Source organism: Dendrobates tinctorius, unplaced genomic scaffold, assembly GCF_039654945.1.
Source record: "Dendrobates tinctorius isolate UK_male_01 unplaced genomic scaffold, ASM3965494v1 ptg000036l, whole genome shotgun sequence".
Lineage (NCBI taxonomy): Eukaryota > Metazoa > Chordata > Amphibia > Anura > Dendrobatidae > Dendrobates > Dendrobates tinctorius.
The window spans coordinates 37,558,930-37,703,108 of NW_027361704.1; positions in this window are offsets into that span (position 1 = coordinate 37,558,930).

Below are 144,179 nucleotides of genomic sequence, written 5' to 3' on the forward strand. Positions count from 1 at the left end.
ATTTTACACGTCAAAGTAACAAGCTGATTCTGGATGGTGTAAAAAGGTTTATAGAGGGCTGGGGAGAAATGGAATCTCTCTACAGACTTCATGACACAGTTGTATTCTGTCAGGCCCTGTGTATTTTACACCTCAAAGTAACAGGCTGATTCTGAATGGTGTAAAAGAGGTGTATAGAGGACTGGGGAGAAATGGAATCTATCTATAGACTTCAGGACACAGTTGGATTCTGTCAGACCCTGTGTATTTTACACCTCAAAGAAACAGGCTGATTCTGGATGGTGTAAAAGAGGTGTATAGAGAATTGGGGAGAAATGGAATATCTCTACTGACTTCAGGACACAGTTGTATTCTGTCAGGCCCTGTGTATATTACACCTCAAAGTAACAGGCTGATTCTGGATGGTGTAGAAAAGTTGTATAGAGGACTGGGGAGAAATGGAATCTCTCTACAGACTTCAGGACACAGCTGTATTCTGTCAGGCCCTGTGTATTTTACACCTCAAAGTAACAGGCTGATTCTGGATGGTGTAAAAGAGGTGTATAGAGGACTGGGGAGAAATGGAATCTCTCTGCAGACATCATGACACAGTTGGATTCTGTCAGGCCCTGTGTATTTTACACCTCAAAGTAACAGGCTGATTCTGGATGGTGTAGAAAAGGTGTATAGAGGACTGGGGAGAAATGGAATCTCTCTACAGACTTCAGGACACAGCTGTATTCTGTCAGGCCCTGTGTATTTTACACCTCAAAGTAACAGGCTGAATCTGGATGGTGTAAAAGAGGTGTATAGAGGACTGCGGAGAAATGGAATCTATCTACAGACATTATAACACAGTTGTATTCTGTCAGGCCCTGTGTATATTACACCTCAAAGTACCTGGCTGATTCTGGATGGTGTAAAAGAGGTGTACAGAGGACTGGGGAGAAAAGGAATCTCTCTATAGACTTCAGGACACAGTTGGATTCTGTCAGACCGTGTGTATTTTTCACCTCAAAGTAACAGGCTGATTCTGGATGGTGTAAAAGATGAGTATAGAGGACTGGGGAGAAATGGAATCGATCTACAGACATCATGACACAGTCGTATTCTGTCAGGCCCTGTGTATATTACACCTCAAAGTAACAGGCTGATTCTGGATGGTGTAAAAGAGGTGTATAGAGCACTGGGGAGAAATGGAAACTCTCTATAGACTTCAGGACACAGATGGATTCTTTCAGACCCTGTGTATTTTACACCTCAAAGTAACAGGCTGATTCTGGATGGTGTAAAAGAGGTGTATAAATGACTGGGGAGAAATGGAATCTCTCAACAGACTTCAGGACACAGTTGGATTCTGTCAGGCTCTATTTATTTTACACCTCAAAGTAACAGGCTGATTCTGGATGGTGTAAAAAAGGTGTATTGAGGAGTCGGGAGAAATGGAATCTCTCTACAGACTTCAGGACACAGTTGTATTCTGTCAGGCCCTGTGTATTTTACACCTCAAAGTAACAGGCTGATTCTGGATGGTGTAAAAAAGGTTTATCGAGGACTTGGGAGAAATGGAATCTCTCTACAGACTTCAGGACACAGTTGGATTCTGTCAGGCCCTGTGAATTTTACACCTCAAAGTAACAGGCTGATTCTGGATGGTGTAAAAAAGGTGTATGGAGGACTGGGGAGAAATGGAATCTCTCTACAGACTTCATGACACAGTTGTATTGTGCCAGGCCCTGTGTATATTACACCTCAAAGTAACAGGCTGATACTGGATGGTTTAAAAAAAGGTGTATAGAGGACTGGGGAGAAATGGAATCTCTCTACAGACTTCAGGACACGGTTGTATTCTGTCAAGCTCTGTGTATTTTACACCTCAATGAAACAAGCTGATTCTGGATGGTGTAAAAAGGTTTATAGAGGACTGGGGAGAAATGGAATCTCTCTACAGACTTCAGGAAACTGTTGTATTCTGTCAGGCTCCATGTATTTTACACGTCAAAGTAACAAGCTGATTCTGGATGGTGTAAAAAGGTTTATAGAGGGCTGGGGAGAAATGGAATCTCTCTACAGACTTCATGACACAGTTGTATTCTGTCAGGCCCTGTGTATTTTACACCTCAAAGTAACAGGCTGATTCTGAATGGTGTAAAAGAGGTGTATAGAGGACTGGGGAGAAATGGAATCTATCTATAGACTTCAGGACACAGTTGGATTCTGTCAGACCCTGTGTATTTTACACCTCAAAGAAACAGGCTGATTCTGGATGGTGTAAAAGAGGTGTATAGAGAATTGGGGAGAAATGGAATATCTCTACTGACTTCAGGACACAGTTGTATTCTGTCAGGCCCTGTGTATATTACACCTCAAAGTAACAGGCTGATTCTGGATGGTGTAGAAAAGTTGTATAGAGGACTGGGGAGAAATGGAATCTCTCTACAGACTTCAGGACACAGCTGTATTCTGTCAGGCCCTGTGTATTTTACACCTCAAAGTAACAGGCTGATTCTGGATGGTGTAAAAGAGGTGTATAGAGGACTGGGGAGAAATGGAATCTCTCTGCAGACATCATGACACAGTTGGATTCTGTCAGGCCCTGTGTATTTTACACCTCAAAGTAACAGGCTGATTCTGGATGGTGTAATAGAGGTGTATAGAGAACTGGGGAGAAATGGAATATCTCTACAGACTTCAGGACACAGTTGTATTCTGTCAGGCCCTGTGTATATTACACTTCAAAGTAACAGGCTGATTCTGGATGGTGTAGAAAAGGTGTATAGAGGACTGGGGAGAAATGGAATCTCTCTACAGACTTCAGGACACAGCTGTATTCTGTCAGGCCCTGTGTATTTTACACCTCAAAGTAACAGGCTGAATCTGGATGGTGTAAAAGAGGTGTATAGAGGACTGCGGAGAAATGGAATCTATCTACAGACATTATGACACAGTTGTATTCTGTCAGGCCCTGTGTATGTTACACCTCAAAGTACCTGGCTGATTCTGGATGGTGTAAAAGAGGTGTATAGAGGACTGGGGAGAAAAGGAATCTCTCTATAGACTTCAGGACACAGTTGGATTCTGTCAGACCGTGTGTATTTTTCACCTCAAAGTAACAGGCTGATTCTGGATGGTGTAAAAGAGGTGTATAAAGGACTGGGGAGAAATGGAATCTCTCTACAGACTTCAGGACACAGTTGGATTCTGTCAGGTCCTGTGAATTTTACACCTCAAAGTAACAGGCTGATTCTGGATAGTGTAAAAGAGGTGTATACAGGACTGGTGAGAAATGGAATCTCTCTAAAGACTTCAGGACACAGTTGAATTTTGTCAGGCTCTGTGTATTTTACACCTCAAAGTAACAGGCTGATACTGGATGGTGTAAAAAAGGTGTATAGAGGACTGGGGAGAAATGGAATCTCTCTGCAGACTTCAGGACATAGTTGGATTCTGTCAGGCCCTGTGTATTTTACACCTCAAAGTAACAGGCGGGATCTGGATGGTGTAAAAAGGTGTATGGAGGACTGGGAAGAAAAGGAATCTCTCTACAAACTTCAGGACACAGTTGTATTCTGTCAGGCCCTGTGTATATTACACCTCAAAGTAACATGCTGATTCTGGATGGTGTAAAAAGGTGTATAGAGGACTGGGGAGAAATGGAATCTCTCTACAGACTTCATGACACAGTTGTATTGTGCCAGGCCCTGTGTATATTACACCTCAAAGTAACAGGCTGATACTGGATGGTTTAAAAAAAGGTGTATAGAGGACTGGGGAGAAATGGAATCTCTCTACAGACTTCAGGACACGGTTGTATTCTGTCAGGCCCTGTGTATTTTACACCTCAATGAAACAAGCTGATTCTGGATGGTGTAAAAAGGTTTATAGAGGACTGGGGAGAAATGGAATCTCTCTACAGACTTCAGGAAACTGTTGTATTCTGTCAGGCTCCATGTATTTTACACGTCAAAGTAACAAGCTGATTCTGGATGGTGTAAAAAGGTTTATAGAGGGCTGGGGAGAAATGGAATCTCTCTACAGACTTCATGACACAGTTGTATTCTGTCAGGCCCTGTGTATTTTACACCTCAAAGTAACAGGCTGATTCTGAATGGTGTAAAAGAGGTGTATAGAGGACTGGGGAGAAATGGAATCTATCTATAGACTTCAGGACACAGTTGGATTCTGTCAGACCCTGTGTATTTTACACCTCAAAGAAACAGGCTGATTCTGGATAGTGTAAAAGAGGTGTATAGAGAATTGGGGAGAAATGGAATATCTCTACTGACTTCAGGACACAGTTGTATTCTGTCAGGCCCTGTGTATATTACACCTCAAAGTAACAGGCTGATTCTGGATGGTGTAGAAAAGTTGTATAGAGGACTGGGGAGAAATGGAATCTCTCTACAGACTTCAGGACACAGCTGTATTCTGTCAGGCCCTGTGTATTTTACACCTCAAAGTAACAGGCTGATTCTGGATGGTGTAAAAGAGGTGTATAGAGGACTGGGGAGAAATGGAATCTCTCTGCAGACATCATGACACAGTTGGATTCTGTCAGGCCCTGTGTATTTTACACCTCAAAGTAACAGGCTGATTCTGGATGGTGTAATAGAGGTGTATAGAGAACTGGGGAGAAATGGAATATCTCTACAGACTTCAGGACACAGTTGTATTCTGTCAGGCCCTGTGTATATTACACTTCAAAGTAACAGGCTGATTCTGGATGGTGTAGAAAAGGTGTATAGAGGACTGGGGAGAAATGGAATCTCTCTACAGACTTCAGGACACAGCTGTATTCTGTCAGGCCCTGTGTATTTTACACCTCAAAGTAACAGGCTGAATCTGGATGGTGTAAAAGAGGTGTATAGAGGACTGCGGAGAAATGGAATCTATCTACAGACATTATGACACAGTTGTATTCTGTCAGGCCCTGTGTATATTACACCTCAAAGTACCTGGCTGATTCTGAATGGTGTAAAAGAGGTGTATAGAGGACTGGGGAGAAAAGGAATCTCTCTATAGACTTCAGGACACAGTTGGATTCTGTCAGACCGTGTGTATTTTTCACCTCAAAGTAACAGGCTGATTCTGGATGGTGTAAAAGAGGTGTATAAAGGACTGGGGAGAAATGGAATCTCTCTACAGACTTCAGGACACAGTTGGATTCTGTCAGGTCCTGTGAATTTTACACCTCAAAGTAACAGGCTGATTCTGGATAGTGTAAAAGAGGTGTATACAGGACTGGTGAGAAATGGAATCTCTCTAAAGACTTCAGGACACAGTTGAATTTTGTCAGGCTCTGTGTATTTTACACCTCAAAGTAACAGGCTGATACTGGATGGTGTAAAAAAGGTGTATAGAGGACTGGGGAGAAATGGAATCTCTCTGCAGACTTCAGGACATAGTTGGATTCTGTCAGGCCCTGTGTATTTTACACCTCAAAGTAACAGGCGGGATCTGGATGGTGTAAAAAGGTGTATGGAGGACTGGGAAGAAAAGGAATCTCTCTACAAACTTCAGGACACAGTTGTATTCTGTCAGGCCCTGTGTATATTACACCTCAAAGTAACATGCTGATTCTGGATGGTGTAAAAAGGTGTATAGAGGACTGGGGAGAAATGGAATCTCTCTACAGACTTCAGGACACAGTTGAATTCTGTCAGGCCCTGTGTATATTACACCTCAAAGTAACAGGTTGGTTCAGGAAGGTGTAAAAAAAGTAGTATAGAGGACTGGGGACAAAATGAATCAATCTACAGACTTCAGGACACAGTTGTATTCTGTCAGGCCCTGTGTATTTTACACCTCAAAGTAACAGGCTGATTATGGATTGTGTAAAAAAGGATTATAGAGGACTGGGGAGAAATGGAATCTCTCTACAGACTTCAGGAAACTGTTGTATTCTGTCAGGATCTGTGTATTTTACACCTCAAAGTAACAAGCTGATTCTGGATGGTGTAAAAAGGTTTATAGACTGGGGAGAAATGGAATCTTTCTACAGACTTCAGGACGCAGTTGTATTCTATCAGGCCCTGTGTATATTACTCCTCAAAGTAACAGGCTGATACTGGATGGTTTAAAAAAAGGTGTATAGAGGACTGGGGAGAAATGGAATCTCTCTACAGACTTCAGGACACGGTTGTATTCTGTCAGGCCCTGTGTATTTTACACCTCAATGAAACAAGCTGATTCTGGATGGTGTAAAAAGGTTTATAGAGGACTGGGGAGAAATGGAATCTCTCTACAGACTTCAGGAAACTGTTGTATTCTGTCAGGCTCCATGTATTTTACACGTCAAAGTAACAAGCTCATTCTGGATGGTGTAAAAAGGTTTATAGAGGGCTGGGGAGAAATGGAATCTCTCTACAGACTTCATGACACAGTTGTATTCTGTCAGGCCCTGTGTATTTTACACCTCAAAGTAACAGGCTGATTCTGAATGGTGTAAAAGAGGTGTATAGAGGACTGGGGAGAAATGGAATCTATCTATAGACTTCAGGACACAGTTGGATTCTGTCAGACCCTGTGTATTTTACACCTCAAAGAAACAGGCTGATTCTGGATGGTGTAAAAGAGGTGTATAGAGAATTGGGGAGAAATGGAATATCTCTACTGACTTCAGGACACAGTTGTATTCTGTCAGGCCCTGTGTATATTACACCTCAAAGTAACAGGCTGATTCTGGATGGTGTAGAAAAGTTGTATAGAGGACTGGGGAGAAATGGAATCTCTCTACAGACTTCAGGACACAGCTGTATTCTGTCAGGCCCTGTGTATTTTACACCTCAAAGTAACAGACTGATTCTGGATGGTGTAAAAGAGGTGTATAGAGGACTGGGGAGAAATGGAATCTCTCTACAGACATCATGACACAGTTGGATTCTGTCAGGCCCTGTGTATTTTACACCTCAAAGTAACAGGCTGATTCTGGATGGTGTAAAAGAGGTGTATAGAGAACTGGAGAGAAATGTAATATCTCTACAGACTTCAGGACACAGTTGTATTCTGTCAGGCCCTGTGTATATTACACTTCAAAGTAACAGACTGATTCTGGATGGTGTAGAAAAGGTGTATGGAGGACTGGGGAGAAATGGAATCTCTCTACAGACTTCAGGACACAGCTGTATTCTGTCAGGCCCTGTGTATTTTACACCTCAAAGTAACAGACTGAATCTGGATGGTGTAAAAGAGGTGTATAGAGGACTGCGGAGAAATGGAATCTATCTACAGACATTATGACACAGTTGTATTCTGTCAGGCCCTGTGTATATTACACGTCAAAGTACCTGGCTGATTCTGGATGGTGTAAAAGAGGTGTATAGAGGACTGGGGAGAAAAGGAATCTCTCTATAGACTTCAGGACACAGTTGGATTCTGTCAGACCGTGTGTATTTTTCACCTCAAAGTAACAGGCTGATTCTGGATGGTGTAAAAGAGGTGTATAAAGGACTGGGGAGAAATGGAATCTCTCTACAGACTTCAGGACACAGTTGGATTCTGTCAGGTCCTGTGAATTTTACACCTCAAAGTAACAGGCTGATTCTGGATGGTGTAAAAGAGGTGTATACAGGACTGGTGAGAAATGGAATCTCTCTAAAGACTTCAGGACACAGTTGAATTTTGTCAGGCTCTGTGTATTTTACACCTCAAAGTAACAGGCTGACACTGGATGGTGTAAAAAGGTGTATAGAGGACTGGGGAGAAATGGAATCTCTCTGCAGACTTCAGGACACAGTTGGATTCTGTCAGGCCCTGTGTATTTTACACCTCAAAGTAAAGGGCGGATTCTGGATGGTGTAAAAAGGTGTATGGAGGACTGGGGAGAAAAGGAATCTCTCTACAAACTTCAGGACACAGTTGTATTCTGCCAAGCCCTGTGTATATTACACCTCAAAGTAACATGCTGATTCTGGATGGTGTAGAAAAGGTTTATAGAGGACTGGGGAGAAATGGAATCTCTCTACAGACTTCAGGACACAGCTGTATTTTGTCAGGCCCTGTGGATTTTACACCTCAAAGTAACAGGCTGATTCTGGATGGTGTAAAAGAGGTGTATAGAGGACTGGGGAGAAATGGAATCTATCTACAGACATCATGACACAGTTGGATTCTGTCAGGCCCTGTGTATTTTACACCTCAAAGTAACAGGCTGATTCTGGATGGTGTAAAAGAGGTTTATAGAGAACTGGGGAGAAATGGAATCTCTCTACAGACTTCAGGACACAGTTGTATTCTGTCAGGCCCTGTGTATATTACACGTCAAAGTAGCAGGCTGATTCTGGATGGTGTAGAAAAGGTGTATAGAGGACTGGGGAGAAATGGAATCTCTCTAAAGACTTCAGGAAACAGCTGTATTCTGTCAGGCCCTGTGTATTTTACACCTCAAAGTAACAGGCTGATTCTGGATGGTGTAAAAGATGAGTATAGAGGACTGGGGAGAAATGGAATCTATCTACAGACATCATGACACAGTTGTATTCTGTCAGGCCCTGTGTATATTACACCTCAAAGTAACAGGCTGATTCTGGATGGTGTAAAAGAGGTGTATAGAGGACTGGGGAGAAATGGAATCTCTCTATAGACTTCAGGACACAGATGGATTCTTTCAGACCCTGTGTATTTTACACCTCAAAGTAACAGGCTGATTCTGGATGGTGTAAAAGAGGTGTATAAATGACTGGGGAGAAATGGAATCTCTCTACAGACTTCAGGACACAGTTGGATTCTGTCAGGCTCTATTTATTTTACACCTCAAAGTAACAGGCTGATTCTGGATGGTGTAAAAAAGGTGTATTGAGGAGTCGGGAGAAATGGAATCTCTCTACAGACTTCAGGACACAGTTGTATTCTGTCAGGCCCTGTGTATTTTACACCTCAAAGTAACAGGCTGATTCTGGATGGTGTAAAAAAGGTTTATAGAGGACTTGGGAGAAATGGAATCTCTCTACAGACTTCAGGACACAGTTGGATTCTGTCAGGCCCTGTGAATTTTACACCTCAAAGTAACAGGCTGATTCTGGATGGTGTAAAAAAGGTGTATGGAGGACTGGGGAGAAATGGAATCTCTCTACAGACTTCATGACACAGTTGTATTGTGCCAGGCCCTGTGTATATTACACCTCAAAGTAACAGGCTGATACTGGATGGTTTAAAAAAAGGTGTATAGAGGACTGGGGAGAAATGGAATCTCTCTACAGACTTCAGGACACGGTTGTATTCTGTCAGGCCCTGTGTATTTTACACCTCAATGAAACAAGCTGATTCTGGATGGTGTAAAAAGGTTTATAGAGGACTGGGGAGAAATGGAATCTCTCTACAGACTTCAGGAAACTGTTGTATTCTGTCAGGCTCCATGTATTTTACACGTCAAAGTAACAAGCTGATTCTGGATGGTGTAAAAAGGTTTATAGAGGGCTGGGGAGAAATGGAATCTCTCTACAGACTTCATGACACAGTTGTATTCTGTCAGGCCCTGTGTATTTTACACCTCAAAGTAACAGGCTGATTCTGAATGGTGTAAAAGAGGTGTATAGAGGACTGGGGAGAAATGGAATCTCTCTATAGACTTCAGGACACAGATGGATTCTTTCAGACCCTGTGTATTTTACACCTCAAAGTAACAGGCTGATTCTGGATGGTGTAAAAGAGGTGTATAAATGACTGGGGAGAAATGGAATCTCTCTACAGACTTCAGGACACAGTTGGATTCTGTCAGGCTCTATTTATTTTACACCTCAAAGTAACAGGCTGATTCTGGATGGTGTAAAAAAGGTGTATTGAGGAGTCGGGAGAAATGGAATCTCTCTACAGACTTCAGGACACAGTTGTATTCTGTCAGGCCCTGTGTATTTTACACCTCAAAGTAACAGGCTGATTCTGGATGGTGTAAAAAAGGTTTATAGAGGACTTGGGAGAAATGGAATCTCTCTACAGACTTCAGGACACAGTTGGATTCTGTCAGGCCCTGTGAATTTTACACCTCAAAGTAACAGGCTAATTCTGGATGGTGTAAAAAAGGTGTATGGAGGACTGGGGAGAAATGGAATCTCTCTACAGACTTCATGACACAGTTGTATTGTGCCAGGCCCTGTGTATATTACACCTCAAAGTAACAGGCTGATACTGGATGGTTTAAAAAAAGGTGTATAGAGGACTGGGGAGAAATGGAATCTCTCTACAGACTTCAGGACACGGTTGTATTCTGTCAGGCCCTGTGTATTTTACACCTCAATGAAACAAGCTGATTATGGATGGTGTAAAAAGGTTTATAGAGGACTGGGGAGAAATGGAATCTCTCTACAGACTTCAGGAAACTGTTGTATTCTGTCAGGCTCCATGTATTTTACACGTCAAAGTAACAAGCTGATTCTGGATGGTGTAAAAAGGTTTATAGAGGGCTGGGGAGAAATGGAATCTCTCTACAGACTTCATGACACAGTTGTATTCTGTCAGGCCCTGTGTATTTTACACCTCAAAGTAACAGGCTGATTCTGAATGGTGTAAAAGAGGTGTATAGAGGACTGGGGAGAAATGGAATCTATCTATAGACTTCAGGACACAGTTGGATTCTGTCAGACCCTGTGTATTTTACACCTCAAAGAAACAGGCTGATTCTGGATGGTGTAAAAGAGGTGTATAGAGAATTGGGGAGAAATGGAATATCTCTACTGACTTCAGGACACAGTTGTATTCTGTCAGGCCCTGTGTATATTACACCTCAAAGTAACAGGCTGATTCTGGATGGTGTAGAAAAGTTGTATAGAGGACTGGGGAGAAATGGAATCTCTCTACAGACTTCAGGACACAGCTGTATTCTGTCAGGCCCTGTGTATTTTACACCTCAAAGTAACAGGCTGATTCTGGATGGTGTAAAAGAGGTGTATAGAGGACTGGGGAGAAATGGAATCTCTCTGCAGACATCATGACACAGTTGGATTCTGTCAGGCCCTGTGTATTTTACACCTCAAAGTAACAGGCTGATTCTGGATGGTGTAGAAAAGGTGTATAGAGGACTGGGGAGAAATGGAATCTCTCTACAGACTTCAGGACACAGCTGTATTCTGTCAGGCCCTGTGTATTTTACACCTCAAAGTAACAGGCTGAATCTGGATGGTGTAAAAGAGGTGTATAGAGTACTGCGGAGAAATGGAATCTATCTACAGACATTATAACACAGTTGTATTCTGTCAGGCCCTGTGTATATTACACCTCAAAGTACCTGGCTGATTCTGGATGGTGTAAAAGAGGTGTACAGAGGACTGGGGAGAAAAGGAATCTCTCTATAGACTTCAGGACACAGTTGGATTCTGTCAGACCGTGTGTATTTTTCACCTCAAAGTAACAGGCTGATTCTGGATGGTGTAAAAGAGGTGTATAAAGGACTGGGGAGAAATGGAATCTCTCTACAGACTTCACGACACAGTTGGATTCTGTCAGGTCCTGTGAATTTTACACCTCAAAGTAACAGGCTGATTCTGGATGGTGTAAAAGAGGTGTATACAGGACTGGTGAGAAATGGAATCTCTCTGAAGACTTCAGGACACAGTTGAATTTTGTCAGGCTCTGTGTATTTTACACCTCAAAGTAACAGGCTGATACTGGATGGTGTAAAAAAGGTGTATAGAGGACTGGGGAGAAATGGAATCTCTCTGCAGACTTCAGGACATAGTTGGACTCTGTCAGGCCCTGTGTATTTTACACCTCAAAGTAACAGGCGGGATCTGGATGGTGTAAAAAGGTGTATGGAGGACTGGGAAGAAAAGGAATCTCTCTACAAACTTCAGGACACAGTTGTATTCTGTCAGGCCCTGTGTATATTACACCTCAAAGTAACATGCTGATTCTGGATGGTGTAAAAAGGTGTATAGAGGACTGGGGAGAAATGGAATCTCTCTACAGACTTCAGGACACAGTTGAATTCTGTCAGGCCCTGTGTATATTACACCTCAAAGTAACAGGTTGGTTCAGGATGGTGTAAAAAAAGTAGTATAGAGGACTGGGGACAAAATGAATCAATCTACAGACTTCAGGACACAGTTGTATTCTGTCAGGCCCTGTGTATTTTACACCTCAAAGTAACAGGCTGATTATGGATTGTGTAAAAAAGGATTATAGAGGACTGGGGAGAAATGGAATCTCTCTACAGACTTCAGGAAACTGTTGTATTCTGTCAGGATCTGTGTATTTTACACCTCAAAGTAACAAGCTGATTCTGGATGGTGTAAAAAGGTTTATAGACTGGGGAGAAATGGAATCTTTCTACAGACTTCAGGACGCAGTTGTATTCTATCAGGCCCTGTGTATATTACACCTCAAAGTTACAGGCTGATACTGGATGGTTTAAAAAAAGGTGTATAGAGGACTGGGGAGAAATGGAATCTCTCTACAGACTTCAGGACACGGTTGTATTCTGTCAGGCCCTGTGTATTTTACACCTCAATGAAACAAGCTGATTCTGGATGGTGTAAAAAGGTTTATAGAGGACTGGGGAGAAATGGAATCTCTCTACAGACTTCAGGAAACTGTTGTATTCTGTCAGGCTCCATGTATTTTACACGTCAAAGTAACAAGCTCATTCTGGATGGTGTAAAAAGGTTTATAGAGGGCTGGGGAGAAATTGAATCTCTCTACAGACTTCATGACACAGTTGTATTCTGTCAGGCCCTGTGTATTTTACACCTCAAAGTAACAGGCTGATTCTGAATGGTGTAAAAGAGGTGTATAGAGGACTGGGGAGAAATGGAATCTATCTATAGACTTCAGGACACAGTTGGATTCTGTCAGACCCTGTGTATTTTACACCTCAAAGAAACAGGCTGATTCTGGATGGTGTAAAAGAGGTGTATAGAGAATTGGGGAGAAATGGAATATCTCTACTGACTTCAGGACACAGTTGTATTCTGTCAGGCCCTGTGTATATTACACCTCAAAGTAACAGGCTGATTCTGGATGGTGTAGAAAAGTTGTATAGAGGACTGTGGAGAAATGGAATCTCTCTACAGACATCATGACACAGTTGGATTCTGTCAGGCCCTGTGTATTTTACACCTCAAAGTAACAGGCTGATTCTGGATGGTGTAAAAGAGGTGTATAGAGAACTGGAGAGAAATGTAATATCTCTACAGACTTCAGGACACAGTTGTATTCTGTCAGGCCCTGTGTATATTACACTTCAAAGTAACAGGCTGATTCTGGATGGTGTAGAAAAGGTGTATGGAGGACTGGGGAGAAATGGAATCTCTCTACAGACTTCAGGACACAGCTGTATTCTGTCAGGCCCTGTGTATTTTACACCTCAAAGTAACAGGCTGAATCTGGATGGTGTAAAAGAGGTGTATAGAGGACTGCGGAGAAATGGAATCTATCTACAGACATTATGACACAGTTGTACTCTGTCAGGCCCTGTGTATATTACACCTCAAAGTACCTGGCTGATTCTGGATGGTGTAAAAGAGGTGTATAGAGGACTGGGGAGAAAAGGAATCTCTCTATAGACTTCAGGACACAGTTGGATTCTGTCAGACCGTGTGTATTTTTCACCTCAAAGTAACAGGCTGATTCTGGATGGTGTAAAAGAGGTGTATAAAGGACTGGGGAGAAATGGAATCTCTCTACAGACTTCAGGACACAGTTGGATTCTGTCAGGTCCTGTGAATTTTACACCTCAAAGTAACAGGCTGATTCTGGATGGTGTAAAAGAGGTGTATACAGGACTGGTGAGAAATGGAATCTCTCTAAAGACTTCAGGACACAGTTGAATTTTGTCAGGCTCTGTGTATTTTACACCTCAAAGTAACAGGCTGATACTGGATGGTGTAAAAAGGTGTATAGAGGACTGGGGAGAAATGGAATCTCTCTGCAGACTTCAGGACACAGTTGGATTCTGTCAGGCCCTGTGTATTTTACACCTCAAAGTAAAGGGCGGATTCTGGATGGTGTAAAAAGGTGTATGGAGGACTGGGGAGAAAAGGAATCTCTCTACAAACTTCAGGACACAGTTGTATTCTGTCAAGCCCTGTGTATATTACACCTCAAAGTAACATGCTGATTCTGGATGGTGTAGAAAAGGTTTATAGAGGACTGGGGAGAAATGGAATCTCTCTACAGACTTCAGGACACAGCTGTATTTTGTCAGGCCCTGTGGATTTTACACCTCAAAGTAACAGGCTAATTCTGGATGGTGTAAAAGAGGTGTATAGAGGACTGGGGAGAAATGGAATCTATCTACAGACATCATGAGACTGTTGGATTCTGTCAGGCCCTGTGTATTTTACACCTCAAAGTAACAGGCTGATTCTGGATGGTGTAATAGAGGTTTATAGAGAACTGGGGAGAAATGGAATCTCTCTACAGACTTCAGGACACAGTTGTATTCTGTCAGGCCCTGTGTATATTACACGTCAAAGTAGCAGGCTGATTCTGGATGGTGTAGAAAAGGTGTATAGAGGACTGGGGAGAAATGCAATCTCTCTAAAGACTTCAGGAAACAGCTGTATTCTGTCAGGCCCTGTGTATTTTACACCTCAAAGTAACAGGCTGATTCTGGATGGTGTAAAAGATGAGTATAGAGGACTGGGGAGAAATGGAATCTATCTACAGACATCATGACACAGTTATATTCTGTCAGGCCCTGTGTATATTACACCTCAAAGTAACAGGCTGATTCTGGATGGTGTAAAAGAGGTGTATAGAGGACTGGGGAGAAATGGAATCTCTCTATAGACTTCAGGACACAGATGGATTCTTTCAGACCCTGTGTATTTTACACCTCAAAGTAACAGGCTGATTCTGGATGGTGTAAAAGAGGTGTATAAATGACTCGGGAGAAATGGAATCTCTCTACAGACTTCAGGACACAGTTGGATTCTGTCAGGCTCTATTTATTTTACACCTCAAAGTAACAGGCTGATTCTGGATGGTGTAAAAAAGGTGTATTGAGGAGTCGGGAGAAATGGAATCTCTCTACAGACTTCAGGACACAGTTGTATTCTGTCAGGCCCTGTGTATTTTACACCTCAAAGTAACAGGCTGATTCTGGATGGTGTAAAAAAGGTTTATAGAGGACTTGGGAGAAATGGAATCTCTCTACAGACTTCAGGACACAGTTGGATTCTGTCAGGCCCTGTGAATTTTACACCTCAAAGTAACAGGCTGATTCTGGATGGTGTAAAAAAGGTGTATGGAGGACTGGGGAGAAATGGAATCTCTCTACAGACTTCATGACACAGTTGTATTGTGCCAGGCCCTGTGTATATTACACCTCAAAGTAACAGGCTGATACTGGATGGTTTAAAAAAAGGTGTATAGAGGACTGGGGAGAAATGGAATCTCTCTACAGACTTCAGGACACGGTTGTATTCTGTCAGGCCCTGTGTATTTTACACCTCAATGAAACAAGCTGATTCTGGATGGTGTAAAAAGGTTTATAGAGGACTGGGGAGAAATGGAATCTCTCTACAGACTTCAGGAAATTGTTGTATTCTGTCAGGCTCCATGTATTTTACACGTCAAAGTAACAAGCTGATTCTGGATGGTGTAAAAAGGTTTATAGAGGGCTGGGGAGAAATGGAATCTCTCTACAGACTTCATGACACAGTTGTATTCTGTCAGGCCCTGTGTATTTTACACCTCAAAGTAACAGGCTGATTCTGAATGGTGTAAAAGAGGTGTATAGAGGACTGGGGAGAAATGGAATCTATCTATAGACTTCAGGACACAGTTGGATTCTGTCAGACCCTGTGTATTTTACACCTCAAAGAAACAGGCTGATTCTGGATGATGTAAAAGAGGTGTATAGAGGACTGCGGAGAAATGGAATCTATCTACAGACATTATGACACAGTTGTATTCTGTCAGGCCCTGTGTATATTACACCTCAAAGTACCTGACTGATTCTGGATGGTGTAAAAGAGGTGTATAGAGGACTGGGGAGAAAAGGAATCTCTCTATAGACTTCAGGACACAGTTGGATTCTGTCAGACCGTGTGTATTTTTCACCTCAAAGTAACAGGCTGATTCTGGATGGTGTAAAAGAGGTGTATAAAGGACTGGGGAGAAATGGAATCTCTCTACAGACTTCAGGACACAGTTGGATTCTTTCAGGTCCTGTGAATTTTACACCTCAAAGTAACAGGCTGATTCTGGATGGTGTAAAAGAGGTGTATACAGGACTGGTGAGAAATGGAATCTCTCAAAAGACTTCAGGACACAGTTGAATTTTGTCAGGCTCTGTGTATTTTACACCTCAAAGTAACAGGCTGATACTGGATGGTGTAAAAAAGGTGTATAGAGGACTGGGGAGAAATGGAATCTCTCTGCAGACTTCAGGACATAGTTGGATTCTGTCAGGCCCTGTGTATTTTACACCTCAAAGTAACAGGCGGGATCTGGATGGTGTAAAAAGGTGTATGGAGGACTGGGAAGAAAAGGAATCTCTCTACAAACTTCAGGACACAGTTGTATTCTGTCAGGCCCTGTGTATATTACACCTCAAAGTAACATGCTGATTCTGGATGGTGTAAAAAGGTGTATAGAGGACTGGGGAGAAATGGAATCTCTCTACAGACTTCAGGACACAGTTGAATTCTGTCAGGCCCTGTGTATATTACACCTCAAAGTAACAGGTTGGTTCAGGATGGTGTAAAAAAAGTAGTATAGAGGACTGGGGACAAAATGAATCAATCTACAGACTTCAGGACACAGTTGTATTCTGTCAGGCCCTGTGTATTTTACACCTCAAAGTAACAGGCTGATTATGGATTGTGTAAAAAAGGATTATAGAGGACTGGGGAGAAATGGAATCTCTCTACAGACTTCAGGAAACTGTTGTATTCTGTCAGGATCTGTGGATTTTACACCTCAAAGTAACAAGCTGATTCTGGATGGTGTAAAAAGGTTTATAGACTGGGGAGAAATGGAATCTTTCTACAGACTTCAGGACGCAGTTGCATTCTATCAGGCCCTGTGTATTTTACACCTCATAGTAACAGGCTGATTCTGGATGGTGTAAAAGAGGTGTATAGAGGACTGTGGAGAAATGGAATCTCTCTATAGACTTCAGGACACAGTTGGATTCTGTCAGACCCTGTGTATTTTACACCTCAAAGTTACAGGCTGATTCTGGACGGTGTAAAAGAGGTGTATAGAGGACTGGGGAGAAATGGAATCTCTCTACAGACTTCAGGACACAGTTGTATTCTGTCAGGCCCTGTGTATTTTACACCTCAAAGTAACAGGCTGATTCTGGATGGTGTAAAAGAGGTGCATAGAGAATTGGGGAGAAATGGAATCTCTCTACAGACTTCAGGACACAGTTGTATTCTGTCAGGCCCTGTGTATATTACACCTCAAAGTAACAGGCTGATTCTGGATGGTGTAAAAGAGGATTATAGAGAACTGGGGAGAAATGGAATCTCTCTACAGACTTCAGGACACAGTTGTATTTTGTCAGGCCCTGTGTATATTACACCTCAAAGTAGCAGGCTGATTCTGGATGGTGTAGAAAAGGTGTATAGAGGACTGGGGAGAAATGGAATCTCTCTACAGACTTCAGGACACAGCTATAATCTGTCAGGCCCTGTGTATTTTACACCTCAAAGTAACAGGCTGATTCTGGATGGTGTAAAAGATGTGTATAGAGGACTGGGGAGAAATGGAATCTATCTACAGACATCATGACACAGTTGTATTCTGTCAGGCCCTGTGTATATTACACCTCAAAGTAACAGGCTGATTCTGGATGGTGTAAAAGAGGTGTATAGAGGACTGGGGAGAAATGGAATCTCTCTATAGACTTCAGGACACAGATGGATTCTTTCAGACCCTGTGTATTTTACACCTCAAAGTAACAGGCTGATTCTGGATGGTGTAAAAGAGGTGTATAAATGACTGGGGAGAAATGGAATCTCTCTACAGACTTCAGGACACAGTTGGATTCTGTCAGGCTCTATTTATTTTACACCTCAAAGTAACAGGCTGATTCTGGATGGTGTAAAAAAGGTGTATTGAGGAGACGGGAGAAATGGAATCTCTCTACAGACTTCAGGACACAGTTGTATTCTGTCAGGCCCTGTGTATTTTACACCTCAAAGTAACAGGCTGATTCTGGATGGTGTAAAAAAGGTTTATAGAGGACTTGGGAGAAATGGAATCTCTCTACAGACTTCAGGACACAGTTGGATTCTGTCAGGCCCTGTGAATTTTACACCTCAAAGTAACAGGCTGATTCTGGATGGTGTAAAAAAGGTCTATGGAGGACTGGGGAGAAATGGAATCTCTCTACAGACTTCATGACACAGTTGTATTGTGCCAGGCCCTGTGTATATTACACCTCAAAGTAACAGGCTGATACTGGATGGTTTAAAAAAAGGTGTATAGAGGACTGGGGAGAAATGGAATCTCTCTACAGACTTCAGGACACGGTTGTATTCTGTCAGGCCCTGTGTATTTTACACCTCAATGAAACAAACTGATTCTGGATGGTGTAAAAAGGTTTATAGAGGCCTGGGGAGAAATGGAATCTCTCTACAGACTTCAGGAAAGTGTTGTATTCTGTCAGGCTCCATGTATTTTACACGTCAAAGTAACAAGCTGGTTCTGGATGGTATAAAAAGGTTTATAGAGGACTGGGGAGAAATGTAATCTCTATACAGACTTCAGGACACAGTTGTATTCTGTCAGGCCCTGTGTATTTTACACCTCAAAGTAACAGACTGATTCTGAATGGTGTAAAAGAGGTGTACAGAGGACTGGGGAGAAATGGAATCTATCTATAGACTTCAGGACACAGTTGGATTCTGCCAGACCCTGTGTATTTTACACCTCAAAGAAACAGGCTGATTCTGGATGGTGTAAAAGAGGTGTATAGAGAATTGGGGAGAAATGGAATATCTCTACTGACTTCAGGACACAGTTGTATTCTGTCAGGCCCTCTGTATATTACACCTCAAAGTAACAGGCTGATTCTGGATGGTGTAGAAAAGTTGTATAGAGGACTGGGGAGAAATGGAATCTCTCTACAGACTTCAGGACACAGCTGTATTCTGTCAGGCCCTGTGTATTTTACACCTCAAAGTAACAGGCTGATTCTGGATGATGCAAAAGAGGTGTATAGAGGACTGGGGAGAAATGGAATCTCTCTACAGACATCAAGACACAGTTGGATTCTGTCAGGCCCTGTGTATTTTACACCTCAAAGTAACAGGCTGATTCTGGATGGTGTAAAAGAGGTGTATAGAGAACTGGGGAGAAATGGAATATCTCTACAGACTTCAGGACACAGTTGTATTCTGTCAGGCCCTGTGTATATTACACTTCAAAGTAACAGACTGATTCTGGATGGTGTAGAAAAGGTGTATGGAGGACTGGGGAGAAATGGAATCTCTCTACAGACTTCAGGACACAGCTGTATTCTGTCAGGCCCTGTTTATTTTACACCTCAAAGTAACAGGCTGAATCTGGATGGTGTAAAAGAGGTGTATAGAGGACTGCGGAGAAATGGAATCTATCTACAGACATTATGACACAGTTGTATTCTGTCAGGCCCTGTGTATATTACACGTCAAAGTACCTGGCTGATTCTGGATGGTGTAAAAGAGGTGTATAGAGGACTGGGGAGAAAAGGAATCTCTCTATAGACTTCAGGACACAGTTGGATTCTGTCAGACCGTGTGTATTTTTCACCTCAAAGTAACAGGCTGATTCTGGATGGTGTAAAAGAGGTGTATAAAGGACTGGGGAGAAATGGAATCTCTCTACAGACTTCAGGACACAGTTGGATTCTGTCAGGTCCTGTGAATTTTACACCTCAAAGTAACAGGCTGATTCTGGATGGTGTAAAAGAGGTGTATACAGGACTGGTGAGAAATGGAATCTCTCTAAAGACTTCAGGACACAGTTGAATTTTGTCAGGCTCTGTGTATTTTACACCTCAAAGTAACAGGCTGACACTGGATGGTGTAAAAAGGTGTATAGAGGACTGGGGAGAAATGGAATCTCTCTGCAGACTTCAGGACACAGTTGGATTCTGTCAGGCCCTGTGTATTTTACACCTCAAAGTAAAGGGCGGATTCTGGATGGTGTAAAAAGGTGTATGGAGGACTGGGGAGAAAAGGAATCTCTCTACAAACTTCAGGACACAGTTGTATTCTGTCAAGCCCTGTGTATATTACACCTCAAAGTAACATGCTGATTCTGGATGGTGTAGAAAAGGTTTATAGAGGACTGGGGAGAAATGGAATCTCTCTACAGACTTCAGGACACAGCTGTATTTTGTCAGGCCCTGTGGATTTTACACCTCAAAGTAACAGGCTGATTCTGGATGGTGTAAAAGAGGTGTATAGAGGACTGGGGAGAAATGGAATCTATCTACAGACATCATGACACAGTTGGATTCTGTCAGGCCCTGTGTATTTTACACCTCAAAGTAACAGGCTGATTCTGGATGGTGTAAAAGAGGTTTATAGAGAACTGGGGAGAAATGGAATCTCTCTACAGACTTCAGGACACAGTTGTATTCTGTCAGGCCCTGTGTATATTACACGTCAAAGTAGCAGGCTGATTCTGGATGGTGTAGAAAAGGTGTATAGAGGACTGGGGAGAAATGGAATCTCTCTAAAGACTTCAGGAAACAGCTGTATTCTGTCAGGCCCTGTGTATTTTACACCTCAAAGTAACAGGCTGATTCTGGATGGTGTAAAAGATGAGTATAGAGGACTGGGGAGAAATGGAATCTATCTACAGACATCATGACACAGTTGTATTCTGTCAGGCCCTGTGTATATTACACCTCAAAGTAACAGGCTGATTCTGGATGGTGTAAAAGAGGTGTATAGAGGACTGGGGAGAAATGGAATCTCTCTATAGACTTCAGGACACAGATGGATTCTTTCAGACCCTGTGTATTTTACACCTCAAAGTAACAGGCTGATTCTGGATGGTGTAAAAGAGGTGTATAAATGACTGGGGAGAAATGGAATCTCTCTACAGACTTCAGGACACAGTTGGATTCTGTCAGGCTCTATTTATTTTACACCTCAAAGTAACAGGCTGATTCTGGATGGTGTAAAAAAGGTGTATTGAGGAGTCGGGAGAAATGGAATCTCTCTACAGACTTCAGGACACAGTTGTATTCTGTCAGGCCCTGTGTATTTTACACCTCAAAGTAACAGGCTGATTCTGGATGGTGTAAAAAAGGTTTATAGAGGACTTGGGAGAAATGGAATCTCTCTACAGACTTCAGGACACAGTTGGATTCTGTCAGGCCCTGTGAATTTTACACCTCAAAGTAACAGGCTGATTCTGGATGGTGTAAAAAAGGTGTATGGAGGACTGGGGAGAAATGGAATCTCTCTACAGACTTCATGACACAGTTGTATTGTGCCAGGCCCTGTGTATATTACACCTCAAAGTAACAGGCTGATACTGGATGGTTTAAAAAAAGGTGTATAGAGGACTGGGGAGAAATGAAATCTCTCTACAGACTTCAGGACACGGTTGTATTCTGTCAGGCCCTGTGTATTTTACACCTCAATGAAACAAGCTGATTCTGGATGGTGTAAAAAGGTTTATAGAGGACTGGGGAGAAATGGAATCTCTCTACAGACTTCAGGAAACTGTTGTATTCTGTCAGGCTCCATGTATTTTACACGTCAAAGTAACAAGCTGATTCTGGATGGTGTAAAAAGGTTTATAGAGGGCTGGGGAGAAATGGAATCTCTCTACAGACTTCATGACACAGTTGTATTCTGTCAGGCCCTGTGTATTTTACACCTCAAAGTAACAGGCTGATTCTGAATGGTGTAAAAGAGGTGTATAGAGGACTGGGGAGAAATGGAATCTCTCTATAGACTTCAGGACACAGATGGATTCTTTCAGACCCTGTGTATTTTACACCTCAAAGTAACAGGCTGATTCTGGATGGTGTAAAAGAGGTGTATAAATGACTGGGGAGAAATGGAATCTCTCTACAGACTTCAGGACACAGTTGGATTCTGTCAGGCTCTATTTATTTTACACCTCAAAGTAACAGGCTGATTCTGGATGGTGTAAAAAAGGTGTATTGAGGAGTCGGGAGAAATGGAATCTCTCTACAGACTTCAGGACACAGTTGTATTCTGTCAGGCCCTGTGTATTTTACACCTCAAAGTAACAGGCTGATTCTGGATGGTGTAAAAAAGGTTTATAGAGGACTTGGGAGAAATGGAATCTCTCTACAGACTTCAGGACACAGTTGGATTCTGTCAGGCCCTGTGAATTTTACACCTCAAAGTAACAGGCTGATTCTGGATGGTGTAAAAAAGGTGTATGGAGGACTGGGGAGAAATGGAATCTCTCTACAGACTTCATGACACAGTTGTATTGTGCCAGGCCCTGTGTATATTACACCTCAAAGTAACAGGCTGATACTGGATGGTTTAAAAAAAGGTGTATAGAGGACTGGGGAGAAATGGAATCTCTCTACAGACTTCAGGACACGGTTGTATTCTGTCAGGCCCTGTGTATTTTACACCTCAATGAAACAAGCTGATTCTGGATGGTGTAAAAAGGTTTATAGAGGACTGGGGAGAAACGGAATCTCTCTACAGACTTCAGGAAACTGTTGTATTCTGTCAGGCTCCATGTATTTTACACGTCAAAGTAACAAGCTGATTCTGGATGGTGTAAAAAGGTTTATAGAGGGCTGGGGAGAAATGGAATCTCTCTACAGACTTCATGACACAGTTGTATTCTGTCAGGCCCTGTGTATTTTACACCTCAAAGTAACAGGCTGATTCTGAATGGTGTAAAAGAGGTGTATAGAGGACTGGGGAGAAATGGAATCTATCTATAGACTTCAGGACACAGTTGGATTCTGTCAGACCCTGTGTATTTTACACCTCAAAGAAACAGGCTGATTCTGGATGGTGTAAAAGAGGTGTATAGAGAATTGGGGAGAAATGGAATATCTCTACTGACTTCAGGACACAGTTGTATTCTGTCAGGCCCTGTGTATATTACACCTCAAAGTAACAGGCTGATTCTGGATGGTGTAGAAAAGTTGTATAGAGGACTGGGGAGAAATGGAATCTCTCTACAGACTTCAGGACACAGCTGTATTCTGTCAGGCCCTGTGTATTTTACACCTCAAAGTAACAGGCTGATTCTGGATGGTGTAAAAGAGGTGTATAGAGGACTGGGGAGAAATGGAATCTCTCTGCAGACATCATGACACAGTTGGATTCTGTCAGGCCCTGTGTATTTTACACCTCAAAGTAACAGGCTGATTCTGGATGGTGTAGAAAAGGTGTATAGAGGACTGGGGAGAAATGGAATCTCTCTACAGACTTCAGGACACAGCTGTATTCTGTCAGGCCCTGTGTATTTTACACCTCAAAGTAACAGGCTGAATCTGGATGGTGTAAAAGAGGTGTATAGAGGACTGCGGAGAAATGGAATCTATCTACAGACATTATAACACAGTTGTATTCTGTCAGGCCCTGTGTATATTACACCTCAAAGTACCTGGCTGATTCTGGATGGTGTAAAAGAGGTGTACAGAGGACTGGGGAGAAAAGGAATCTCTCTATAGACTTCAGGACACAGTTGGATTCTGTCAGACCGTGTGTATTTTTCACCTCAAAGTAACAGGCTGATTCTGGATGGTGTAAAAGATGAGTATAGAGGACTGGGGAGAAATGGAATCGATCTACAGACATCATGACACAGTCGTATTCTGTCAGGCCCTGTGTATATTACACCTCAAAGTAACAGGCTGATTCTGGATGGTGTAAAAGAGGTGTATAGAGCACTGGGGAGAAATGGAAACTCTCTATAGACTTCAGGACACAGATGGATTCTTTCAGACCCTGTGTATTTTACACCTCAAAGTAACAGGCTGATTCTGGATGGTGTAAAAGAGGTGTATAAATGACTGGGGAGAAATGGAATCTCTCAACAGACTTCAGGACACAGTTGGATTCTGTCAGGCTCTATTTATTTTACACCTCAAAGTAACAGGCTGATTCTGGATGGTGTAAAAAAGGTGTATTGAGGAGTCGGGAGAAATGGAATCTCTCTACAGACTTCAGGACACAGTTGTATTCTGTCAGGCCCTGTGTATTTTACACCTCAAAGTAACAGGCTGATTCTGGATGGTGTAAAAAAGGTTTATCGAGGACTTGGGAGAAATGGAATCTCTCTACAGACTTCAGGACACAGTTGGATTCTGTCAGGCCCTGTGAATTTTACACCTCAAAGTAACAGGCTGATTCTGGATGGTGTAAAAAAGGTGTATGGAGGACTGGGGAGAAATGGAATCTCTCTACAGACTTCATGACACAGTTGTATTGTGCCAGGCCCTGTGTATATTACACCTCAAAGTAACAGGCTGATACTGGATGGTTTAAAAAAAGGTGTATAGAGGACTGGGGAGAAATGGAATCTCTCTACAGACTTCAGGACACGGTTGTATTCTGTCAAGCTCTGTGTATTTTACACCTCAATGAAACAAGCTGATTCTGGATGGTGTAAAAAGGTTTATAGAGGACTGGGGAGAAATGGAATCTCTCTACAGACTTCAGGAAACTGTTGTATTCTGTCAGGCTCCATGTATTTTACACGTCAAAGTAACAAGCTGATTCTGGATGGTGTAAAAAGGTTTATAGAGGGCTGGGGAGAAATGGAATCTCTCTACAGACTTCATGACACAGTTGTATTCTGTCAGGCCCTGTGTATTTTACACCTCAAAGTAACAGGCTGATTCTGAATGGTGTAAAAGAGGTGTATAGAGGACTGGGGAGAAATGGAATCTATCTATAGACTTCAGGACACAGTTGGATTCTGTCAGACCCTGTGTATTTTACACCTCAAAGAAACAGGCTGATTCTGGATGGTGTAAAAGAGGTGTATAGAGAATTGGGGAGAAATGGAATATCTCTACTGACTTCAGGACACAGTTGTATTCTGTCAGGCCCTGTGTATATTACACCTCAAAGTAACAGGCTGATTCTGGATGGTGTAGAAAAGTTGTATAGAGGACTGGGGAGAAATGGAATCTCTCTACAGACTTCAGGACACAGCTGTATTCTGTCAGGCCCTGTGTATTTTACACCTCAAAGTAACAGGCTGATTCTGGATGGTGTAAAAGAGGTGTATAGAGGACTGGGGAGAAATGGAATCTCTCTGCAGACATCATGACACAGTTGGATTCTGTCAGGCCCTGTGTATTTTACACCTCAAAGTAACAGGCTGATTCTGGATGGTGTAATAGAGGTGTATAGAGAACTGGGGAGAAATGGAATATCTCTACAGACTTCAGGACACAGTTGTATTCTGTCAGGCCCTGTGTATATTACACTTCAAAGTAACAGGCTGATTCTGGATGGTGTAGAAAAGGTGTATAGAGGACTGGGGAGAAATGGAATCTCTCTACAGACTTCAGGACACAGCTGTATTCTGTCAGGCCCTGTGTATTTTACACCTCAAAGTAACAGGCTGAATCTGGATGGTGTAAAAGAGGTGTATAGAGGACTGCGGAGAAATGGAATCTATCTACAGACATTATGACACAGTTGTATTCTGTCAGGCCCTGTGTATATTACACCTCAAAGTACCTGGCTGATTCTGGATGGTGTAAAAGAGGTGTATAGAGGACTGGGGAGAAAAGGAATCTCTCTATAGACTTCAGGACACAGTTGGATTCTGTCAGACCGTGTGTATTTTTCACCTCAAAGTAACAGGCTGATTCTGGATGGTGTAAAAGAGGTGTATAAAGGACTGGGGAGAAATGGAATCTCTCTACAGACTTCAGGACACAGTTGGATTCTGTCAGGTCCTGTGAATTTTACACCTCAAAGTAACAGGCTGATTCTGGATAGTGTAAAAGAGGTGTATACAGGACTGGTGAGAAATGGAATCTCTCTAAAGACTTCAGGACACAGTTGAATTTTGTCAGGCTCTGTGTATTTTACACCTCAAAGTAACAGGCTGATACTGGATGGTGTAAAAAAGGTGTATAGAGGACTGGGGAGAAATGGAATCTCTCTGCAGACTTCAGGACATAGTTGGATTCTGTCAGGCCCTGTGTATTTTACACCTCAAAGTAACAGGCGGGATCTGGATGGTGTAAAAAGGTGTATGGAGGACTGGGAAGAAAAGGAATCTCTCTACAAACTTCAGGACACAGTTGTATTCTGTCAGGCCCTGTGTATATTACACCTCAAAGTAACATGCTGATTCTGGATGGTGTAAAAAGGTGTATAGAGGACTGGGGAGAAATGGAATCTCTCTACAGACTTCATGACACAGTTGTATTGTGCCAGGCCCTGTGTATATTACACCTCAAAGTAACAGGCTGATACTGGATGGTTTAAAAAAAGGTGTATAGAGGACTGGGGAGAAATGGAATCTCTCTACAGACTTCAGGACACGGTTGTATTCTGTCAGGCCCTGTGTATTTTACACCTCAATGAAACAAGCTGATTCTGGATGGTGTAAAAAGGTTTATAGAGGACTGGGGAGAAATGGAATCTCTCTACAGACTTCAGGAAACTGTTGTATTCTGTCAGGCTCCATGTATTTTACACGTCAAAGTAACAAGCTGATTCTGGATGGTGTAAAAAGGTTTATAGAGGGCTGGGGAGAAATGGAATCTCTCTACAGACTTCATGACACAGTTGTATTCTGTCAGGCCCTGTGTATTTTACACCTCAAAGTAACAGGCTGATTCTGAATGGTGTAAAAGAGGTGTATAGAGGACTGGGGAGAAATGGAATCTATCTATAGACTTCAGGACACAGTTGGATTCTGTCAGACCCTGTGTATTTTACACCTCAAAGAAACAGGCTGATTCTGGATAGTGTAAAAGAGGTGTATAGAGAATTGGGGAGAAATGGAATATCTCTACTGACTTCAGGACACAGTTGTATTCTGTCAGGCCCTGTGTATATTACACCTCAAAGTAACAGGCTGATTCTGGATGGTGTAGAAAAGTTGTATAGAGGACTGGGGAGAAATGGAATCTCTCTACAGACTTCAGGACACAGCTGTATTCTGTCAGGCCCTGTGTATTTTACACCTCAAAGTAACAGGCTGATTCTGGATGGTGTAAAAGAGGTGTATAGAGGACTGGGGAGAAATGGAATCTCTCTGCAGACATCATGACACAGTTGGATTCTGTCAGGCCCTGTGTATTTTACACCTCAAAGTAACAGGCTGATTCTGGATGGTGTAATAGAGGTGTATAGAGAACTGGGGAGAAATGGAATATCTCTACAGACTTCAGGACACAGTTGTATTCTGTCAGGCCCTGTGTATATTACACTTCAAAGTAACAGGCTGATTCTGGATGGTGTAGAAAAGGTGTATAGAGGACTGGGGAGAAATGGAATCTCTCTACAGACTTCAGGACACAGCTGTATTCTGTCAGGCCCTGTGTATTTTACACCTCAAAGTAACAGGCTGAATCTGGATGGTGTAAAAGAGGTGTATAGAGGACTGCGGAGAAATGGAATCTATCTACAGACATTATGACACAGTTGTATTCTGTCAGGCCCTGTGTATATTACACCTCAAAGTACCTGGCTGATTCTGAATGGTGTAAAAGAGGTGTATAGAGGACTGGGGAGAAAAGGAATCTCTCTATAGACTTCAGGACACAGTTGGATTCTGTCAGACCGTGTGTATTTTTCACCTCAAAGTAACAGGCTGATTCTGGATGGTGTAAAAGAGGTGTATAAAGGACTGGGGAGAAATGGAATCTCTCTACAGACTTCAGGACACAGTTGGATTCTGTCAGGTCCTGTGAATTTTACACCTCAAAGTAACAGGCTGATTCTGGATAGTGTAAAAGAGGTGTATACAGGACTGGTGAGAAATGGAATCTCTCTAAAGACTTCAGGACACAGTTGAATTTTGTCAGGCTCTGTGTATTTTACACCTCAAAGTAACAGGCTGATACTGGATGGTGTAAAAAAGGTGTATAGAGGACTGGGGAGAAATGGAATCTCTCTGCAGACTTCAGGACATAGTTGGATTCTGTCAGGCCCTGTGTATTTTACACCTCAAAGTAACAGGCGGGATCTGGATGGTGTAAAAAGGTGTATGGAGGACTGGGAAGAAAAGGAATCTCTCTACAAACTTCAGGACACAGTTGTATTCTGTCAGGCCCTGTGTATATTACACCTCAAAGTAACATGCTGATTCTGGATGGTGTAAAAAGGTGTATAGAGGACTGGGGAGAAATGGAATCTCTCTACAGACTTCAGGACACAGTTGAATTCTGTCAGGCCCTGTGTATATTACACCTCAAAGTAACAGGTTGGTTCAGGAAGGTGTAAAAAAAGTAGTATAGAGGACTGGGGACAAAATGAATCAATCTACAGACTTCAGGACACAGTTGTATTCTGTCAGGCCCTGTGTATTTTACACCTCAAAGTAACAGGCTGATTATGGATTGTGTAAAAAAGGATTATAGAGGACTGGGGAGAAATGGAATCTCTCTACAGACTTCAGGAAACTGTTGTATTCTGTCAGGATCTGTGTATTTTACACCTCAAAGTAACAAGCTGATTCTGGATGGTGTAAAAAGGTTTATAGACTGGGGAGAAATGGAATCTTTCTACAGACTTCAGGACGCAGTTGTATTCTATCAGGCCCTGTGTATATTACTCCTCAAAGTAACAGGCTGATACTGGATGGTTTAAAAAAAGGTGTATAGAGGACTGGGGAGAAATGGAATCTCTCTACAGACTTCAGGACACGGTTGTATTCTGTCAGGCCCTGTGTATTTTACACCTCAATGAAACAAGCTGATTCTGGATGGTGTAAAAAGGTTTATAGAGGACTGGGGAGAAATGGAATCTCTCTACAGACTTCAGGAAACTGTTGTATTCTGTCAGGCTCCATGTATTTTACACGTCAAAGTAACAAGCTCATTCTGGATGGTGTAAAAAGGTTTATAGAGGGCTGGGGAGAAATGGAATCTCTCTACAGACTTCATGACACAGTTGTATTCTGTCAGGCCCTGTGTATTTTACACCTCAAAGTAACAGGCTGATTCTGAATGGTGTAAAAGAGGTGTATAGAGGACTGGGGAGAAATGGAATCTATCTATAGACTTCAGGACACAGTTGGATTCTGTCAGACCCTGTGTATTTTACACCTCAAAGAAACAGGCTGATTCTGGATGGTGTAAAAGAGGTGTATAGAGAATTGGGGAGAAATGGAATATCTCTACTGACTTCAGGACACAGTTGTATTCTGTCAGGCCCTGTGTATATTACACCTCAAAGTAACAGGCTGATTCTGGATGGTGTAGAAAAGTTGTATAGAGGACTGGGGAGAAATGGAATCTCTCTACAGACTTCAGGACACAGCTGTATTCTGTCAGGCCCTGTGTATTTTACACCTCAAAGTAACAGACTGATTCTGGATGGTGTAAAAGAGGTGTATAGAGGACTGGGGAGAAATGGAATCTCTCTACAGACATCATGACACAGTTGGATTCTGTCAGGCCCTGTGTATTTTACACCTCAAAGTAACAGGCTGATTCTGGATGGTGTAAAAGAGGTGTATAGAGAACTGGAGAGAAATGTAATATCTCTACAGACTTCAGGACACAGTTGTATTCTGTCAGGCCCTGTGTATATTACACTTCAAAGTAACAGACTGATTCTGGATGGTGTAGAAAAGGTGTATGGAGGACTGGGGAGAAATGGAATCTCTCTACAGACTTCAGGACACAGCTGTATTCTGTCAGGCCCTGTGTATTTTACACCTCAAAGTAACAGACTGAATCTGGATGGTGTAAAAGAGGTGTATAGAGGACTGCGGAGAAATGGAATCTATCTACAGACATTATGACACAGTTGTATTCTGTCAGGCCCTGTGTATATTACACGTCAAAGTACCTGGCTGATTCTGGATGGTGTAAAAGAGGTGTATAGAGGACTGGGGAGAAAAGGAATCTCTCTATAGACTTCAGGACACAGTTGGATTCTGTCAGACCGTGTGTATTTTTCACCTCAAAGTAACAGGCTGATTCTGGATGGTGTAAAAGAGGTGTATAAAGGACTGGGGAGAAATGGAATCTCTCTACAGACTTCAGGACACAGTTGGATTCTGTCAGGTCCTGTGAATTTTACACCTCAAAGTAACAGGCTGATTCTGGATGGTGTAAAAGAGGTGTATACAGGACTGGTGAGAAATGGAATCTCTCTAAAGACTTCAGGACACAGTTGAATTTTGTCAGGCTCTGTGTATTTTACACCTCAAAGTAACAGGCTGACACTGGATGGTGTAAAAAGGTGTATAGAGGACTGGGGAGAAATGGAATCTCTCTGCAGACTTCAGGACACAGTTGGATTCTGTCAGGCCCTGTGTATTTTACACCTCAAAGTAAAGGGCGGATTCTGGATGGTGTAAAAAGGTGTATGGAGGACTGGGGAGAAAAGGAATCTCTCTACAAACTTCAGGACACAGTTGTATTCTGCCAAGCCCTGTGTATATTACACCTCAAAGTAACATGCTGATTCTGGATGGTGTAGAAAAGGTTTATAGAGGACTGGGGAGAAATGGAATCTCTCTACAGACTTCAGGACACAGCTGTATTTTGTCAGGCCCTGTGGATTTTACACCTCAAAGTAACAGGCTGATTCTGGATGGTGTAAAAGAGGTGTATAGAGGACTGGGGAGAAATGGAATCTATCTACAGACATCATGACACAGTTGGATTCTGTCAGGCCCTGTGTATTTTACACCTCAAAGTAACAGGCTGATTCTGGATGGTGTAAAAGAGGTTTATAGAGAACTGGGGAGAAATGGAATCTCTCTACAGACTTCAGGACACAGTTGTATTCTGTCAGGCCCTGTGTATATTACACGTCAAAGTAGCAGGCTGATTCTGGATGGTGTAGAAAAGGTGTATAGAGGACTGGGGAGAAATGGAATCTCTCTAAAGACTTCAGGAAACAGCTGTATTCTGTCAGGCCCTGTGTATTTTACACCTCAAAGTAACAGGCTGATTCTGGATGGTGTAAAAGATGAGTATAGAGGACTGGGGAGAAATGGAATCTATCTACAGACATCATGACACAGTTGTATTCTGTCAGGCCCTGTGTATATTACACCTCAAAGTAACAGGCTGATTCTGGATGGTGTAAAAGAGGTGTATAGAGGACTGGGGAGAAATGGAATCTCTCTATAGACTTCAGGACACAGATGGATTCTTTCAGACCCTGTGTATTTTACACCTCAAAGTAACAGGCTGATTCTGGATGGTGTAAAAGAGGTGTATAAATGACTGGGGAGAAATGGAATCTCTCTACAGACTTCAGGACACAGTTGGATTCTGTCAGGCTCTATTTATTTTACACCTCAAAGTAACAGGCTGATTCTGGATGGTGTAAAAAAGGTGTATTGAGGAGTCGGGAGAAATGGAATCTCTCTACAGACTTCAGGACACAGTTGTATTCTGTCAGGCCCTGTGTATTTTACACCTCAAAGTAACAGGCTGATTCTGGATGGTGTAAAAAAGGTTTATAGAGGACTTGGGAGAAATGGAATCTCTCTACAGACTTCAGGACACAGTTGGATTCTGTCAGGCCCTGTGAATTTTACACCTCAAAGTAACAGGCTGATTCTGGATGGTGTAAAAAAGGTGTATGGAGGACTGGGGAGAAATGGAATCTCTCTACAGACTTCATGACACAGTTGTATTGTGCCAGGCCCTGTGTATATTACACCTCAAAGTAACAGGCTGATACTGGATGGTTTAAAAAAAGGTGTATAGAGGACTGGGGAGAAATGGAATCTCTCTACAGACTTCAGGACACGGTTGTATTCTGTCAGGCCCTGTGTATTTTACACCTCAATGAAACAAGCTGATTCTGGATGGTGTAAAAAGGTTTATAGAGGACTGGGGAGAAATGGAATCTCTCTACAGACTTCAGGAAACTGTTGTATTCTGTCAGGCTCCATGTATTTTACACGTCAAAGTAACAAGCTGATTCTGGATGGTGTAAAAAGGTTTATAGAGGGCTGGGGAGAAATGGAATCTCTCTACAGACTTCATGACACAGTTGTATTCTGTCAGGCCCTGTGTATTTTACACCTCAAAGTAACAGGCTGATTCTGAATGGTGTAAAAGAGGTGTATAGAGGACTGGGGAGAAATGGAATCTCTCTATAGACTTCAGGACACAGATGGATTCTTTCAGACCCTGTGTATTTTACACCTCAAAGTAACAGGCTGATTCTGGATGGTGTAAAAGAGGTGTATAAATGACTGGGGAGAAATGGAATCTCTCTACAGACTTCAGGACACAGTTGGATTCTGTCAGGCTCTATTTATTTTACACCTCAAAGTAACAGGCTGATTCTGGATGGTGTAAAAAAGGTGTATTGAGGAGTCGGGAGAAATGGAATCTCTCTACAGACTTCAGGACACAGTTGTATTCTGTCAGGCCCTGTGTATTTTACACCTCAAAGTAACAGGCTGATTCTGGATGGTGTAAAAAAGGTTTATAGAGGACTTGGGAGAAATGGAATCTCTCTACAGACTTCAGGACACAGTTGGATTCTGTCAGGCCCTGTGAATTTTACACCTCAAAGTAACAGGCTAATTCTGGATGGTGTAAAAAAGGTGTATGGAGGACTGGGGAGAAATGGAATCTCTCTACAGACTTCATGACACAGTTGTATTGTGCCAGGCCCTGTGTATATTACACCTCAAAGTAACAGGCTGATACTGGATGGTTTAAAAAAAGGTGTATAGAGGACTGGGGAGAAATGGAATCTCTCTACAGACTTCAGGACACGGTTGTATTCTGTCAGGCCCTGTGTATTTTACACCTCAATGAAACAAGCTGATTCTGGATGGTGTAAAAAGGTTTATAGAGGACTGGGGAGAAATGGAATCTCTCTACAGACTTCAGGAAACTGTTGTATTCTGTCAGGCTCCATGTATTTTACACGTCAAAGTAACAAGCTGATTCTGGATGGTGTAAAAAGGTTTATAGAGGGCTGGGGAGAAATGGAATCTCTCTACAGACTTCATGACACAGTTGTATTCTGTCAGGCCCTGTGTATTTTACACCTCAAAGTAACAGGCTGATTCTGAATGGTGTAAAAGAGGTGTATAGAGGACTGGGGAGAAATGGAATCTATCTATAGACTTCAGGACACAGTTGGATTCTGTCAGACCCTGTGTATTTTACACCTCAAAGAAACAGGCTGATTCTGGATGGTGTAAAAGAGGTGTATAGAGAATTGGGGAGAAATGGAATATCTCTACTGACTTCAGGACACAGTTGTATTCTGTCAGGCCCTGTGTATATTACACCTCAAAGTAACAGGCTGATTCTGGATGGTGTAGAAAAGTTGTATAGAGGACTGGGGAGAAATGGAATCTCTCTACAGACTTCAGGACACAGCTGTATTCTGTCAGGCCCTGTGTATTTTACACCTCAAAGTAACAGGCTGATTCTGGATGGTGTAAAAGAGGTGTATAGAGGACTGGGGAGAAATGGAATCTCTCTGCAGACATCATGACACAGTTGGATTCTGTCAGGCCCTGTGTATTTTACACCTCAAAGTAACAGGCTGATTCTGGATGGTGTAGAAAAGGTGTATAGAGGACTGGGGAGAAATGGAATCTCTCTACAGACTTCAGGACACAGCTGTATTCTGTCAGGCCCTGTGTATTTTACACCTCAAAGTAACAGGCTGAATCTGGATGGTGTAAAAGAGGTGTATAGAGTACTGCGGAGAAATGGAATCTATCTACAGACATTATAACACAGTTGTATTCTGTCAGGCCCTGTGTATATTACACCTCAAAGTACCTGGCTGATTCTGGATGGTGTAAAAGAGGTGTACAGAGGACTGGGGAGAAAAGGAATCTCTCTATAGACTTCAGGACACAGTTGGATTCTGTCAGACCGTGTGTATTTTTCACCTCAAAGTAACAGGCTGATTCTGGATGGTGTAAAAGAGGTGTATAAAGGACTGGGGAGAAATGGAATCTCTCTACAGACTTCACGACACAGTTGGATTCTGTCAGGTCCTGTGAATTTTACACCTCAAAGTAACAGGCTGATTCTGGATGGTGTAAAAGAGGTGTATACAGGACTGGTGAGAAATGGAATCTCTCTGAAGACTTCAGGACACAGTTGAATTTTGTCAGGCTCTGTGTATTTTACACCTCAAAGTAACAGGCTGATACTGGATGGTGTAAAAAAGGTGTATAGAGGACTGGGGAGAAATGGAATCTCTCTGCAGACTTCAGGACATAGTTGGACTCTGTCAGGCCCTGTGTATTTTACACCTCAAAGTAACAGGCGGGATCTGGATGGTGTAAAAAGGTGTATGGAGGACTGGGAAGAAAAGGAATCTCTCTACAAACTTCAGGACACAGTTGTATTCTGTCAGGCCCTGTGTATATTACACCTCAAAGTAACATGCTGATTCTGGATGGTGTAAAAAGGTGTATAGAGGACTGGGGAGAAATGGAATCTCTCTACAGACTTCAGGACACAGTTGAATTCTGTCAGGCCCTGTGTATATTACACCTCAAAGTAACAGGTTGGTTCAGGATGGTGTAAAAAAAGTAGTATAGAGGACTGGGGACAAAATGAATCAATCTACAGACTTCAGGACACAGTTGTATTCTGTCAGGCCCTGTGTATTTTACACCTCAAAGTAACAGGCTGATTATGGATTGTGTAAAAAAGGATTATAGAGGACTGGGGAGAAATGGAATCTCTCTACAGACTTCAGGAAACTGTTGTATTCTGTCAGGATCTGTGTATTTTACACCTCAAAGTAACAAGCTGATTCTGGATGGTGTAAAAAGGTTTATAGACTGGGGAGAAATGGAATCTTTCTACAGACTTCAGGACGCAGTTGTATTCTATCAGGCCCTGTGTATATTACACCTCAAAGTTACAGGCTGATACTGGATGGTTTAAAAAAAGGTGTATAGAGGACTGGGGAGAAATGGAATCTCTCTACAGACTTCAGGACACGGTTGTATTCTGTCAGGCCCTGTGTATTTTACACCTCAATGAAACAAGCTGATTCTGGATGGTGTAAAAAGGTTTATAGAGGACTGGGGAGAAATGGAATCTCTCTACAGACTTCAGGAAACTGTTGTATTCTGTCAGGCTCCATGTATTTTACACGTCAAAGTAACAAGCTCATTCTGGATGGTGTAAAAAGGTTTATAGAGGGCTGGGGAGAAATTGAATCTCTCTACAGACTTCATGACACAGTTGTATTCTGTCAGGCCCTGTGTATTTTACACCTCAAAGTAACAGGCTGATTCTGAATGGTGTAAAAGAGGTGTATAGAGGACTGGGGAGAAATGGAATCTATCTATAGACTTCAGGACACAGTTGGATTCTGTCAGACCCTGTGTATTTTACACCTCAAAGAAACAGGCTGATTCTGGATGGTGTAAAAGAGGTGTATAGAGAATTGGGGAGAAATGGAATATCTCTACTGACTTCAGGACACAGTTGTATTCTGTCAGGCCCTGTGTATATTACACCTCAAAGTAACAGGCTGATTCTGGATGGTGTAGAAAAGTTGTATAGAGGACTGTGGAGAAATGGAATCTCTCTACAGACATCATGACACAGTTGGATTCTGTCAGGCCCTGTGTATTTTACACCTCAAAGTAACAGGCTGATTCTGGATGGTGTAAAAGAGGTGTATAGAGAACTGGAGATAAATGTAATATCTCTACAGACTTCAGGACACAGTTGTATTCTGTCAGGCCCTGTGTATATTACACTTCAAAGTAACAGGCTGATTCTGGATGGTGTAGAAAAGGTGTATGGAGGACTGGGGAGAAATGGAATCTCTCTACAGACTTCAGGACACAGCTGTATTCTGTCAGGCCCTGTGTATTTTACACCTCAAAGTAACAGGCTGAATCTGGATGGTGTAAAAGAGGTGTATAGAGGACTGCGGAGAAATGGAATCTATCTACAGACATTATGACACAGTTGTACTCTGTCAGGCCCTGTGTATATTACACCTCAAAGTACCTGGCTGATTCTGGATGGTGTAAAAGAGGTGTATAGAGGACTGGGGAGAAAAGGAATCTCTCTATAGACTTCAGGACACAGTTGGATTCTGTCAGACCGTGTGTATTTTTCACCTCAAAGTAACAGGCTGATTCTGGATGGTGTAAAAGAGGTGTATAAAGGACTGGGGAGAAATGGAATCTCTCTACAGACTTCAGGACACAGTTGGATTCTGTCAGGTCCTGTGAATTTTACACCTCAAAGTAACAGGCTGATTCTGGATGGTGTAAAAGAGGTGTATACAGGACTGGTGAGAAATGGAATCTCTCTAAAGACTTCAGGACACAGTTGAATTTTGTCAGGCTCTGTGTATTTTACACCTCAAAGTAACAGGCTGATACTGGATGGTGTAAAAAGGTGTATAGAGGACTGGGGAGAAATGGAATCTCTCTGCAGACTTCAGGACACAGTTGGATTCTGTCAGGCCCTGTGTATTTTACACCTCAAAGTAAAGGGCGGATTCTGGATGGTGTAAAAAGGTGTATGGAGGACTGGGGAGAAAAGGAATCTCTCTACAAACTTCAGGACACAGTTGTATTCTGTCAAGCCCTGTGTATATTACACCTCAAAGTAACATGCTGATTCTGGATGGTGTAGAAAAGGTTTATAGAGGACTGGGGAGAAATGGAATCTCTCTACAGACTTCAGGACACAGCTGTATTTTGTCAGGCCCTGTGGATTTTACACCTCAAAGTAACAGGCTAATTCTGGATGGTGTAAAAGAGGTGTATAGAGGACTGGGGAGAAATGGAATCTATCTACAGACATCATGAGACTGTTGGATTCTGTCAGGCCCTGTGTATTTTACACCTCAAAGTAACAGGCTGATTCTGGATGGTGTAATAGAGGTTTATAGAGAACTGGGGAGAAATGGAATCTCTCTACAGACTTCAGGACACAGTTGTATTCTGTCAGGCCCTGTGTATATTACACGTCAAAGTAGCAGGCTGATTCTGGATGGTGTAGAAAAGGTGTATAGAGGACTGGGGAGAAATGCAATCTCTCTAAAGACTTCAGGAAACAGCTGTATTCTGTCAGGCCCTGTGTATTTTACACCTCAAAGTAACAGGCTGATTCTGGATGGTGTAAAAGATGAGTATAGAGGACTGGGGAGAAATGGAATCTATCTACAGACATCATGACACAGTTATATTCTGTCAGGCCCTGTGTATATTACACCTCAAAGTAACAGGCTGATTCTGGATGGTGTAAAAGAGGTGTATAGAGGACTGGGGAGAAATGGAATCTCTCTATAGACTTCAGGACACAGATGGATTCTTTCAGACCCTGTGTATTTTACACCTCAAAGTAACAGGCTGATTCTGGATGGTGTAAAAGAGGTGTATAAATGACTCGGGAGAAATGGAATCTCTCTACAGACTTCAGGACACAGTTGGATTCTGTCAGGCTCTATTTATTTTACACCTCAAAGTAACAGGCTGATTCTGGATGGTGTAAAAAAGGTGTATTGAGGAGTCGGGAGAAATGGAATCTCTCTACAGACTTCAGGACACAGTTGTATTCTGTCAGGCCCTGTGTATTTTACACCTCAAAGTAACAGGCTGATTCTGGATGGTGTAAAAAAGGTTTATAGAGGACTTGGGAGAAATGGAATCTCTCTACAGACTTCAGGACACAGTTGGATTCTGTCAGGCCCTGTGAATTTTACACCTCAAAGTAACAGGCTGATTCTGGATGGTGTAAAAAAGGTGTATGGAGGACTGGGGAGAAATGGAATCTCTCTACAGACTTCATGACACAGTTGTATTGTGCCAGGCCCTGTGTATATTACACCTCAAAGTAACAGGCTGATACTGGATGGTTTAAAAAAAGGTGTATAGAGGACTGGGGAGAAATGGAATCTCTCTACAGACTTCAGGACACGGTTGTATTCTGTCAGGCCCTGTGTATTTTACACCTCAATGAAACAAGCTGATTCTGGATGGTGTAAAAAGGTTTATAGAGGACTGGGGAGAAATGGAATCTCTCTACAGACTTCAGGAAATTGTTGTATTCTGTCAGGCTCCATGTATTTTACACGTCAAAGTAACAAGCTGATTCTGGATGGTGTAAAAAGGTTTATAGAGGGCTGGGGAGAAATGGAATCTCTCTACAGACTTCATGACACAGTTGTATTCTGTCAGGCCCTGTGTATTTTACACCTCAAAGTAACAGGCTGATTCTGAATGGTGTAAAAGAGGTGTATAGAGGACTGGGGAGAAATGGAATCTATCTATAGACTTCAGGACACAGTTGGATTCTGTCAGACCCTGTGTATTTTACACCTCAAAGAAACAGGCTGATTCTGGATGATGTAAAAGAGGTGTATAGAGGACTGCGGAGAAATGGAATCTATCTACAGACATTATGACACAGTTGTATTCTGTCAGGCCCTGTGTATATTACACCTCAAAGTACCTGACTGATTCTGGATGGTGTAAAAGAGGTGTATAGAGGACTGGGGAGAAAAGGAATCTCTCTATAGACTTCAGGACACAGTTGGATTCTGTCAGACCGTGTGTATTTTTCACCTCAAAGTAACAGGCTGATTCTGGATGGTGTAAAAGAGGTGTATAAAGGACTGGGGAGAAATGGAATCTCTCTACAGACTTCAGGACACAGTTGGATTCTTTCAGGTCCTGTGAATTTTACACCTCAAAGTAACAGGCTGATTCTGGATGGTGTAAAAGAGGTGTATACAGGACTGGTGAGAAATGGAATCTCTCAAAAGACTTCAGGACACAGTTGAATTTTGTCAGGCTCTGTGTATTTTACACCTCAAAGTAACAGGCTGATACTGGATGGTGTAAAAAAGGTGTATAGAGGACTGGGGAGAAATGGAATCTCTCTGCAGACTTCAGGACATAGTTGGATTCTGTCAGGCCCTGTGTATTTTACACCTCAAAGTAACAGGCGGGATCTGGATGGTGTAAAAAGGTGTATGGAGGACTGGGAAGAAAAGGAATCTCTCTACAAACTTCAGGACACAGTTGTATTCTGTCAGGCCCTGTGTATATTACACCTCAAAGTAACATGCTGATTCTGGATGGTGTAAAAAGGTGTATAGAGGACTGGGGAGAAATGGAATCTCTCTACAGACTTCAGGACACAGTTGAATTCTGTCAGGCCCTGTGTATATTACACCTCAAAGTAACAGGTTGGTTCAGGATGGTGTAAAAAAAGTAGTATAGAGGACTGGGGACAAAATGAATCAATCTACAGACTTCAGGACACAGTTGTATTCTGTCAGGCCCTGTGTATTTTACACCTCAAAGTAACAGGCTGATTATGGATTGTGTAAAAAAGGATTATAGAGGACTGGGGAGAAATGGAATCTCTCTACAGACTTCAGGAAACTGTTGTATTCTGTCAGGATCTGTGGATTTTACACCTCAAAGTAACAAGCTGATTCTGGATGGTGTAAAAAGGTTTATAGACTGGGGAGAAATGGAATCTTTCTACAGACTTCAGGACGCAGTTGCATTCTATCAGGCCCTGTGTATTTTACACCTCATAGTAACAGGCTGATTCTGGATGGTGTAAAAGAGGTGTATAGAGGACTGTGGAGAAATGGAATCTCTCTATAGACTTCAGGACACAGTTGGATTCTGTCAGACCCTGTGTATTTTACACCTCAAAGTTACAGGCTGATTCTGGACGGTGTAAAAGAGGTGTATAGAGGACTGGGGAGAAATGGAATCTCTCTACAGACTTCAGGACACAGTTGTATTCTGTCAGGCCCTGTGTATTTTACACCTCAAAGTAACAGGCTGATTCTGGATGGTGTAAAAGAGGTGCATAGAGAATTGGGGAGAAATGGAATCTCTCTACAGACTTCAGGACACAGTTGTATTCTGTCAGGCCCTGTGTATATTACACCTCAAAGTAACAGGCTGATTCTGGATGGTGTAAAAGAGGATTATAGAGAACTGGGGAGAAATGGAATCTCTCTACAGACTTCAGGACACAGTTGTATTTTGTCAGGCCCTGTGTATATTACACCTCAAAGTAGCAGGCTGATTCTGGATGGTGTAGAAAAGGTGTATAGAGGACTGGGGAGAAATGGAATCTCTCTACAGACTTCAGGACACAGCTATAATCTGTCAGGCCCTGTGTATTTTACACCTCAAAGTAACAGGCTGATTCTGGATGGTGTAAAAGATGTGTATAGAGGACTGGGGAGAAATGGAATCTATCTACAGACATCATGACACAGTTGTATTCTGTCAGGCCCTGTGTATATTACACCTCAAAGTAACAGGCTGATTCTGGATGGTGTAAAAGAGGTGTATAGAGGACTGGGGAGAAATGGAATCTCTCTATAGACTTCAGGACACAGATGGATTCTTTCAGACCCTGTGTATTTTACACCTCAAAGTAACAGGCTGATTCTGGATGGTGTAAAAGAGGTGTATAAATGACTGGGGAGAAATGGAATCTCTCTACAGACTTCAGGACACAGTTGGATTCTGTCAGGCTCTATTTATTTTACACCTCAAAGTAACAGGCTGATTCTGGATGGTGTAAAAAAGGTGTATTGAGGAGACGGGAGAAATGGAATCTCTCTACAGACTTCAGGACACAGTTGTATTCTGTCAGGCCCTGTGTATTTTACACCTCAAAGTAACAGGCTGATTCTGGATGGTGTAAAAAAGGTTTATAGAGGACTTGGGAGAAATGGAATCTCTCTACAGACTTCAGGACACAGTTGGATTCTGTCAGGCCCTGTGAATTTTACACCTCAAAGTAACAGGCTGATTCTGGATGGTGTAAAAAAGGTCTATGGAGGACTGGGGAGAAATGGAATCTCTCTACAGACTTCATGACACAGTTGTATTGTGCCAGGCCCTGTGTATATTACACCTCAAAGTAACAGGCTGATACTGGATGGTTTAAAAAAAGGTGTATAGAGGACTGGGGAGAAATGGAATCTCTCTACAGACTTCAGGACACGGTTGTATTCTGTCAGGCCCTGTGTATTTTACACCTCAATGAAACAAACTGATTCTGGATGGTGTAAAAAGGTTTATAGAGGCCTGGGGAGAAATGGAATCTCTCTACAGACTTCAGGAAAGTGTTGTATTCTGTCAGGCTCCATGTATTTTACACGTCAAAGTAACAAGCTGGTTCTGGATGGTATAAAAAGGTTTATAGAGGACTGGGGAGAAATGTAATCTCTATACAGACTTCAGGACACAGTTGTATTCTGTCAGGCCCTGTGTATTTTACACCTCAAAGTAACAGACTGATTCTGAATGGTGTAAAAGAGGTGTACAGAGGACTGGGGAGAAATGGAATCTATCTATAGACTTCAGGACACAGTTGGATTCTGCCAGACCCTGTGTATTTTACACCTCAAAGAAACAGGCTGATTCTGGATGGTGTAAAAGAGGTGTATAGAGAATTGGGGAGAAATGGAATATCTCTACTGACTTCAGGACACAGTTGTATTCTGTCAGGCCCTCTGTATATTACACCTCAAAGTAACAGGCTGATTCTGGATGGTGTAGAAAAGTTGTATAGAGGACTGGGGAGAAATGGAATCTCTCTACAGACTTCAGGACACAGCTGTATTCTGTCAGGCCCTGTGTATTTTACACCTCAAAGTAACAGGCTGATTCTGGATGATGCAAAAGAGGTGTATAGAGGACTGGGGAGAAATGGAATCTCTCTACAGACATCAAGACACAGTTGGATTCTGTCAGGCCCTGTGTATTTTACACCTCAAAGTAACAGGCTGATTCTGGATGGTGTAAAAGAGGTGTATAGAGAACTGGGGAGAAATGGAATATCTCTACAGACTTCAGGACACAGTTGTATTCTGTCAGGCCCTGTGTATATTACACTTCAAAGTAACAGGCTGATTCTGGATGGTGTAGAAAAGGTGTATAGAGGACTGGGGAGAAATGGAATCTCTCTACAGACTTCAGGACACAGCTGTATTCTGTCAGGCCCTGTGTATTTTACACCTCAAAGTAACAGGCTGAATCTGGATGGTGTAAAAGAGGTGTATAGAGGACTGCGGAGAAATGGAATCTATCTACAGACATTATGACACAGTTGTATTCTGTCAGGCCCTGTGTATATTACACCTCAAAGTACCTGGCTGATTCTGGATGGTGTAAAAGAGGTGTATAGAGGACTGGGGAGAAAAGGAATCTCTCTATAGACTTCAGGACACAGTTGGATTCTGTCAGACCGTGTGTATTTTTCACCTCAAAGTAACAGGCTGATTCTGGATGGTGTAAAAGAGGTGTATAAAGGACTGGGGAGAAATGGAATCTCTCTACAGACTTAAGGACACAGTTGGATTCTGTCAGGTCCTGTGAATTTTACACCTCAAAGTAACAGGCTGATTCTGGATGGTGTGAAAGAGGTGTATACAGGACTGGTGAGAAATGGAATCTCTCTAAAGACTTCAGGACACAGTTCAATTTTGTCAGGCTCTGTGTATTTTACACCTCAAAGTAACAGGCTGATACTGGATGGTGTAAAAAAGGTGTATAGAGGACTGGGGAGAAATGGAATCTCTCTGCAGACTTCAGGACACAGTTGGATTCTGTCAGGCCCTGTGTATATTACACCTCAAAGTAACATGCTATTTCTGGATGGTGTAAAAGAGGTGTATAGAGGACTGTGGAGAAATGGAATCTCTCTATAGACTTCAGGACACAGTTGGATTCTGTCAGACCCTGTGTATTTTACACCTCAAAGTTACAGGCTAATTCTGGATGGTGTAAAAGAGGTGTATAGAGGACTTGGGAGATATGGAATCTCTCTACAGACTTCAGGACACAGTTGTATTCTGTCAGGCCCTGTGTATTTTACACCTCAAAGTAACAGGCTGATTCTGGATGGTGTAAAAGATGTGTATAGAGAATTGGGGAGAAATGGAATCTCTCTACAGACTTCAGGACACAGTTGTATTCTGTCAGGCCCTGTGTATATTACACCTCAAAGTAACAGGCTGATTCTGGAGGGTGTAGAAAAGGGGTATAGAGGACTTGGGAGAAATGGAATCTCTCTACAGACTTCAGGACACAGCTGTATTCTGTCAGGCCATGTGTATTTTACACCTCAAAGTAACATGCTGATTCTGGATGGTGTAAAAGAGGTGTATAGAGGACTGGGGAGAAATGGAATCTATCTACAGACATCATGACACAGTTGGATTCTGTCAGGCCCTGTGTATTTTACACCTCAAAGTAACAGGCTGATTCTGGATGGTGTAAAAGAGGATTATAGAGAACTGGGGAGAAATGGAATCTCTCTACAGACTTCAGGACACAGTTGTATTTTGTCAGGCCCTGTGTATAATACACCTCAAAGTAGCAGGCTGATTCTGGATGGTGTAGAAAAGGTGTATAGAGGACTGGGGAGAAATGGAATCTCTCTACAGACTTCAGGACACAGCTGTAATCTGTTAGGCCCTGTGTATTTTACACCTCAAAGTAAAAGGCTGATTCTGGATGGCGTAAAAGATGTGTATAGAGGACTGGGGAGAAATGGAATCTCTATAGACTTCAGGACACAGATGGATTCTTTCAGACCCTGTGTATTTTACACCTCAAAGTAACAGGCTGATTCTGGATGGTGTAAAAGAGGTGTATAGAGAACTGGGGAGAAATGGAATATCTCTACAGACTTCAGGACACAGTTGTATTCTGTCAGGCCCTATGTATATTACACTTCAAAGTAACAGGCTGATTCTGGATGGTGTAGAAAAGGTGTATAGAGGACTGGGGAGAAATGGAATCTCTCTACAGACTTCAGGACACAGCTGTATTCTGTCAGGCCCTGTGTATTTTACACCTCAAAGTAACAGGCTGAATCTGGATGGTGTAAAAGAGGTGTATAGAGGACTGCGGAGAAATGGAATCTATTTACAGACATTATGACACATTTGTATTCTGTCAGACCCTGTGTATATTACACCTCAAAGTACCTGGCTGATTCTGGATGGTGCAAAAGAGGTGTATAGAGGACTGGGGAGAAAAGGAATCTCTCTATAGACTTCAGGACACAGTTGGATTCTGTCAGACCGTGTGTATTTTTCACCTCAAAGTAACAGGCTGATTCTGGATGGTGTAAAAGAGGTGTATAAAGGACTGGGGAGAAATGGAATCTCTCTACAGACTTCAGGACACAGTTGGATTCTGTCAGGTCCTGTGAATTTTACACCTCAAAGTAACAGGCTGATTCTGGATGGTGTAAAAGAGGTGTATACAGGACTGGTGAGAAATGGAATCTCTCTAAAGACTTCAGGACACAGTTGAATTTTGTCAGGCTCTGTGTATTTTACACCTCAAAGTAACAGGCTGATACTGGATGGTGTAAAAAAGGTGTATAGAGGACTGGGGAGAAATAGAATCTCTCTGCAGACTTCAGGACACAGTTGGATTCTGTCAGGACCTGTGTATTTTACACCTCAAAGTAACAGGCTGATTCTGGATGGTGTAAAAAGGTGTATGGAGGACTGGGGAGAAAAGGAATCTCTCTGCAAACTTCAGGACACAGTTGTATTCTGTCAGGCCCTGTGTATATTACACCTCAAAGTAACATGCTGATTCTGGATGGTGTAAAAAGGTGTATAGAGGACTGGGGAGAAATGGAATCTCTCAACAGACTTCAGGACACAGTTGAATTCTGTCAGGCCCTGTGTATATCACACCTCAAAGTAACAGGTTGATTCAGGATGGTGTAAAAAAAGTAGTATAGAGGACTGGGGACAAAATGAATCAATCTACAGACTTCAGGACACAGTTGTATTCTGTCAGGCCCTGTGTATTTTACACCTCAAAGTAACAGGCTGATTATGGATTGTGTAAAAAAGGTTTATAGAGGACTGGGGAGAAATGGAATCTCTCTACAGACTTCAGGAAACTGTTGTATTCTGTCAGGCTCTGTGTATTTTACACCTCAAAGTAACAAGCTGATTCTGGATGGTGTAAAAAGGTTTATAGACTGGGGAGAAATGGAATCTTTCTACAGACTTCAGGACGCAGTTGTATTCTGTCAGGCCCAGTGTATTTTACACCTCATAGTAACAGGCTGATTCTGGATGGTGTAAAAGAGGTGTATAGAGGACTGTGGAGAAATGGAATCTCTCTATAGACTTCAGGACACAGTTGGATTCTGTCAGACCCTGTGTATTTTACACCTCAAAGTTACAGGCTGATTCTGGATGGTGTAAAAGAGGTGTATAGAGAATTGAGGAGAAATGGAATCTCTCTACAGACTTCAGGACACAGTTGTATTCTGTCAGGCCCTGTGTATATTACACCTCAAAGTAACAGGCTGATTCTGGATGGTGTAGAAAAGGTGTATAGAGGACTGGGGAGAAATGGAATCTCTCTACAGACTTCAGGACACAGCTGTATTCTGTCAGGCCCTGTGTATTTTACACCTCAAAGTAACAGGCTGATTCTGGATGGTGTAAAAGAGGTGTATAGAGGACTGGGGAGAAATGGAATCTATCTACAGACATCATGACACAGTTGGATTCTGTCAGGCCCTGTGTATTTTACACCTCAAAGTAACAGGCTGATTCTGGATGGTGTAAAAGAGGATTATAGAGAACTGGGGAGAAATGGAATCTCTCTACAGACTTCAGGACACAGTTGTATTTTGTCAGGCCCTGTGTATATTACACCTCAAAGTAGCAGGCTGATTCTGGATGGTGTAGAAAAGGTGTATAGAGGACTGGGGAGAAATGGAATCTCTATAGACTTCAGGACACAGATGGATTCTTTCAGACCCTGTGTATTTTACACCTCAAAGTAATAGGCTGATTCTGGATGGTGTAAAAGAGGTGTATAAATGACTGGGGAGAAATGGAATCTCTCTACAGACTACAGGACACAGTTGGATTCTGTCAGGCCCAATTTATTTTACACCTCAAAGTAACAGGCTGATTCTGGATGGTGTAAAAAAGGTGTGTTGAGGAGTCGGGAGAAATGGAATCTCTCTACAGACTTCAGGACACAGTTGTATTCTGTCAGGCCCTGTGTATTTTACACCTCAAAGTAACAGGCTGATTCTGGATGGTGTAAAAAAGGTTTATAGAGGACTTGGGAGAAATGGAATCTCTCTACAGACTTCAGGACACAGTTGGATTCTGTCAGGCCCTGTGAATTTTACACCTCAAAGTAACAGGCTGATTCTGGATGGTGTAAAAGAGGTGTATATAGGACTGGGGAGAAATGGAATCTCTTTACAGACTTCAGGACACAGTAAAATTCTGTCAGGCTCTGTGTACTTTACACCTCAAAGTAACAGGCTGATTCTGGATGGTGTAAAAAAGGTGTATAGATGACTGGGGAGAAATGGAATCTCTCTACAGACTTCTGGACACAGTTGGATTCTGTCAGGCCCTGTGTATTTTACACCTCAAAGTAACAGGCTGATTCTGGATGGTGTAAAAAAGGTGTATGGAGGACTGGGGAGAAATGGAATCTCTCTACAGACTTCAGGACACAGTTGTATTCTGTCAGGTCCTGTGTATTTTACACCTCAAAGTAACAGGCTGATTCTGGATGGTGTAAAAAGGTGTATAGAGGACTGGGGGGAAATGGAATCACTCTACAGACTTCAGGACACGGTTGTATTCTGTCAGGCCCTGTGTATTTTACACCTCAAATTAACAGGCTGATACTGGATGGTGTAAAAAAAGGTGTATAGAGGACTGGGGACAAAATGAATCAATCTACAGACTTCAGGACACAGTTGTATTCTGTCAGGCCCTGTGTATTTTACACCTCAAAGTAACAGGCTGATTATGGATGGTGTAAAAAAGGTGTATGGAGGACTGGGGAGAAATGGAATCTCTCTACAGACTTCAGGACACGGTTGTATTCTGTCAGACCCTGTGTATTTTACACCTCAAAGAAACAAGCTGATTCTGGATGGCGTTAAAAGGTTTATAGAGGACTGGGAAGAAATGGAGTCTCTCTACAGACTTCAGGACACAGTTGTATTAATAATAATAATAATTTTTATTTATATAGCGCCAACATATTCCGCAGCACTTTACAATTAAGCGGGGACATGTACAGACAATAAATTCAATACAAATTAAGACAATTCAAACAGTGACATTAGGAGTGAGGTCCCTGCTCGCAAGCTTACAATCTACAAATTGTATTGTATTCTGTCAGGCCCTGTGTATATTACACCTCAAAGTAACAGGCTGATTCTGGATGGTGTAGAAAAGGTGTATAGAGGACTGGGGAGAAATGGAATCTCTCTACAGACTTCAGGACACAGCTGTAATCTGTCAGGCCCTGTGTATTTTACACCTCAAAGTAACAGGCTGATTCTGGATGGTGTAAAAGATGTGTATAGAGGACTGGGGAGAAATGGAATCTATCTACAGACATCATGACACAGTTGTATTCTGTCAGACCCTGTGTATATTACACCTCAAAGTAACAGGCTGATTCAGGATGGTGTAAAAGAGGTGTATAGAGGACTGGGGAGATATGGAATCTCTCTATAGACTTCAGGACAGAGATGGATTCTTTCAGACCCTGTGTATTTTACACCTCAAAGTAACAGGCTGATTCTGGATGGTGTAAAAGAGGGGTATAAATGACTGGGGAGAAATGGAATCTCTACAGACTTCAGGACACAGTTGGATTCTGTCAGGCTCTATTTATTTTACACCTCAAAGTAACAGGCTGATTCTGGATGGTTTAAAAAAGGTGTATTGAGGAGTCGGGAGAAATGGAATCTCTCTACAGACTTCAGGACACAGTTGTATTCTGTCAGGCCCTGTGTATTTTACACCTCAAAGTAACAGGCTGATTCTGGATGGTGTAAAAAAGGTGTATAGAGGACTGGGGAGAAATGGAATCTCTCTACAGACTTCAGGACACAGTTGGATTCTGTCAGGCCCTGTGTATTTTACACCTCAAAGTAACAGGCTGATTCTGGATGGTGTAAAAAAGGTGTATAGAGGACTGGGGAGAAATGGAATCTCTCTACAGACTTCAGGACACAGTTGTATTCTGTCAGGTCCTGTGTATTTTACACCTCAAAGTAACAGGCTGATTCTGGATGGTGTAAAAAGGTGTATAGAGGACTGGGGAGAAATGGAATCTCTCTACAGAGTTCAGGACACGGTTGTATTCTGTCAGACCCTGTGTATTTTACACCTCAAAGTAACAGGCTGATACTGGATGGTGTAAAAAAGGTGTATAGAGGACTGGGGACAAAATGAATCAATCTACAGACTTCAGGACACAGTTGTATTCTGTCAGGTCCTGTGTATTTTACACCTCAAAGTAACAGGCTGATTCTGGATGGTGTAAAAAGGTGTATAGAGGACTGGGGAGAAATGGAATCTCTCTACAGACTTCAGGACACAGTTGTATTCTGTCAGGCCCTGTGTTTTTTACACCTCAAAGTAACAGGCTGATTCTGGATGGTGTAAAAGACATGTATAGAGGACTGGGGAGAAATGGAATCTCTCTACAGACTTCAGGAGACAGTTGTATTCTGTCAGGCCCTGTGTATTTTACACCTCAAAGTAACAGGCTGATTCTGGATGGTGTAAAAGAGGTGTATAGAGAATTGGGGAGAAATGGAATCTCTCTACAGACTTCAGGACACAGTTGTATTCTGTCAGGCCCTGTGTATATTACAACTCAAAGTAACAGGCTGATTCTGGATGGTGTAAAAGAGGTGTATAGAGGACTGGGGAGAAATGGAATCTCTCTATAGACTTCAGGACACAGATGGATACTTTCAGACCTTGTGTATTTTACACATCAAAGTAACAGGCTGATTCTGGATGGTGTAAAAGAGGTGTATAAATGACTGGGGAGAAATGGAATCTCTCTACAGACTTCAGGACACAGTTGGATTCTGTCAGGCTCTATTTATTTTACTCCTCAAAGTAACAGGCTGATTCTGGATGGTGTAAAAAAGGTGTATTGAGGAGTCGGGAGAAATGGAATCTCTCTACAGACTTCAAGACACAGTTGAATTCTGTCAGGCTCTGTGTATTTTACCCTTCAAAGTAACAGGCTGATTCTGGATTGTGTAAAAAGGTGTATAGAGGATTGGGGAGAAATGGTATCTCTCTACAGACTTCAGGACACAGTTGGATTCTGTCAGGCCCTCTGAATTTTACACCTCAAAGTAACAGGCTGATTCTGGATGGTGTAAAAAAGGTGTATGGAGGACTGGGGAGAAATGGAATCTCTCTACAGTCTTCAGGACACAGTTGTATTCTGTCAGGTCCTGTGTATTTTACACCTCAAAGTAACAGGCTGATTCTGGATGGTGTAAAAGGTGTATAGAGGACTGGGGAGAAATGTAATCTCTCTACAGACTTCAGGACACGGTTGTATTCTGTCAGGCCCTGTGTATTTTACACCTCAAAGTAACAGGCTGATACTGGATTGTGTAAAAAAAAGGTGTATAGAGGACTGGGGACAAAATGAGTCAATCTACAGACTTCGGGACACAGTTGTATTCTGTCAGGCCCTGTGTATTTTACACCTCTAAGTAACAAGCTGATTATGGATGGTGTAAAAAAGGTTTATAGAGGACTGGGGAGAAATGGAATCTCTCTACAGACTTCAGGACACGGTTGTATTCTGTCAGGCCCTGTGTATTTTACACCTCAAAGAAATAAGCTGATTCTGGATGGTGTAAAAAGGTTTATAGAGGACTGGGGAGAAATGGAATCTTTCTACAGACTTCAGGACGCAGTTGTATTCTGTCAGGCCCTGTGTATTTTACACCTCATAGTAACAGGCTGATTCTGGATGGTGTAAAAGAGGTGTATAGAGGACTGTGGAGAAATGGAATCTCTCTATAGACTTCAGGACACAGTTGGATTCTGTCAGACCCTGTGTATTTTACACCTCAAAGTTACAGGCTGATTCTGGATGGTGTAAAAGAGGTGTATAGAGGACTGGGGAGAAATGGAATCTCTCTACAGACTTCAGGACACAGTTGTATTCTGTCAGGCCCTGTGTATTTTACACCTCAAAGTAACAGGCTGATTCTGGATGGTGTAGAAAAGGTGTATAGAGGACTGGGGAGAAATGGAATCTCTCTACAGACTTCAGGACACAGCTGTATTCTGTCAGGCCCTGTGTATTTTACACCTCAAAGTAACAGGCTGATTCTGGATGGTGTAAAAGAGGTGTATAGAGGACTGGGGAGAAATGGAATCTATCTACAGACATCATGACACAGTTGGATTCTGTCAGGCCCTGTGTATTTTACACCTCAAAGTAACAGGCTGATTCTGGATGGTGTAAAAGAGGATTATAGAGAACTGGGGAGAAATGGAATCTCTATACAGACTTCAGGACACAGTTGTATTTTGTCAGACCCTGTGTATATTACACCTTAAAGTAGCAGGCTGATTCTGGATGGTGTAGAAAAGGTGTATAGAGGACTGGGGAGAAATGGAATCTCTCTACAGACTTCAGGACACAGCTGTAATCTGTCAGGCCCTGTGTATTTTACACCTCAAAGAAACAAGCTGATTCTGGATGGTGTAAAAAGGTTTATAGAGGACTAGGGAGAAATGAAATCTCTCTACAGACTTCAGGAAACTGTTGCATTCTGTCAGGCTCCGTGTATTTTACACCTCAAAGTAACAAGCTGATTCTGGATGGTGTAAAAAGGTTTATAGAGGACTGGGGAGAAATGGAATCTCTCTACAGACTTCAGGACACAGTTGTTTTCTGTCAGGCCCTGTGTATTTTACACCTCAAAGTAACAGGCTGATTCTGAAAGGTGTAAAAGAGGTGTATAGAGGACTGGGGAGAAATGGAATCTATCTATAGACTTCAGGACACAGTTGGATTCTGTCAGACCCTGTGTATTTTACACCTCAACGTAACAGACTGATTCTGGATGGTGTAAAAGAGGTGTATAGAGGACTGGGGAGAAATGGAATATCTCTACAAACTTCAGGACACAGTTGTATTCTGTCAGGTCCTGTGTATTTTACACCTCAAAGTAACAGGCTGATTCTGGATGGTGTAAAAGAGGAGTATAGAGAATTGGGGAGAAATGGAATATCTCTACTGACTTCAGGACACAGTTGTATTCTGTCAGGCCCTGTGTATATTACACCTCAAAGTAACAGGCTGATTCTGGATGGTGTAGAAAAGGTGTATAGAGGACTGGGGAGAAATGGAATCTCTGTACAGACTTCAGGACACAGCTGTATTCTGTCAGGCCCTGTGTGTTTTACACCTCAAAGTAACAGGCTGATTCTGGATGGTGTAAAAGAGGTGTATAGAGGGCTGGGGAGAAATGGAATCTATCTACAGACATCATGACACAGTTGGATTTTGTCAGGCCCTGCGTATTTTACACCACAAAGTAACAGGCTGATTCTGGATGGTGTAAAAGAGGTGTATAGAGAACTGGGGAGAAATGGAATCTCTCTACAGACTTCAGGACACAGTTGTAGTCTGTCAGGCCCTGTGTATATTACACATCAAAGTAACAGGCTGATTCTGGATGGTGTAGAAAAGGTGTATAGAGGACTGGGGAGAAATGGAATCTATCTACAGACATAATGACACAGTTGTATTCTGTCAGGCCCTGTGTATATTACACCTCAAAGTACCTGGCTGATTCTGGATGGTGTAGAAAAGGTGTATAGAGGACTGGGGAGAAATGGAATCTCTCTACAGACTTCAGGACACAGCTGTATTTTGTCAGGCCCTGTAGATTTTACACCTCAAAGTAACAGGCTGATTCTGGATGGTGTAAAAGAGGTGTATAGAGGACTGGGGAGAAATGGAATCTATCTACAGACATCATGACACAGTTGGATTCTGTCAGGCCCTGTGTATTTTACTCCTCAAAGTAACAGGCTGATTCTGGATGGTGTAAAAGAGGTTTATAGAGAACTGGGGAGAAATGGAGTATCTCTATTCAGACTTCAGGACACAGTTGTATTCTGTCAGGCCCTGTGTATATTACACCTCAAAGTAGCAGGCTGATTCTGGATGGTGTAGAAAAGTTGTATAGAGGACTGGGGAGAAATGGAATCTCTCTACAGACTTCAGGACACAGCTGTAATCTGTCAGGCCCTGTGTATTTTACACCTCAAAGTAACAGGCTGATTCTGGATAGTGTAAAAGATGTGTATAGAGGACTGGGGAGAAATGGAATCTATCTACAGACATCATGACACAGTTGTATTCTGTCAGGCCCTGTGTATATTACACCTCAAAGTAACAGACTGATTCTGGATGGTGTAAAAGAGGTGTATAGAGGACTGTGGAGAAATGGAATCTCTCTACAGACTTCAGGACACAGCTGTATTCTGTCAGGCCCTGTGTATTTTACACCTCAAAGTAACAGGCTGAATCTGGATGGTGTAAAAGAGGTGTATAGAGGAATGGGGAGAAGTGGAATCTTTCTACAGACATCATGACACAGTTGGATTCTGTCAGGCCCTGTGTATTTTACACCTCAAAGTAACAGGCTGATACTGGATGGTGTAAAAAAGGTGTATAGAGGACTGGGGACAAAATGAATCAATCTACAGACTTCAGGACACAGTTGTATTCTGTCAGGCCCTGTGTATTTTACACCTCTAAGTAACAAGCTGATTATGGATGGTGTAAAAAAGGTTTATAGAGGACTGGGGAGAAATGGAATCTCTCTACAGACTTCAGGACACAGTTGTATTCTGTCAGGTCCTGTGTATTTTACACCTCAAAGTAACAGGCTGATTCTGGATGGTGTAAAAAGGTGTATAGAGGACTGGGGAGAAATGGAATCTCTCTACAGACTTCAGGACACGGTTGTATTCTGTCAGGCCCTGTGTATTTTACACCTCAAAGAAACAAGCTGATTCTGGATGGTGTAAAAAGGTTTATAAAGGACTGGGGAGAAATGGAATCTCTCAACAGACTTCAGGAAACTGTTGTATTCTGTTAGGCTCCATGTATTTTACACATCAAAGTAACAAGCTGATTCTGGATGGTGTAAAAGAGGTGTATAGAGGAATGGGGAGAAGTGGTATCTATCTACAGACATCATGACACAGATGTATTCTTTCAGGCCCTGTGTATATTACAACTCAAAGTAACAGGCTGATTCTGGATGGTGTAAAAGAGGTGTATAGAGGACTGGGGAGAAATGGAATCTCTCTATAGACTTCAGGACACAGATGGATTCTTTCAGACCCTGTGTATTTTACACATCAAAGTAACAGGCTGATTCTGGATGGTGTAAAAGAGGTGTATAAATGACTGGGGAGAAATGGAATCTCTCTACAGACTTCAGGACACAGTTGGATTCTGTCAGGCTCTATTTATTTTACTCCTCAAAGAAACAGTCTGATTCTGGATGGTGTAAAAAAGGTGTATTGAGGAGTCGGGAGAAATGGAATCTCTCTACAGACTTCAGGACACAGTTGTATTCTGTCAGGCTCTGTGTATTTTACACCTCAAAGTAACAGGCTGATTCTGGATGGTGTAAAAGACGTGTATATAGGACTGGGGAGAAATGGAATCTCTTTACAGACTTCAGGACACAGTTGAATTCTGTCAGGCTCTGTGTATTTTACACTTCAAAGTAACAGGCTGATTCTGGATGGTGTAAAAAAGGTGTATGGAGGACTGGGGAGAAATGGAATCTCTCTACAGACTTCAGGACACAGTTGTATTCTGTCAGGTACTGTGTATTTTACACCTCAAAGTAACAGGCTGATTCTGGATGGTGTAAAAGGTGTATAGAGGACTGGGGAGAAATGTAATCTCTCTACAGACTTCAGGACACGGTTGTATTCTGTCAGGCCCTGTGTATTTTACACCTCAAAGTAACAAGCTGATTCTGGATGGTGTAAAAAGGTTTATAGAGGACTGGGGAGAAATGGAATCTCTCTACAGACTTCAGGACACAGTTGTTTTCTGTCAGGCCCTGTGTATTTTACACCTCAAAGTAACAGGCTGATTCTGAAAGGTGTAAAAGAGGTGTATAGAGGACTGGGGAGAAATGGAATCTATCTATAGACTTCAGGACACAGTTGGATTCTGTCAGGCCCTGTGTATTTTACACCTCAAAGTAACAGACTGATTCTGGATGGTGTAAAAGAGGTGTATAGAGGACTGGGAAGAAATGGAATATCTCTACAAACTTCAGGACACAGTTGTATTCTGTCAGGTCCTGTGTATTTTACACCTCAAAGTAACAGGCTGATTCTGGATGGTGTAAAAGAGGTGTATAGAGAATTGGGGAGAAATGGAATATCTCTACTGACTTCAGGACACAGTTGTATTCTGTCAGGCCCTGTGTATATTACACCTCAAAGTAACAGGCTGATTCTGGATGGTGTAGAAAAGGTGTATAGAGGAATGGGGAGAAATGGAATCTCTCTACAGACTTCAGGACACAGCTGTATTCTGTCAGGCCCTGTGTATTTTACACCTCAAAGTAACAGGCTGATTCTGGATGGTGTAAAAGAGGTGTATAGAGGACTGGGGAGAAATGGAATCTATCTACAGACATCATGACACAGTTGGATTTTGTCAGGCCCTGCGTATTTTACACCTCAAAGTAACAGGCTGATTCTGGATGGTGTAAAAGAGGTGTATAGAGAACTGGGGAGAAATGGAATCTCTCTACAGACTTCAGGACACAGTTGTATTCTGTCAGGCCCTGTGTATATTACACATCAAACTAACAGGCTGATTCTGGTTAGTGTAGAAAAGGTGTATAGAGGACTGGGGAGAAATGGAATCTCTCTACAGACTTCAGGACACAGCAGTATTCTGTCAGGCCCTGTGTATTTTACACCTCAAAGTAACAGGCTGAATCTGGATGGTGTAAAAGAGGTGTATAGAGGAATGGGGAGAAGTGGTATCTATCTACAGACATCATGACACAGATGAATTCTTTCAGGCCCTGTGTATATTACAACTCAAAGTAACAGGCTGATTCTGGATGGTGTAAAAGAGGTGTATAGAGGACTGGGGAGAAATGGAATCTCTCTATAGACTTCAGGACACAGATGGATTCTTTCAGACCCTGTGTATTTTACACATCAAAGTAACAGGCTGATTCTGGATGGTGTAAAAGAGGTGTATAAATGACTGGGGAGAAATGGAATCTCTCTACAGACTTCAGGACACAGTTGGATTCTGTCAGGCTCTATTTATTTTACTCCTCAAAGAAACAGGCTGATTCTGGATGGTGTAAAAAAGGTGTATTGAGGAGTCGGGAGAAATGGAATCTCTCTACAGACTTCAGGACACAGTTGTATTCTGTCAGGCCCTGTGTATTTTACACCTCAAAGTAACAGGCTGATTCTGGATGGTGTAAAAGACGTGTATATAGGACTGGGGAGAAATGGAATCTCTTTACAGACTTCAGGACACAGTTGAATTCTGTCAGGCTCTGTGTATTTTACACTTCAAAGTAACAGGCTGATTCTGGATGGTGTAAAAAAGGTGTATGGAGGACTGGGGAGAAATGGAATCTCTCTACAGACTTTAGGACACAGTTGTATTCTGTCAGGTACTGTGTATTTTACACCTCAAAGTAACAGGCTGATTCTGGATGGTGTAAAAGGTGTATAGAGGACTGGGGAGAAATGTAATCTCTCTACAGACTTCAGGACACGGTTGTATTCTGTCAGGCCCTGTGTATTTTACACCTCAAAGTAACAAGCTGATTCTGGATGGTGTAAAAAGGTTTATAGAGGACTGGGGAGAAATGGAATCTCTCTACAGACTTCAGGACACAGTTGTTTTCTGTCAGGCCCTGTGTATTTTACACCTCAAAGTAACAGGCTGATTCTGAAAGGTGTAAAAGAGGTGTATAGAGGACTGGGGAGAAATGGAATCTATCTATAGACTTCAGGACACAGTTGGATTCTGTCAGGCCCTGTGTATTTTACACCTCAAAGTAACAGACTGATTCTGGATGGTGTAAAAGAGGTGTATAGAGGACTGGGGAGAAATGGAATATCTCTACAAACTTCAGGACACAGTTGTATTCTGTCAGGTCCTGTGTATTTTACACCTCAAAGTAACAGGCTGATTCTGGATGGTGTAAAAGAGGTGTATAGAGAATTGGGGAGAAATGGAATATCTCTACTGACTTCAGGACACAGTTGTATTCTGTCAGGCCCTGTGTATATTACACCTCAAAGTAACAGGCTGATTCTGGATGGTGTAGAAAAGGTGTATAGAGGAATGGGGAGAAATGGAATCTCTCTACAGACTTCAGGACACAGCTGTATTCTGTCAGGCCCTGTGTATTTTACACCTCAAAGTAACAGGCTGATTCTGGATGGTGTAAAAGAGGTGTATAGAGGACTGGGGAGAAATGGAATCTATCTACAGACATCATGACACAGTTGGATTTTGTCAGGCCCTGCGTATTTTACACCTCAAAGTAACAGGCTGATTCTGGATGGTGTAAAAGAGGTGTATAGAGAACTGGGGAGAAATGGAATCTCTCTACAGACTTCAGGAAACAGTTGTAGTCTGTCAGGCCCTGTGTATATTACACATCAAAGTAACAGGCTGATTCTGGATGGTGTAGAAAAGGTGTATAGAGAACTGGGGAGAAATGGAATCTCTCTACAGACTTCAGGACACAGCTGTATTCTGTCAGGCCCTGTGTATTTTACACCTCAAAGTAACAGGCTGAATATGGATGGTGTAAAAGAGGTGTATAGAGGACTGGGGAGAAATGGAATCTATCTACAGACATAATGACACAGTTGTATTCTGTCAGGCCCTGTGTATATTTCACCTCAAAGTACCTGGCTGATTCTGGATGGTGTAGAAAAGGTGTATAGAGGACTGGGGAGAAATGGAATCTCTCTACAGACTTCAGGACACAGCTGTATTTTGTCAGGCCCTGTGGATTTTACACCTCAAAGTAACAGGCTGATTCTGGATGGTGTAAAAGAGGTGTTTAGAGGACTGGGGAGAAATGGAATCTATCTACAGACATCATGACACAGTTGGATTCTGTCAGGCCCTGTGTATTTTACTCCTCAAAGTAACAGGCTGATTCTGGATGGTGTAAAAGAGGTTTATAGAGAACTGGGGAGAAATGGAGTATCTCTATTCAGACTTCAGGACACAGTTGTATTCTGTCAGGCCCTGTGTATATTACACCTCAAAGTAGCAGGCTGATTCTGGATGGTGTAGAAAAGTTGTTTAGAGGACTGGGGAGAAATGGAATCTCTCTACAGACTTCAGGACACAGCTGTAATCTGTCAGGCCCTGTGTATTTTACACCTCAAAGTAACAGGCTGATTCTGGATAGTGTAAAAGATGTGTATAGAGGACTGGGGAGAAATGGAATCTATCTACAGACATCATGACACAGTTGTATTCTGTCAGGCCCTGTGTATATTACACCTCAAAGTAACAGACTGATTCTGGATGGTGTAAAAGAGGTGTATAGAGGACTGGGGAGAAATGGAATCTCTCTACAGACTTCAGGACACAGCTGTATTCTGTCAGGCCCTGTGTATTTTACACCTCAAAGTAACAGGCTGAATCTGGATGGTGTAAAAGAGGTGTATAGAGGAATGGGGAGAAGTGGAATCTATCTACAGACATCATGACACAGATGTATTCTTTCAGGCCCTGTGTATATTACAACTCAAAGTAACAGGCTGATTCTGGATGGTGTAAAAGAGGTGTATAGAGGACTGGGGAGAAATGGAATCTCTCTATAGACTTCAGGACACAGATGGATTCTTTCAGACACTGTGTATTTTACACATCAAAGTAACAGGCTGATTCTGGATGGTGTAAAAGAGGTGTATAAATGACTGGGGAGAAATGGAATCTCTCTACAGACTTCAGGACACAGTTGGATTCTGTCAGGCTCTATTTATTTTACTTCTCAAAGTAACAGGCTGATTCTGGATGGTGTAAAAAAGGTATATTGAGGAGTCGGGAGAAATGGAATCTCTCTACAGACTTCAGGACACAGTTGTATTCTGTCAGGCCCTGTGTATTTTACACCTCAAAGTAACAGGCTGATTCTGGATGGTGTAAAAGAGGTGTATATAGGACTGGGGAGAAATGGAATCTCTTTACAGACTTCAGGACACAGTTGACTTCTGTCAGGCTCTGTGTATTTTACACTTCAAAGTAACAGGCTGATTCTGGATGGTGTGAAAAAGGTGTATAGAGGACTGGGGAGAAATGGTATCTCTCTACAGACTTCAGGACACAGTTGGATTCTGTCAGGCCCTCTGTATTTTACACCTCAAAGTAACAGGCTGATTCTGGATGGTGTAAAAAAAGGTGTATGGAGGACTGGGGAGAAATGGAATCTCTCTACAGACTTCAGGACACAGTTGTATTCTGTCAGGTCCTGTGTATTTTACACCTCAAAGTAACAGGCTGATTCTGGATGGTGTAAAAGGTGTATAGAGGACTGGGGAGAAATGTAATCTCTCTACAGACTTCAGGACACGGTTGTATTCTGTCAGGCCCTGTGTATTTTACACCTCAAAGTAACAGGCTGATACTGGATGGTGTAAAAAAAGGTGTATAGAGGACTGGGGACAAAATGAATCAATCTACAGACTTCAGGACACAGTTGTATTCTGTCAGGCCCTGTGTATTTTACACCTCTAAGTAACAAGCTGATTATGGATGGTGTAAAAAAGGTTTATAGAGGACTGGGGAGAAATGGAATCTCTCTACAGACTTCAGGACACAGTTGTATTCTGTCAGGTCCTGTGTATTTTACACCTCAAAGTAACAGGCTGATTCTGGATGGTGTAAAAGAGGTGTATAGAGGACTGTGGAGAAATGGAATCTCTCTATAGACTTTAGGACACAGTTGGATTCTGTCAGACCCTGTGTATTTTACACCTCAAAGTTACAGGCTGATTCTGGATGGTGTAAAAGAGGTGTATAGAGGACTGGGGAGAAATGGAATCTCTCTACAGACTTCAGGACACAGTTGCATTCTGTCAGGCCCTGTGTATTTTACACCTCAAAGTAACAGGCTGATTCTGGATGGTGTAGAAAAGGTGTACAGAGGACTGGGGAGAAATGGAATCTCTCTACAGACTTCAGGACACAGCTGTATTCTGTCAGGCCCTGTGTATTTTACACCTCAAAGTAACATGCTGTTTCTGGATGGTGTAAAAGAGGTGTATAGAGGACTGGGGAGAAATGGAATCTATCTACAGACATCATGACACAGTTGGATTCTGTCAGGCCCTGTGTATTTTACACCTCAAAGTAACAGGATGATTATGGATGGTGTAAAAAAGGTTTATAGAGGACTGGGGAGAAATGGAATCTCTCTACAGACTTCAGGACACAGTTGTATTCTGTCAGGTCCTGTGTATTTTACACCTCAAAGTAACAGGCTGATTCTGGATGGTGTAAAAAGGTGTATAGAGGACTGGGGAGAAATGGAATCTCTCTACAGACTTCAGGACACGGTTGTATTCTGTCAGGCCCTGTGTATTTTACACCTCAAAGAAACAAGCTGATTCTGGATGGTGTAAAAGAGGTGTATAGGGAACTGGTGAGAAATGGAATCTCTCTACAGACTTCAGGACACAGTTGTATTCTGTCAGGTCCTGTGTATTTTACACCTCAAAGTAACAGACTGATTCTGGATAGTGTAAAAAGGTGTAAAGAGGACTGGGGAGAAATGGAATCTCTCTACAGACTTCAATACATGGTTGTATTCTGTCAGGCCCTGTGTATTTTACACCTCAAAGAAACAAGCTGATTCTGGATGGTGTAAAAAGGTTTATAGAGGACTAGGGAGAAATGAAATCTCTCTACAGTCTTCAGGAAACTGTTGTATTCTGTCAGGCTCCGTGTATTTTACACCACAAAGTAACAAGCTGATTCTGGATGGTGTAAAAAGGTTTATAGAGGACTGGGGAGAAATGGAATCTCTCTACAGACATCAGGACACAGTTGTTTTCTGTCAGGCCCTGTGTATTTTACACCTCAAAGTAACAGGCTGATTCTGAATGGTGTAAAAGAGGTGTATAGAGGACTGGGGAGAAATGGAATCTATCTATAGACTTCAGGACACAGTTGGATTCTGTTAGACCCTGTGTATTTTACACCTCAAAGTAACAGGCTGATTCTGGATGGTGTAAAAGAGGTGTATAGAGGACTGGGGAGAAATGTAATCTCTCTACAGACTTCAGGACACAGTTGTATTCTGTCAGGCCCTGTGTATTTTACACCTCAAAGTAACAGGCTGATTCTGGATGGTGTAAAAGAAGTGTATAGAGAATTGGGGAGAAATGGAATATCTCTACTGACTTCAGGACACAGTTGTATTCTGTTAGACCCTGTGTATATTACACCTCAAAGTAACAGGCTGATTCTGGATGGTGTAGAAAAGGTGTATAGAGGACTGGGGAGAAATGGAATCTCTCTACAGACTTCAGGACACAGTTGTATTCTGTCAGGCCCTGTGTATATTACACCTCAAAGTAACAGGCTGATTCTGGATGGTGTAAAAGAGGTGTATAGAGGACTGGGGAGAAATGGAATCTATCTACAGACATCATGACACAGTTGGATTCTGTCAGGCCCTGTGTATTTTACACCTCAAAGTAACAGGCTGATTCTGGATGGTGTAATAGAGGTGTATAGAGAACTGGGGAGAAATGGAATCTCTCTACAGACTTCAGGACACAGTTGTATTCTGTCAGGCCCTGTGTATATTACACATCAAACTAACAGGCTGATTCTGGATAGTGTAGAAAAGGTGTATAGAGGACTGGGGAGAAATGGAATCTCTCTACAGACTTCAGGACACAGCTGTATTCTGTCAGGCCCTGTGTATTTTACACCTCAAAGTAACAGGCTGAATCTGGATGGTGTAAAAGAGGTGTATAGAGGAATGGGGAGAAGTGGTATCTATCTACAGACATCATGACACAGATGTATTCTTTCAGGCCCTGTGTATATTACAACTCAAAGTAACAGGCTGATTCTGGATGGTGTAAAAGAGGTGTATAGAGGACTGGGGAGAAATGGAATCTCTCTATAGACTTCAGGACACAGATGGATTCTTTCAGACCCTGTGTATTTTACACATCAAAGTAACAGGCTGATTCTGGATGGTGTAAAAGAGGTGTATAAATGACTGGGGAGAAATGGAATCTCTCTACAGACTTCAGGACACAGTTGGATTCTGTCAGGCTCTATTTATTTTACTCCTCAAAGAAACAGGCTGATTCTGGATGGTGTAAAAAAGGTGTATTGAGGAGTCGGGAGAAATGGAATCTCTCTACAGACTTCAGGACACAGTTGTATTCTGTCAGGCCCTGTGTATTTTACACCTCAAAGTAACAGGCTGATTCTGGATGGTGTAAAAGACGTGTATATAGGACTGGGGAGAAATGGAATCTCTTTACAGACTTCAGGACACAGTTGAATTCTTTCAGGCTCTGTGTATTTTACACTTCAAAGTAACAGGCTGATTCTGGATGGTATAAAAAAGGTGTATGGAGGACTGGGGAGAAATGGAATCTCTCTACAGACTTCAGGACACAGTTGTATTCTGTCAGGTACTGTGTATTTTACACCTCAAAGTAACAGGCTGATTCTGGATGGTGTAAAAGGTGTATAGAGGACTGGGGAGAAATGTAATCTCTCTACAGACTTCAGGACACGGTTGTATTCTGTCAGGCCCTGTGTATTTTACACCTCAAAGTAACAAGCTGATTCTGGATGGTGTAAAAAGGTTTATAGAGGACTGGGGAGAAATGGAATCTCTCTACAGACTTCAGGACACAGTTGTTTTCTGTCAGGCCCTGTGTATTTTACACCTCAAAGTAACAGGCTGATTCTGAAAGGTGTAAAAGAGGTGTATAGAGGACTGGGGAGAAATGGAAACTATCTATAGACTTCAGGACACAGTTGGATTCTGTCAGGCCCTGTGTATTTTACACCTCAAAGTAACAGACTGATTCTGGATGGTGTAAAAGAGGTGTATAGAGGACTGGGGAGAAATGGAATATCTCTACAAACTTCAGGACACAGTTGTATTCTGTCAGGTCCTGTGTATTTTACACCTCAAAGTAACAGGCTGATTCTGGATGGTGTAAAAGAGGTGTATAGAGAATTGGGGAGAAATGGAATATCTCTACTGACTTCAGGACACAGTTGTATTCTGTCAGGCCCTGTGTATATTACACCTCAAAGTAACAGGCTGATTCTGGATGGTGTAGAAAAGGTGTATAGAGGAATGGGGAGAAATGGAATCTCTCTACAGACTTCAGGACACAGCTGTATTCTGTCAGGCCCTGTGTATTTTACACCTCAAAGTAACAGGCTGATTCTGGATGGTGTAAAAGAGGTGTATAGAGGACTGGGGAGAAATGGAATCTATCTACAGACATCATGACACAGTTGGATTTTGTCAGGCCCTGCGTATTTTACACCTCAAAGTAACAGGCTGATTCTGGATGGTGTAAAAGAGGTGTATGGAGAACTGGGGAGAAATGGAATCTCTCTACAGACTTCAGGACACAGTTGTAGTCTGTCAGGCCCTGTGTATATTACACATCAAAGTAACAGGCTGATTCTGGATGGTGTAGAAAAGGTGTATAGAGGACTGGGGAGAAATGGAATCTCTCTACAGACTTCAGGACACAGCTGTATTCTGTCAGGCCCTGTGTATTTTACACCTCAAAGTAAAAGGCTGAGTATGGATGGTGTAAAAGAGGTGTATAGAGGACTGGGGAGAAATGGAATCTATCTACAGACATAATGACACAGTTGTATTCTGTCAGGCCCTGTGTATATTACACCTCAAAGTACCTGGCTGATTCTGGATGGTGTAGAAAAGGTGTATAGAGGACTGGGGAGAAATGGAATCTCTCTACAGACTTCAGGACACAGCTGTATTTTGTCAGGCCCTGTGGATTTTACACCTCAAAGTAACAGGCTGATTCTGGATGGTGTAAAAGAGGTGTATAGAGGACTGGGGAGAAATGGAATCTATCTGCAGACATCATGACACAGTTGGATTCAGTCAGGCCCTGTGTATTTTACTCCTCAAAGTAACAGGCTGATTCTGGATGGTGTAAAAGAGGTTTATAGAGAACTGGGGAGAAATGGAGTATCTCTATTCAGACTTCAGTACAAAGTTGTATTCTGTCAGGCCCTGTGTATATTACACCTCAAAGTAGCAGGCTGATTCTGGATGGTGTAGAAAAGGTGTATAGAGGACTGGGGAGAAATGGAATCTCTCTACAGACTTCAGGACACAGCTGTAATCTGTCACGCCCTGTGTATATTACACCTCAAAGTAACAGGCTGATTCTGGATGGTGTAAAAGAGGTGTATAGAGTACTGGGGAGAAATGGAATCTCTCTATAGACTTCAGGACACAGATGGATTCTTTCAGACCCTGTGTATTTTACACCTCAAAGTTACAGGCTGATTCTGGATGGTGTAAAAGAGGTGTATAAATGACTGGGGAGAAATGGAATCTCTACAGACTTCAGGACACAGTTGGATTCTGTCAGGCTCTATTTATTTTACACCTCAAAGTAACAGGCTGATTCTGGATGGTGTAAAAAAGGTGTATTGAGGAGTCGGGAGAAATGGAATCTCTCTACAGACTTCAGGACACAGTTGTATTCTGTCAGGCCCTGTGTATTTTACACCTCAAAGTAACAGGCTGATTCTGGATGATGTAACTGAGGTGTATATAGGACTGGGGAGAAATGGAATCTCTCTACAGACTTCAGGACACAGTTGTATTCTGTCAGGCCCTGTGTATATTACACCTCAAAGTAACAGGCTGATTCTGGATGGTGTAGAAAAGGTGTATAGAGGACTGGGGAGAAATGGAATCTCTCTACAGACTTCAGGACACAGCTGTATTCTGTCAGGCCCTGTGTATTTTACACCTCAAAGTAACAGGCTGATTCTGGATGGTGTAAAAGAGGTGTATAGAGGACTGGGGAGAAATGGAATCTATCTACAGACATCATGACACAGTTGTATTCTGTCAGGCCCTGTGTATATTACACCTCAAAGTACCTGGCTGATTCTGGATGGTGTAAAAGAGGTGTATAGAGGACTGGGGAGACATGGAATCTCTCTATAGACTTCAGGACACAGTTGGATTCTGTCAGACCCTGTGTATTTTTCACCTCAAAGTAACAGGCTGATTCTGGATGGTGTAAAAGAGGTGTATAAAGGACTGGGGAGAAATTGAATCTCTCTACAGACTTCAGGACACAGTTGGATTCTGTCAGGCCCTATGTATTTTACACCTCAAAGTAACAGGCTGATTCTGGATGGTGTAAAAAAGGTGTATAGGGAACTGGGGAGAAATGGAATCTCTCTACAGACTTCAGGACACAGCTGTAATCTGTCACGCCCTGGCTATATTACACTGCAATGTAACAGGCAGAAATTGCCTAGTGTATGACAAACTACAAGGTGTATGTAGAATTGGGCAGAATTGGAATCTCCCTAGAGTGTAGGTCTGTAAGAACGGACAAACTCCTTGGCTGTTCCTTACAGAGTCACACACAGATAGCTTCAATTTGGCCGTGATAACAGCTGGTACACGGTACTGTGTGAGGAGAGTACACGTACAACGCTATATGGTGTGTGTATGTAAAATTGTCAAGCTCTGTGTTTTTGTATACAGACTGACACATGCTCTCTCTAGTTTTGAATGTAATCAAACAGCAAATAAACGAAACTGTTTGAAAAACGGACAAAACTCTAAGGTGTAGGTCTGTAAGAACAGACAAACTCCTCGGCTTTTCCTTACAGAGTCACACACAGATTGTCAAGCTCCGTGTTTTTGTATACGGATTGACACACGCTGTCTCTCTCTAATTTTGAATGTAATCAAACAGCAGATATACGAAACTGTTTGAAAATCGGACAAAACTCTAAGGTGTAGGTCTGTAAGAACGGACAAACTCTACAGACTTCAGGACACAGCTGTATTCTGTCAGGCCCTGTGTATTTTACACCTCAAAGTAACAGGCTGAATCTGGATGGTGTAAAAGAGGTGTATAGAGGACTGGGGAGAAATGGAATCTATCTACAGACATCATGACACAGTTGTATTCTGTCAGGCCCTGTGTATATTACACCTCAAAGTACCTGGCTGATTCTGGATGGTGTAAAAGAGGTGTATAGAGGACTGGGGAGAAAAGGAATCTCTCTATAGACTTCAGGACACAGTTGGATTCTGTCAGACCGTGTCTATTTTTCACCTCAAAGTATCAAGCTGATTCTGGATGGTGTAAAAGAGGTGTATAAAGGACTGGGGAGAAATGGAATCTCTCTACAGACTTCAGGACACAGTTGGATTCTGTCAGATCCTGTGAATTTTACACCTCAAAGTAACAGGCTGATTCTGGATGGTGTAAAAGAGGTGTATACAGGACTGGTGAGAAATGGAATCTCTCTACAGACTTCAGTACACAGTTGAATTTTGTCAGGCTCTGTGTATTTTACACCTCAAAGTTACAGGCTGATTCTGGATGGTGTAAAAAGGGTGTATAGAGGACTGGGGAGAAATGGAATCTCTCTACAGACTTCAGGACACAGTTGGATTCTGTCAGGCCCTGTATATTTTACACCTCAAAGTAACAGGCGGATTCTGGATGGTGTAAAAAGGTGTATGGAGGACTGGGGAGAAAAGGAATATCTCTACAAACTTCAGGACACAGTTGTATACTGTCAGGCCCTGTGTATATTACACCTCAAAGTAACAGGCTGATTCTGGATGGTGTAAAAAGGTGTATAGAGGACTGGGGAGAAATGGAATCTCTCTACAGACTTCAGGACACAGTTGAATTGTGTCAGGCCCTGTGTATATTACACCACAAAGTAACAGGCTGATTCAGGATGGTGTAAAAAAGGAGTATAGAGGACTGGGGACAAAATGAATCAATCTACAGACTTCAGGACACAGTTGTATACTGTCAGGCCCTGTGTATTTTACACCTCAAAGTAACAGGCTGATCATGGATTGTGTAAAAAAGGTTTATAGAGGACTGGGGAGAAATGGAATCTCTCTACAGACTTCACAAAACTGTTGTATTCTGTCAGGCTCTGTGTATTTTACACCTCAAAGTAACAGGCTGATTCTGGATGGTGTAGAAAAGGTGTATAGAGGACTGGGGAGAAATGGAATCTCTCTACAGACTTCAGGACACAGCTGTATTCTGTCAGGCCCTGTGTATTTTACACCTCAAAGTAACAGGCTGATTCTGGATGGTGTAAAAGAGTTGTATAGAGGACTGGGGAGAAATGGAATCTATCTACAGACATCATGACACAGTTGTATTCTGTCAGGCCCTGTGTATATTACACCTCAAAGTACCTGGCTGATTCTGGATGGTGTAAAAGAGGTGTATAGAGGACTGGGGAGAAATGGAATCTCTCTATAGACTTCAGGACACAGTTGGATTCTGTCAGACCCTGTGTATTTTACACTTCAAAGTAACAGGCTGATTCTGGATGGTGTAAAAGAGGTGTATAAAGGACTGGGGAGAAATTGAATCTCTCTACAGACTTCAGGACACAGTTGGATTCTGTCAGGCCCTATGTATTTTACACCTCAAAGTAACAGGCTGATTCTGGATGGTGTAAAAAAGGTGTATAGGGAACTGGGGAGAAATGGAATCTCTCTACAGACTTCAGGACACAGCTGTAATCTGTCACGCCCTGGCTATATTACACTGCAATGTAACAGGCAGAAATTGCCTAGTGTATGACAAACTACAAGGTGTATGTAGAATTGGGCAGAATTGGAATCTCCCTAGAGTGTAGGTCTGTAAGAACGGACAAACTCCTTGGCTGTTCCTTACAGAGTCACACACAGATAGCTTCAATTTGGCCGTGATAACAGCTGGTACACGGTACTGTGTGAGGAGAGTACACGTACAACGCTATACGGTGTGTGTATGTAAAATTGTCAAGCTCTGTGTTTTAGTATACAGACTGACACATGCTCTCTCTAGTTTTGAATGTAATCAAACAGCAAATAAACGAAACTGTTTGAAAAATGGACAAAACTCTAAGGTGTAGGTCTGTAAGAACAGACAAACTCCTCGGCTTTTCCTTACAGAGTCACACACAGATTGTCAAGCTCCGTGTTTTTGTATACGGATTGACACACGCTGTCTCTCTCTAATTTTGAATGTAATCAAACAGCAGATATACGAAACTGTTTGAAAATCGGACAAAACTCTAAGGTGTAGGTCTGTAAGAACGGACAAACTCTACAGACTTCAGGACACAGCTGTATTCTGTCAGGCCCTGTGTATTTTACACCTCAAAGTAACAGGCTGAATCTGGATGGTGTAAAAGAGGTGTATAGAGGACTGGGGAGAAATGGAATCTATCTACAGACATCATGACACAGTTGTATTCTGTCAGGCCCTGTGTATATTACACCTCAAAGTACCTGGCTGATTCTGGATGGTGTAAAAGAGGTGTATAGAGGACTGGGGAGAAAAGGAATCTCTCTATAGACTTCAGGACACAGTTGGATTCTGTCAGACCCTGTGAATTTTACACCTCAAAGTAACAGGCTGATTCTGGATGATGTAAAAGAGGTGTATACAGGACTGGTGAGAAATGGAATCTCTCTACAGACTTCAGGACACAGTTGAATTTTGTCAGGCTCTGTGTATTTTACACCTCAAATTTACAGGCTGATTCTGGATGGTGTAAAAAAGGTGTATAGAGGACTGGGGAGAAATGGAATCTCTCTACAGACTTCAGGACACAGTTGAATTGTGTCAGGCCCTGTGTATATTACACCTCAAAGTAACAGGCTGATTCAGGATGGTGTAAAAAAAGGAGTATAGAGGACTGGGGACAAAATGAATCAATCTACAGACTTCAGGACACAGTTGTATTCTGTCAGGCCCTGTGTATTTTACACCTCATAGTAACAGGCTGATTCTGGATGGTGTAAAAGAGGTGTATAGAGGACTGTGGAGAAATGGAATCTCTCTATAGACTTCAGGACACAGTTGGATTCTGTCAGACCCTGAGTATTTTACACCTCAAAGTTACAGGCTGATTCTGGATGGTGTAAAAGAGATGTATTGAGGACTGGGGAGAAATGGAATCTCTCTACAGACTTCAGGACACAGTTGTATTCTGTCAGGGCCTGTGTATTTTACACCTCAAAGTAAAAGGCTGATTCTGGATGGTGTAAAAGAGGTGTATAGAGAATTGGGGAGAAATGGAATCTCTCTACAGACTTCAGGACACAGTTGTATTCTGTCAAGCCCTGTGTATATTACACCTCAAAGTAACAGGCTGATTCTGGATGAGGTATAAAAGGTGTATAGAGGACTGGGGAGAAATGGAATCTCTCTACAGACTTCAGGACACAGCTGTATTCTGTCAGGCCCTGTGGATTTTACACCTCAAAGTAACATGCTGATTCTGGATGGTGTAAAAGAGGTGTATAGAGGATTGGGGAGAAATGGAATCTCTTTACAGACTTCAGGACACAGTTGAATTCTGTCAGGCTCTGTGTATTTTACACCTCAAAGTAACAAGCTGATTCTGGATGGTGTAAAAAAGGTGTATAGAGGACTGGGGAGAAATGGAATCTCTCTACAGACTTCAGGACACAGTTGGATTCTGTCAGGCCCTGTATATTTTACACCTCAAAGTAACAGGATGATTCTGGATGGTGTAAAAAAGGTGTATGGAGGACTGGGGAGAAATGGAATCTCTCTACAGACTTCAGGACACAGTTGTATTGTGCCAGGCCCTGTGTATATTACACCGCAAAGTAACAGGCTGATACTGGATGGTGTAAAAAAAAGGTGTATAGAGGACTGGGGACAAAATGAATCAATCTACAGACTTCAGGACACAGTTGTATTCTGTCAGGCCCTGTGTATTTTACACCTCAAAGTAACAGGCTGATTATAGATGGTGTAAAAAAGGTTTATAGAGGACTGGGGAGAAATGGAATCTCTCTACAGACTTCAGGACACAGTTGTATTCTGTTAGGTCCTGTGTATTTTACACCTCAAAGTAACAGGCTGATTCTGGATGTTGTAAAAAGGTGTATAGATGACTGGGAAGAAATGGAATTTCTCTACAGACTTCAGGACACGGTTGTATTCTGTCAGGCCCTGTGTATTTTACACCTCAAAGAAACAAGCTGATTCTGGATGGTGTAAAAAAGGTGTATAGGGGACTGGGGAGAAATGGAATCTCTCTATAGACTTCAGGACACAGTTGTATTCTGTCAGGCTCTGTGTATTTTACACCTCAAAGAAACAGGCTGATTCTGGATGGTGTAAAAGAGGTGTATAGAGAATTGAGGAGAATGGAATATCTCTACTGACTTCAGGACACAGTTGTATTCTGTCAGGCCCTGTGTATATTACACCTCAAAGTAACAGGCTGATTCTGGATGGTGTAGAAACGGTGTATAGAGGACTGGGGAGAAATGGAATCTCTCTACAGACTTCAGGACACAGCTGTATTCTGTCAGGCCCTGTGTATTTTACACCTCAAAGTAACAGGCTGATTCTGGATGGTGTAAAAGAGGTGTATAAAGGACTGGGGAGAAATGGAATCTATCTACAGACATCCTGACACAGTTGGATTCTGTCAGGCCCTTTGTATTTTACACCTCAAAGTAACAGGCTGATTCTGGATGGTGTAAAAGAGGTGTATAGAGAACTGGGGAGAAATGGAATCTCTCTACAGACTTCAGGACACAGTTGTATTCTGTCAGGCCCTGTGTATATTACACCTCAAAGTAACAGGCTGATTCTGGATGGTGTAGAAAAGGTGTATAGAGGACTGGGGAGAAATGGAATCTCTCTACAGACTTCAGGACACAGCTGTATTCTGTCAGGCCCTGTGTATTTTACACCTCAAAGTAACAGGCTGATTCTGGATGGTGTAAAAGAGGTGTATAGAGGACTGGGGAGAAATGGAATCTATCTACAGACATCATGACACAGTTGTATTCTGTCAGGCCCTGTGTATATTACACCTCAAAGTACCTGGCTGATTCTGGATGGTGTAAAAGAGGTGTATAGAGGACTGGGGAGACATGGAATCTCTCTATAGACTTCAGGACACAGTTGGATTCTGTCAGACCCTGTGTATTTTTCACCTCAAAGTAACAGGCTGATTCTGGATGGTGTAAAAGAGGTGTATAAAGGACTGGGGAGAAATTGAATCTCTCTACAGACTTCAGGACACAGTTGGATTCTGTCAGGCCCTATGTATTTTACACCTCAAAGTAACAGGCTGATTCTGGATGGTGTAAAAAAGGTGTATAGGGAACTGGGGAGAAATGGAATCTCTCTACAGACTTCAGGACACAGCTGTAATCTGTCACGCCCTGGCTATATTACACTGCAATGTAACAGGCAGAAATTGCCTAGTGTATGACAAACTACAAGGTGTATGTAGAATTGGGCAGAATTGGAATCTCCCTAGAGTGTAGGTCTGTAAGAACGGACAAACTCCTTGGCTGTTCCTTACAGAGTCACACACAGATAGCTTCAATTTGGCCGTGATAACAGCTGGTACACGGTACTGTGTGAGGAGAGTACACGTACAACGCTATATGGTGTGTGTATGTAAAATTGTCAAGCTCTGTGTTTTTGTATACAGACTGACACATGCTCTCTCTAGTTTTGAATGTAATCAAACAGCAAATAAACGAAACTGTTTGAAAAACGGACAAAACTCTAAGGTGTAGGTCTGTAAGAACAGACAAACTCCTCGGCTTTTCCTTACAGAGTCACACACAGATTGTCAAGCTCCGTGTTTTTGTATACGGATTGACACACGCTGTCTCTCTCTAATTTTGAATGTAATCAAACAGCAGATATACGAAACTGTTTGAAAATCGGACAAAACTCTAAGGTGTAGGTCTGTAAGAACGGACAAACTCTACAGACTTCAGGACACAGCTGTATTCTGTCAGGCCCTGTGTATTTTACACCTCAAAGTAACAGGCTGAATCTGGATGGTGTAAAAGAGGTGTATAGAGGACTGGGGAGAAATGGAATCTATCTACAGACATCATGACACAGTTGTATTCTGTCAGGCCCTGTGTATATTACACCTCAAAGTACCTGGCTGATTCTGGATGGTGTAAAAGAGGTGTATAGAGGACTGGGGAGAAAAGGAATCTCTCTATAGACTTCAGGACACAGTTGGATTCTGTCAGACCGTGTCTATTTTTCACCTCAAAGTATCAAGCTGATTCTGGATGGTGTAAAAAGGTGTATAGAGGACTGGGGAGAAATGGAATCTCTCTACAGACTTCAGGACACAGTTGAATTGTGTCAGGCCCTGTGTATATTACACCACAAAGTAACAGGCTGATTCAGGATGGTGTAAAAAAGGAGTATAGAGGACTGGGGACAAAATGAATCAATCTACAGACTTCAGGACACAGTTGTATACTGTCAGGCCCTGTGTATTTTACACCTCAAAGTAACAGGCTGATCATGGATTATGTAAAAAAGGTTTATAGAGGACTGGGGAGAAATGGAATCTCTCTACAGACTTCACAAAACTGTTGTATTCTGTCAGGCTCTGTGTATTTTACACCTCAAAGTAACAGGCTGATTCTGGATGGTGTAGAAAAGGTGTATAGAGGACTGGGGAGAAATGGAATCTCTCTACAGACTTCAGGACACAGCTGTATTCTGTCAGGCCCTGTGTATTTTACACCTCAAAGTAACAGGCTGATTCTGGATGGTGTAAAAGAGGTGTATAGAGGACTGGGGAGAAATGGAATCTATCTACAGACATCATGACACAGTTGTATTCTGTCAGGCCCTGTGTATATTACACCTCAAAGTACCTGGCTGATTCTGGATGGTGTAAAAGAGGTGTATAGAGGACTGGGGAGAAATGGAATCTCTCTATAGACTTCAGGACACAGTTGGATTCTGTCAGACCCTGTGTATTTTACACTTCAAAGTAACAGGCTGATTCTGGATGGTGTAAAAGAGGTGTATAAAGGACTGGGGAGAAATTGAATCTCTCTACAGACTTCAGGACACAGTTGGATTCTGTCAGGCCCTATGTATTTTACACCTCAAAGTAACAGGCTGATTCTGGATGGTGTAAAAAAGGTGTATAGGGAACTGGGGAGAAATGGAATCTCTCTACAGACTTCAGGACACAGCTGTAATCTGTCACGCCCTGGCTATATTACACTGCAATGTAACAGGCAGAAATTGCCTAGTGTATGACAAACTACAAGGTGTATGTAGAATTGGGCAGAATTGGAATCTCCCTAGAGTGTAGGTCTGTAAGAACGGACAAACTCCTTGGCTGTTCCTTACAGAGTCACACACAGATAGCTTCAATTTGGCCGTGATAACAGCTGGTACACGGTACTGTGTGAGGAGAGTACACGTACAACGCTATACGGTGTGTGTATGTAAAATTGTCAAGCTCTGTGTTTTAGTATACAGACTGACACATGCTCTCTCTAGTTTTGAATGTAATCAAACAGCAAATAAACGAAACTGTTTGAAAAATGGACAAAACTCTAAGGTGTAGGTCTGTAAGAACAGACAAACTCCTCGGCTTTTCCTTACAGAGTCACACACAGATTGTCAAGCTCCGTGTTTTTGTATACGGATTGACACACGCTGTCTCTCTCTAATTTTGAATGTAATCAAACAGCAGATATACGAAACTGTTTGAAAATCGGACAAAACTCTAAGGTGTAGGTCTGTAAGAACGGACAAACTCTACAGACTTCAGGACACAGCTGTATTCTGTCAGGCCCTGTGTATTTTACACCTCAAAGTAACAGGCTGAATCTGGATGGTGTAAAAGAGGTGTATAGAGGACTGGGGAGAAATGGAATCTATCTACAGACATCATGACACAGTTGTATTCTGTCAGGCCCTGTGTATATTACACCTCAAAGTACCTGGCTGATTCTGGATGGTGTAAAAGAGGTGTATAGAGGACTGGGGAGAAAAGGAATCTCTCTATAGACTTCAGGACACAGTTGGATTCTGTCAGACCCTGTGAATTTTACACCTCAAAGTAACAGGCTGATTCTGGATGATGTAAAAGAGGTGTATACAGGACTGGTGAGAAATGGAATCTCTCTACAGACTTCAGGACACAGTTGAATTTTGTCAGGCTCTGTGTATTTTACACCTCAAATTTACAGGCTGATTCTGGATGGTGTAAAAAAGGTGTATAGAGGACTGGGGAGAAATGGAATCTCTCTACAGACTTCAGGACACAGTTGAATTGTGTCAGGCCCTGTGTATATTACACCTCAAAGTAACAGGCTGATTCAGGATGGTGTAAAAAAAGGAGTATAGAGGACTGGGGACAAAATGAATCAATCTACAGACTTCAGGACACAGTTGTATTCTGTCAGGCCCTGTGTATTTTACACCTCATAGTAACAGGCTGATTCTGGATGGTGTAAAAGAGGTGTATAGAGGACTGTGGAGAAATGGAATCTCTCTATAGACTTCAGGACACAGTTGGATTCTGTCAGACCCTGAGTATTTTACACCTCAAAGTTACAGGCTGATTCTGGATGGTGTAAAAGAGATGTATTGAGGACTGGGGAGAAATGGAATCTCTCTACAGACTTCAGGACACAGTTGTATTCTGTCAGGGCCTGTGTATTTTACACCTCAAAGTAAAAGGCTGATTCTGGATGGTGTAAAAGAGGTGTATAGAGAATTGGGGAGAAATGGAATCTCTCTACAGACTTCAGGACACAGTTGTATTCTGTCAAGCCCTGTGTATATTACACCTCAAAGTAACAGGCTGATTCTGGATGAGGTATAAAAGGTGTATAGAGGACTGGGGAGAAATGGAATCTCTCTACAGACTTCAGGACACAGCTGTATTCTGTCAGGCCCTGTGGATTTTACACCTCAAAGTAACATGCTGATTCTGGATGGTGTAAAAGAGGTGTATAGAGGATTGGGGAGAAATGGAATCTCTTTACAGACTTCAGGACACAGTTGAATTCTGTCAGGCTCTGTGTATTTTACACCTCAAAGTAACAAGCTGATTCTGGATGGTGTAAAAAAGGTGTATAGAGGACTGGGGAGAAATGGAATCTCTCTACAGACTTCAGGACACAGTTGGATTCTGTCAGGCCCTGTATATTTTACACCTCAAAGTAACAGGATGATTCTGGATGGTGTAAAAAAGGTGTATGGAGGACTGGGGAGAAATGGAATCTCTCTACAGACTTCAGGACACAGTTGTATTGTGCCAGGCCCTGTGTATATTACACCGCAAAGTAACAGGCTGATACTGGATGGTGTAAAAAAAAGGTGTATAGAGGACTGGGGACAAAATGAATCAATCTACAGACTTCAGGACACAGTTGTATTCTGTCAGGCCCTGTGTATTTTACACCTCAAAGTAACAGGCTGATTATAGATGGTGTAAAAAAGGTTTATAGAGGACTGGGGAGAAATGGAATCTCTCTACAGACTTCAGGACACAGTTGTATTCTGTTAGGTCCTGTGTATTTTACACCTCAAAGTAACAGGCTGATTCTGGATGTTGTAAAAAGGTGTATAGATGACTGGGAAGAAATGGAATTTCTCTACAGACTTCAGGACACGGTTGTATTCTGTCAGGCCCTGTGTATTTTACACCTCAAAGAAACAAGCTGATTCTGGATGGTGTAAAAAAGGTGTATAGGGGACTGGGGAGAAATGGAATCTCTCTATAGACTTCAGGACACAGTTGTATTCTGTCAGGCTCTGTGTATTTTACACCTCAAAGAAACAGGCTGATTCTGGATGGTGTAAAAGAGGTGTATAGAGAATTGAGGAGAATGGAATATCTCTACTGACTTCAGGACACAGTTGTATTCTGTCAGGCCCTGTGTATATTACACCTCAAAGTAACAGGCTGATTCTGGATGGTGTAGAAACGGTGTATAGAGGACTGGGGAGAAATGGAATCTCTCTACAGACTTCAGGACACAGCTGTATTCTGTCAGGCCCTGTGTATTTTACACCTCAAAGTAACAGGCTGATTCTGGATGGTGTAAAAGAGGTGTATAAAGGACTGGGGAGAAATGGAATCTATCTACAGACATCCTGACACAGTTGGATTCTGTCAGGCCCTTTGTATTTTACACCTCAAAGTAACAGGCTGATTCTGGATGGTGTAAAAGAGGTGTATAGAGAACTGGGGAGAAATGGAATCTCTCTACAGACTTCAGGACACAGTTGTATTCTGTCAGGCCCTGTGTATATTACACCTCAAAGTAACAGGCTGATTCTGGATGGTGTAGAAAAGGTGTATAGAGGACTGGGGAGAAATGGAATCTCTCTACAGACTTCAGGACACAGCTGTATTCTGTCAGGCCCTGTGTATTTTACACCTCAAAGTAACAGGCTGATTCTGGATGGTGTAAAAGAGGTGTATAGAGGACTGGGGAGAAATGGAATCTATCTACAGACATCATGACACAGTTGTATTCTGTCAGGCCCTGTGTATATTACACCTCAAAGTACCTGGCTGATTCTGGATGGTGTAAAAGAGGTGTATAGAGGACTGGGGAGACATGGAATCTCTCTATAGACTTCAGGACACAGTTGGATTCTGTCAGACCCTGTGTATTTTTCACCTCAAAGTAACAGGCTGATTCTGGATGGTGTAAAAGAGGTGTATAAAGGACTGGGGAGAAATTGAATCTCTCTACAGACTTCAGGACACAGTTGGATTCTGTCAGGCCCTATGTATTTTACACCTCAAAGTAACAGGCTGATTCTGGATGGTGTAAAAAAGGTGTATAGGGAACTGGGGAGAAATGGAATCTCTCTACAGACTTCAGGACACAGCTGTAATCTGTCACGCCCTGGCTATATTACACTGCAATGTAACAGGCAGAAATTGCCTAGTGTATGACAAACTACAAGGTGTATGTAGAATTGGGCAGAATTGGAATCTCCCTAGAGTGTAGGTCTGTAAGAACGGACAAACTCCTTGGCTGTTCCTTACAGAGTCACACACAGATAGCTTCAATTTGGCCGTGATAACAGCTGGTACACGGTACTGTGTGAGGAGAGTACACGTACAACGCTATATGGTGTGTGTATGTAAAATTGTCAAGCTCTGTGTTTTTGTATACAGACTGACACATGCTCTCTCTAGTTTTGAATGTAATCAAACAGCAAATAAACGAAACTGTTTGAAAAACGGACAAAACTCTAAGGTGTAGGTCTGTAAGAACAGACAAACTCCTCGGCTTTTCCTTACAGAGTCACACACAGATTGTCAAGCTCCGTGTTTTTGTATACGGATTGACACACGCTGTCTCTCTCTAATTTTGAATGTAATCAAACAGCAGATATACGAAACTGTTTGAAAATCGGACAAAACTCTAAGGTGTAGGTCTGTAAGAACGGACAAACTCTACAGACTTCAGGACACAGCTGTATTCTGTCAGGCCCTGTGTATTTTACACCTCAAAGTAACAGGCTGAATCTGGATGGTGTAAAAGAGGTGTATAGAGGACTGGGGAGAAATGGAATCTATCTACAGACATCATGACACAGTTGTATTCTGTCAGGCCCTGTGTATATTACACCTCAAAGTACCTGGCTGATTCTGGATGGTGTAAAAGAGGTGTATAGAGGACTGGGGAGAAAAGGAATCTCTCTATAGACTTCAGGACACAGTTGGATTCTGTCAGACCGTGTCTATTTTTCACCTCAAAGTATCAAGCTGATTCTGGATGGTGTAAAAAGGTGTATAGAGGACTGGGGAGAAATGGAATCTCTCTACAGACTTCAGGACACAGTTGAATTGTGTCAGGCCCTGTGTATATTACACCACAAAGTAACAGGCTGATTCAGGATGGTGTAAAAAAGGAGTATAGAGGACTGGGGACAAAATGAATCAATCTACAGACTTCAGGACACAGTTGTATACTGTCAGGCCCTGTGTATTTTACACCTCAAAGTAACAGGCTGATCATGGATTGTGTAAAAAAGGTTTATAGAGGACTGGGGAGAAATGGAATCTCTCTACAGACTTCACAAAACTGTTGTATTCTGTCAGGCTCTGTGTATTTTACACCTCAAAGTAACAGGCTGATTCTGGATGGTGTAGAAAAGGTGTATAGAGGACTGGGGAGAAATGGAATCTCTCTACAGACTTCAGGACACAGCTGTATTCTGTCAGGCCCTGTGTATTTTACACCTCAAAGTAACAGGCTGATTCTGGATGGTGTAAAAGAGGTGTATAGAGGACTGGGGAGAAATGGAATCTATCTACAGACATCATGACACAGTTGTATTCTGTCAGGCCCTGTGTATATTACACCTCAAAGTACCTGGCTGATTCTGGATGGTGTAAAAGAGGTGTATAGAGGACTGGGGAGAAATGGAATCTCTCTATAGACTTCAGGACACAGTTGGATTCTGTCAGACCCTGTGTATTTTACACTTCAAAGTAACAGGCTGATTCTGGATGGTGTAAAAGAGGTGTATAAAGGACTGGGGAGAAATTGAATCTCTCTACAGACTTCAGGACACAGTTGGATTCTGTCAGGCCCTATGTATTTTACACCTCAAAGTAACAGGCTGATTCTGGATGGTGTAAAAAAGGTGTATAGGGAACTGGGGAGAAATGGAATCTCTCTACAGACTTCAGGACACAGCTGTAATCTGTCACGCCCTGGCTATATTACACTGCAATGTAACAGGCAGAAATTGCCTAGTGTATGACAAACTACAAGGTGTATGTAGAATTGGGCAGAATTGGAATCTCCCTAGAGTGTAGGTCTGTAAGAACGGACAAACTCCTTGGCTGTTCCTTACAGAGTCACACACAGATAGCTTCAATTTGGCCGTGATAACAGCTGGTACACGGTACTGTGTGAGGAGAGTACACGTACAACGCTATACGGTGTGTGTATGTAAAATTGTCAAGCTCTGTGTTTTAGTATACAGACTGACACATGCTCTCTCTAGTTTTGAATGTAATCAAACAGCAAATAAACGAAACTGTTTGAAAAATGGACAAAACTCTAAGGTGTAGGTCTGTAAGAACAGACAAACTCCTCGGCTTTTCCTTACAGAGTCACACACAGATTGTCAAGCTCCGTGTTTTTGTATACGGATTGACACACGCTGTCTCTCTCTAATTTTGAATGTAATCAAACAGCAGATATACGAAACTGTTTGAAAATCGGACAAAACTCTAAGGTGTAGGTCTGTAAGAACGGACAAACTCTACAGACTTCAGGACACAGCTGTATTCTGTCAGGCCCTGTGTATTTTACACCTCAAAGTAACAGGCTGAATCTGGATGGTGTAAAAGAGGTGTATAGAGGACTGGGGAGAAATGGAATCTATCTACAGACATCATGACACAGTTGTATTCTGTCAGGCCCTGTGTATATTACACCTCAAAGTACCTGGCTGATTCTGGATGGTGTAAAAGAGGTGTATAGAGGACTGGGGAGAAAAGGAATCTCTCTATAGACTTCAGGACACAGTTGGATTCTGTCAGACCCTGTGAATTTTACACCTCAAAGTAACAGGCTGATTCTGGATGATGTAAAAGAGGTGTATACAGGACTGGTGAGAAATGGAATCTCTCTACAGACTTCAGGACACAGTTGAATTTTGTCAGGCTCTGTGTATTTTACACCTCAAATTTACAGGCTGATTCTGGATGGTGTAAAAAAGGTGTATAGAGGACTGGGGAGAAATGGAATCTCTCTACAGACTTCAGGACACAGTTGAATTGTGTCAGGCCCTGTGTATATTACACCTCAAAGTAACAGGCTGATTCAGGATGGTGTAAAAAAAGGAGTATAGAGGACTGGGGACAAAATGAATCAATCTACAGACTTCAGGACACAGTTGTATTCTGTCAGGCCCTGTGTATTTTACACCTCATAGTAACAGGCTGATTCTGGATGGTGTAAAAGAGGTGTATAGAGGACTGTGGAGAAATGGAATCTCTCTATAGACTTCAGGACACAGTTGGATTCTGTCAGACCCTGAGTATTTTACACCTCAAAGTTACAGGCTGATTCTGGATGGTGTAAAAGAGATGTATTGAGGACTGGGGAGAAATGGAATCTCTCTACAGACTTCAGGACACAGTTGTATTCTGTCAGGGCCTGTGTATTTTACACCTCAAAGTAAAAGGCTGATTCTGGATGGTGTAAAAGAGGTGTATAGAGAATTGGGGAGAAATGGAATCTCTCTACAGACTTCAGGACACAGTTGTATTCTGTCAAGCCCTGTGTATATTACACCTCAAAGTAACAGGCTGATTCTGGATGAGGTATAAAAGGTGTATAGAGGACTGGGGAGAAATGGAATCTCTCTACAGACTTCAGGACACAGCTGTATTCTGTCAGGCCCTGTGGATTTTACACCTCAAAGTAACATGCTGATTCTGGATGGTGTAAAAGAGGTGTATAGAGGATTGGGGAGAAATGGAATCTCTTTACAGACTTCAGGACACAGTTGAATTCTGTCAGGCTCTGTGTATTTTACACCTCAAAGTAACAAGCTGATTCTGGATGGTGTAAAAAAGGTGTATAGAGGACTGGGGAGAAATGGAATCTCTCTACAGACTTCAGGACACAGTTGGATTCTGTCAGGCCCTGTATATTTTACACCTCAAAGTAACAGGATGATTCTGGATGGTGTAAAAAAGGTGTATGGAGGACTGGGGAGAAATGGAATCTCTCTACAGACTTCAGGACACAGTTGTATTGTGCCAGGCCCTGTGTATATTACACCGCAAAGTAACAGGCTGATACTGGATGGTGTAAAAAAAAGGTGTATAGAGGACTGGGGACAAAATGAATCAATCTACAGACTTCAGGACACAGTTGTATTCTGTCAGGCCCTGTGTATTTTACACCTCAAAGTAACAGGCTGATTATAGATGGTGTAAAAAAGGTTTATAGAGGACTGGGGAGAAATGGAATCTCTCTACAGACTTCAGGACACAGTTGTATTCTGTTAGGTCCTGTGTATTTTACACCTCAAAGTAACAGGCTGATTCTGGATGTTGTAAAAAGGTGTATAGATGACTGGGAAGAAATGGAATCTCTCTACAGACTTCAGGACACGGTTGTATTCTGTCAGGCCCTGTGTATTTTACACCTCAAAGAAACAAGCTGATTCTGGATGGTGTAAAAAAGGTGTATAGGGGACTGGGGAGAAATGGAATCTCTCTATAGACTTCAGGACACAGTTGTATTCTGTCAGGCTCTGTGTATTTTACACCTCAAAGAAACAGGCTGATTCTGGATGGTGTAAAAGAGGTGTATAGAGAATTGAGGAGAATGGAATATCTCTACTGACTTCAGGACACAGTTGTATTCTGTCAGGCCCTGTGTATATTACACCTCAAAGTAACAGGCTGATTCTGGATGGTGTAGAAACGGTGTATAGAGGACTGGGGAGAAATGGAATCTCTCTACAGACTTCAGGACACAGCTGTATTCTGTCAGGCCCTGTGTATTTTACACCTCAAAGTAACAGGCTGATTCTGGATGGTGTAAAAGAGGTGTATAAAGGACTGGGGAGAAATGGAATCTATCTACAGACATCCTGACACAGTTGGATTCTGTCAGGCCCTTTGTATTTTACACCTCAAAGTAACAGGCTGATTCTGGATGGTGTAAAAGAGGTGTATAGAGAACTGGGGAGAAATGGAATCTCTCTACAGACTTCAGGACACAGTTGTATTCTGTCAGGCCCTGTGTATATTACACCTCAAAGTAACAGGCTGATTCTGGATGGTGTAGAAAAGGTGTATAGAGGACTGGGGAGAAATGGAATCTCTCTACAGACTTCAGGACACAGCTGTATTCTGTCAGGCCCTGTGTATTTTACACCTCAAAGTAACAGGCTGATTCTGGATGGTGTAAAAGAGGTGTATAGAGGACTGGGGAGAAATGGAATCTATCTACAGACATCATGACACAGTTGTATTCTGTCAGGCCCTGTGTATATTACACCTCAAAGTACCTGGCTGATTCTGGATGGTGTAAAAGAGGTGTATAGAGGACTGGGGAGACATGGAATCTCTCTATAGACTTCAGGACACAGTTGGATTCTGTCAGACCCTGTGTATTTTTCACCTCAAAGTAACAGGCTGATTCTGGATGGTGTAAAAGAGGTGTATAAAGGACTGGGGAGAAATTGAATCTCTCTACAGACTTCAGGACACAGTTGGATTCTGTCAGGCCCTATGTATTTTACACCTCAAAGTAACAGGCTGATTCTGGATGGTGTAAAAAAGGTGTATAGGGAACTGGGGAGAAATGGAATCTCTCTACAGACTTCAGGACACAGCTGTAATCTGTCACGCCCTGGCTATATTACACTGCAATGTAACAGGCAGAAATTGCCTAGTGTATGACAAACTACAAGGTGTATGTAGAATTGGGCAGAATTGGAATCTCCCTAGAGTGTAGGTCTGTAAGAACGGACAAACTCCTTGGCTGTTCCTTACAGAGTCACACACAGATAGCTTCAATTTGGCCGTGATAACAGCTGGTACACGGTACTGTGTGAGGAGAGTACACGTACAACGCTATATGGTGTGTGTATGTAAAATTGTCAAGCTCTGTGTTTTTGTATACAGACTGACACATGCTCTCTCTAGTTTTGAATGTAATCAAACAGCAAATAAACGAAACTGTTTGAAAAACGGACAAAACTCTAAGGTGTAGGTCTGTAAGAACAGACAAACTCCTCGGCTTTTCCTTACAGAGTCACACACAGATTGTCAAGCTCCGTGTTTTTGTATACGGATTGACACACGCTGTCTCTCTCTAATTTTGAATGTAATCAAACAGCAGATATACGAAACTGTTTGAAAATCGGACAAAACTCTAAGGTGTAGGTCTGTAAGAACGGACAAACTCTACAGACTTCAGGACACAGCTGTATTCTGTCAGGCCCTGTGTATTTTACACCTCAAAGTAACAGGCTGAATCTGGATGGTGTAAAAGAGGTGTATAGAGGACTGGGGAGAAATGGAATCTATCTACAGACATCATGACACAGTTGTATTCTGTCAGGCCCTGTGTATATTACACCTCAAAGTACCTGGCTGATTCTGGATGGTGTAAAAGAGGTGTATAGAGGACTGGGGAGAAAAGGAATCTCTCTATAGACTTCAGGACACAGTTGGATTCTGTCAGACCGTGTCTATTTTTCACCTCAAAGTATCAAGCTGATTCTGGATGGTGTAAAAGAGGTGTATAAAGGACTGGGGAGAAATGGAATCTCTCTACAGACTTCAGGACACAGTTGGATTCTGTCAGATCCTGTGAATTTTACACCTCAAAGTAACAGGCTGATTCTGGATGGTGTAAAAGAGGTGTATACAGGACTGGTGAGAAATGGAATCTCTCTACAGACTTCAGTACACAGTTGAATTTTGTCAGGCTCTGTGTATTTTACACCTCAAAGTTACAGGCTGATTCTGGATGGTGTAAAAAGGGAGTATAGAGGACTGGGGAGAAATGGAATCTCTCTACAGACTTCAGGACACAGTTGGATTCTGTCAGGCCCTGTGTATTTTACACCTCAAAGTAACAGGCGGATTCTGGATGGTGTAAAAAGGTGTATGGAGGACTGGGGAGAAAAGGAATATCTCTACAAACTTCAGGACACAGTTGTATACTGTCAGGCCCTGTGTATATTACACCTCAAAGTAACAGGCTGATTCTGGATGGTGTAAAAAGGTGTATAGAGGACTGGGGAGAAATGGAATCTCTCTACAGACTTCAGGACACAGTTGAATTGTGTCAGGCCCTGTGTATATTACACCACAAAGTAACAGGCTGATTCAGGATGGTGTAAAAAAGGAGTATAGAGGACTGGGGACAAAATGAATCAATCTACAGACTTCAGGACACAGTTGTATACTGTCAGGCCCTGTGTATTTTACACCTCAAAGTAACAGGCTGATCATGGATTGTGTAAAAAAGGTTTATAGAGGACTGGGGAGAAATGGAATCTCTCTACAGACTTCACAAAACTGTTGTATTCTGTCAGGCTCTGTGTATTTTACACCTCAAAGTAACAGGCTGATTCTGGATGGTGTAGAAAAGGTGTATAGAGGACTGGGGAGAAATGGAATCTCTCTACAGACTTCAGGACACAGCTGTATTCTGTCAGGCCCTGTGTATTTTACACCTCAAAGTAACAGGCTGATTCTGGATGGTGTAAAAGAGGTGTATAGAGGACTGGGGAGAAATGGAATCTATCTACAGACATCATGACACAGTTGTATTCTGTCAGGCCCTGTGTATATTACACCTCAAAGTACCTGGCTGATTCTGGATGGTGTAAAAGAGGTGTATAGAGGACTGGGGAGAAATGGAATCTCTCTATAGACTTCAGGACACAGTTGGATTCTGTCAGACCCTGTGTATTTTACACTTCAAAGTAACAGGCTGATTCTGGATGGTGTAAAAGAGGTGTATAAAGGACTGGGGAGAAATTGAATCTCTCTACAGACTTCAGGACACAGTTGGATTCTGTCGGGCCCTATGTATTTTACACCTCAAAGTAACAGGCTGATTCTGGATGGTGTAAAAAAGGTGTATAGGGAACTGGGGAGAAATGGAATCTCTCTACAGACTTCAGGACACAGCTGTAATCTGTCACGCCCTGGCTATATTACACTGCAATGTAACAGGCAGAAATTGCCTAGTGTATGACAAACTACAAGGTGTATGTAGAATTGGGCAGAATTGGAATCTCCCTAGAGTGTAGGTCTGTAAGAAGGGACAAACTCCTTGGCTGTTCCTTACAGAGTCACACACAGATAGCTTCAATTTGGCCGTGATAACAGCTGGTACACGGTACTGTGTGAGGAGAGTACACGTACAACGCTATACGGTGTGTGTATGTAAAATTGTCAAGCTCTGTGTTTTAGTATACAGACTGACACATGCTCTCTCTAGTTTTGAATGTAATCAAACAGCAAATAAACGAAACTGTTTGAAAAATGGACAAAACTCTAAGGTGTAGGTCTGTAAGAACAGACAAACTCCTCGGCTTTTCCTTACAGAGTCACACACAGATTGTCAAGCTCCGTGTTTTTGTATACGGATTGACACACGCTGTCTCTCTCTAATTTTGAATGTAATCAAACAGCAGATATACGAAACTGTTTGAAAATCGGACAAAACTCTAAGGTGTAGGTCTGTAAGAACGGACAAACTCTACAGACTTCAGGACACAGCTGTATTCTGTCAGGCCCTGTGTATTTTACACCTCAAAGTAACAGGCTGAATCTGGATGGTGTAAAAGAGGTGTATAGAGGACTGGGGAGAAATGGAATCTATCTACAGACATCATGACACAGTTGTATTCTGTCAGGCCCTGTGTATATTACACCTCAAAGTACCTGGCTGATTCTGGATGGTGTAAAAGAGGTGTATAGAGGACTGGGGAGAAAAGGAATCTCTCTATAGACTTCAGGACACAGTTGGATTCTGTCAGACCCTGTGAATTTTACACCTCAAAGTAACAGGCTGATTCTGGATGATGTAAAAGAGGTGTATACAGGACTGGTGAGAAATGGAATCTCTCTACAGACTTCAGGACACAGTTGAATTTTGTCAGGCTCTGTGTATTTTACACCTCAAATTTACAGGCTGATTCTGGATGGTGTAAAAAAGGTGTATAGAGGACTGGGGAGAAATGGAATCTCTCTACAGACTTCAGGACACAGTTGAATTGTGTCAGGCCCTGTGTATATTACACCTCAAAGTAACAGGCTGATTCAGGATGGTGTAAAAAAGGAGTATAGAGGACTGGGGACAAAATGAATCAATCTACAGACTTCAGGACACAGTTGTATTCTGTCAGGCCCTGTGTATTTTACACCTCATAGTAACAGGCTGATTCTGGATGGTGTAAAAGAGGTGTATAGAGGACTGTGGAGAAATGGAATCTCTCTATAGACTTCAGGACACAGTTGGATTCTGTCAGACCCTGAGTATTTTACACCTCAAAGTTACAGGCTGATTCTGGATGGTGTAAAAGAGATGTATTGAGGACTGGGGAGAAATGGAATCTCTCTACAGACTTCAGGACACAGTTGTATTCTGTCAGGGCCTGTGTATTTTACACCTCAAAGTAAAAGGCTGATTCTGGATGGTGTAAAAGAGGTGTATAGAGAATTGGGGAGAAATGGAATCTCTCTACAGACTTCAGGACACAGTTGTATTCTGTCAAGCCCTGTGTATATTACACCTCAAAGTAACAGGCTGATTCTGGATGAGGTATAAAAGGTGTATAGAGGACTGGGGAGAAATGGAATCTCTCTACAGACTTCAGGACACAGCTGTATTCTGTCAGGCCCTGTGGATTTTACACCTCAAAGTAACATGCTGATTCTGGATGGTGTAAAAGAGGTGTATAGAGGATTGGGGAGAAATGGAATCTCTTTACAGACTTCAGGACACAGTTGAATTCTGTCAGGCTCTGTGTATTTTACACCTCAAAGTAACAAGCTGATTCTGGATGGTGTAAAAAAGGTGTATAGAGGACTGGGGAGAAATGGAATCTCTCTACAGACTTCAGGACACAGTTGGATTCTGTCAGGCCCTGTATATTTTACACCTCAAAGTAACAGGATGATTCTGGATGGTGTAAAAAAGGTGTATGGAGGACTGGGGAGAAATGGAATCTCTCTACAGACTTCAGGACACAGTTGTATTGTGCCAGGCCCTGTGTATATTACACCGCAAAGTAACAGGCTGATACTGGATGGTGTAAAAAAAAGGTGTATAGAGGACTGGGGACAAAATGAATCAATCTACAGACTTCAGGACACAGTTGTATTCTGTCAGGCCCTGTGTATTTTACACCTCAAAGTAACAGGCTGATTATAGATGGTGTAAAAAAGGTTTATAGAGGACTGGGGAGAAATGGAATCTCTCTACAGACTTCAGGACACAGTTGTATTCTGTTAGGTCCTGTGTATTTTACACCTCAAAGTAACAGGCTGATTCTGGATGTTGTAAAAAGGTGTATAGATGACTGGGAAGAAATGGAATCTCTCTACAGACTTCAGGACACGGTTGTATTCTGTCAGGCCCTGTGTATTTTACACCTCAAAGAAACAAGCTGATTCTGGATGGTGTAAAAAAGGTGTATAGGGGACTGGGGAGAAATGGAATCTCTCTATAGACTTCAGGACACAGTTGTATTCTGTCAGGCTCTGTGTATTTTACACCTCAAAGAAACAGGCTGATTCTGGATGGTGTAAAAGAGGTGTATAGAGAATTGAGGAGAATGGAATATCTCTACTGACTTCAGGACACAGTTGTATTCTGTCAGGCCCTGTGTATATTACACCTCAAAGTAACAGGCTGATTCTGGATGGTGTAGAAACGGTGTATAGAGGACTGGGGAGAAATGGAATCTCTCTACAGACTTCAGGACACAGCTGTATTCTGTCAGGCCCTGTGTATTTTACACCTCAAAGTAACAGGCTGATTCTGGATGGTGTAAAAGAGGTGTATAAAGGACTGGGGAGAAATGGAATCTATCTACAGACATCCTGACACAGTTGGATTCTGTCAGGCCCTTTGTATTTTACACCTCAAAGTAACAGGCTGATTCTGGATGGTGTAAAAGAGGTGTATAGAGAACTGGGGAGAAATGGAATCTCTCTACAGACTTCAGGACACAGTTGTATTCTGTCAGGCCCTGTGTATATTACACCTCAAAGTAACAGGCTGATTCTGGATGGTGTAGAAAAGGTGTATAGAGGACTGGGGAGAAATGGAATCTCTCTACAGACTTCAGGACACAGCTGTATTCTGTCAGGCCCTGTGTATTTTACACCTCAAAGTAACAGGCTGATTCTGGATGGTGTAAAAGAGGTGTATAGAGGACTGGGGAGAAATGGAATCTATCTACAGACATCATGACACAGTTGTATTCTGTCAGGCCCTGTGTATATTACACCTCAAAATACCTGGCTGATTCTGGATGGTGTAAAAGAGGTGTATAGAGGACTGGGGAGAAATGGAATCTCTCTATAGACTTCAGGACACAGTTGGATTCTGTCAGACCCTGTGTATTTTACACCTCAAAGTAACAGGCTGATTCTGGATGGTGTAAAAGAGGTGTATAAAGGACTGGGGAGAAATTGAATCTCTCTACAGACTTCAGGACACAGTTGGATTCTCTCAGGCCCTATGTATTTTACACCTCAAAGTAACAGGCTGATTCTGGATGGTGTAAAAAAGGTGTATAGGGAACTGGGGAGAAATGGAATCTCTCTACAGACTTCAGGACACAGCTGTAATCTGTCACGCCCTGGCTATATTACACTGCAATGTAACAGGCAGAAATTGCCTAGTGTATGACAAGCTACAAGGTGTATGTAGAATTGGGCAGAATTGGAATCTCCCTAGAGTGTAGGTCTGTAAGAACGGACAAACTCCTTGGCTGTTCCTTACAGAGTCACACACAGATAGCTTCAATTTGGCCGTGATAACAGCTGGTACACGGTACTGTGTGAGGAGCGTACACGTACAACGCTATACGGTGTGTGTATGTAAAATTGTCAAGCTCTGTGTTTTTGTATACAGACTGACACATGCTCTCTCTAGTTTTGAATGTAATCAAACAGCAAATAAATGAAACTGTTTGAAAAATTGACAAAACTCTAAGGTGTAGGTCTGTAAGAACAGTCAAACTCCTCGGCTTTTCCTTACAGAGTCACACACAGATTGTCAAGCTCCGTGTTTTTGTATACGGACTGACACACGCTGTCTCTCTCTAATTTTGAATGTAATCAAACAGCAGATATACGAAACTGTTTGAAAATCGGACAAAACTCTAAGGTGTAGGTCTGTAAGAACGGACAAACTCCTCGGCTTTTCCTTACAGAGTCACACACAAATAGCTTCAATTTGGCCGTGATAACAGCCAGTACACGGTACTGTATGAGGAGCGTACACCGGTGTACGGTGTGTGAAAAAATGAACGCTCAGTGCCTCACCAGGACAAAACAATAAAATTTGGATTGCTTTTAAAAAAGCAGTTTGAACACCAGTGTGCACACAGCAATGCAGGTAGCCTTAAAAGGCAACCTAATCACCACCAGCGCTGCTGCACAAATGCAAAAATCTTCACCTTTCACTGCACACTAACTACAGTGAAAAGCGCTATCAGCAGAAGCGTTTTTTTTTTCTTTTGACCTTCCTAACGCTCTCCCTACAGAATCAGCAGCAGCTCTCCCTATTCTGAGATCAGCATAAGTAACATGGCAGTCGGCGTGCACGCTCTTTTATACCCCCTGTGATGCCACACAAAGCAAGCCAATCACTTGCATGCCCTTCTCAAGGATGGTGGTGACCGCTGCCTATGTCATCATGTTGCCCACATTGTCCATTCTTCCTGATTGGCTGAAAAAGGGCGCTAAAGCATCTTTTGAAACGCGACTTTGGCGCGATGGTCGCCGACCTCACGCTAAGGTCGGGTTTCGTTTCATGAAACCCGACTTTGGCGAAAGTCGGCGACTTTTGAATTTTTTCGACCCATTTCGCTCAACTCTACAGTCATGGCCAAAAGTTTTGAGAGTGACACAAATATTATATTTTCACATGATCTGCTGCCCTCTGGTTTTTATGTGTGTTTGTCAGATGTTTTTATCACATACAGAAATATAATTGCAATAATATTATGAGTAACAAAAGGTTATATTGACAGTTAGAATGAGTTAATGCAGCAAGTCAATATTTGCAGTGTTGATGCTTCTTCTTCAGGACCTCTGCAATTCTCCCTGGCATGCTCTCAATCAACTTCTGGATCAAATCCTGACTGATAGCAGTCCATTCTTGCAAAATCAATGCTTTTATTTTGTCTGAATTTGAAGGTTTTTGTTTGTCCACCCGTCTCTTGATGATTGACCACAAGTTCTCAATGGGATTAAGATTTGGGGAGTTTCCCGGCCATGGTCCCAAAATCTCTATGTTTTGTTCCCTGAGCCATTTAGTTATCACCTTTGCTTTATGGCAAGGTGCTCCATCATGTTGAAAAAGGCATTGTTGATCACCAAACTGCTCTTGGACGGTTGGGAGAAGTTGCTCTCGGAGAACATTCTGGTACCATTCTTTATTCATGGCTGTGTTTTTAGGCAAGACTGAGAGAGAGCCCATTCCCTTGGCTGAGAAGCAACCCCACACATGAATGGTTTCAGGATGTTTGACAGTTGGCATGAGACAAGACTGGTGGTAGCGCTCACATCGTCTTCTCCAAATAAGCCGTTTTCCACATGTCCCAAACAATCGAAAAGGGGATTCATCAGAGAAAATGACTTTACCCCAGTCCTCAGCAGTCCACTCCCTGTACCTCTTGCAGAATATCAGTCTGTCCACGATGTTTTTTCTGGAGAGAAGTGACTTATTTGCTGCCCTCCTTGAGACCAGGCCTTGCTCCAAGAGTCTCCGCCTCACAGTGCGTGCAGATGCACTCACTCCTGCCTGCTGCCATTGCTGAGCATGCTCTGCACTGTTGGTAGCCCGATCCCGCAGCTGAAACACTTTTAAGAGATGGTCCTGGCACTTGCTGGTCTTTCTTGGGCGCCCTGGAGCCTTTTTGGCAACAAGGGAACCTCTCTCCTTGAAGTTCTTGATAATGCGATAGATTGTTGACTGAGGTGCAATCTTTCTAGCTGCGATACTCTTCCCTGTTAGGCCATTTTTGTGCAGTGCAATGATGACTGCACGTGTTTCTTTAGAGATAACCATGGTTAACAGAAGAGAAACAATGATGCCAAGCACCAGCCTCCTTTTAAAGTGTCCAGTGGTGTCATTCTTACTTAATCATGACAGATTGATCTCCAGCCCTGTCCTCATCAACACCCACACCTGTGTTAATGGAGCAATCACTGAAACGATGTTAGCTGGTCCTTTTAAGGCAGGGCTGCAATGATGTTGAAATGTGTTTTGGGTGATAAAGTTCATTTTCTACGCAAATATTGACTTTGCAAGTAATTGCTGTTAAGCTGATCACTCTTTATAACATTCTGGAGTATATGCCAATTGCCATTAGAAAAAATGAAGCAGTTGACTTTGTAAAAATTAATATTTATGTCATTCTCAAAACTTTTGGCCATGACTGTACTAAGCACTAGAGTTGAGTGACTTTGGTCGGATCTGGTTTCATGAAACAAAATTTGTTTCAGATGAAACTGGTCCGACTAGGACAAAAAAAGTTGGAGTTTCGTCCGAAACCCGACCCCAATGCAAGTCAATGGGGATTAAAAGTCGGCATTGAGTGGATGAATGTCAATAGGGCAGATATAGTACACCTGCGCAGGAGCTGTGGCAGAAATAAGGAGGAGGACGTCATCGCTAGAAGATGGGAAGAGCCGGTCCGGACCGTGACACCCATCCAACCGGACCCCCAGGTGAGTATAATCTAACTCGTTTTTCTTATCTTTCAGGTTACATCGAGGGCTTATATACAGCATTACAGAATGCTGTAGATAAGCCCCTGATGGCGGTGGACGCATCTCATAGGGCAAAAATGAGGTGACAGATTCCCTTTAATGTGTGATTGCTGAGCGCGTGGTGCAGAAGTGGACTTTTTCCAAGAAAGGGCAGAGAGATTTTAAAAGGTTCTCATGGTGGAGGCGGCGCTAGGGTGAAGGCGGAACTGGGGGTGGAGCCTGGGTGGAGTCTCAAGGGGGGGCCCGTAAATTTTGCCAGTATGGGGCCTCGAAATTCCTAGTGGCAGCCCTGCTAACCGGATGCACATTAGCAGAGATGCAGAGACCAGAACAGCCAGATTTAGCTTTACCCAGACTGAGTCCTTTCTTCTGCAGACACTTATAGCCTGATCCCATGAACTTTTTGTTCAGCAGATTGGATCAGTTGCAAGAACTGGGTTAGTTTGCCATTGGTGTACTGTCTTGTTCAGCCTCCAGTGTACTACTTCTGCTTCTGTACTGCTTCTGCTGGACCTAGACATCTGGATATCTGATTTCTTATTTCATTAAATACTAAACTGTGTAGTTGCTGCTGCTGCCACCAACACTGCCAATAGACAGTCATACACATCTTCTGCTTGCTCATCATGTAATCTATAGCTATACTTTATTGCTGCTGCACACCCCATCTGGTATAGGGTAAATAAACCTGAAAATGTTCCCACAAAAGGGAAAACATTTGCATTCCTTATTATAAAGCCAATGTGTCTTCATTTTCTAAACAGCAAATGCGATGTTTATCCCAAAGTAGGGATACTTTTTGGATGGCCTGATAAAAACCTAGAAATTTTTCTCTTTCCAATTAGCAAACCTACTGCGGCTCACAAAAGAAAATACATATGGGTCGCCCTCCCAGGGCCTTGGGGTCCTCGGTACCGGGCCGGTGTCAGCGGGATGTGTCACAGCAGCAGTGACCCGGTCCATGGCCCTAGGCGCCCAAGTAATAGGGGAGATTGAATCTTGGAATGTAGTTGATTAAACTAATAGTTCGTGATGTCACCTGTGGTATTCGGCAAGTGAGATGTTAAGCCGACGCTGCATGCAGATCCTCTGGGACTGATGGTATGGTGCAGCAAAGATGTAAAAGCTCCCCACAGGTGAAGCTGTAGTCCCAGGGCAGTGTAAATGTGGTTAGCAAGGGGATGTGGCTTTGCCGGAAGGGTAGGGAGCAGACAAAGACACAGTGGGGTGCAATTTCTGTACCTTTACTTGATAAATGCAGTCCAGGGTCCTGATTACAGATGGTACCAGAGCAGGTTAGCCTGGAAGCAGCCCAGGGATTCTCTCTCAGCAGATGGGCTGTGCAATCTACTTCTTAGCGTTTATTTGAGTGAAGTACTCCTAGTACTGAATTACACTGAAGTTCCTCCTAATTCTCTTCTACTAGCACTCCACGTATGGCAGACAGCTGTAGCCGCTATTCCTCTCTTGGCTCATTCCGTGCTGTTGTGCCTCCGAGTCTTAGATGGGGGTAGGGCATTTACAGCCTCCTACTCCTCTGGTGTCTGTTGCAGGACCATTAGTATCCGTACAACTGTGGAGACCAGGCTCCAGTTCATGCGCTTTCACTGGAGATGAGCCTTTCCTCTCCGCTCGATCTCCGCACTTCCTCCTCATATCTGCACACTTCACCCTCCTCACACTAACTGACCACTCCTTCCTCTTGGCCCTCAGAGAGCACTCCTCCCCTCAATTCCGGTTCAGAGTCCTCCCTGCTGGCCTGGAGTGGAACTGTGTTGCATGTATAGGTTAACTGCGAGAGACCCTTCACTGCTTCCAAGCCTGGCATTACCCTCCCTGGAGGAAGGCAAAGCCACTGTGGCGGCCATACTCCTGAGGGCACCACACATACTTTTTGGAAAGCTAGTTGAATTGCTACAGCTTTTTCATTCAACAATCATCTTGGTATTACCCAAACAGGGATAATTTTTGGACCACTGCAGGTCATAAATTCATGGGAAGCGTCACTAACAAATGGCAATTGGTGTTTAATGTAGATAATTATAAAGTTATGCACTAAGGCAGAGGAATTAAAATGTACAATGATGTACTAAATTGTAAAACTCTGGGTAAAACTCTCACTGAAACTGACTTGGGTGAATGGGTGGACAGCAAATTTCCTTCTAGTGATCAGTGTCAAGCAGCTGATGCCAAGGCAAATAAAATAATAGGATGCGTTAAAACAGGCATAAATGATTGTGACCAAAACATAGTTTTGCCTCTATATAAGGTAAGTCAAAAGTGTTGCCACACTTAGATTCTCTGTTGGGACGTTGATCCAGAAAACTAATCTGATTGATGTGTGGCGTCGGGAAGGAATTTTTCACCTAATATGAAGCTATTAGAGTCTGCCTCATGGGTTTTTTGTCTTACTCAGGATTAACATGTTATGATATAAATTGAACTTGATGGTTGAAGTCTGCCTTCAACCTTATAACTATGAAACTACTGTATATGACTGTCAAAAGGAAAATAGAGAAAAAAATAAGACACTGAAAATACTGCAATGAAAAGAAAATTTTTTTTTTATACATCCCAAACACCCAAAAATGAAAGGGTAATATTTGCATGTAATTTTAGGGTAGGCCCCATAATGAGATATGACACTGGTTGTAACCATTTATGTACAGATATTAGTGTGCACTAATGGTAACTTTTCTATAGCATTCATGTAAGTTATTAAAAGTATATCAAGTAGTCTTATAATGAGCAGCTATGTATACAGTATATATATATATATAGACATATATATATATATATATATATATATATATATATATATATATATATGTGTGTGTGTGTGTGTGTGTGTGTGTGTGTGTGTTTTATAGATGTTCTCTTCTTTCCTTTCACCATCTCACTAAGTTTCCTCTATACACAATGAATGAGGCAACAATTGAAGTCGGCCGGAGGTGCTGCCTGTACCCGATTGGCTAATTGGGGTTAAGTAGTGCAAAGGCTTTAGATCTAAGTAGCTAATCAGCGAAAGTATACCTCTTGTTGTCAGGCCTTTTTCTTGGCAGAGATGCTTTCCTGTCTAGGGAGAGTGGAGAGGAATGCATTCCATAGATTTGTCTAGCTCTTCACATGCAAAACAAGTGGACATATGGCTCATCTCCATCTTTGGGGGATGTTCTGTCTAAAGTCCTCCCAAAGTTTCAGATTGTATGACAAATCACGTCCTAGACTATCACAGCCAGGAAGACTGGAAACATTTGCATCATTACCCCCAGACAACAGCTTTATTAGGCTGAATGGTCGAGTTTTGCAGTCCGACTCGCTCAGACTCTGACCTCTACTTCTCTATTTCCCTATTGTTTATGTACTGCAATTGCTGTCTAAACCATATGGTTCTCTTAGGACTTACTAAGAATAGAAGTTGCTATTTGGTTTGTCCAACTCAGAGTTAAAAGTCTTCAAATACATGTAAATATTTCATTGTTTTGCATACATATACAGTATATGTGTAATGCAGGTGATCTGACTGTAACAGCAGAGACAACAGGCGGGAACAACAATCTGCTTCTACTTTATTCACTTAACAGATTATGAATGATCACTAGAGTTGAGCGATACCGTCCGATACTTCAAAGTATCGTATCGGATGGTATCGGCCGATCTTTAAAAAAAGTATCGGTATCGCCGATTCCGATACCGGAAGTCCCATTCAAGTCTATGGGACTTCCGGTATCGGAATAAGAAAAACCCTTTCCTGCCCTTGTACAGCCTCTCTGGGGTCTGTACGGGCCTTTCGGGGGGCTGTGCCGGCCTGCCAGGGGGTCTGTGCAGGCTCCGGTGGTCTGTGCCGGCCTGCCGGTGGTCTGTGCAGGCTCCGGGGGGCTGTGCCGGCCTGCCGGGGGGCTGTGCCGGCCTGCCGGGGGGCTGTGCCGGCCTGCCGGGGGGCTGTGCAGGCTCCGGGGGGCTGTGCCGGCCTGCCGGGGGGCTGTGCCGGCCTGCCGGGGGGCTGTGCAGGCTCCGGGGGGCTGTGCCGGCCTGCCGGGGGGCTGTGCCGGCCTGCCGGTGGTCTGTGCAGGCTCCGGGGGTCTGTGCAGGCATCGTCCGATGGGACTACAAGTCCCATCGGGCGATGCCTGCTACCATGACAGTGATTGACACATTAGCCAATGATGGGACAGTAGTAGTCCCATCATCCGGCTAATGTGTTAAATGTAAAAAAAAAAAAAAAAAAAAAAAAATTACATGCTACATACATACAACATGCATACTACATACATACTACATTCATACTACATACTACATACATGCTACATTCATACTACATAAATACTACATGCAACATACATACTACATATATACTACATGCATGCTACATACATACTACATGCTACATACTACATGCATGCTACATACATACTACATGCTACATACTACATATATACTACATGCATGCTACATACTACATGCTACATACATACTACATATATACTACATTCATACTACATACTACATATATACTACATACATACTACATACATACTACATACATACTACATACATACTACATACATACTACATGCATGCTACATACATACTACATGCATGCTACATACATACCACATACATACTACATGCTACATACATACCACATATATACTACATACATACAATACATTCATACAATACATACATAGACATACAGTACATATAACATAGAGTAACATACTTACCAATACTTGTCACATTGTTCCCCGAAGCCATTGTCTATTCCGGGATAAATATTAACATAACAAACCACAAAAATACTCACCCACGATCCGAAGCAGTCCACGAGTGTGTCCCACGACGATCTTGGGTAGAGAACTGCAGCATCAGATGATGCTGCCGTTCTCTACGGGCTGCAGGAATCCAATGACGGAAGGTAGGTATCCTTCCGCACTGTATTCCTCCGCCACTTAAAAAAAAAAAAGTCCCTAGTCTCACTTTATGCCATTGCTGTGTGGGAAATTCCCACACAGCAATGGCATAAAGTGAGACTAGGGACTTTTTTTTTTTAAGTGGCGGAGGAATACAGTGCGGAAGGATACCTACCTTCCGTCATTGGATTCCTGCAGCCCGTAGAGAACGGCAGCATCATCTGATGCTGCAGTTCTCTACCCAAGATCGTCGTGGGACACACTCGTGGACTGCTTCGGATCGTGGGTGAGTATTTTTGTGGTTTGTTATGTTAATATTTATCCCGGAATAGACAATGGCTTCGGGGAACAATGTGACAAGTATTGGTAAGTATGTTACTCTATGTTATATGTACTGTATGTCTATGTATGTATTGTATGAATGTATTGTATGTATGTAGTATATATGTGGTATGTATGTAGCATGTAGTATGTATGTGGTATGTATGTAGCATGCATGTAGTATGTATGTAGCATGCATGTAGCATGCATGTAGCATGCATGTAGTATGTATGTAGTATGTATGTAGTATGTATGTAGCATGTATGTAGCATGCAGTATGTATGTAGTATATATGTAGTATGTATGTAGTATATATGTAGTATGTAGTATGTATGTAGCATGCATGTAGTATATATGTAGTATGTATGTAGCATGCATGTAGTATGTATGTAGCATGTAGTATATATGTAGCATGCAGCATGTATGTAGTATGTATGTAGTATATATGTAGTATGCATGTAGTATGTATGTAGTATGTATGTAGCATGCAGTATGTATGTAGCATGTATGTAGTATGTATGTAGTATATATGTAGTATGTATGTAGCATGCATGTAGTATGTATGTAGTATGTATGTAGCATGCAGTATGTAGCATGTATGTAGTATGTATGTAGTATGTATGTATGTAGTATGTATGTAGCATGCAGTATGTATGTAGCATGTATGTAGTATGTATGTAGTATATATGTAGTATGTATGTAGTATGTATGTAGCATGCAGTATGTATGTAGCATGTATGTAGTATGTATGTAGTATATATGTAGCATGCATGTAGTATGTATGTAGCATGCATGTAGTATTTTTTTTTTTTTTTTTTTTTTTTAACATTTAACACATTAGCCGGATGATGGGACTACTACTGTCCCATCATTGGCTAATGTGTCAATCACTGTCATGGTAGCAGGCATCGCCCGATGGGACTTGTAGTCCCATCGGACGATGCTTGCACAGACCCCCGGACATCAGCACAGCCCCCCGGCAGGCCGGCACAGCCCCCCGGCAGGCCGGTACAGACCCCCACAGGGTGCACAGACCACCGGCAGGCCGGTTCAGACCCCGGGCAGTCCACACAGCCCCCCGGCAGGCCGGCACAGCCCCCCGGCAGGCCGGCAGAGACCCCCGGAAGGCCCGAAATGACGGCGCATCATGATGCGCACACACCGCGCATCATGATGACGTCAGGCCGTCAATCAACTGAACTTCCGATTCCGATGCCGAATTCCGATATTGAAAAAATATCGGAAGTCGGTATCGGAATTCCGATACAGCAAGTATCGGCCGATACCCGATACTTGCGGTATCGGAATGCTCAACACTAATGATCACAGATAAATCGCGCAAGAGCAATATTCTCACAGTATCATTTACAGGCAATAGGCAAATATATGCATAGAGATATATTGGTTAGTACATTACAAGACATATGTCCTTGAGATCATCTCAGAGTCGACAGTCCAACCTTGGTCTAACTGGGAAGGGTGCAAACATTGTATTTAGCAGGAACAGTCTCTAGGGTACCCTTACAGGTTTCCGGGCCCTGACAAAGTCAAATAACACTTTCTGGGCCGCTTTTGTGTCAGCCAGGTCCTGTCTCATCTGCAACCTCCGATCACCAGCTGAGGTGAGTGTCTTTGGTGGTGTATTCTTCGGGTATCTTTGGGACCGCCGACAGGCGCCTCCTCAATCTGGTAAACTGGGGAGCCGGTCCTCCTCGACTCTTGACTGGCGTCATCTGGATTCGGGTCCTGACCAGTGTTGCTCTGGTCTATAGTATTTGACCAGCATAGTCTGGATCCCAGGCCTCGAGTGGTGTCATCCGAATCTCACTTACTGGCTCACAATGTCCTGCCTGTCTGGCTCTTCAAGCATGTCCTAGTAACTCAGCCGCGGCATCCCTCGGGCCCGGTTTGCCTCTGGTCACGGCCTTCCACTGGAGCGGGGCATGTATCTTCATCATAACTCAGGCCTTCTCCAGCATCTGACCCCTCTCAGACTCTTCTGTAGTGATTATGGCTGCAAGTCCACCTCGCAGGCATAAAACCTGCCCTGATGCAGGTTCTGGTGCCATCTCACCTTCTCATCCTGGCAAGGACTTTTATATTCAGGATGTCCTTCCTGTGTCACTTGATCAGGTTCAGCAGAAGAATTCACCCCCCCCCTGCAAATCTCCCAGCACAATTTGGTTCCTGCCAACACAATTCTTCACTTTTTCACTTTCACTTTCAGTTTGGTCCAGCAGATGGCGGTGTTTGTTTTTAGTTAGTCTCTTTTGTCCATCTCCTTACACATGCCAAGTTGAAATATTTTTAAAAATATAAAAATATTGTTTATTGTTACCCATTTAACAAAATGCAAAGGGTATGGACATTAATGTAAATCAAATCAATATTTGTTTTGACCACACTTTGCCTTTAAAACAGCAACAAAGCATCAATTCTAATAGTTACACATGTTCACAGTTTTTGAAGGAACTCAGCAGGGAGGTTCCAAATGCCTTGGTGAACTGACCATAGGTCTAATGTGGATGTAGGGCTTTGCAAATCCTTCTGTCTCTTCATGTAATTCTAGATAGACTAGATGATATTGAGACCTGGGCTCTGTGGGATCCATATCATCATTTCCAGGAGTTCTGGTTCTCTTTACACTGAAGATAGTTCTTAAAGATATTGGTTGTATGTTTAAGGTCATTGTTCTGCAGCAGAATAAATAAAAGCCAATCTGATGTCTACCTGATAGTATTACATAATGGATAATTATTAAAGGGTTAAAAATCTTATACTCCCCTTACTTGACCCTTCATCAGCAGTATTTCAATCAGATGTTTTCTTTTTTATCATTCTTCTTACTGGGTCTCCAATGCAGTAGACACCATTCTGTAAGGGGATAAATGAAAAAAGAGACACACACAATTAATGCCTAAAAGAATGGTTGCAAGCGAACACCACCATCTGCTGGTCAAAGATGATAGAGAAAATGAAAGCAATTAGTAGGGACCCGAGAGTGAAATGCACGTTCCCTCAGGAAGAGATGGAAGAAGACGCCAAGTCAGGTGACACCCGTGGAGAAGTTAGTAATTATAAAAGTTCCAGGAGAGCAGTGAAAGGGAAAAGTTGGAGCACAAACCTGTTGCAGTACCAATGTGCAGTACTTACTGGCTTACAGCAGTCATTATGAATGTCCAGATGCGAGTGAAGAGTCAACCCAAGAAGTCAGATCTGACTGACGAACAAAGAAACCAGACCCAGGAGACTCAAGATGAGTGGACCTAGCCAAAGCCAAAGACGTGAGACCAAATCCGGGAGATCTAAGGCGAGTAAATGTCAATGACGAAAGATCAGATTCAGGAGATCTGAAGTAAGTGGGCCGAGTCAAGGCCAAAGATGAGAGACAGATCCAGGAGTATCAAGACGAATGGGCTGAGCCAAGGACAGAAACGAGAGACCAGATCTGGGAGATCTGAGCCGAGTGAGCCGTTACTTCCAGCATAGACATACACTACAGAGAGGGAACTGGAGCCGTGCTTCAGGGAATGAAGGAGGTTAGTTTGACTAGAGTACTGGAGCGCCCGGCCAGGGCTATCAGGGTACTCGGCACCGGGCCCATTGATCTCAAAGGGAGTTGTCACGGAAGCTGTGACCCGGTCCGTGGCCTTGGGGCTCCATGGCAAAAGGGGGTGAAAGAACAATGAAATAGAATTGATGAATAGTTCATGACGCCACCTGTGGTGTCGGCAAGGGAGATGTTAAGCCGACGCTGCATGCAGATCCTCTGGGACTGGTGGTGTGTTGCAGCCAAGATGGTGAAGCTCCCCACAGGTGGATCTGTAGCCCCAGGGCAGTGTAGATGTAGGGGTAGCTGAGAGGCGCAGGCAGTGTAGAAGCTGGTGTCCAGATGCAGCGGTACCTGGTGTGTTGGCGCAGGAATGAAAGGAGGACACCAGGGCTTGTAGTTCCAAAGCTTTACTCACAGTCTGTAGTACACACAGGTGCCTGGCTCTGTGCTGTGTCCTCCGGCTCAGGGACTCAGTCGACCTTCAGGCAAGATAGGATGCTCCCTTCCAACACTCCGAAAAACATGTGCCTTTCTGAACGTCTCCTCTATAGCGCCTTTAAGTGTGAAGATCTCCTAGTACTGAGTTACACTGGAGTTCCTCCTGACAGATGTTCCCAAGAACTCTACTTGTACGGCAGACAGCTGTAGCCTGCTTCGGGGACTCCTTATTCCTGAATCCCTGCTCACTATCAATGTTGCTGTTGTGCCCCAAGTCTTAGATGGGAGTAGTGCATTTACAGCCCACTACTCCACCAGTCTCTGTTGTAGAACCATTAGTGTCCATACAACCTCGGGGACCGAGCCCCGGCCTTGCGCTTAGCACTTCTAGGCAGGGTTCTTCCTCTAACCCACGTCCTCTGTTCCCTTTTGCTCCTACATTCCATACTAGTCTTTATGGAAGATCAGGTTTCTGTTCAATGTCTTTCTCTTTCTTTCCTTTCCTGTGCCAGCAGACCCAGGTCACTGAGATCTGCTGCAGCACCTCCTTCCTCCATCCCTCTCCCAGGGACCTTCTTTCCTCACTCCTCGCTGACTGACTCCGAACTCTCTGAAATTCTAAACCTTCCCACTCTTTTATGTATTCTAAACTCCACCCACCTCGCAGCATGTTTAGTGTTCCAAGCAGGGAGCCACCAAAGGTGCTTTGCTACACTCTAAGCAGGAAGCTGCAATGTGGCTTTGCTGAACTACTGTGTTGTGTGGGATGCGAGAGTTGGAGCGTGATTAGGAGCCTCCAACTCACCTGGATGGTGGGGTACCACACCTCAGGAAGAGGTGCAAGTACCTCTGTGGCAACTGAACCCTCAAGGGCGCCACACTCCCCCACGTTAAACACAGCACGTCCACGGGCTGCAAGTTAAACAGAGTTAACAATACAGGAACATACAAAATTTTGTAATGCTGAATAAACATATCTTATACTAAACTTCCTAATATAGGAGGCACAGTTTCTTGAATGTTACAAACAAATTAACTGTCTAAATTTTAAATTATGCTACCTAATTTAACCTCTTAAGCCCCAAGGGTGGCTTGCACGTTTATGACCGGGCCAATTTTTACAATTCTGACCACTGTCCCTTTATGAAGTTATAACTCTGAAACGCTTCCATAGATCTCGGTGATTCTGACAGTGTTTTCTCATTACATATTGAACTTCATGTTAGTGGTAAAATTTCATTCATATAACTTGCGTTTCTTTGTGAAAAAAACGGAAATTTGGCAAAAATTTAGAAAATTTCACAATTTTCCAAATTTGAATTTTTATGCCCTTAAATCACAGAGATACGGCACACAAAAAACTTAATAAATAACATTTCCCACATGTTTGCATTACATCAGCACAATTTTGTAACCAAATTTTTTTGTTAGGAAGATATAAGGGTTAAAAATTGACCAGCGATTTCTCATTTTTGCAACACCATTTTATTTTTACAGACCACATCACATTTGAAGCCACTTTGAGGGGTCTATATGATAGAAAATACCCAAAAGTGACACCATTCTAAAAACTGCACCCCTTAAGGTGCTCAAAACCACATTCAAGAAGTTTATTAACCCTTTAGGTGCGTCACAGGAATTTTTTGAATATTTAAAAAAAAATTTACATTTAACATTTTTTCACAAAAAAAATACTTCAGGTTCAATTTTTTTTATTTTACCAAGGGTAACAGGAGAAATTGGACTCCAAAAGTTATTGTACAATTTGTCCTGAGTACACTGATACCTGATTTGTGGGGGGAACCACTATTTCGGCGCATGGCAGAGCTCAGAAGGGAAGGAGCGCCGTTTGACTTTTTCAGTGCAAAATTGGCTGGAATTCAGATCGGACACCATGTTGCAGGTGCGCAGGCCACCATCTTTCTTTTTAACAAAGAAAAACCCTGCTGCTACCGGAGAAACTGAGGGTCTTATATGCCCTTTTCGGAGACTTTCCGTTATGTATTCCTTCATTGCCAGATGCTCAGGTCCTGACAAATTAAATAAACGGGCTTTGGGCAATTTGGCCCCAGGGATTAGGACTATAGTGCAGTCAAATGACCTATGTGGGGGTAATGCCTCGGCCTTGCTTTCAGAGAACACATCCTCGAAGTCCTTGAGGTACTCCGGAATACCCTCCAGACAAACAGAAGACTCATAGGTAGGTTTTGCAGGTGTAACACAGAACACAGGTTTATAGGCACAGTCAATACATTTAGGACCCCACTTAACAATTTCTCTTTTCTCCCAATCAATAACTGGGTTATGCCGTTGAAGGCACGGCATGCCCAATACCAGCCCTTCGGGCAGGTTGTCCATGACAAGACATTTCATCTCCTCAACATGGGAGGAACCAACATGCAAAACAAAACTGTTAGTAACATAATGAATCCCCGAACGGGTGAGAGGGGAAAAGTCAATGGCCACGATTTACAGAGGGGTCTCCAACCTGACTGTCCCTATCTTGACCCTGGAGACGGTACTGGAACTGACCAGGTTAAATGATGAACCGCAGTCCACCAAGGTTGTAGAAATAAAATGACAGTTGTCTACTACCAGTTCGACATTAAGCAGAAATTTATTGCTTGAGGAAAAAAGTACCTGGGGGTCTGGGCAGCCTCCTCGATCACTACCCAGACATAGTAGTTTCCCGTCGGCTTGGAGGACGTTGGACACACTGGACAATCTCTCCTCCAATGTCCTGGTTCCCCACAGTAGAAGCAAAGTTGTTTCTCACGGCGGCGCTTCTTCTCTGACCGAGGTGGCACCAATTTCCATAGACACAGGACTGGCCTCCACCTCTTTACTGCTGGAAAACAAGGACGACTCGGAATGCATAACCCCTCTGGCTCTGAGCCGGTGATCCATCCGCACGGCTTGGGTCATGGCATCCTCCAGACTGTGAGGAGGTGGATGCAGAGCTAGGGCGTCCTGAAGGCATTCCGATAGGCCCCTACGGAATAGTCCACGGAGAGCGGCATCATCCCAGGAGACTTCTGCTGAACACCGTCGGAACTCAGCAGAGTGGTTCTGCTCTGAGTGCCAACCCTGACGTGTGCTCATCACAATGTCCTCTGCCAAGTGAACCCTGTCTGGTTCGTCATAAATGCGGCCCAAGGCCTCAAAAAATGCATCCACAGTCATACGTTCTGGGGCTGTGGGGGCTAGAGAGAACGCTCAGGCTTGGGGGGCACCCCGAAGTAGGGAAAAAAATCACCCCCACCCTCTGAAATTCTCCCCAAGACGAACGGGGTCTCAGGGAAAAGAACAATTTGCATCCCTCTCTAAAAGCCCTGCATTCCCTTTTGTCCCCAGAAAAAGAGTCCGGCAGTTTAACCGGAGACTCCGGGGAAGTGAGTGACACGTCCCTGATCTCAGGACCGAGAGCTCCTTGTACAGTATTAACCAGCTGCTGCTGGGTTTGGGCCATAGAGCGCTGCTCCACATTAAGTTTCTGAAACATCTGTGATAGTTGTTTAACCTGGTCAGATAATGTTTGCATGGGGTCCATGATGCAAGCTGTAATTCCCACTCTTACACACCTTACTCTCATGGGCGGGGGGAAAGAACTGTTATAGGTCGCTTATAATGTCAGGATCCTGACAGCGCCGGCATGCAGCCTCCGCTGAGCAGGGACTCACCCGCACTGTAGGGGGCCCGGGGTCAGGTACAGTCGGAAAGTACAGATGCAAAGGACCTGTGGACGCTGAAGTTAGCAAGCAGTCACAGGACCTACGGTCTTGTGACTGCAAGGGGGTGGGGCTTAGCGTCCTGCTTTCAGAGATGGCAGGACACTATACAAAAGCTCAGAGTCAGGCAAAACAGAGGTCATACACAGTATGGGCAAGCGAGGTACAGGAAGGATATACAGATGGGAGGTCAGACAAAGCCAAAGGTCATACACAGTTCGGGCAAGCGCGGTACAGGAGGGATATTCAGGAGGGAGGTCAGACAAAGCCAAGGGTCATACACAGCACAGGCAAAGCAGGTACAGAGTCAGCAAACCAGAGACTTAAACCATAACAGAGCAGGGTCAGAATACCAGGCAGAAGGACAATGATTGGCATGACGCATGGACAGAGCAGGGTCGGGCACACTCAGATAGGAGTATAAGCGACAGGGGACGGCTCTCCCCTGAAGCTATAAAAACCCTGCCCAGATCCACAGAGAGGCTCTCAGAGTTAACTCCTTCACTACCTACCCAAAACCCAAAACACACCATGACAGCACCGGAGCAGAACCCACACCGCCAGGAGGCTCCAGGTATGTTTGATGTACCTGCACCTGGGAAGGCCTTGGGGTGTACCGCGGTCGCAGCGGCTGGCCAGGTCATGTTAGATCTGGTCTGGGACCGGGATACCAGCCCCAGGGGGGAACACCAGAACCCCTGACAGTGGCGCCGCAGTACAAAACTAGTCTGGATCGGTCTCGGGAGGAATGGGAGGACGAGGAGAACTGGGCTAGCTACTAGGCGACTATCCGGCAACAGGCAGCTGAACACTGAGACAGAGAGCAGCGGAGATTAGCTGTACTGGGCCCTGATTTGGACCGGAAGGAGCAGGTTCGTGCCAGTCACTACGGTCCCAGGGACGCGGCAGGTTGGGGGCCACGTCCTGAATGTAAATCCTGAGAGGGGGTTCGGCTTTATCCATGACCCTAGCCGAACCTCCGATCTGTTTTTCAACCGGAGAGATGTAGAACCTCACTTGAGAAAAGGGCACCCTGCCAGAAACCTAAGCCCGGGAGATTATGTGACCTTCACTAGACACGAAGGACTGAGGGGATGGTATGCAATGAATGTTAGACGGATCCCGGAAGATCTCATAAAGACCTACAGGCAGCAGCCACTTGCTACCTCTGCAGCAACAGTTATTGAGAAGACTGTGTTTGTACCTACCTCTATGTGCAACGTAACTTCAGTACCAGTCCTACAGCCAAAAGTACGGAAAGCCGCAAGTTTCACCCCACTGGAGGAAGAATACCTGAGGACTGCCAATGCGTTTCTCTCACCTGGAAGCTGTTCCAGTCCAGAAACCCCAGGAGGGGACAATCACTAGTTTAAACGCTCTTCACTTTAACTCTCGTTACCCAGGAGGGTATTTGCACAGTTGTGCTTTGTTTCCTATTTTTGTAACAGTTTTCTATTTCTTTTGGCTATCATGCTCTAGTTTTGCTTTTCCAGTGTTGCCCAGTTGTATTGGCAGCCTTCACACTTGAACTGTGGAGATCATGAACGCTGAATGGTCCAGAACTGTTATTGTACATAGTTTGCACCTCTTTAGGTGCTCTCTCTTGGTTTTACATAGGACTCTCTTCGTAAAAGAAAACCTACCTCGTTATAGGGACATTTCAAGACACGATGGCTGGACCAGTGTCTACTTTTGCACTTAATGATAATGCTAAGGCTAGTTTCACATTAGCGCTTTTGAGCACAGCGATGGCCTGCACACGGCCGCCGCTAAGCCCCGCCACCTGCCGCGCCTCCGCCTGTAGCTCCGCCTACCGGCGCATGACGCAGCATGCGTCCCCTATCTTTATCACTGGGGGCGCAGGCCGTGTGCAGTATGCGTTTGGCGGCGCATGCGCCTTTTTGACGGCAGGTTGCGTTTGGCGCAGGTCGGCGCACCGTCAAAAGGACGCATGCGCCGCCAAACGCATACTGCGCACGGCCTGCGGCCCCAGTGATAAAGATAGGGGACGCATGCAGCGTCATGCGCCGGCAGGCGAAGCTACCGGCGGAGGAGCGGCAGGGGGCGGGGCTTAGTGACGGCCGTGCGCAGGCCGTCGCTGCGCTCAAAAGCGCTAATGTGAAACTAGCCTTAGTGTTATTTCCTGAATAGAAACTAGAAAGTATTAGTATATGATGAAAATCCTGATGACAGATTTTATGGAATTATCATGAGAAAAAGACATAGTGAATGTTTACAGAACTTTGAATAAAGATGTTGAGGATGTGAATATAGAATCAAAAGTACAGGTGACGAACCAGGTATCCACGGTTGTCATCCTACGTCTAGAAGAGACAGTAGAAAGAGGAAAATGTGAAAGACAGCTGAAAGGATGTGTTGCTAGCAAATGTGAATTGATATTGAGTTTGACGGGATAGTACGTCATAGCGATCAGCGGCGCTCACGTGGTGAGCGCCGCTGATCGCGGCTGGGTGTCAGTTTGATTATCACAGCTGACACCTGGCACAATAAACCGCCCCTGGCACGTTAACCTCTTGTACACCGCGATCAAACACGATTGCGGTGTACCGGGGGTTAAAGGGAGGCATCGCTCCCTCCGTTCTTCCCTGAGCCCCCCACAGCAGCGCAATGTGCAGCGCTGCTGCGGGGGGCTCTTTCCCTCCAGGCCCCTGGATCCAAGATGGTGACAGTGATGTCCCACCTGGGACAATGTAATAAAGTTAAAAAAAAAAAAAAAGTGTAAAAATTTTTTTAAAAAAAATCGCTAAATAAATTAGTAAAAAAAAAAAAATATATATTTTCCCCCAATAAATTCATTTTTTGAAAATAAAAAAAAACAAAAGCAATAAAAGTACACATATTTGGTATCACCGCGTCCGTAACGACCCACCCTATAAAACTGTACCATTAGTTAACCCCTTTAATGAACCCCTTAAAAAATAAAAATAAAAAACGAAGCAAAAAATATTGATTTATTATCATACCACCGAACAAAAGTTCAATAACGTGCGATCAAAAAGACGAATATAAATATCCATGGTACCGCTGAAAACATCAGCTTGTCCTGCAAAAAACGAGCTGCCATACAGCATCATCCGCAAAAAAATAAAAAAGTTATAGCTCGCTGAATAAAGCGATGCAAAAATAATTATTTTTTATATAAAATAGTTTTCATTGCATAAAACCGACAAAACATAAAAAAAGACCTAAATGAGGTATCGCTGTAACCGTACTGACCAGAAGAATAAAAATGCTTTATCAATTTTACCACACGCGGAACGGTGTAAATGCACCCCCCAAAACAAATTCATGAAACGCTGGTTTTTGTTCATTCTGCGTCCCAAAAATCGGAATAAAAAGCGATCAAAAAATGTCATGTGCCCAAAAATGGTACCAATAAAAACCACAACTCGTCCCGCAAAAAATAAGACCTAACATGACTCGGTGGGTCAAAATACGGAAAAATTATAGCTCTCAATATGTGGTGATGCAAAAACTATTTTTACAATAAAAAGCGTCTTTTAGCGTGCGACAGCTGCCAAACATAAAAACCACCATAAATAGTAAATCAAGCCCCCCATTATCACCCCCTTAGTTAGGGAAAAATAATAAAATAAAAAAATGTATTTATTTCCATTTTCCCATTAGGGCTAGGGCTAGGGGTGTGTTGGGGTTAGGGTTGGAGTTATAATTGGGGGGTTTCAACTGTTTGAGCACATTAGGTGCTAACTCAACAAGATTACTGTCAGGAATACGTACCCCTTACCCCAGATTTGTGTATCCAACTTTCGGGGGCAAAATGGTTCTCCAAATTGGATCTCAGGGGGGCTTATAATTTGATAAGAATTAAAGAAGGGGACGAATGGAAAACGGCCTATCTCACATGCAAAGGGGCTGATATCAAAAATTGGTCCCCCTCGGCGAAACAGTCCTTTCTGGTTTTAAAAAACTGTTTTATGTCTGCTCCAATACTGGTGCAATCAGATCCGTCCTTACCATTTGTTGTGGAGGTTGACAACTCTGAGGTAGAGGTAGGGGCTGTGTTGTCTCAAGGGCCAGCTACCCTGACTAACCTTAGACCTTGTGCTTATTTTTCCAAAAAGTTTTTTCCGGCAGAGAGAAACTACGATGTTGGGAATAGAGGGCTTCTGGCATTTAAGCTGGCATTTGAAGAATGGAGACATTTTTTGGAAGGGGCAGAACATCTGATTACGGTCATCACTTATCACAAAAATCTGGAATATATCAAAACTGCTAAAAGATTGACCCCCAGACAGGCCCGTTGGTCACTTTTTTTTCCCCGATTTCAATTCTCGATTACGTTCCGTCGAGGATCTAAAAATGTGAAAGCAGACGCATTATCACGCAGTTTTGAACCATTGTCTGCCCCTGATCCTCCGTCATCCATTCTTCAAGCTGGGGTAGTTTTAGCTGCACTGTCATCGGAACTGGAGTGGGAGATTATGGAGGCTCAATCTTTAGCTCCAAGGTCCAAACCCGCTAAAAAAATTGTTTGTCCCTGATCTCCTGCGAGAGTTTCATGACTCTAAACTGGGCGCTCATCCAGGTATTGCTGCCACAGGTGAGGCGATTAAAAGAGTCTTCTGGTGGCCAGGTATGTCGGGGGAGATTAAGAAAAATGTCGCTGCATGCGGGGTTTGCGCACATTCAAAGAGCTCTCATTGCCGGCCGGCCGGCCGGGGAATTGGTGCCCTTACCAATTCCAAGAAGGCCTTGGACTCATTTGTCCATGGACTTCATCACTAACCTCCCTCCTTCTCAGGGTAATACGGTAATTTGGGTAATTGTGGATAGATTCTCTAAGATGGCACATTTTGTACCCATTACTAAATTACCGTCTGCAGAAGTTCTCTCTCGACACTTCCTTTCTCAAATTGTTCGCCTCCATGGGGTACCTACTAACATTGTCTCGGACAGGGGGACACAATTTGTGGCTAAGTTTTGGCAGGCTTTCTGTAGGAAGTTGGGGATATCTCTGTCTTTCTCCTCAGCTTACCACCCAGAGAGAAATGGACTGACGGAACGCACCAATCAGCCATTGGAACAGATCCTCCGGTGTTTAACTTCCATGTTACAGGACGACTGGTGCGAGGCCTTACCATTGGCGGAGTTCGCCTTTAAAAGTTGAATAAACCAATCCACGGGTAGGTCACCATTTTTTATTAATTATGGATTGAACCCTCACTTTGGTGAGTTCTCACGACTGGATTCAAGCTGTCCAGGGGCGGAAGACTCCATCAGCAGGATAAGTGATTTATGGGCTAAGGTTCGGACGAACATTTCCAGTGCACAGGAGAAATATAAACGTTTTGCTGACAATAAGAGGGATCCGAGTCTGACACTACAGTGTGGGGATAAGGTATGGCTTTCTACGCGAAACATAACCTTAAAATTATCTTCCGCCAAGCTGGGACCTAAATTCATTGGCCCTTATGTAATAACTGAGGTAATCAACCCAGTGGCATATCGTTTACTTCTCCCTGCATTCTTGAAACTTCATAATGTGTTCCATAGGTCTCTACTCAAACCAGTAGGCTCGGTGGTAGAGGAACCTGGTTCCATACCAACTCCAGTGTTGGTAGATGGTCATATGGAGTTCGAAGTGCAAAGCATTGTACAGTCTCGGTGGGTATGCGGTTCCTTGCAATATCTTGTACATTGGAAGGGGTACGGTTCGGAGGACCGATCGTGGGTACCAGCCAGGTTAGTGCACGCTTATCGCCTGGTTACAGCTTACCATGCTCGGTATCCTGAGAGACCTGGGGGTCCGGAGGCCCCCCATTGAAGGAGGGGTACTGTCATGGTGTGTTTTGGGTAGGTGGTGAAGGAGTTAACTCTGAGAGCCTCTCTGTGGATCTGGGGAGGGTTTTTATAGCTTCAGGGAGAGCCGTCCCCTGTCGCTTATACTCCTATCTGAGTATGCCCGGCCCTGCTCTGTCCGTGCGTCACGCCAATCATTGTCCGTCTGCCTGGTATTCTGACCCTGCTCCGTTATGGTTTACATCTCTGGTTTGATGACTCTGTACCTGCTTTGCCTGTGCTGTGTATGACCCTTGGCTTTGTCTGACCTCCCTCCTGAATATCCCTCCTGTACCGCGCTTGCCCGTACTGTGTATGACCTTTGGCTTTGTCTGACCTCCCATCTGTATATCCCTCCTAAATGCAACAAAAAAAGAGAGAAGCCAGCGCTGCTTGTGGTTAGAACGCATAATATGAGGTGCATAAGCACATATTAACATCTAACTGTATTCAAAGTGAGACATTTGGCAAAATATTGATCAATAAATTGAGCCACCCCGCCGCGCCAAGGCAATCTCATGTGGGGGGTCCCACTCTACATTTTTATTATTCACTGTGCCATTACGGCCTCCTAAATATTTTAAAAGCAAGACCATAACAAATGCAATCCGTACCTGAAGCATATCTGCATCACTCCCATGCAGCCAGATGAAGCAAGTGCAGATAAAGGCCAACCAGGTCTGAACATAGACATCTCAGGTTTGACCTCCACACATTGCCTGACCAGCAAACACAGATGAAGGGCAATGCAGGCTCAGACACACCACTGTTGCCGTGCACGCTGGGTTATGTTCGCCATTTTTTCTGTGTTCACTGTGATGGATCTAGGCTGCTGTGCACACACACAGCAGCCCCGCCCTGCCCCAAGCTTTATTTATTTGTGCACCTGTGTCTGAGCCTGCATCGGCCTTCATCTATGTTTGCTGGTCGGGCAATGTGTAGAGGTTAAGCCTGATATGTCTATATTCAGACCTGGTTGGCCTTCATCTGCACTTGCTTTATCTGGCTCCATGGGAGCGATTCAGAAATGCTCAGGTACAGATTGCACTTAAAGTGGTCTTGCTTTTAATGTATCTAGGAGGCCGTAATGGCACAGTGTTTATTAAAAACGTAGAGTAGGACCCCGCACATGAGATTGCCTTGGCGCAGCGGGGTGGCTCAATTGAATTGATCAATTTTTTTGCCAAATATCTCATTTTGAAAACAGTTAGATATTATGTGCATATGCACTTTATGCTATGCGTTCTAACCTTAAGCGGCGCTAGCTTCTCTTCTTTTTTTTTTTTATATCCCTCCTATACATCGCTTGCCCGTACTGTGTATGACCTCCGTTTTGCCTGACTCTGAGTTTTTGTATAGTGTCATGCCATCTCTGAAAGCAAGACGCTAAGCCCCACCCCCTTGCAGTCACATGACCGTAGGTCCTGTGACTACTTGCTAACTTCAGCGTCCACAGGTCCTGTGCATCTGTACTTTCTGGATGTACCTGACCCGAGGCCCCCTACAGTGCGGGTGAGTCCCTGCTCAGCGGAGGCTGCACGCCGGCACGGTCAGGATCCTGACAGGTGCAGGTGGAAGCTGGCTGGTGGCAGCAGGCTGCGGTGGAGCGGATGGTGGCTCCGGGCCCATGGGGGCCTCTGTTGGGACCTGCGCAGCCACGTGAGGTCCTGGTGGGAGCTCCTCTTCCTCCGCTTCGGCTCCCGGGGCCTCATACAATTCCTCCTGTGGTAGCAGCGAAGGGGCTCCGGATGTTGCCGGTGGTGTGATGGCGGCTGCAGGCTCCGTGGAGTCTGCCTGGGGAAGCTCTGGTGCAGCAGTGGCGTTTACCGTAGGTGTAGGCCCCTCCCGGGCGTGCTGCCAGTTCAGTCTCCACAAGGCCTCCTGCCTCAGCCGCAAACATTGGGTCAGCCGGGCAATCTCCTCCTCCAGCTGCCGTCAATTCAGCCTAGAAGCAGGGTCCAAGCCTTCAGCCATGGCGCCGGGGAGATCCAACTCAACCTCCCCACGCTCCACAGGCCTCCTTCCCTCTTCTTCCATCATGGCCTCCTGGCGTTCTTCTCCTTCCTCTCTCGTCTTCTTTCCCGCCACTGGCTTCCACTCCTCCTTCTGGGGGACGCTTCTTCTTCCAACTCCTCCATACCAAGCCAGTATACGAACCCCTCGGGGGTGGGCCAAGTTGCTGTCGCATAGAAGTTTAGACAGGGGAGGCCCAGGACAGTCCGCGCTCTTTTCTTAGGACCACCTATATGATCACGCCCTTCTTCTCCAGGCTGTCGGCCATTTTTAGTATTCATTTCACAGTCTATCAAATTGGGTCTTCTGCACATTCTCAAAAGTTTTAAGTCCAACAAATCTTAGGCACACAGAACCCGATGGCATCGGGTCTCATCATCCTGTTCGTGACGCCAGAATGGAGCTCCCGGTCAGGGCTATCGGGGGTACTCGGCACCGGGCCCGTTGATCTCAATGGGAGTTGTCATGGAAGCTGTGACCCCGTCCATGGCCCTGGGGCTCCATGGCAATAGGGGGTGAAAGAACAATGAAATAGAATTGATGAATAGTTCATGACGCCACCTGTGGTATTCGGCAAGGGAGATGTTAAGCCGACGCTGCATGCAGATCCTCTGGGACTGGTGGTGTGTTGCAGCCAAGATGGTGAAGCTCCCCACAGGTGGAGCTGTAGTCCCTGGGCAGTGTAGATGTAGGGAGCGCTGAGAGGCGCAGGCAATGTAGAAGCTGGTACCCAGATGCAGCGGTACCAGGTGTGTTGGCGCAGGAATGAATGGAGGACACCAGGGCTTGTAGTTCCAAAGCTTTTCTCACAGTCTGTAGTACACACAGGTGCCTGGCTCCGTGCTGTGACCTCCAGGCAAGATAGGATGCTCCCTTCCAACACTCCGCCACCCTGTGCCTTTCTGAACATCTCCTCTATGGTGCCTTTAAGTGTGAAGATCTCCTAGTACTGAGTTACACTCGAGTTCCTCCTGACAGATGTTCCCAAGAAGTCTACTTGTACGGCAGACAGCTGTAGCCTGCTTTGGGGACTCCTTACTCCTGAATCCTGGCTCACTATCAATGTTGCTGTTGTGCCCCCAAGTCTTAGATGGTAGTAGTGCATTTACAGCCCACTACTCCACCTGTGTCTGCTGTAGAATCATTAGTGTCCATACAACCTCGGGGACCGGGCCCCGGCCTTGCGCTTAGAACTTCTAGGCAGGGTTCTTCCTCTAACCCACATCCTCTGTTCCCTTTTACTCCTATGTTCCGTACTAGTCTTTCCTTCTTATGGAAGATCAGGTTTCTGTTCAATGTCTTTCTCTTTCTTTCCTTTCCTGTGCCAGCAGACCCAGGTCACTGAGATCTGCTGCAGCACCTCCTTCCTCCATCCCTCTGCCAGGGATCTTCTTTCCTCACTCCTCGCTGACTGACTCCGAACTCTCTGAAATTCTAAACCTTCCCACTCTTTTATGCATTCTAAACTCCACCCACCTTCCAGCACGTTTAGTGTTCCAAGCAGGGAGCCACCAAAGGTGCTCTGCTACACTCTAAGCAGGAAGCCGCAATGTGGCTTTGCTGAACTACTGTGTTGTGTGGGATGCGAGTGTTGGAGCGTGGTTAGGAGCCTCCAACTCACCTGGATGGTGGGGTACCACACCTCAGGAGGATGTGCAGTACCTCTGTGGCAACTGAACCCTCAGGGGTGCCACAGTACCATATACCAAGTAACTGACCTATCTAGGACTTGTGACCTAGTGGTTTACATTGTTGACCTCCTTTAGGGCCTGTGTGACTTTTTAAGCCTCATAGAGGAAAGACAACAGTGATGGGCCCAGTAATGAGACTGACTAGACAATACTAATGATAAGTCCCTTAACTGTAAACATAAAGAACAATGTGTATATATATGCTTAAAACATACAACACTGCCCTTAACCTCTCTAAACAAACCTATTTCAACACCCTCATCACCTCACTATCCAATAAACCTAAACGTCTCTTTGACACTTTTCATTCCCTACTCAACCCAAGAGTGCAGGCCCCAACCATGGATCTCCATGCTGACGATATGGCAAATTATTTCAAAGTAAAAATTGACCATATCTGACAGGAAACTATCTCCCAATCACCTCATACCATGCACTGTCCTCCCTCCCCCACTGCATCTAGCTCACTCTCTGATTTTGAACCAGTAACAGAAGAAGAAGTAATCAGGCTCCTTGCATCTTCTTGCCCTACCACTTGCACCAGTGACCCCATACCATTACATCTCCTCCAGTCCCATTCCCCTGCTGTCACCACTCACCTAACAAAAATATTTAACCTATTTCTCTCCTTCCTCACTTAAGCATGCCACCATACAGCCATTATTACTTAAAAAAACCATCCCTCGACCAAAACTGTGCTGCTAACTATAGACCTGTCTCTAATCTTCCCTTCATCTCTAAACTCCTGGAACGCTTGGTTCACACCTGACTTATCCACTATCTCTCAGATATCTCTCTCCTCGACCCTCTACAATTCGACTTACGCTTTCTTCACTCTACTGAAACTACCCTCACTAAAGTCTCTAATGATCTTCTAACAGCTAAATCTAATGGTCACTACTCCATGCTAATTCTCTTTGATCTCTCCGCAGCATTCGACACTGTGGATCATCAGCTCCTCCTCATTATACTCTGTTCCATCGGCCTCAAGGATACCGTTCTCTCCTGGTTCTCCTCCTATCTCTCTGACCACTCCTCTACTGTATCTCTTGCTGGCTCCTCCTCATCTCATCTTCCCCTTACTGTTGGGGTTCCTCAAGGATCAGTTCTGGGCCCCCTCTTCTTCTCTTTGTATACTGGCCGTGACCAATCAGCGACAGGCGCAGTCGGGTGTAGCGCTCAATCGGGCGCAGCACTTAAGCTGTAAAAAATAGAATTAAAATAAAAAAGGTTATTCTCACCTTCTGACTAGTGTTGAGCATTCTGATACTGCAAATATCGGGTATTGGCCGGTATTCGCTGTATCGGAGTTCCGATACCGACTACCGATATTTTTACAATATCGGATACCGGAATCGGAAGTTCCCATAATGCAATGAGCCACTCTTGTGGCTTTGATTGGCTGCTGAAATGATGTCATCATGATGCACGGTCTGTGCGCATGATGATGCGCGGTTTGTGCGGGCCTGCCGGTGGTCTGTATGGGCCTGCTGGGAGTCTGTGCAGGCCTGCCGGGGGTCTGTGCAGGCCTGCCGGGGGTCTGTGCAGGCCTGCCGGGGGTCTTTGTGTCTGTGTGCAGGCATTGTCCGATGGGACTACAAGTCCCATCGTGCTATGCCTGCTACAATGACAGTGATTGACACATTAGCCAATAATGGGACAGTAGTAGTCCAATCTTCCGGCTAATGTGTTGAATGTAAAAAAGAAAAAAATATATACATACTACATACAGGCTGCCACGAGAAGTGGTGAGTTCTCCTTCAATGGAAGTCTTCAAATAGAGGCTGGACAGACATCTGACTGGGATGATTTAGCGAATCCTGCTTTGAGCAGGGGGTTGGACCAGATGGCCCAGGAGGTCCCTTCCAACTCTATGATTCTATACATAATATATATATATATATACACACACACACACACACACACACAACATTCATACAAAATACATACATACTACATACTTCATATATACTACATTCATACAACATACTGTACATACATACTACATATATACTACATTCATACAGCATACATACATACTACATACATACTACATTCATACAGCATACATACTACATACATACAAGATTCATACAACATACATACATACTGTGAGGTAGCACTGTCATTCAGGGTTGGGGGACACTCGCTTGCAGCGATCAAAAACACATCTGGCACAGGATTTTCCAACAAATCATAGTCCATGAGGTTTATTCATCCTTCATAAACCTCCGGCAGTAACATGCAACAGTCTTATAGCAGACAGTAGGGTATCTTCACACTGGAGCTCTGCTCCCCTACAGCCCTCCTAGTCACACAGGCTGTGCTTCATCTAGCCAGCAGGCTATACAGTCTCTCAGTAGCAGTCCCATTTCTGGGTTACCTTGCAATCTGCTTTACACTGCAAACGTTCCTTCCCTCTCCCTGGGAACAGTCAGGCACACATTGCCATTAGTCATAGCGTCCACACGTGCTGTTAGTGAGGAGATCCTTCTCCACATGGGACCTTCCAAACTGGAACAATCAGGTCCCAGCATTCACCCCCCATGTGACCAGACCTCAGGTACCTTATATGGTCCACAACCACACCCACAGGTGATCACATGGCTATGACCTCACCCAAGGTCCTATTGCACACAACCACACACAGGCTTCCCTGACACATTGTAACAGAACGTACTACTCAGCAGTACCTCTGCTGATCACTATGATCTTTCAGTATCCTACACCTATCAGGGCAATGGAAATGCTTATACGGCTGTCCTGGGACACCCACACAGCGCCCCCTAGCGGACACAGCGGTCATTGCACCACATACCTCCCCCCTATGTTCAAACCTGTGGGGTTGAACACACAGCATAACCCCCGGCTCTCGAGACTGGGCACTCACTACACCTTGCCCACCAGGTTGAGAGAACCGTCTCCATTTGTCATACGGCCTCATCTCTACGTTAGGCCTCCCCCGCTCCCAGCGGTCATAATACCGGTCATTGTCTTTGACCCCCCCCAGTCACGGTTTGCCTGCATCATCAGACACTCTCTAGTCTCCACCTGTCTGCAGTACGCTTCGTCACCTGATCTTTCTCTCACTAACCGTCTCTCTCGGTTGGTGCCGTCATAAGTCTTAGTAGAGCCTGCTGTCTGGTCTGAGTCTGACTCAGTCAGCGTCTCACAGGAACTATGGTCTTTCAACGTTATCCTGCCAGTCGAACTACCCCTTGCTGACACTCTTCTGCCATCTGCCCTGTCACTTCTTGGAGGAACCGTTCGGGTCCTTACATCTTGAGTTGGAGGCGGCCGCCACCTGGTATTCTGTATTTCTTTATTAATTCGCCGACGGTCCAGCCTCAACTGCTCAATTTCTTGCAGGTACTCCACTCGATACTCCACGAGCACCCGAAAGTCTCTCAGGCTTTCCACGGAGCCAACCACCATGATGGAAATCCTATCCACTTCCCTGGATACCTGGTCATCATCAGGAGGGATCCTCACCCTCACCACACCGGAGATATTCACAAGGTCTTGCATTACCTTCCCGGACCTTCCATTAATTCTCCCAATCAGAGCTTTGGGTACCGGAACCACATCTTTCCTCAAACCCAACCGATCCATAGCCTCTCTTGCTATCTCTAGGCGTCGAGCAGCCTTCATATTACTCTGCCTAACCAATTGTTTGACACGTAGACACTGCAAATGCATCTCTTTCAGGACAGCTACTCGGTTTGATGTATCTTCCCTGGCTGATACTATCACCAACTGCCGAGTCTCAGGTGCCCAGTGCACCTCACACGCTTTGACCGCCTCTTTGAAAGCCTCATGTACACCTTCCTCCGCACAGGCTTCTTGCATGTCTTCGGGTACCTCGATCACAGATTTGAAGGTCGTGGTCTTGCTCTCTTCCTGGACAGAAGACTCCGGCTTTGCCACGGACACTTCCCTCACTACAGTTGACCCGACCAGGTGACTGTCTTCTTCGGCTCTTTGCTCACCAACTTCAGGAGAATTTATCTCTTCGTGAGCCTTTGCCAAGATAGGTACCAGCAGTTCTGTCTTGTTATCACTCGGACCCAGCTGCTGCACATCTCCATCCAAGCTCTTCTCCCGCAGAAGACCTTCTACTACTCCTCTGAGTTCCTCCATCTCTTCCTTAAGGCTCTTGCTCACACTTTGCCAGGTGGACAGGTGACCTCTGAGCTCCAAGACTTCTTTCTCGAGCCCCTCCACCTTGTGCTCGGCCAATTGTCTCAAGATTCTCTCTTGTTTGACATGTTCTTCCACTGTCTCTTTTATTAGTTGTATGTCCCGATCTTGCTCTCTTTTGGCCAGCACATGTCGCACCAGTAATTCTTTGATTATATTGTCAAAGGGTACCACTGAGTCAGTCCTATCAGTCGAGTGAACCCCCCGGTTACCCTCTGACTGTGTTTCTATTCCCGTTATCTTCTCGATCAGGTTACCACCAGTCCTGTCACGAGTTTCAGTCAGCACAGCATTAGATTCTGTCCTAGTGATGGCTACTGGCAACAACACGTCACAGTCACACCACACCGTACGGTGAACCCCCAAGACACTCTCTATCCTTGTGTCAGCTCCGCTCTTTTTGTTTACCACACCATTCTCATTCACACTGTGGTACGCTTCAGGTGACGTCAGGTCAGTAAATTCGTCTGACGCAATAAGTTCTCCGGTCGCCCTTACATCTGGCCTGTCCACGTTAGGAGGCGTCAGCGTCTCAGTGTCTGCTAGCCCTACAGTAGAAACGTCTCCATCCTCCTGCCCCACATCTTTAAACATGACAAAGTCCCGGCGCCTCTCAAAGGTATGCACTAAGTTTGGTGGCATACTACCACCTTGGCACTCCCCCTTTGTCATCTCAATTAGGACTCTGTCCACCTTGCAATTCACGATGACCCCGTGGAGGCAGCGAACTCTGACGTTTTTCTCGGTCAGAGCTAAAACGAGCGGAGTTCCTATGAGAGTCACCTAACTCTTTGAGTCCAGCCTACCAGGGACTCCTTCCCGATGCAGCATCACGGAACACACCTGCGGCCCATCATCACTATCCGGAAAGGATATTCCACATTCTGACCAAGTCATACACACACACTGCGGTACTCCAGACATACCCACTGAGTCATCTAGTGCTGTCATTTCTTCAAACTTGGCCCTTTTCTGGACCACCACCCCACTTTGGGTTGCCGCCCCCTCCCGGGACTCCACCCCTTTTTGGGTTACCGTGCCAATTCGGGACAACACCCCCTTTTGGGCTACTACCCCGATTTGGGTCACCGCCCCCTTTTGGGACTCCACCCCCTTTCGGGATCTCCCCATGTCTGTTATACCGGTCTTCTCAGACCACAGTTCACACCACACAGTTTGTGTCTCTTACGATACCACACAAGTCTTTGTTGGCACCACCACAGCTGCTGCTGTCACCGATCACCGGCACCACCGGCTGCTGTTCACACACAGCTGCTGGTGTCACTGCAGCTCCTGCTGCGCCGTCTTCGTGGACCCGCCGATCCACCGGAAGCTGCTTTTCCCCTTCGTAACCCCGCCGGGTTACTGGAAGCTGCTTGTCACCCTCGAAGATAAAAGAAACCACAAAAGCGTGCACATATGGCCTTACCAGTGCAGGTATAATGGGTATAAAGAAATAATACAGGGTACTCACCCTTAATAGTTGTGTAAAGCCACAACTACTGTATCCGCTTAGTCACATGTAATAAAGCTGCAGCAGGATGGTGTAGACAGACAGCGTCTGCTACCAATGCTGAAAGAGAAGATCCCAAAAAAAGGAAAAACACCAGGTCCCTGTGCTGCGAGACCTTTGTGACCCCACTGAGCCACAGCAAACACCTTCAGGTTTTGCAGAGGAAAAAAAGAAAAAACACATGCACGAAAACACTCCAAAAACTCACGCATCTTGTCTGTGCGCTATTCAGGACGTATCGTCTCCGCCTGAGACAGTCCAACACACAGGGCACACTGGGTGCTATTCAGGGAGCCGACCCTCCTCCCAGGGTCTCCCAACACACCGGCCTCACCAGGTCCAAGGTCATATCACGTGTTCGAGGGATCTGATTCCTCTCCCAGAACCTCCCAACACTGACCCTCCAGGACCTTGCTCACTGACCCAGGTCAGTACAACAACGAACACCTGTACGTTACCTGTGTCGGCCACACAGGTCCTCGGGTACCTCTAATCTGCAGAGGCACCCTAGCAATCACCAGTCTCTTTCACTGAGCTGCTGTCAGTATACGGCTTCCACAACAGTCAGCCCTCCTGGCTCAGCGTTGCCAGCACTGCAACATGTGCTGTTGGAACCGCAGCTATTAGCAACAAAGTTTTTTTTTTTTGGCAGTCCTTTTCCGTTGCCCCCAGCAACAAGGCTACTATATTGCCCTTAGCAATTCTCCACCATTTGTGAGGTAGCACTGTCATTCAGGGTTGGGGGACACTCGCTTGCAGCGATCAAAAACACATCTGGCACAGGATTTTCCAACAAATCATAGTCCATGAGGTTTATTCATCCTTCATAAACTTCCGGCAGTAACATGCAACAGTCTTATAGCAGACAGTAGGGTATCTTCACACTGGAGCTCTGCTCCCCTATAGCCCTCCTAGTCACACAGGCTGTGTTTCATCTAGCCAGCAGGCTATACAGTCTCTCAGTAGCAGTCCCATTTCCGGGTTACCTTGCATGCTGCTTTACACTGCAAACGTTCCTTCCCTCTCCCTGGGAACGGTCAGGCACACATCGCCATTAGTCACAGCGTCCACACGTGCTGTTAGTGAGGAGATCCTTCTCCACATGGGACCTTCCAAACTGCACCAATCAGGTCCCAGCATTCACCCCCCATGTGATCAGACCTCAGGTACCTTATATGGTCCACAACCACACCCACAGGTGATCACATGGCTATGACCTCACCCAAGGTCCTATTGCACACAACCACACACAGGCTTCCCTGACACATTGTAACAGAACGTACTACTCAGCAGTACCTCTGCAGTTCATTATGATCTTTCAGTATCCTACACCTATCAGGGCAATGGAAATGCTTATACGGCTGTCCTGGGACACCCACACAGCGCCCCCTAGCGGACACAGCGGTCATTGCACCACAATACATACATACTACATTCATACAGCATACATACATTCTACATACATACTACATATATACTACATTCATACAACATACATACATACTACATATATACTACATTCATACAACATACATACATACTACATATATACTACATTCATACAACATACATACATAGTACATACTACATATATACTACATTCATACAACATACATACATACCACATACTACATACATACTTCATATATGCTAGATTCATACAACATACATACATACATAGTACATACATACTACATATATACTACATTCATACAACATACATACATACTACACACTACATACATACTTCATATATACTACATTCATACAACATACATACATGCATACTACATACTACATACATACTACATATACTACATTCATACAACATATATACATGCATACTACATACATACTACATATATACTACATTCATACAACATACATACATACATAGTACATACTACATACATACAACATACATACAACATGCTACAGACATACAAAATAAGTACTACATACATACTACATACCTACTACAGACATACAACATACATACTACATACAATACATTCATACATTCATACAATACATACATATAGACATACAGTACATATAACATAGAGTACATACTCACCATCACTTGTCACTTTGTTCCTCGAAGCCAGTGTCATCTATAAAAAATATGAAAAAAACAAGCGATATACTCCCTGATCCGCAGAAATCCACGAGTGTCCTACAACGATCTCCTGCACTGCATCACTGAGAGGTTACTATTGTTCACTGGTCTCACTTTATGGCAAAAGCTTCATGGGAACTTTCTCATACAGCAATGCCAAAAGTGAGACAAGGGACTATTTTTTTACAGTGGCGGAGGAGTACAGTGCGGAAGGATACCTACCTCACGTCATTGTATTCCTGGGGCCCCTAGAGAGCGGTCGCATCAGCTGATGCTGCTGTTCTCCACGGGAGATCGTCGTGGGACACTCGTGGATTTCTGTGGATCAGGGAGTATATCGCTTGTTTGTTATTTTCATTTTTTTTATAGATGACACTGGCTTTGGGGAACAAAGTGACAAGTGATGGTGAGTATGTACTCTATGTTATACATACTGTATGTCTACATGTATGTATTGTATGAATGTATGAATGTATTGTATGTAGTATGTATGTTGTATGTCTGTAGCATGTTTTATGTATGTTGTATGAATGTAGTATATATGTAGTATGTCTGTAGTATGTCTGTAGTATGTTTGTAGTATGTATTTTGTATGTCTGTAGCATGTTGTATGTATCTTGTATGTATGTAGTATGTACTATGTATGTTGTATGAATGTAGTATATATGTAGTATGTATGTAGTATGTATGTTGTATGAATGTAGTATATATGTAGTATGTATGTAGTATGTATGTATGTTGTATGAATGTAGTATATATGAAGTATGTATGTAGTATGTATGTATGTTGTATGAATGTAGTATGTATGTAGTATAGAGGTAGTATTTTTTTTTTTTTTTACATTCAACACATTAGCCGGATGATGGGACTACTACTGTTCCATCTTTGGCTAATGTGTCAATCACTTGTAGTCCCATCGGACGATGCCTGCACACACACACAACCCCCGGCAGGCCCGCACAGATCCCCGGCAGTCCGATCAGACCCCTGGCAGCCGGCACAGACCCCTGGCAGGCCCGTACAGACCCCCGGTAGGCCCGCACAGACCCCGCCCGCACATACAGACACGCACAGTGTCCGCCCACGCACCGCCCACACTCTTCCCCCCTCCCGAACAGGATGTGCAAGTATAGAAAGGGTTTTTTTAATTCCGATATTTCTGTCCCATTGACTTGAATGGGACTTCCGGTATCGGAATCGGCGATACCCGATACTTTTTGGGTATCGGCCGATCTAATCCGATCCGATATTTCTCAATATAGGATGGTATCGCTCAACAGTACTTCTGACGGCCTCCTTTACAACAAGAAATCTCAAAATGACAGATTTACAAAAATACTATGCAATAGAAAATGGCAGTAATCAGCAAGTGCTGGATAACAAATACAGGGTCTTTAGTCGATATGTTTTTTTGCGCAAAAAATGTACACCAAGCTGCTCCACCACGTCAAGGTAACCCCTATCGATGCAGTCCCTATCTAATGTATTAAAAACCTGAACATGTGAACAGTGTCTAATATGAACAGGATTCAGACAGGCCGCTCCCTAGTATGGGCTTGTGGTCTGAGACAGCTCTTATGTGCACATCACACAAGAGAGGGGTGGGATCTCCCAAACCATGCTAAGCAATGGAAAAAAAACAGATTAAAAACACACATGTGACATGCACAAGTGTGAACACATCGATCAGACAATGCTCACACCAACCACTAACTGAGATACAACAAGAAAACACAGAATGACAGATTTACAAATATACTCTGCAATAAAAAATGGCAGTTATCAGCAAGTGCTGGATAACAAATACAGGGTATTTAGTCGATACTTTTTTGGCGCAAAAAAATGTACACCAAGCTGCTCCACCATGTCAAGGTAACCTGTTGTGAGCTCATTTTCGGGTTTGCCTCTGGCTTCTGGTGAGGGTTATGGAGCTGGCTGTGCTGACAGAGGAGTAGTGAGTTTTCTCTCTGGACTCCCTCTGTTGGTGAAGGGAGGTAATGAAGCTGATCTAAATAGCAGAGACCGGCCACCTGAGGAAGAGGACTGCGATTGGACATCAGGAGTTTCTGATTGGATTTAAGGCAGCCGACTCCCTAGTTTCTTGCTGGTGATTTTTCCTGACTGTGGCTCCTGGTTTCCAGTTTGGTTCCTGCCATCCTAAAGCTAAGTTCTCTGCTATTGTTCATGAGTTTTTGTCTGGTTTGCTTAGTTTTTGTGTTCAGTCAGCCTTGACTGGGACTGGGCTGAATCCCCATTTTGTCTCTGATCAGTTGATCTTTTTTGCTCTGTCTTCAGAATATACCTGAGTGCTGATATAGTGATTTGAAGTCTAGTGACTTCAGGGCCTTTTTCTATCAGACGTGTTGGACATTCTTTTGGCAGGGTTTTTTGCATGATTGCAGACAGCAGCTTTTCTTTCCTGTCCTTTCTAGTTAGCAAGGGCCCCATCGTTTGCTCAGCCTATCTTTCTACCTGTGTCTGTGTTTTCATCTTGTTTCACCTACAATACATGTTGGGGGCTGTCTATTGCTTTGGAGTCTGCTCTGGGGCAGTTTAGATTTACCCTTTCTTTCTTTAGGCTTATTTAGTTCTCCGGCCGTGACGAGGCGTCTAGGACCACCGTAGGCACGCTCCATGGCTACTGCTAGTTGTTGTGGATAGGATCAGGGGTCTGCAATCTGCTAGTTACCAACCTCACCGGTTCTCTGGGCTTAGCTTGCTTTTGGTTTTTTCCTCCTCGATCACTCATTCATAACATTAACCCCCGAAGCAGTCCCTACCTAATGTATTAAAAACCTGAACATGTGAACAGTGTCTAATATGAACAGGATTCAGACAGGCCGCTCCCTAATATGGGCTTGTGGTCTGAGACAGCTCTTATGTGCATGTCACACAAGAGAGGGGTGAGGTCTCCCAAACCATGCTAAGCAAGGAAAAAAAAACAGATTAAAAACACACATGTGACATGCACAAGTGTGAACACGTCGATCAGACAATGCTCACACCACCCACTAACTGAGATACAACAAGAAAACAAAGAATGACAGATTTACAAAAATACTCTGCAATAAAAAAATGGCAGTAATCAGCAAGTGCTGGATAAGAAATACAGGGTATTTAGTCAATAAGTTTTTTGCGCAAAAATTGTGCACCAAGCTGCTCCATGTCAAGGTAACCCCTATCAAAGCAGTCCCTATCTAATGTATTAAAAACCTGAACATGTGAACAGTGTCTAATATGAACAGGATTCAGACAGGCCGCTCCCTAGTATGGGCTTGTGGTCTGAGACAGCTCTTATGTGCACGTCACACAAGAGAGTGGTGAGGTCTCCCAAACCATGCTAAGCAAGGAAAAAAATGGATTAAAAACACACATGTGACATGCACAAGTGTGAACACGTCGATCAGACAATGCTCACACCACCCACTCACTGAGATACAACAGGAAAACACAGAATGACAGATTTACAAAAATACTCTGCAATAAAAAATGGCAGTAATCAGCAAGAGCTGGATAACAAATACAGGGTATTTAGTCGATACTTTTTTTGCGAAAAAAAATGTACACCAAGCTGCTCCACCACGTCAAGGTAACCCCTATCGAAGCAGTCCCTGACGGCCTCCTTTAGTGTAAAGGACCGGAGATGACGTCACTATCAAAAGAGCACAACGTCATCAGTGGTCTAAGGCACAAAGCATTACTGGGACCGCGAGGCCGGGAGCGTGGAAATATATAAAAAATAGAATTAAAATAAAAAAATAGTTATATACTCACCTTCCGACAGCCCGCTATCTCCACTTCATGCGCCCGGCACGTTCCGGTCCCAGTAAAGCTTTGCACGAAGGGCCAGAGATGACATCACTCTCGCGAGAGTGCGACATCATCAGCGGTTTTTCACGCAAATCATTACTGGGATTGGAAGATGCCGGGCACGTGGAGCGTGGAGTGGAGATCGCGGGCCGTCGTAAGGTGAGTATATAACTATTTTTTATTTTAACAGAGACCATGCATACCAGGAAAGGGGGGTGACGGGAACATGCATACCAGGAAACGGGGATGAGGGGGAACATGCATACCAGGAAAGGGGGGTGAGGGGGACCACGCATACCAGCAAAGGGGGGGTGAGGGGACCATGCATACCAGGAAATGGGGGTGAGGGGGACAATGCATACCAGCAAAGGGGGGAGAGGGACCATGCATACCAGGAAAGGGGGGTGAGGTGACCATGCATACCAGGAAAGGGGGTGAGGGTGACCATACATAGCAGCAAAGGGGGGTGAGGGGACCATGCATACCAGAAAAGGGAGGTGAGGGGACCATGTATACCAGGAAAGGGGGGTGACAGGACCATGCATACCAGGAAAGGGGGCTGAGGGGGACCATGCATACCAGGAAAGAGGGGTGAGAGGACCATGCATTCCAGGATTGGGGGGTGAGAGGACCATGCATTCCCGGATTGGAGGGTGAGGGAACCATGCATTCCATGATTGGATGGTGAGGGGACCATGCTTACCAGGATTGGGGGGTGAGGGGTACCATGCATATCAGGATTGGGGGGTGAGAGGACTGTTATGAATGAGTCACCAGAGGAGGAAAAAGCAAAAATGCAAGCTAAGTCCAGAAAACCAGAGAGGTTGGTAGCTAGCGGATTGCAGACCCCTGATCCTATTCACAACAACTAACAGTAGCCGTGGAGCATTCCTACGGTGGTTTTAGACGCCTCTTCACAGCAGTAGAACTAAATAAGCCTAAAGAAAGAAAGGGGAAATCTAAACTTCCCCAGAGCAGACCCCAAAGCAATAGACATCCCCCAACATGTATTGTCGGTGAAAACAGATGAAAACACAAACACAGACAGAAAGACAGGCAGAGCAAACGATGGGGCCCAACTAACTAGATAGGAAAGGACAGAAAAGATGCTGGCTGCAATCCGCAAAAACCCTACCAAAAATGTCCCAACACGTCTGATAGGAAAAACGGCCCTGAAGTCACTAGACTTCAAAATCCCTATATCAGCACTCCGATATATTCTGAAGACAGAGCAAAAGAGATTTAACCGATCAGGGACAAAAATGGAAATTCAGCAGAGCCCCAGCCGGGGCTGGCAGAACACAAAACTAAGCAAATCAGACAAAATCTCATGGAACAGTAACAGAGCAAAACTTAGCTTTAGAAGACAGGAACTGAACTGGAGGCCAGAGCTCAGAGCAGAGAAATCACCAGCAACCCTACAGGGCGTCGGCTGCCTTATATCCACTCAGAGATTCTGGATGTCCAACCGCAATCCACCTGTTCAGGTGACAGGCCTCTCCCATCCAAACCAGCTCCACCACCTCCCTTCACCAGCAGAGGGAGTTCATCGGACATCAAAGGTGAATGAGAAAATGAGCTCACAACAGAGAACCATGCATATCCGGATTTGGGGGTGAGGGGATCATGTATATCAGGATAGGGGGGTGAGGGGACCATGCATACCAGGAGAGGGGGGTTGACGGGACCATACATACCAGGAGAGGGGGTTGAGGGGGACCATGCATACCAGTAAAGGGGGTGAGAGGACCATGCATACCAGGATTGGAGGGTGAGAGGACCATGCATACCAGGATTGGAGGGTGAGGGATACCATGCATATCAGGATTGGGGCATGAGAGGACCATGCATATCAGGATTGGGGGTGAGGGGACCATGCATTTCAGGAAAGGGGAGTGAGGGGGACCATGCATACCAGGAAAGGGGGTGAGGGGGACCATGCATACCATGAAAGGGGGGTGAGGGTGACAATACATCCCAGCAAAGGGGGTGAGGGGACCATTCATATCATGATTGGGGAGTGAGGGGACCATGCATACCAGGAAAGGGGGGTGAGGGGGACCATGCATACCAGGAAAGGGGGGTGAAGGGAACTTGCTTACCAGGAAAGAGGGGTGAGAGCACCATGCATACCAGTATTGGGGGGTGAGAGGACCATGCATTCCAGGATTGGAGTGTGAGAGGACCATGCTTACCAGGATTTGGGGGTGAGGGGTACCATGCATATCAGGATTGGAGGGTGAGAGGACCATGCATATCAGGATTGGGGGGTAATGGGACCATACATATCTGGAAAGGGGGTGAAGGGGACCATGCATACCAGGAAAGGGGGGTGAGGGTGACCATGCATACCAGCAAAGGGGGGTGAGGGGACCATGCATACCAGGATTGGGGGGTGAGGGGACCATGCATACCAGCAAAGGGGAAGAGAGGGACCATGCATACCAGGAAAGGGGGGTGAGGGGGACCATGCATACCAGGAAAGTGGGGTGAGGGTGACCATTCATACCAGGAAAGGGGGGTGAGGGGGACCATGCATACCAGCAAAGGAGGGGAGGGGGACCATGCATACCAGGAAAGGGGGGTGAGGGGACCATGCATACCAGGAAAGGGGGGGGTGAGGGTGATCATACATACCAGCAAAGGGGGGTGAGCAGACCATGCATACCAGGAAAAGGAGGTGAGGGGACCATGCATACCAGGAAAGGGGGGTGACGGGACCATGCATACCAAGAAAGGGGGGTGAGAGGGACCATGCATACCAGGAAAGGGTGGTGAGGGGGACCATGCATACCAGGAAATGGGGTTGAGGGGACCATGCATATCAGGAAAGAGGGGTGAGAGGACGATGCATACCAGGATTGGGGGTGAGAGGACCATGCATTCCAGGATTGAAGGGTGAGGGGACCATGCTTACCAGGATTGGGGGGTGAGGGATACCATGCAAATCAGGATTGGGGGATGAGAGGACTATGCATATCAGAATTGGGGGGTGAGGGGACCATGTATATTAGGATTGGGGGGTGAGGGGACCATGCATACCAGGATAAGGGGGGAAGGGTACCATGCATATCAGGATTGGGGGGTGAGACGACCATGCATATCAGGACTGTGGGGTGCATTATTGCATTATTATTAAAACTTCATAAATAAACTACATACATATTCTAGAATACCCGATGCGTTAGAATCGGGCCACCATCTAGTTATTATTATATATAGAGTGGGCCATTTACATGGATACTCCTAAATAAAATGGGAATGGTTGGTGATATCAACTCCCTGTTTGTGGCACATTAGTATATGGGAGGGGGAAAACTTTTCAAGATGGGTGGTGACCATGGTGGCCATTTTTAAGTCGGCCATTTTTGGATCCAACTTTATTTTTGTCAATGGGAAGAGGGTCATGTGACTTATCAAACATATTGAGAATTTCACAAGTAGTTATTTACTAGTTTCTCTTTGTTTACACCCATTGACATGTTGCAGAGGTTAACACATGAGGAGCGGATAAAAATTGTGTTGATGTCTGGTGAACGCAGTACTCGGGTCATTGCAGCAGATTTCAATGCAAGACACCCTACACAAGAAAACTGTCACCATTCCCATGTCATTTAGTTGTATCCATATAAATGGCCCATCCAAAAAAGTTTGCCTCATCACTGAACATAATGTTCTATGTAAACTGAGAGTCCCGTTTCAATTTTTATTTTGGCCATTCTGCAAATTCAGCACTACGATCTGGGTCACCAACCATTCCCATTTTATTTAGGTGTATCCATATAAATGGCCCACCCTGTATATAACATGTATAGATATCCTGTTTAATTGTATTACTGTGCTCTGATTGTGACAGGTACAGGGAAGGCTTAAGGTGCTTGAAATTAATTACAATATCTATGTTTTTGTTTGTCCGCTCACTATTTAAGGATAAACCACAGGTATTCAGTATGATTGAAATCTAAGGAGTTGTCTGGTCATGCACCAAAAATTTTAATGTTTTGTTCACATAGTTATCACTTTTTTTTGGTGACTTGGTGCTCCATCATGTTGGAAAAAGCATTGTTCATCACCAAATTGCTACTTCATCAATGGGAGCAGTTGCTCTTGTATGATGTTTATATAACAGCAGAGTTTTGAGGAAAAATTTTGAGTGAGTCCACTCCCATAAATGAGAAGAAATCCCACATATACAGTGGGTACAGAAAGTATTCAGACCCCATTAAATTTTTCACTCTTTGTTTCATTGCAGCCATTTGGTAAATTCAAAACAGTTCATTTTTTTTCTCATTGATGTACACTCTGCAACCCATCTTGACTGAAAAAAATAGAAATGTAGACATTTTTGCAAATTTATTAAAAAAGAAAAACTGAAATATCACATGGTCATAAGTATTCATACCCTTTGCTCAGACACTCATAATTAAGTCACATGCTGTCCATTTCCTTGTGATCCTCCCTGAGATGGTTCTACTCCTTCACTGGAATCCAGCTGTGTTTAATTAAACTGATAGGACTTGATTTGTAAAGGCACACACCTGTCTATATAAGACCTCACAGCTCACAGTGCATCTCAGTCCAAATGAGAATCATGAGGTCAAAGGAACTGGCCAAGGAGCTCAGACAGAATTGTGGCAAGGCACACATCTGGCCAAGGTTACAAAAGAATTTCTGCAGTACTCAGGGTTTCTAAGAGCACAGTAACCTCCATAATCCTTAAATGGAAGAAGTTTGGGACCACCAGAAGTCTTCCTAGACCTGGCCATCCAGCCAAACAGAGCAATCGTGGGAGAAGAGCCATGGTGAGAGAGGTAAAGAAGAACCCCAAGATCACTGTGGCTGAGCTCCACAGATGCAGTAGGGAGATGGGCGATAGTTCCACAAAGTCAACTATCACTGCAGCTCTCCACCAGTCAGGCCTTAATGGCAGAGTGTCACGACGGAAGCCTCGCCTCAGTGCAAGACATATGAAAGCCTGCGTAGAGTTTGCTAAAAAACACATGAAGGACTCCTAGACTATGTGAAATCAGATTCTCTGGTCTGATGAAATGAAGATAGAACTTTTTGGTGATAATTATAAGTGTTATGTGTGGAGAAAACCAGGCACTGCTCATCACCTGCCCAATACAATCCCAACAGTGAAACATGGTGGTGGCAGCATCATGCTATGAGGGTGTTTTTCAGCTGCTGGGACAGGATGACTGGTTGCAATTGAAGGAAACATGAATGCAGCCCTGTACAGAGATATCCTGGATGTAAACCTCTTCCAGAGTGCTCTGGACCTGAGACTTGGCCGAAGGTTCACCTTCCAACAAGACAATGACCCTAAGCACACAGCTAAAATAACAAAGGAGTGGCTTCAGAACAATTTTGTGACCATTCTTGACTGGCCCAGCCAGAACCCCGACCTAAACCCAATTGAGCATCTCTGGAGAGACCTGAAAATGGCTGTCCACCAATGTTCACCATCCAACCTGACGGAGCTGGAGAGGATCTGAAAGGAAGAATGGCAGAGGATCCCTAAATACAGATGTGTAAAACTTGTTGCATCATTCCCAAGAAGACTCATGGCTGTACAAGCTCAAAAGGGTGCTTCTACTCAATACTGAGCAAAGAGTCTGAATACTTATGTGATATTTCAGTTTTTCTTTTTTAATAAATTTGCAAAAATGTCTACATTTCTGTTTTTTTCAGTCAAGATGGGGTACCCACTGTATGTATAGTATGAAGATCCCCATTGCACCATGCATATAGTACGATGGCCCAAGTTCTCCCCATATGTGCAGTATGATGGCATCAGTTTCCCCATTTATATAGTATGATGGCACCAGTTCCCCCATATATAGTATGAAGGACCCAGTTCCCCATATATATAGTAGGTTTACCCCTTTTCCCCCATATGCAAGTATATAGTATGATGGCCCTAGTTCCCCCATATATATAGAATGATGGCCCCAGTTTCCCCATATATAGTATAACGACCCCAATTCCCCATATATAGTATGATGGCTGTAGTTACCTCTACATATATATAGCATCATGGCCCCTGTTCCCTCTCATAAATTTAGTATGATGGCCCCAGTTCCCCCATATATATACTATGATGGCCCCAGTTCCCCCCTTATATACCTTATATATAGTATGATGGCCCCAGTTCCCCCCATATATATAGTAGGATGGCCCCAGTTCCCCCACATATATAGTAGAATGGCCCCAGTTCCCCCTACATATATATAGTATGATAGTCCCAGTTCCCCCGTATATATATATAGTATGATTACCCCAGTTCCCACACATATATATAGTATGATTGCCCCAGTTCCCCCCAAATATATATAGTATGATGGTCCAATTTCCCCCTTATACATATAGTATGTTGGCCGAAGTTCTCCCCATATATACATATAGTATGATGGCCCCAGTTTCCCCCTCATATATATAGTATGTTGGCCCCAGTTCATCCCCTATATATATAGTATGATGGCCCCTCAGCCCGTTCATATAAAAATAATGATTCCCGACACCGCAGCCTCCGTATTCTCTTCTGGCCTGCAAAGCGGGGTGAGACAATGACGTCATCGCGTCGCCTGTGTGAGCCGCTGTCTGAGGCTTATGCGCGTGGCCATGTCTGCTGCTGGCCGGACCATAGTACAGTACAGCAGATACGGCCGCTTGCAGTTTGCTTTTTGTGGCCATCAGGTGACCAACCCTGCACAGCCGTGGGGGAATGGCCCAGGGGGCATTTTCTTACCTGTCCCCCGTCCCAGCCTAGTCCAGCCATCTGCTATATGTCTAACAGCCACCTTACATATCTTCCCCCTCTGACTAAAGCCGTGGGCTTGGCACCATCTACTACTAGACTCGGGATTCTCGAAAGAGAGCATCATCATTACCATGTAACTATGTCTCTATGTTATACATGGAAGCGGAAATCCTGCATGGCTTCAAACCAGCAAGTAACACATACATTTTTCCCCTTATTCTTCCTCATCCACCTAAGTGGGCCATGGTCTGACACTAATTTAAATTCTCGCCCTAAGAGATGGTATTGCAATATGTCCACCTCCCACTTTTTATGGCCAGGCATTCCTTTACTGCAATGGAATAATTTTTCCTCACATGCCAACAAGTTCATACTCAGGTAGAGAACAGGATGATCCACTCCATGTATCTCCTAATCCAACTTCTGAGGCATCCATTTGGAGTACAGATTGTTTTTTAAAATCAGTAGGTTATCAGGACTGGCTGCTTACACAGAGAAACTTTCAGTTTTTGAAAGGCTGTCTCCACCTCCGACGTTCATTTGGCCTTGATTGATTTTGTCCCCTTAAGATGGTCTACCAGGGGTACGGCCACTGTGGCAAAGTTTGGAATGAACATCCTATAGTACCTCACGATTCACAGAAAGGCCCTAACTTGCTTTTGTGAGTGGCTTTGGCCAGTTCTGGATTGCATTCCCTTTACTGATTTGGGGTATGATTTTTCCTTTACCACTATATATTCATTGTATTTGGCCTCCCCTTTCGCCATGACACTTTTTTTTTTATTTATAGAGAACCCAGGCTTTCTGAGAGCATCAAACACCACCTGGACAATTGCTCCACTATTTCCTATCTGACCTTAGTAACTCGCTACAATAAATCCCCACTCATCATAAAATAAGCAAATCTAGTGTCTGCCACCAACTCCTGTGCTATGCCGTTTATAACAGTTACATTATTGAACGCTTCTTTTAGAGTTAGGTCCCTATATTAGGTGGACCCCAAAATTTTCTCTTGTCACCCCTATCTCAGGAATGTCCGCTCCTTGGGATACCATTTCATCTCCCACTATTATACAGAAGGGAAACCTATCAGGCTCTGGGGTTGGTGAGATGTTTTTAAGGCGAAACTTTCTCTTACCCAAGAGATCAAGGTCTCCTCACCTTCTCCACAAGTTCCAAAACAACATAAAACAATAAAAAGTCCCAGCTTATGATAATCAGGTGCAAAAAATCCTGGAACACGCCAACCTCATAGGACTCAGTACCTTAGGCTATCTTAATGTTCACTCTAGCTACCGGATAGTTTTTAGCATCCCCGTGAATGTAACAAACGGCCACCTTCTTCCCTGGGATCAATTGAAGATGGAGCGTGGCCCTTATGAGGCTCACCAAACTCAAGTGTGGTAGTCCAGTCATTTGCAGGCCATTCACTTTTACAGGACAAGCTTGGGGCCCCTCGCCGGGTGGACAGTTCACACTGCAAGCCTGTATATGACATGGGCCGTGATATCTTCAGCAAATTATGTACTCTGATGAGACCCTTAGCATGACCTCTGTCGACCCCTTGGACTATGGAAACCCCACCCCTTTTTAGCCTATGCTACCCAGTATGGAGTTGGTTGCTTCCCCAAAGAAGCATCGACCCTCCGATACCTTTCAACCAGTCCAACAACATTATCGGCATTTCCGGAAACTCCATGGCAACCCAATTCTGCATTGGGCTCTGAAAGAAGTACACGAACCAGTCCATTTCAACTCCCTTTATCATCTGCGCTGGTGTGAAGGACTCTGGCTGCAACTACTTGCAGATGAAGTGCAACATTTTGGAGAGAGGGTATGTGTCACGGTGATATGCTCAACGGTGAACCTGTTGTGCCCTGACAGACATTGTCACCCCCCAAGTGCGTCAACAAATTCATCTTTAATTTTGCATATTCTTTGGCGTCCAGAAAGTCTAAGTCATATTAGACCTTTTGTGACTTCCCCATTAAGTATGGCGCCAGCATTTTCGGCCACTACTCTGGTGAGAGTTTCTCCCTATTGGCAACCCTTTCAAAATGGTTAAAAAGGCCTCTATATCATCACCCAGGATCATTTTCTGCAAGGCTCTCCTCACCACTTTCCGGATACAATAACCATCAGCTGACCTTGGAGTCGGAGCTGCGCCATGTCAGAGCCGCCTCTGTGAGTAATTCTTTCTGCTGCTGCTGCTGCTGTTGTCGGTGCTGTTTTGGGTGCTGCTGGTGTAAGAAGATGAAAAGGACCAGGGATACCTCTTGTGCGCCAGATCCGGAACTGTCGGGACTATCACCAGTGTTGTACAGGGGAGAGCGTTCAGACCCGGACCTACCTTTGCACTGGACAGTAGGGGGTGGTAGGGGGCAGGTCTGACATAAAAAGGGCTGTGTGCAGGAAAAGGGGAGCAGACTGGGTGGGAAGACTGAGGGCACAGCAGGGTGAGCGCAGGCCCACCTTGCATATCCCCTGTGACCGTGTCCACTGTTCGCGTACTAAAGGCTGTTAAGCCTCCATTGTCTCCCGATTCTAGAGGTGATTCACACTCGAGAACAGTGACTGCTGTTTGCGAGCGGTCCCACGCGCGCACTTAGTTACCTGCTGTTTACTTTGGATACCAGCTCCCAGCGCGAGCATGCTGGTATCCAGGGTACACAGCGGGCAACTAAGGGATGCGCGCGCTTAGTTACCCGCTATTTACCCTGGTTACCAGCATCCTCGCTAGTCCTGATCGCTGGTGAGCCTGCCTGTTTGAGAGATCACCAGCGATCATGTAGCGACGCACCAGCGATCCTGACCAGGTCGTATCGTTGGCAGGATCGCTGGTGCATTGTTTAGTGTAATGGGACCCTTAGTCCTTTAGCAAAGGCACTCAATCCAGGAGATCTGCACACCTCCATACACACCGCTTGTGTGAGACAAACAGGTCTCATTTTACCAAGTGAACCAAACCCAGGGGTGGAGATAAGGTGAGTAGCTGTTCAGCTGCTCATGATCAACTTGTCATGGCCGATTAACCCCCTTTAGTCCTGTGTGCACTAAAGCATTACTCTAAGTTTATCTCCCATCCACTATGTCTAACAGCCACCTTACAATATATATATATATATATACTGTATATATATATATATATATATATATACTGTATATATATTTATAATGGACTTATAACGAATATTCTTAGATTGTCTGGTCAATATACATATATACAATATTACAAATATGGAAACAATCAGAGATATTAACTGACAAAAATATGTGAGTTTAAAGGAAGTAGCTAGATTTAGAAAAAACAATGTTAATTCCAAAAACATTCTCACTTTTGGACATGGGTTGTGTTTGGTACTGTAATTCAGTCTCTTTAAAGTGAATGGGAATGAGTTGCAATACTAGATAATGAATTCAAAACCAAAAAAGTGGGTAGGCACTTCGTATGTAGTGGTGTTCGTGGAGGAACAATATGCAATATACAGAGAAAAATTCCCGGCACTCAATGGTTGAATAATGTTCAATAATTCATTGCTGAAGAGAGACTGGGATGAGCTGAAATGTATATTTGAATCCATGTGTTTTCTTGAATTAAAAGTTTATCATTCAACATGTGAATGCGGGGACTTTTTCTCTGTACATTGCTATACTGGACAAAACCTATGGACAAAAGTGGCGCAACCATGAGTAAGACCCTCTAGGTCGAAACGCGTTGGTTGGAGACCACCAGAGACCCCATCTGCCTGTATGTCCTTATCCACACTTTTTTCTGTTCGGTTTTAAGAATTTAAAATAAATGATGTATTTTTAACTGAAGTCCAGCGCTGGAGATTCCATCCTTTATTTTGCTTCAGTCAACACCCCTGATCAAGGTGACTCCGTGCGCAGGAGGATTATGGATCGCAACCGAGACTGGTGAGCTGACCTCCCTTCATTTTCCCTATCCTTCTATAATTATGGTCAAAAGTGGCGCAATTATGAAAAAAATCAGACCATGTTTCTCATCTTGGAAATCCAGATTTACAGTATAAAGTAGATTCCGTCGTTTTGCCAGTATAGATATACCAATTGTTGCTCTGCCCCTCTGTTATCAGTTGTTCAATCACAATATCTATGGCCTCTTGAGCTTCATTCTGACAAATACTGAGGGTGACGGGAAATGAAAGCATGAGCTTAGCATCATTTGAATAGACACCATGCACAATTCAAAGATATAGACGGAGATCACAAGTCCTTCTGTCTTTAAAGACTAATTTGCTCAGAGCCTTGGGAAGGATAATAGTCCGGAGAAGTGGAGCCGCTAAAGCCTGCGCAGCTACAGCACAAAGAGATTGGTTTCCGTGGCTGAACTGTGTTTTGCTAAGAGGACTAGTACTAGAGTCGAAAGCTTTATTGTTACACAATTGAGGCAATGGAGTAAAGAATGAATTACCATTTACAAGTAATGGTCGAGCGCAATGTTTTTCTTCTTTTAATGTCAGGAATATGGAATAACAGAAGATGGAGGAGAAAAAAAAAATCGCTGTTGAGTTTTTGCGCGACTCTACATTAAAGGGGCTGCGAGATTAGACTAAAGGATTAACATTTTAAACTCATAGCAGACTTACTGACTCAAAGATGCTTGCTCAGTAATCGTATTACTAGCCCTGGGATTATTGGTTTACCACATACAAAACTTGAATTTAAAATCAAATTAGACAAACTTGCCTCTTCTTCTTTTTTTCATTTGCCAACTTAGACCTATATTATTTTTTTTTTCCAACCCACAACGCTCAATCCTTAAATAAAAAGGCAGCAGTGAGCCCGGCTTCCATTTATTGTCACAAAGGCTGTGCCTAATTCCTGGTAATTTATCCCATATTAAAAGTTCTTTAAGTAGGAATGAACAAGAATCAAACACCTGCTATGCAAATGCGTATAGATCGCAGCCCAGTTTGGAAAGACTTTTCTTTAGAGGAAAAAAAAATGCAAGTAATGTGCATTCACCCAAGCACAAATGTAAGGGCGAGTTTGTTGTTTGCATGAAAACGTGAACCCAGTCTTGACAGATTGCTGAACGTTCCCTTTAAAGAAATGCTGATATTCTGACCAATCCTCCAGCACCAGAGGGGTTCTCGTTGTCTCTGAGAGGTATAAAGAGGACCATCAAACGTTTTGTCTCCCTGCACTAGGAATGTGACAGCAGTCACAGGTCATAAATGAATCTGCTTGACCATAGCTTTATGAGTGCTTAGATAGAACGGTCTTATGGCTCCCTGTATTGTAGAAGTAAAATCATGTCATTGTCTATAATCAATACATCTAGCTCTTTGGACGACTCATTTAAAGGGAGTCTGCCTAGAGATTTCTGTCTATTAAACCAATAAAAGCAACATATAGTAGACTAAAATATATTATAAAGCATGACCTCCTTGCCACTTATAGACTTAGAATTGTGGAGAAAAAAGCTTTTCTATTTATGCAAATAACATCAAAGCAGGCAAATTCTCAGCTTCTCGTCACCAAACCCTTTCAAATTTTCTCCCCTTTGGAATGTAACATTTGTTTGCTGCACTAAAATCTTGTAGCTACATGCCAGGGCGGCAAATGCATGGTACCTCAATAAAGAATGATGCCCCTGTGAGGGAGCGCCAGGCCCATAGTCATGGCTGAGACTAATGGCTCTTGCGCACCCTGGTCTCCCGTCACATACAAAGACTATCCTTTAATCAGGGTACTTGCTTCTCCGTTGTCTGCACCTTCAGGGTCTCTTGTGATTAGCTGAAGACCCCTTCCACAAACAGAGACACAGTCCAGTTGCAACTTAAAATGCAGAACTTTACATTTTCCTTTTCGCAGCACATCCTTGTCAGATACAACATCATAATAGGGTTCCATACAGTCCACATTCTCCACTTTCCCTGCACTTCTTTCTATGGCCTTCAGTACATGCCCAGGTCATACCGCCTCTTGTGGTAATGCAGCATCCTCCCTGTTCAGACTTACAACGCTTAGGAGTTCCCTCAACCATTTTACCCTGGATACGAGGGCATCTGCCCATGCAGTGAACTGCCACATTGTAGAGTTACCTGCTTGCCCATACTGTTGTGACTTTGCTTTAGCCTCTGTTCCACCACTGCTGTCACACTGCGGCTAAGGCTGTACTCCTGGCCCACTGGGCTCTGAATGGCTGGTTCCTAACATCGAACATCACGGAGCTACTGGGTAGCTCGGGCTCTAAAGCCCACCCAAGCTGTCTGGGCTCTCTAGCCCCTCTGACACTAACCAGGAAACTGTTTCTGTCATTCCCCAGTTAATTCCTCCTACAGTTAACTATTTACACTACTTATTATACTAAGGTGTCATGTGCCCCCTCTAGTGGCCAACCTAATGTACTACACTGTCCCTAGACAAATATTGACATACAATACACAGTAATATAAAACATTATATACATAGCAGCATGAAATCACATTTACATGGCATGGTCACACTCTCACTACATTAAGAACCAGGACGTGCTTAAAGAGGTATGAGCATAGCCCTGTCTTTGTAACCCCTTACACTACTGCAGGGAAAGGTACTGTGCATGCAGGAATGCATAGAATCTTCCATGGGTTCAATGCATCTTCGCTCAAATGTTGGTCATTCTGGTCAACTGATTGAGAGACAAGGATCCTTAACAAAGGCCAACTCTAATAAATCAATTATTAAAAATTGTCATGTATAGTAACCCTACCTGAGGCATTGCCTCACACTGCCTTATCGGCTGAAACTGCCATGTTGGTCCCCCTGCATGCAAGATGGCTGTCACAGTAGCATAAGGAGTAGTGGTGAGTCTCAACTATGTCTCCACAGCCCAGAAAAGGCATACGAGGCATGGTTCCAGCTTATGATTATGTTCTCCATACTCCTGCAGCTATTTTCATGGATGCAGACAACCATGCTTATCTCATTTAGTCTATTGGCACACGTTGCGGAATTGCCGCAGAAATTTCCGCGACAATTCCGCAACTCCCTGCCGTGGGAAATCCGCTGGAATTACGCATGCGGAATTCCAACTAAAAACTTGCATTTTGCAAGCGTTTTTAGCTTGCTGAATGCTAGCGTTTTCCAAGCGATCTGTAGCATCGCTTGGAAAACTGATTGACAGGTTGGTCACACTCGTCAAACATAGTGTTTGACAAGTGTGACTAACTTTTTACTATTGAGGCTGCCTATGTGGCATCAATAGTAAAAGATATAATGTTAAAAATAATAAAAAAAAAAAAATCGTGATATTCTCACGTTCCGGCGTCCCCCGCAGCCTTCCTGAGCCTCGCGATGCTCCCGGCAAGTCCCGTTCCCAGGGATGCCTTGCGACAATGACCTCTGATGATGTAGCATCACGAGAGAGGTCATTGTCACAAGGCATCGCTGGGAACGGGACTTGTCGGGAGCATCGCTGAGGCCTGGGAAGGCAGGGGGGGACGCCGGAACGAGAGAATATCACGATTTTTTATTTTAATTCTTTTTTTACAGGAATATGGTACCCTTGGCCTGGAGGAGAGTTTCCTGCACATGATCCGCTTACTTTGCGCATGGTGGGCCAAGCCACAAGCGGAAAGTAGGAGGAATCTGATGAGCTGCAAGTGGAACAGCCCCATATTTCATATAGTGGCCATGAATGGTACTCGGAGCACTTTCTGATACCCATTAATAGGTGAGAGCCTAAAGTACTAATCACAGCCACAATGCAATATGTAGAGCTCTCCGCTTCCAGTGCATCATTGCACTAATTAGCTGATCAGTGAGAGTATTGGGCATTGGACCCCAATTATTTATTCTTAATATATCCTAAAGATGGCTCATTGGAATTAGACACGTGGAAAATCATTTTAAAGCAGTGTGGAACTGGAGTTTCTTGGCTTACAATATAATTTATATAGTAGTCCTTTTACCGTTATTGGCCTAACCACCACAGAAGCTGCCATGTTCCCGCAAATCTACTGTCTCCTTCCCCATTATCCTGTAGACTGTAGTCCCTCAAGGGCAGGGCCCTCTCCCCTTGGTACCAGTCTGTCATTGTAGTCTGTTCACTTTAATTTATAATTGTATTTTGTATGAAATGCCTCCTCATGAAATCAATGGTGTTTTAAAAAATAAATAATATCCCATTCTAAATCTGTAAGCAGTAATATGGAGTTGATCACCACTTTGCAGCTATAATAGCTTTCTCTTCTGCGTAGGCTTTCTACGAAATTTTTGTTTCTGTCTATGGGAATTTTTACTCGTTCGTCCAGAAGAGCATTTATAAAGTATGATGGGAGAGTTTGGCTCACAATATCCATTCTAACTCATCCCATAGGTGTTTGGTGTGCTTGAGGTCAGAGCTGTAGGGGCCAGTTAAGTTCTTCTACACCAAACTCACCTAGCCATTACTTTATGGGCCTTGCTTTGTGCACTGGGGCACAATCATAAGAAATAGAAAAAGGCCATCAACAAAACTATCCCCTAAAAATTGGATACATCCAATTTACCAAAATGTCTCATTTCACTGAAGCATTAAAGAGGTCAACCACTTTTTCTTGTTAGTGCAGCTGTCAGTATTCCGGGTTTTCTAAATCACCTTGTGAATGAATTTGCCATTTGTTAAGATGGAGGTTGCTGTTTTTGTGTGCCCTACTTCCTGTTCATGTGTATAAAACCAGCTCAGGTGCTGCCTTCCTTGCTGGAGTATTTTGCTTCCTGCAGCTGTGCTGCTGGTTTCTTAGTGTGCTTCTGCTGTGGCTCTGGACATTCCCTGTTCTCTGTAGGAAAGCTGCACTCATCTTTGGAACTTAACCCTTGGTTCACTGTATCTGGTAAGAACTGTGTTCCTGAACTATGTGTGGTTCTTAACCTTTCACTCTTCCCCAATGAGAGCAGTCGGAACTGTCACCTGCCGTAATGTGAACCTGTTTCTGGACTCACCTGTGTTCATGCCACTCCAGGGATCAACTTGTGAATCAGCTTTTGGACTTTCCTGTGCTCTTGCTGCATCTCGGATTTACCTATAGACTTGTTCTGGACTTCCCTGTGCTTGCTACATACCTGATTGGACTCTCTCTGCATCACTACGTTGTGAACTGCGCCACGTCACCTGAGTGTTACACTCACCTTGGATCACATGTTTATGAGGACCCTGTCTTAGGAACTTTACTGAATTGCTATATAGCTTTAGGACTTGTCTCATTTCAGGTTATCAGCATATTGTTTTTGGGTGTCACTGCTGTTATAAAATACACTATTTGCACTAAAGTAACCCACTTCTGTCTGTTCATTGCCCCATGCTATCAGAATCCTCGAGTTCCTACAATAGTATTACAGCAGCTTTTCTTACAAACTGACCAGCTCTTCTGTCCATACGATGGCTGCCAGTGGAGGAACAGTGACCAGACCTGTCCATCAGCCTCCTCCAGTAGAAAACACGCTTTGCCACATGAAATGGCTATAAATTCACATCATTGTTTTGTCTATGTTTCAACCCAAAACATAGGATAGATAGGGGCTTAACCACAGTAGATACAAGGATTGTGGTTGCACCCAGCGCCAATAGCTTAGTGGGTTCCAAAAGGTCTCGTTGGCCTATATGAGAAAAACAATGCTATTAAGCACCAGCTTTCATCTTTCCAGAGCTGTTTTGGAAATATAAACTGACCTCTGATTGGTTAATGTATGTATAGAAGCACAGTTCTATTAAATCCACATAACGACGGTTTGTAATCAAATCAGCCCCGATGCGTTCCTCATGCTTAGCCTTTTAATGTCTTGATACAATATGTTTAGATTATTATATTTTCCGAGTCATTTTATTTTACTGATTTGATTTCTACCAGTCCCCCAGTATTGATGAAAATGTCTCTTCTAGTTTACCTGCAGGTGTATTTTAGAGAGTAAACTTAATTATGTTAATCACATTAAAATGGTATGAAAAAGTCTGCTAAGCCTCTCCGTGCAAAAGAGGGGCATAGTATTTATTCCCCCCCCCCATCACCCAGCAAAAAAAAAGTGCCATGGGCTCTGCCTTTGGATAACACGGATTAGCTGTGTTCCAACTCTGGATATTGGAATATTTTCTCACGTGCCTGTATAAAGAGCTGGGAATCTATCTGATCCCATCTCGTGAACTTTTAATCCCATAACAGGGCTTTCTAGTAGAATCCTCTTATATGCAGAACCATATCACTTTCTATGTCATCTTCAGGGCCAGACAGTATAGTATCCTGTGTCACCCTGTGCATAATGAGCTGATTGCTTTCCTAATATCCTTGAAGACAGAGCTGCACAATCTTGCAAAAATGTTATTTTTATTGTTTTATAGGGGTAATAATGTGGAGTGATCCTGCCAGCCAAGACAATTCCACATACACCCTAAGCTACAGTGACTTCCCTCATCCAACAACGGACACACTTTCCTTTCTTAAAGTTCCTGTTGCATAATTGATACACCAGATGTGCACTTTCTCATTAGTTTTTGGTTTGGGGTAGTACTTTTTGTTACTGTAGGTCATCCTAATGGACAAAAACAATTACCATATTTAAAGAGTTTTTCCACAATGGACAATTCCCATTCAGACAGTAAGACCCCACAGATAGACTGATTGCAGGAGGTGCTACTGCTTGGAGATCCTGCAATCAACTGATGTCACCATTGGAACTTCTAAACTGACCGTCAGCTTCTATATAGGAAAACAAAAAAACTGCAAGGCGTCTACGGAATTTAATGTATTTCTCTTAAACAAGTTTAATCCCCACAGAGAGTGACTTGACACTTTTTAAAATCAATGAGTCTGAGCTGCAGTACCTGGCATAGCCTATTAATAAGAGTGGCACTGTTAGGCCAGCGCCACACTACCGTAGAAAGCATCGCATAGCACTCGGCCCAATGTTAATCTATGGGGGGCAGCTCATATCACCGTTTATTTTCTCATGCGTATACAGCGTGCATGTAGAATCGCAGCATGTTGCGATTCTACACGTTTATCGTCCGAGACTCGCCAATGCAACCCTATGGGTGCAAGAAAAAAAAATCACACTGTACTCGGACCATGCGAGTGTTGTCCGATTTTTATGCACAGGTGTCCTTTCAAATGCTGGCAATTCATGTGCTGCATACAGTAAAATCACACTGACAGGTTAGAATAGAAAAAATAGAATAAATATACACACTTATCCTTGGAACATTTCAGCCTTTTCCCACATATCATGCTTCAAACATAAAGATACCAAATGTAAATTTTTGGTGAAGAATCAACAACAAGTGGGACACAATTATGAAGTTGAACGAAATTTATTGGTTATTTTAAATTTTTGTGGAAATTTAAAAACTGAAAAGTGGGGCATGCAGTATTATTTGACCCCTTTAACGTAATACTTTGCTGCGCCACCTTTTGCTGTGATTACAGTTGCAAGTCACTTGGGGTATGTCTCTATCAGTTTTGTACATCAAGAGACTGAAATTCTTCCCCATTCTTCCTTGGCAAACAGCTCGAGCTCAGTGAGGTTTGATGGAGATCGTTTGTGAACAGCAGTTTTCAGCTCTTTCCACAGATTCTCGATTGGATTCAGGTCTGGACTTTGACTTGGCCATTCTAACACCTGGATACATTTATTTGTGAACCATTCCATTGTAGATTTTGCTTTATGTTTGGGATTATTGTCTTGTTGGAAGACAAATCTCCATCCCAGTCTCAGGTCTTTTGCAGACTCCGACAGGTTTTCTTCAAGAATGGTCCTGTATTTGGCTCCATCCATCTTCCCATCAATTTTAATCATCTTCCCTGTCCCTGCTGAAGAAAAACAGGCCCAAACCATGATGCTGCCACCACCATGTTTGACAGTGGGGATGGTGTGTTCAGGGTGATAAGCTGTGTTGCCTTTACGCCAAACATATCGTTTGGCATTGTTGCCAAAAAGTTCGATTTTGGTTTCATCTGACCAGAGCACCTTCTTCCACATGTTTGGTGTGTCTCCCAAGTGGCTTGTTGCAAATTTTAAATGACACTTTTTATTGATATCTTTGAGAAATGGCTTTCTTCTTGCCACTCTTCCATAAAGGTCAGATTTGTGCAGTGTACAACTGATTGTTGTCCCATGGACAGACTGTCCCACTTCAGCTGTAGATCTCTGCAGTGCATCCAGAGTGATCATGGGCCTCTTGGCTGCATCTCTGATCAGTCTTCTGCTTGTTTGAGATGAAAGTTTAGAGGGATGGCCAGGTCTTGGTAGATTTGCAGTGGTATGATACTCCTTCCATTTCAATATGATTGCTTGCACAATGCTCCTTGGGATGTTTAAAGTTTTGGAAATCAATTTGCATCCAAATCCGGCTTTAAACTTCTCCACAACAGTATCACGGACCTGCCTGTTGTGTTCCTTGGTCTTCATGATGCTCTCTGTGCTTCAAATAGAGCCCTGAGACTATCACAGAGCAGGTGGATTTATCCGAAGACTTCATTACACACAGGTGGATTATATTTATCATCTTTAGTCATTTTGGACATTAGATCATTCAGAGATCCACAATTAACTTCTGGAGTGAATTTGCTGCACTGAAAGCAAAGGGGCAGAATAATATTACACGCCCCACTTTTCAGTTTTTGAATTTCCACAAAAAATTAAAATAACCAATAAATTTCATTCAACTTCACAATTGTGTTCCACTTATTGATTCTTCACCAAAAATTTACATTTGGTATCTTTATGTTTGAAGCATGATATGTGGGAAAAGGTTGAAAAGTTCCAGGGGGCCGAATACTTTCACAAGGCACTGTATATTACATAGATAGATACAGTA